The following is a 126,058-nucleotide window of genomic DNA, read 5'->3' as shown; positions in this document are numbered from 1 at the left end:
ACCGATCTGCATATATGCTGACACTAATTGCAACATGCACTTACGAATTTGGCACTCTCTTTGATCAGTAATTTAAATGCCATGATTTTATTAACGCTTGTACATGACACGGTGTATTTAAACTGAGTGATATGGTAGAAGCACCAGTTTTTAACAGTGCTACAGTCTTTGATACGAGACAAGAAATACATTTAAATGATATAAACACAAAGCCCAACGTTAAGGCTCCTCTTAAATGCTTGACTTGTATCATTTGGAAGTTAAGTGTAGTAATAATATTATATTGGACTGATCCATGGTGATGTAGGAAGTGAAGGAACTTGTTGAAAATAACCTCGATCACAGCTGTTAATTTTAAGGTTGGGGTGTCTTAAAACTGTAATTTTCCAGTCTGACACCCAAACAATTTTAAAATTGAATTCAAAACATGTCAGTGAGCAAAATTAATTACACTTTGAATTACAACCATAGAATTCTATTTCTGTGAATCTTGGCTCCAGTCTTTGACATGGTGTCAATCACTGGAATGACTGGTTGTCAGTATACGGCCCAAGCAAAAAACAAACCTGAAAGTGAAAGCTGCAGAAGCTGGCCAGACAGGCACCCCAATGGCTGCTACAATCTGTGTGAGACAAGGGTGACAATATATTGCAAATTTAGTGTAAGAAGTTCCATATTGTCTGAATTTGTCATATACTGACAGGACAATCTAGTCCAGTCGATTTTCTTATCTGCAAAAGTACACTAGCCAATACCAGTGGCACAAAGGTAGTGCCACATTACAAACTATCTGGTAATAACAGAAGTATTGGTGGACAATGTACAGTAAATAATATGTAATAACCTGAGAAATTCAAAATTGGTTTGAAGAAATAGGACAGTATTTGGAAAGAGAGTAACATTTTGAAAATAACAAATGACGCAAGTAGAGTTTTCAGTTATGAAGGCTCGCTTAAATTTTTTTTTCCCCCTCTCTCTTTTCAATTATCAAGGGAAAAAATGTGATAACATAAAAGTGCAAGAAAGTTGTGTACAATGTTGGAAATGATGAAAAAGAAAATTTCACTATGCTTCCTCCTCCATGTGAAGAGTATTCCTGTAATAATAGCTAATAGCATACCAAGAACATAAGGGTGTCACAGTGGAGATTTGTTTTCTGGTACAGACATCTGATACAACTATTCCACAACAAAACGTACTTTCAATAGGTGTGGTACCAGTGCACTCCCATGGGATAACAGAATATTATGTCCTCCAGGAATCACATTGGGTACACCACATACAGCATAAACTGTACAGCAACTACAATGCTTTGTGAACAAGTAATAACAGTCAGTATCTTTAATTTTAACATAACTCTTGACTCCCATAATTATCTGCTTATACGTGTGCTTGTACTACATGTTATTGGTAAAGCAAATACTAATTGAATACGTCTTCACACTTTTAATACTTAGCAGAAATTCTGAAAAAAGTAAATTGTTTTACTACTGTATCACCTCTATGGCAAATTAAGAGGTACTGACTGGTTTCTTTGAACATTTAATAGAAGCCTTCTTTTTTACCTGCTATTGATAAAGAGCCATTCCAAGTTCTGTACAGAACAATCTCTCGCATTTTTCATGAGGTTTGTTATTCTGTACACTAATATTTCTTCTTCTAAATGGTAAATAATGCATTCAGGCAGTGCTGGTATTAAAGGTAATTCATGAAATAAATTATATTTAAACCAGAAAATTAAAGGTTCCACATGGCACATGAAAAGTACCTTGCTACACGCATGTATGTACAGATCCCAGAATGTCTGTGAATTTGAGTTACAAACTTTTTTAAATAGAAATATGAAGATCACAATACTTTGGGTCTGCAATAACTCAAACGTAAAATACTTTAGTTTCCTATGGGAAACTTTGTTCTTTACGTGACTTGTGCAACTGCTTTCACTCTTAATGCAAAACTAAATGGTTTATGTTAAAGTTAACTAGCAAAAAGTGTAACCATTGTTACATAATTTCTGTGAAGTAAGATTCCTTAATGTTATTTCCTTCCTTTGTCATCATGACTCGATAATTTCAGTTCCGTATGGGACATATGAACTAACAAAATGAAATGCTTTTATTACTATGACCAAACAAAATCTTTTTAACATGTAGTACACAGTTCAAATCAGCAAAAAGTGTAACCGTATAATTAAGGTAAATGTTAATGAAAATTAGGCATGTAACATTACTGAAATTTCCTAGATTTCCACGTGTACCTGTAATCACTGTATTCTGCACTTTGTAGTGCTAGAAAGATAATTCTATATGATTATTTGCATTCTCTTCTCCCCCCTCAACACAGGAAAATATAATAGAAAGACATCCTAGCAAAATAAAGACAAAATTCAGAAAATTAGGTTTTGCCTGACTCAGGTCCCCTTATTCTAGAATGGTTATAAAGTAATAAGAATGCTTATGATCAACTGGAACATTGTGTTCATTATAGGAAGTATTAAAACAACTGTTTTCTTAAAGTGAAACATTCAAGTTAACATAGTTATTGAGGGACATATTTTCTCACACTGAAAGCCATCTGTCAAATAAGCCTCAGAACATTTTTTTTTTTTTTTTTCATTAATTTTACACAAATCACCCGTTTTTAATGCAAGTGCATATTTTGTAACACCAAACATCTTAAAATAAGCTTATATAATAAACAATTATAATTTTGTTACGATATCTACACAGGATGTAAAGACTTAATTTTACTTCAATGTGATTCATCTTTTGAAGTTCATCATCACACAACAACAAATCTATGGACAAAATAGTTTTAAAAAATCTGTCAAAATGTCACACCCATCTGCATGGAATGTCCCATTACATAATTTTTCCAATTTGAGCACTATACATGATTAAACAATATGAGTTTATTTAACTTCTGCCTTATAGGCTACTTGATTTGTTGTTTAAAATTTTCTCAGCAGGCTTTTTTTCCACATGTTTTTAAGTATATGCAGGAGTATAGGGATGCAATCTTACAAGCAAGCTGAGTCTGATGTAAGTCCTCAATCCTAATTTCATAACGGTAATCATGACCAAGAGCAGGAAATGGGTAATCTACAAATTTCTTTTTAACACAATGCAAAATCTTGGCCTGTATATATTTCTGTCACATATCCCCAGCAGTCACAAACATCTAAAACAGTTTCTGAGTATTCTACAACAGAGTACACGCAGTCACTTGTTTTAACCAGTTTTCCCCAGTTAACAAAATTTACAAATGCATTTTTATTGGCCATATTGGGAAAAGCATAGAGAGAATCACATTCTAATGCAGATTTAACTACTGGTGGCTTCAGTATGTGAAGACAGTCTTTGCATGTGATCTGCCTTGAAAGCGCAATGACACACACCCTGCAATATAATAGAGTATGTTTTACTTGTGAAATGAGAACTTAATCTTATCGTCAAGAAGTGCACACCACTCCTCTACTTCATTTTCTGCAGCACTTTCATCACTTTCTACTACATGCTTTCTTGCATGAAAATCATAAACAGGTGGCAAACAACACACATTAAAATTTGAGCAATTCCCATTCATTGCAGTGACACTGTTACCCAAGAGCAACTTTCTCATGGCACATTTGAACTGGTATGCATTTGGATTGTTGTTCCAACCACATCTGGACCGAATGCAGGGGGAAAAAAGCTCTATGTGGTCTTGTGACAGTTTATATGATAGCAAATGCTTCAAAGGAGATTCAACATGAAGCATACTTGTCAGAGCTATGTGCCTTACTGATTGCATATTGAAAATTATCCCAAAAGCAAAAGTATTTCTTGCATGGAGCAGCAATGGAACACCAATGATTCTTAAGCTTTTGATATAATTTTCAGTGTGTCTGAAAATACTAACGTGCTGAATGGGTGTTGTGTGATGTCCTTAGGTTAGTTAGGTTTAAGTAGTTCTAAGTTCTAGGGGACTGATGATCATAGATGCTAAGTTCCATAGTGCTCAGAGCCATTTGAACCAATTTTTTTTTTTTTAAATTTAATTTTTTTTTTTTAAATACCAAGCCAATAAGATTTGTTGTCAAGTCTCAGGGGGCTCTTATACCCTTTACCTAATGGATTTCTGGAGTTCAGAATATCAAAAATCCTATCAATATTATACAAAAATTCTACTGTTGCTTCACTTCCTTTAATATTTGGATCAACAACCCTCCTCAAAAACTCTATACTATCTGCCACACTAGAACTCAAAGTCTGTGGAGCTAATGAAACATTCATTTTTCTATTTACATAACTTATATGTTGTCCTGATAGTTTGTTGGCAAATGTCATACCTTCTTCTTGTTGTACCTTGTTCAATTGCTCAATGAAATGCCATCTAATAATGCCAGTTGGAGACTCAATAGCAGATACTTCTGCTAGAGCATTTCTGGCAAACTTCATCATATGACATGTCCAACATACAATAAACATTGTAGCTCTTAAAATCACCCTTGGAAAAATTTAAAGTACAGCCAAGTGTACATAAAGTGCTTATATTTACCTTCCAGCCATCACATGTAACACACCAAACCCTGATGCCAGAACTATGCAGCCTCTCTAAAGCGGATTTCATCAGTGTGGCCTGATTATTTGCCTGTACACCGTTGATAAAGAAATATGCAATCGGGCATATAAATTTCCCTTTAATAGAGACAAGCATGAAAACCAGAGCCTCAGATGCCTCTATTACTTCTTTTGACTGAGGCACTTCCCCACCAAACTCTAAAAAACCTGTGTATTGCTTAGTTCCTTGGTCCTAAACTACTTGCTTCCTAAGTGCCACACTGTCTACAATTAGACATGAATCGCTGAACTGGTCCCTTACGATTGGGTTCGAATCAACGTATTTAAAAACATCTTTTAAGAAGCCAGTTTCACAGTCGACACTTGCCACCCATTTGGAAATCAATGATTTATGGGTCAGAGGCATTAATTTTTGCAGGTATTCATATGCTGCTGGTGAATAAAAGTACACAGTCATTGCAAACATTTTCACATTTGTTGTGTATCTATTACCCTTTGACGAGAGAGAGTTGTCCACTAAATTGCACACTAATTCCACTTGTGTTCCTTTCTGATGATTGAAGAAGTTATGTAACTTCTCAGGAAGATGCCCCTTCTCCTTCAATGAACTTATGATGTCATCCATGGAAAACACTTTCTTCTCTCTTCTTCGAAGTTTTTCACGGACACACTTCACATTTCAGTTAACGTTTTAATTCGTGCACAATGTCTGAGAAAAAATTGCAAGTTTTGGTCGCCTTGTCTTCCATTTCTACTTTCGACTGTATACCACAATCAATTACTTGAGAACCAACTGCACTCTGAAATAAAGAAATAATTTCGTTATATATGATTGAAATAACTCAAGGCTTGATGAAAAAATATTATAAGAAAACTTTGGGGGTGTGAAAACATCCTTATACTAACGATTTCGACACAATTCGCAGCTTCTGCATTGGATAAATGGGACATGCTTTCCACGGAAGAATTCTCATTGACAAAATTCTCCACGCAATCAGTAGCTTCTGCAGAGGGCAAATCAAGCACGGATTCCAGGACACAACGCTAAAAACAAAACTATGGAACTGTATTACAACATTGCTTAGACCTATGTAGCCCATTTGTGTCCGCACGAAATAAATTCACAAAAGTCAAAATCACACACATAGCAAGGAAATTAATTAGCTACCTCAAATGGAGAAGCATCGTTGTCACTCAAAATCCTAACATGTCGTCGTGGCTGTTTATTTGGTGGCATCAAATGTGTCGGAAAGTCAAAAATTGATGGCACTGCTTCGTGTCTGAGACGTTTCTTCCACGTTCCAGGGCTCACTACGTAATCATCTTGCCGGAAAAGGTTTCCGCAAAGAAAACTGCAAGACATAGGTTTAAAATCTTTCCGCTTCACGGAAGTAATCCACTTCTTTAGCAGCTCTGGGTGCTTTAGAGGAAACCTGTTCAAAAACATCGAATTAGCAAACGCACTAAGTCTGTATTGTATCGGTAGTCCTATTACCTGTGAAATGGTAAGTCACTTTCCTTACTCCATCGCTTCGTACGCTTGAAAGCGGAACAAGAAATCACCATTTCGATAATCCTTAATTCCTTATACACCGTACAGACCGAAAGAAACTTCTTGCCAAATTCGAATATGGCGGGCAATACAGACGACAGTAATCAGCTGGTAGAGCCATCTATCGGTAGGTCCGGTAGTTGAGCATCCCTCATTTCGCTAGCTTTAGACGCCTGTGCTTATCAAGAGCAAAGATATTAGAAACGTATAACAAGGTGCATGTATCTTCTATCCACAGTTAAATGTTCAGTTTCAGTTAAAAAGTTACATGGAGAATTAACTGGCAGTGGCAAATTGTATTTTATTGTAATACTGCTTATTTAAAAGCTGAAGCTGTTTAGATTGGATACCTCTACTATTTTCTCAATTCAGATGTATTGGCATAATGGCGGATATGTGGTGACTACTGGGAAGTTGTTGAGTAGTCTGAGAGAGTTATGTTTCCTAATGGCTATGATCAGATTGCTGTTTGTATAATTTTACTGGTAACTGCTAAAAGTGTTTTGCACTAATATTTATGAAATTTGGGAAGGCTGGTTTAATGATTTCCATCATGTTTTGGTTTGATGATGTTTGGTAGCTGACGTCATAAGAGAACTAACATGGCGGGTAAGTGTTTGGTGTTGTGAATGGGTAGGCGTATTTTATGCTGTTACCTACACAATCTCTTCGAATTCTTTTACTAACGCTTTTATATTTTGTCTTTCAGATTTATTTGCAAAATATAACTGTACATATTGCCAGGAAGATATCACGGGACTAAGAATAAAGTGTGCAGAATGCCCTGATTTCGATTTGTGCCTACAGGTAGGGCGCTGTACGTCACGTGATGGTGGTGGGGATGCTAATGGGCGGTAAATTTGTAATTCGTAGTGACATTTATGAAAGATGTTTTATTTGTTATGTTTTAGTGCTTCTCTGCTGGAGGAGAGATTGGTCAGCATCGAAATGATCATGCCTACCAGTTCATGGTAAGTACAATTATTATTTATGCGTCGTTGGTTATTAGTGATAAAAATGAAGACTTTACAAGGCATACGGAATTAAAAGGTGATTCATCATCCTGGTAAATAAGTGGTCTCTGTTTCGTGTTACACTAGATTTTTGTTTTACTTTGTTGTAATTAGAAGAGTTTATTTGTGTAAATGTTTTTAATGTTGAGAGGTATTACATTTGTTTAACCTGTATTGCAGAGGCAAACGTGTAAACTATTAGATACTGTTGTCTTGATTGAAAACGATGAAGGTAAGCAATTACCTAGGCGTATCATTAAAGTCCTTGTTTTGCCAGTTAGTTTGCATCCACAAAGTTCGAATTTAGTTTAGGACTACGCTGATATCGTTTTGAAATCAGTGCTGCAATTTCTGTTTAATAATGTTAGTCACAGTACTCGTTATTGTATTGAAACACAATTACAAGCGCCTAGTAAATAGCAACAAAAGATAAAAGTACGTTTATTTACTTGTCTGTATAATGATTAAGTGCTCGACTTTTTGTACTGGCTTGTTGGATCAATAATGATGCAGTGCATCATCATACTGATTATTATTATTTCCCCTGAACTTCATGCAATAGTCTTTTCCCTATTAAATTTACGTGGGAGTAGTAAAAATCCAGTATTGTGCACACAGACCAATGACGTCATTAACATGGTGGAGCTATGAGCTTTAAGAAATAATCAGTGGTTGAGATCACTAGTAACACAAAAACATTAGCATAACATAAATGACAAAGTAATGGTGTTTCCACAGGAGTGTGGTTAAGGGGAGTGTCGTTATTAATTCCTTGAAACATATTTGAAACTTGAAAATATTAGACCACAGTGGGAAAAAAATTGAGATTTTTGCCATTTACATAATAACTACTACAGAATGCACACACACCTACACACATCATGCAATACCTTAAATTGTGGTTGGTGGATAATGAGCACAGTGCTAGCAATGGATAGTTAGATGTTCCTCCGGGTTGAGGCGAATTTGTTGTCCAAAGTGACACCATGTGTTTACTGTAATGCTCCTCAAGCCACTTCAGCATGATTCTGGCCTTGTGGCACAGACAGTTAGCTACCTTGCTGGAAGATGCCGGGTGTCACTGGGAAGAACATCAAACATGAAGGGATGCAGTTAGCCTGCAAGTATGTTTAGTAGTCCACAGCTGTCATGCCCCCTTCGATTACTACAACAGGTTCTGTGGAAGTGCAAGTAAATGCCCCCCATAGCGTAATACTGCCCCAGCTGCACTGCATACAAGATGCGACAATAAAGTAATGAGACTGATGTGAAAAAATATTTGCTTACTATTTTAGTCAAATCTAGTGTTGTCTCCTTCAAAGTAGTTCCCTTCTGATTGCACACACTTTTTCCAGTGCTTCTACCATTGATGGTAACATTTCTGGAACTCAATTCCTGTAATATCCTCCAAGACCCTCGTCACAGCTTTTTGGACATCTTGTGTTGTTTGAAAATGGTGTCCCTTGACTGCCATTTTGACTCTTGGAAATGGAAAAAAGTTGCACAGAGCAATATCTGGTGAATAAGGTGGTTGTGGTAGTACTGAAATTTGTTTTGAGGTTAAAAATTGCTGTACTGACAGAGCAGTATGGGATGGCGCATTATCGTGATGCAGAATCCAATTATCAGCAGTGTTGGCACGGACACAAAGAACTCTTGTACGAAGTCTTTCTGAAATTTCTTTGCAGTAATATTGGTTAACTGTTTGTCCAGGAGGCACCCACCCTTTATGAACAATTCCCTTGGATTCAAAGAAGCACACAAGCATGCATTTCACTTTTGACTTTGACAAGCAAGCTTTTTCTGGTCTGGGTGAGCCCTATGAACACCGTTGCAAACTTTGACGTTTTGTCTCTGGACGGTACTGAATAAACCAACTTTCATCACCAGTGATAACACGGCTCAACAATCCTGAATTGATTTCCATTTGCTCTGACAGATCGGCTGCCACATTTTTCCGTGATTCTCGCTGTTGTGGTGTGAGATTTTTGGGGGCCATTTTTGCACAAATCTTTCTCATACCAAGACGAACTGTTTTTTTGATTGATGTTTAGTTCTTCTGCAATCATTTTCATGGATTATCTTCGATCAGATCGTATGAGTTCACACACCCTGGCCAAGTTGACACCTGTCCGTGAGGTTGATGGTCATCCACTGCAGTCTTCATCTTCAACATTCGTTCTGCCTTCACTAAACATTTTATGCCAACAGAAAACTTGACCTCTTGACATAACCTCCTCTCCAAAAGCCTTCTGACACTTACCATAAGTTGTCATCGAATTTTCACCCAATTTAATGCAAAAAGAAATGGCATACTGTTACGCAATATTATGCGGTTCCATTTCCATGACGAAAGACACAAACACATGCTACCTTATTACAGCACAACGCACGACTGAGCAGTTGCGTCAATGTGCAACTTGGATTAGAAGCAGCTTATAGACCTAGGTCAAAGATATTGTACCTATGCACACCTGCAGGGTTGCCACACCTTGCAAAGAAAATCAGTCTCATTACTTTACTGTTGCACCTTATATGCGGCACGGTGCATGTTTTGAGCAGCCTTTCACTGGGTGGTGATATATCTAGAAAGACCATCAACATGGACTGTCAAGAAACAATGTTCATGTGACTAGGTGACACATTTACAGTGATCCACAATCAAACCTGATGATCCTGTACCCACTGCAGTTGTAATTGGCAATTTCATTGGGTCAGCGTGAGAATGTGTAGGGGTCACTTGCTGCTGAGCCCCATGTTCAACAATGTGACTGAATGGTGTACTCCAAAACACTTACCTGCACCAGCTTTGTAATCTGTTTTCAGATCTGTCACAGATTATCGCCTATCTCACTTTACGGAGTGGGCAAGTCTCTAACTTCTGCAGTTTCTGATGAGGTGTGAGCACCCCAACACCTTATCAATTATGTCAGTAGAATTGCCCATTTGTGGCCCAAATCGTTGCTATACTATGAATATCTCTCTCTCTCTCTCTCTCTCTCTCTCTCTCTCTCTCTCTCTCTCTCTCTCTCTCTCTGTGTGTGTGTGTGTGTGTGTGTGTGTGTGTGTGTGTGTGTGTGTGTGTGTGTGTGTGTGTGAGAGAGAGAGAGAGAGAGAGAGAGAGAGAGAGAGAGAGAGAGAGAGAGAGAGAGAGAGAGAGAGAGAGAGAGAGAGATAAGGGGGGAGCTCTTTTTATTGTGACACATTTGTTGGATTTATCAACTGATACCCAAAGTAGGCCTGTTACATTGCAACATAACCTAGAGCTCAGGCTACACCACAGAGCAGCCTGTCACCAAAACCACTATTGAGAAAATGCAAAAAGAAAGTAATATTGTGATCATCAATGCACCCTCCACCTCCACTAGTCCTATATGGGTCTGGTACACAACACGATCTATGCTATCACCCACATTAACTAAGACATTTTGTTAAAGAACAAGTACAGTATTTGAATTGAGACATACAAACAGAAACATTGCATATGCCAATTACGTAACATATGATATCACACTTAAGTGGATATACCGATGGTTGGCTTTGTTCACTAGACTGATTTGCGTGTTCTGTGTGTGACCTTTAGTCTTCATTGAGGTTGATATTTCCCCATGTCCAGTGCTTTTCCAGATATTTGTTACCATTAAATCTTTTAATACATGACAATAGGCCTACAGAGATTAGAGATACTGCCTTAGGAAAACATCATAACCATCATGTAAAATTTTGTTTACTATTTTCACTGCCTGACAGAAAAGTGAAGCACCCAGAAGAGGAAAAGAAAATGAAATAAAACTTCAGATACTGAAAGGGTATGTGATGTTATTCTAGTGATTACAAAATAAGTCAGATTTACAAAGAACTTGGCAGTATGAGTCCTCTTTTGTCAGTGTTATGTTGCACACCCTGTGTTGTGGAGCATGGACTGATTCAGTTGGGAAAGCTGTCATAAAGCCATTGTAGCTTCTGAGGCAAATTGACCCACAACTTTCTAACTGGTCCTTGATATCCTGGGTACTGGCACAAGTATGGAGTAGACATCCAAGCTGGTGCCACATATTCTATCAGGGACAGGTCTGGGGATCTTATGGGCCATGAGATTACCATAGCATCATGCAGACATCTCATTGACACGTGCCTTGTGTGATGGACATTGTCTTGTTGAAAAATGTCAACAAGACACTGTTGTCTGAGAGGTAACAAATGAGGATGCAGGATGTCTGTTATGCACCATCAGAGTTCCCTCAGTCACTGCTAGCTGTGAATGAAGTCATACCCAAAGGCTTCCCACACTGACGCAAATATCAACACTGTGCCTGTCCAAAACATTGGATGAGTGGGACCTTTGCCCAGGTCACCGTGATACTCACTGACGAGGATCATCTACGGTGGTTCAGAACCAGTATTCATCCCTAAACAATGCAACACCATTCAGCAGCAGTCCATGTTTGCTGGTGACAGCACTATTCCAAATTCAGCCATTTGTGTTGTGGTGTTAATGGCAGCCTGCGAATGGGCTGGTAATTCCCTGTTCTGGCCACTGCTAGTAGCCAGCCAATGGTGTGAGATGACACACGATGTTGCAGAGAGCCTGTTACTAGTTCTTGAATGGTAGATACTGTTGTGAAGGGGTTGCTATATGCTTGGCAAACAATATGGCAATCGTCCCTTTTGGTGATCTACTGGAACCTTGATGAGTATGCTTGCTTTCTTGTTTCCATGCAGTCACACATCTGAATGCCCTACATATCTGGATACTGCATGATTTGACCAGCCAGCCAAATGAAGATCCAAAATAAGACCCCTTCCAAACTCTGTTTGGTGCTGATAACACTTGGGTTATATGAGTATACAGCACCCTCAGTATCCTTCACAATGATCACTCATCATCTGATTGTCTTCACATCCCTTATGTACTGTACTAGGCCTGGTAATAATGCAAAACATGGACAACACTAAAGTGATCTGCTGGCCATTCTACATCTCATAGAGAATTGAAAGCCTTAATCATTTACATGCCTGCTGATGGCATTTATGTGTACATTGACATGTGACCATGTCTTTTGTGTGCTTCCTTTTTTTATTTATTTTTTTTTATTTATTTATTTTTATTTCAACTTCAGATCACACAAATGGTACCATTTCCGGTTTTGACTTTTTACCAAGTCGTCATAAGATGATTTGAATACGTTACGTATTAACTTGTCAACTGGAGAGACACTCACCAAAACAACTTTCTCACATTGTTGTGAAATTGTGTACTGCAGTAAAATTTTTTGATGCCATTAAATTTGTAAACTTTTCTTGTGTACATTATTCTCTGAGAAATGGACAGATGAGATAAATGAGTGCACATGTAGTCCAGATATTAGTGTTACAGTTTGAAAAGTAGTTGGCTCAGATGAAGACATCAGTATGTTCATGTACTGTCTACACGTACCCACATAGACATATACAGAGCTATGCCATCTAAGGGCAATAATAAATTTCAAGCAGGAAGTGTTACAAAAACTCAAACAGCAGCAAACCCAGTCAGTGGTTAGAAATTTTCTTGCACGAAATTTTGTGCATTTCTTACAGCTTCGTTAGTTAATATTAACTCTGTGGGAAGGACATGCAATTTTTTTATTATTTGTCTAATTTTATTTATTTTTATAATAGAGGGAAACATTCCACATGGGAAAAATTTATCAAAAAACAAAGATGATGTGGCTTACCAAACGAAAGCGCTGGCAGGTCGAAAGACACACAAACATACACACAAAATTCAAGCTTTCGCAACAAACTGTTGCCTCATCAGGAAAGAGGGAAGGAGAGGGAAAGACGAAAGGATGTGGGTTTTAAGGGAGAGGGTAAGGAGTCATTCCAATCCCGGGAGCGTAAAGACTTACCTTAGGGGGAAAAAAGGACGGGTATACACTCGCGCACACACACACATATCCATCCACACATATACAGACACAAGCAGACATATTTAAATTCTTACCAATTTTTAATTACAAATATTCAAATTTTTTAATTAGGGCGGCTTTTGACAACTGCAGCATCATTTGAAGAATCAACTACTCAATGTGCAGTGTTTTATCCTACATGCTGGCACTCTCACATAGATGATATATGCATTCCCCAACCATTTAACTAATGACATGGTGTCATTCAATTTATGCGAACAAATTGATATTAATTCTGTAATCCTCTTCACTAATGTGGATGTGTACAGAAACTTGGGTGGAACACTTTGCCATTGTGTGCACAGGACACTTACCAACCTGTCGAGGTACCAGCATGATGACATTTACCATCATCCTCAACAGAAAAATTGCACCCTACACACATTGACTAGTAAGTCGTACTGAACAAATGTTACAGGAAGTGAGATGGAAACTGTGTTCTACTTTGAGCCAACATATTAGATAATAGAATCAAAACTAATGAAATTGGTGGAGCTTATGTGCAGGTTGACACTATTCCAGCTTTCATTCTAACCGTCAGATGTTGCTGATTTATATTAATCTGAAATGAAAAGAACTCTTACCCCTTACATCACTTTAGGCATGTTCATACAGTTGCCTGGTATAAGTTTACCAACTGTCATATGGGTTGTGTAGCAGTGCCCTTGATACCGTTTACAAAGCCTCCCACGTGACATAATGAGGAATTTTTGTTTGTGGCACCAAAATCTTGTAGAGAATATGTCAAATTAAAAAAGAATGTAACAATTCCTAATTGTCCAGCACAGCTATCAGATAAGATCTGAATATGTTCCATAATGGGAAACTCTTATTGAAGGATCTTAATTATGTTCTTCATAAAAACCCACACACTGATCTTGTTGTGAGTTAAGTTTTCGCTGATATGTACTAACCTTCTCAGCACTGTTATCATCAAATTGAGCAACAGCAGTGAAGGGAGTGACTTGTTGATATGTACATGCACTCTGTACACCACCCTGAGAAGCATCAGTATAACTGAAGAACAGCTGTTTCATTTTTAACATTTTTATGGAGTCTTCAGAATGTTAGGCCTACATTTTTTAATATATCAGTCAGTTTTGAAAGCTGTTAACTGCTTTTCAATTTCTTTCAAACATCTACTGCTTCTCTGTGTTCATCTACAGTGAATCTTCAACTTTCTGAATCTTCCCTTATCATTCTTCCATTCAGTCTCACTGTCCACAATGCACCGTCCACTAGTCTTTGAATCGAAAGCTGTTTACATTCACGTTATTAACAGATGTATAGTATCATGCCCATAACTTTCTTTTCTCAACTTCACTTCAGCTGTATCTGAAAAAGACATCATTAATGATTGTAAGTTTTATAACTAACTACAGGAATTCTAAACTTCCATCATTAGAGGATTAATCCTTATAGAATTTATTGTGTTAAAATTCGTGATTAAATTTAATATCTAGTAAGCATATTGTATGTATAACATGATGTAAAACATGATGTAAAACATGATGTAAAACATGATGTAAAACCTCCTCTTCTACAGGTCTTCAGCATACATAAATGAAGATCTAGTTTAGAGATATATTTCTAGAATACCTAGGCAGTCAATATAGGAAACAGATCCACCAATGAATTTACCACTCAGCTAACAAAGTTCAAATGTTCTATTTGTGGTAAGATGTATATTTTTATTTTCAAAGACTGTATTTCCATAGGGGTAATGCAGGAGTAAGTTTAATAATGAATAAAAAATAGGAATGCGGGTAATCTACTATAAACAGCATTGTGAACGTATTGTTGTGGCCAAGATAGATACGAAGCTCACGCCTACCACAGTAGTACAAGTTTATATCCCAAATAGCTCCTCAGATGACGAACAGATTGATCAAATGTTTGATGAGATAAAAGAAATTTTTCAGATAGTGAAGGGAGACAAAACTTTAAGTCATGGGTGACTGGAATTCGATAGTAGGAAAAGGAAGAGAAGGAAATTAGAAGGTGAATATGGAATGGGGGTAAGGAATGAAAGAGGAAGCCGCCTGATAGAATTTTGCACAGAGCTTAACTTAATCTTAGCTAACACTTTGTTCAAGAATCATGAAAGAAGGTTTTATGCATGGAAGAAGCCTGGAGATACTGGAAGGTTTCAGATAGATGATATAATGGTAAGACAGCGATTTAGGAACCAGGTTTTAAATTGTAAGACATTTCCTGGGGCAGATGTGGATTCTGACCACAATCTATTGGTTATGAACTGCAGATTGAAACTGAAGAAATTGCAGTAGAAGAAGAATGGGTAGCTTTGAGAGGTGAAACAGTGAAGGCAGCAGAGGATCAAGTAGGTAAAAAGACGAGGGCTAATAGAAATCCTTGGGTAACAGAAGAGATATTGAATGTAATTGATAAAAGGAGAAAATACAAAAATGTAGTAAATGAAGCAGGCAAAAAGGAATACAAACGTCTCAAAAATGAGATTGACAGGAAGTGCAAAGTGGCTAAGCAGGGATGGCTAGAGGACGAATGTAAGGATGTAGAGGCATATATCACTAGGGGTAAGATAGATGCTGCCTACAGGAAAGTTAGAGACCTTCGGAGAAAAGAGAACCAATTGCATGAATATAAAGAGCTCAGATGGAAACCTAGTTCTAAGCAAAGAAGGGAAAGCAGAAAGGTGGAAGGAGTATATAGAGGGTCTATACAAGGACGATGTTCTCGAGGACAATATTATGGAAATGAAAGAGGATGTAAATAAAGATGAAATGCGAGATATGATACTGCGTGAAGAGTTTGACAGAGCACTGAAAGACCTAAGTCGAAACTAGGTGCCGGGAGTTGACAACATTCCATTAGAACTACTGATAGCCTTGGGAGAGCCAGCCCTGACAAAACTCTACCATCTAGTGAGCAAGATGTATGAGACAGGCGAAATACCCTCAGACTTAAAGAAGAATATAATAATTCCAATCCCAAAGAAAGCAGGTGTTGACAGATGTGAAAATTACCGAACTATCAGTTTAATAAGTCACAGCTGCAAAATACTAACGCGAATTCTTTACAGACGAATGGAAAAACTGGTAGAAGCCGACCTTGGGGAAGATCAGTTTGGATTCCGTAGAAATGTTGGAACACGTGAGGCAATACTAACCTTACGACTTATCTTAGAAGAAAGATTAAGAAAAGGCAAACCTACGTTTCTAGCATTTGTAGACTTAGAGAAAGCTTTTGACAACGTTAACTGGAATACACTCTTTCAAATTCTGAAGGTGGCAGGGGTAAAATACAGGGAGCGAAAGGCTATTTACAATTTGTACAGAAACCAGATGGCAGTTATAAGAGTCGAGGGGCATGAAAGGGAAGCAGTGGTTGGGAAAGGAGTGAGACAGGGTTGTAGCCTCTCCCCGATGTTATTCAATCTGTATATTGAGCAAGCAGTAAAGGAAACAAAAGAAAAATTCGGAGTAGGTATTAAAATTCACGGAGAAGAAGTAAAAACTTCGAGGTTCGCCGATGACATTGTAATTCTGTCAGAGACAGCAAAGGACTTGGAAGAGCAGTTGAACGGAATGGACAGTGTCTTGAAAGGAGGATATAAGATGAACATCAACAAAAGCAAAACGAGAATAATGGAATGTAGTCAAATTAAATCGGGTGATGCTGAGGGGATTAGATTAGGAAAGGAGACACTTAAAGTAGTAAAGGAGTTTTGCTATTTAGGGAGTAAAATAACTGATGATGGTCGAAGTAGAGAGGATATAAAATGTAGACTGGCAATGGCAAGGAAAGCGTTTCTGAAGAAGAGAAATTTGTTAACATCGATTATAGATTTAAGTGTCAGGAAGTCGTTTCTGAAAGTATTTGTATGGAGTGTAGCCATGTATGGAAGTGAAACATGGACGATAACTAGTTTGGACAAGAAGAGAATAGAAGCTTGTAAATGTGGTGCTACAGAAGAATGCTGAAGATAAGGTGGGTAGATCACGTAACTAATGAGGAGGTATTGAATAGGATTGGGGAGAAGAGAAGTTTGTGGCACAACTTGACTAGAAGAAGGGATCGGTTGGTAGGACATGTTTTGAGGCACCAAGGGATCACAAATTTAGCATTGGAGGGCAGCGTGGAGGGTAAAAATCGTAGAGGGAGACCAAGAGATCAATACACTAAGCAGATTCAGAAGGATGTAGGTTGCAGTAGGTACTGGGAGACGAAGAAGCTTGCACAGGATAGAGTAGCATGGAGAACTGCATCAAACCAGTCTCAGGACTGAAGACCACAACAACAACAACAACAGAGTTGAGTGATATGTAAGGCTTAGTCAGTGTAGGAATTCAGCAGTGGTAGAACATCCCAATGAGTGTGACATGGCCATACAATTCTAGGAATCTGGCGTATTTGTTAAGTAGCACTTGCCTTAAAGGCAAAGATATGAAAGGCAATTGAGATAATGGAAGTGCCTGCCAACAGAAATCATGACAATGAATACAGGCTTCCATCATATTGACTGCCATCAGTAGAAAGCCTACAAGCCAACTGCAGTCACAAGGCTATTCCATCGGGTACAGCAGCCTAAGCCATGTAGCACAAATTGCTTTAGCTGCCATTAAGCATTGCAGGAGTGGTATCGCATCGCATCAGAACACTGGCTTGCCCCTCATTCAACACTATCATTCACACTGTTCTCTTTCGTAGTTTCTTGGTGACTACTGTTCCTAATTATTTTTGAACTTTATTTTTTGCACACATTTTTTGGTTTTTGTAACTACAGACTTTAGGATTTTACAGTAATGTTGGTTACCAAATGAGGATGTGCAGCTGTTAGGATGCTGACCTCGTATTTTAGAGGATGGAGCTGCTCTGCCCAGCCATCCCGATTTGGGCTTTCCGTAGTTTTGGTGGATCACTGTGGCACATTCTGGGACGGTTCCTTAACCTAGGCCATGGCCGATTACCTGTCCTACCCCTGTAAGCTACCTGTTCTATCCCATTAAAGCATAATATGTATGTTGTGTGTTATATTTTGGCCTATTGATTAGTATTGTATTACCTTGACAAATCTTACATCATTTTGAGATTATCCCTGGGTGAATAAAGATAAGCCAGTAATAGAATTTCAGACCTTTACTACATCCTGTCCTGTTAATGGGGTAAAGCTCTTTCTCACTGGTACAAGATACATTAATCGCTGGATTTCTCCTTCCATGGTTGTGCTTCAGTGACTGGTGTTAAGGTACACAAGTGCCTATATTTGGTTGAAACTGAAAGTCCAGCCACTGAAAGGTGCCTGACACAATGTATAGGAAGATGCTAAATATATTTCATCTTTTGGATAGCATTTATCCCATCTAGTAAGAGGTCTGCGTTTTCAGGATTTGGCAAATTTTATTTTATTCTTTAACTTTGTGGCTGGATCTCTTACTGATGCCACAGTTATCAAGGTAACATAAGGGAAGGAAGCTGTGTGTGTCATCTGTATGTGAATTCACCCATTTCATAGTCTGTGCATTAATGCTTTGGATTTTATTTGGGAATATTAAATCAGTTCATCCTGCTGCAAATGTAGGCTATAAAGCTGCACTCTGTAGAATCAAGTTATTGAAATGTCGCCCACGTTCACTGGGAGGAGGTGGCAGAAAATGAGAGCTTTATTGCCCACCTCATAGACTTACTACCTTATGAAATATAGATAAACAGTGAAGTTGAAGGCCTTTGCATGGGATGTTAAGTGGTGGAGAAATCCAATACTATTCCTATTTCAGGAAGCAAAATATATAAATTATATCTTATTTATAAGAACCATTAATATGATACTGGAAAGTGCTAAATGCAGTATAAATAATAGTTGACTGGCATGCAAACAATACTGAAATCATTACTGAGCTTCTGGGTGTCATTTATCAGGGCTAGCTATATCTACATCTATACTTTGCAAACCAGTGTGAAGTGTGTGGCAGACCTAACAGACTAAGAAAAATGTACATATTCTCTCGCATGATTAAATTGTGCCAACACTGCAGACCAATTGAGGTCACACTGTCCTGCATACTGTTCTTTTGAATATGTAGCCAAGATGTCATATCTTTCTTGCACAATGTTATGGCAACATAACTGGTCGCCATGAAATGCTGCTTGACGTACTGTGTTGTCCAGGGAAACTACTACTCCCGTTTATATATTCTGATTATCCCCTCCCTTTGTATTGCTGTGATGAAGGGAAGGGTTAGACAGTGAATTGAAGGGAGGAGAGGCTTCCCCAGCTAACCCAGTGTGTCATGGAGGACTTGATGGTGGAGTAGTGTGGAAATACTGTCCCAAGAAGACATGACAACCTGGCAGCGTAGCTGAAAGGACATTCTGCACAACGAGTATAAACATAAAGTGAGAATTTACAAATACTATCATATGCTTTGGAAAAAATCATCTTTGGCATGCAATTCATAACTTAGAGGTAATTTGAGTTGCCATTCCTAACTTCTTATGAATTCAGAAGATGGGTACTGGCTCTCTCTAACACATGCTGTGACCTCCACATGTGGTGTTTTTGTCCAGCTAAATGCTCCTATTTCTCCTGCTAAGATTTTTACCTTCCCTTTTCTGTTTAAATTTTGCGCTATCGTATGTGCTCTTTGTCCCTTGCCCACCTCCTTCCTCTTCTGTACCTATTTCTGCTCTCTTATTTATTTTCTATTCATTTTTGTTGGCCTTAAGTCTGTTTCTTGTGCCCCTCTCCTATTTACTTATCTTTCTTTTGTTTTTCCACATTATGGATTGTTTCCACCTTTGTTTTATTTTGTGTTTCACATTTGGCGCATCCATCTGGCTGTTTACTGCTCATTCTTTAAAGTATTCTAGACATTGAATTGTTACTTTCTAATCATTTCCTTTGCATGGTGTCAGTCTTGCGAGGATTTGGAGAAGTTTCCTCTCCCTTCAGCACCTGTCCATGTTCTGTTTCTTTTCCTTGTTTTCTTAGTTTATTCTAAAGACACAATTAAAAAAACAGAAATCTGATATTCAATGTATAAAAACGAAAAATAAAATGAAGAAATAAGTAAAAAAACACTTGATGTGTCTGTAAGATCAGCTTTAATTGTTCTGGGTTTTTCATGTGATTCATGTTGCTCTTCTCTTGCAAATATTTTTATGAAGTTCTGTTTTCATTTTGAATGTATTGTCAGTACTAGAGTTATCAATATCTGCTGGTGCTATCCTTGACTGCTCAGTCTTTTCTACGATAATTTGTAAGATTTCTGTGATGGGTAACGCAAATGAAACAGGTAAAATGAGTAGCTGATAGTCATTCAGATGTACAGATTTTGCCTGATTAAAACTGGGAGTGTTGCTTTGTGGTGTGGTATGATGTATCTCTTTGGTATAGAGGTGTATGTAATACTATGATAAGGCATCGTGTGAGCAATACTGTGTATAAGGACAAATGTGGCAGGTTTGGTGTTTATAATGTTAGTTCCCTCTGTCTGTCCTGCTCTGAATGTTGAACTTGTGATGTCATCCAAATAACATGGTAGTGTATTTTTCATGTGCTTACCAAATTCTTCCTGGCTCTCACAAAATGACTTTTGCCGATTACATTTCCTCTTTCACATGATATTATTCCCGTAATATTTAATTTGTATTGTGTCATATGATGCACAGCTACATTTTTCATGTGGATTGTTGATTTAATACCTCGTATGGAGGTAGACTCAGAAACCTGAGCTATTTGTGGCACTATATACTGCATTAGGAATGAAAAAGCATAGGGGAAAAAAAAGCTTATTAAAGAATCCCATTTTCAGTGTTAAAGACTTTGCTGAGTCAGTTATTGAATGTTGTATGTTACTCTTTCTTAGGATTCGGGTGCAATTGGAGTTGGTCTTGGACGAGGTGGATGGTCAGCTCGTGAAGAACTGCATTTATTGAATGCCATTGAACAGTATGGCTTTGGAAACTGGGAAGATATAAGCAGACATATAGAGACTCGTACAAGTGAAGGTAATTTATTGTCCAGGAATGCTTGAGCATGTGTGAGGGTTTATGGAGGAGGGTTTTTCAATACATTAAAACAAAGAATTATTTTCTTTGTCTGATTCCAGCTGCTGTTGAATGTTTTGTACTTCTCTATAAAACAAGCAACTGTTTGTTCATTACAATTGCATTTTGTCATGCATGTTTGTTTAACGGCTTCACTGATTACTCTTTGGTTTTCATATAGTGCTTTATATGTGACATTGCATTTCCAAAATTTGATTCCATGGTTAATTTTTTATCATGTATTGGAAATTAACAAATGCACATCTAATTGCAGAAGCCAAGGAAGAATACATATCACGCTTCATAGAGGGAAGCATCGGTCGTTTAACATGGCCTCCTGCACAGAGTTCAAAATCGAAACTGACTGATCAGACATGCACAAATTCTGATCCACTTTCTCCTACACTGACAGCACAGCTGCCGCCAATGGATATTACTCCAGAAGAGGCAACACAGCTTGGATATATGCCACAGCGAGATGATTTTGAGAGGGTATGTTCTTCCAAAGTGTTCTTAACATGGACTTAATTAGAAACATGAAGAATGCAGCTACAGAAATGAGACTGGCAAACACTATTGTGGAACAGCTAAATTGGCAGTTTGGGGGCAACGGGAGGGGGGGGGGGGGCAGGCAAGTATTGGAGGTGCACCCTCCTCTTTTCTCCTGCCCCAACCTGTGTTCTCATTTTTGACATCAGTCATCAGAAATGGCCTTCGTGTTGTCTAGCCAAATCCAGCAGACTATGAAGCTTTGTAGCAGCTGAGGAGAGCTCCGCCTACCATCCTAAGGGAGCCATGGGTCTGATGATGGTTATGTAAAAATAACCGAAACCGGTTACCTATATCATTGAAACATAAATGGTGTGATCAAGACTGAACTTTAGTCAAAATATAATAATCTATTGATCACTGTATTCCAAAAATGTTTACCAAAATTGTATTAAATATCTATTGAATGTTGTAGAATATTACACCAGTGTTGTGTGTGTTTCATTCATTAGATTAGATTAGATCAGTTTTTCATTCCATAGATCCTCATGGATGTGGAACATGCAAATTTTTTTTTTTTTAAGCTGAAATAACAATACTAATAGTATGAATATATATACAGTATTGCTATATTGTTGAGAGGAAAAAGGAAATGGGAAGAAGACAGGAACAGTGTTTACATGTCCTGGTATGAAAAACAAAGTGTAACTTAGAATTCAGGGTCCAAAGACTCATATGAAGCAATGATAATACTTTCTAACAAATTGTTTTAGGCACTTACTTTCAGAAAGTTGTTTTCTTGAAAATTTCTAGTGTGGCCTATGTACTTAACCCAGCTTCCCACAGTAATATTAGCAGTGGCTTCCTCATGTAAATTCTACGCTCATTTAATTCTGAATATGTACTTTTAGATGCAACCTTTCCTTTCATTGTGCCACCATATTTTCAGTTGGGTTGTAGTAGAAGTGGGTCTGGTTTTGAACGGACTTGTGGCATGTGACTTCTCCAACATATCCACTTTTGTATAGCTTCCAAAATTCAAATGTTTCTCTCTTCACCACTGAGTTTCTTTCATCCTTGTGTTTGAATTAGTCATTATCCATGTTGATGACACAACCCTCCTCTGAACTGCTCAGTAAATCAGTGATTTGAAATGTCACTATTCATCTTCTCATGATAATTGCTACATTTCTGAATGTAAATATTAGATTTGCATTTTTGATATAACTGTATTCTGATGACTTTTCTTTTGCTAGTGAGCATTTTTCGGGTCACCATTGCCCTTTGCATCCTGGCAAATATGCTCCTTGGAATAGTTTTGGATGAGTTGGGTATCATTAATATAAATAATTGTCTGACTGATTTTCTATCCCAGTGTTGTGCATTTTATTCAGAAAAGTTGCACAAACTGTTGCAATATTAAATTTCTCCACCAGAACACATCTTTCATTATTGCATTTTCTGTATTTGGATCCTGATGATTTCTGAATCATGCCAACAGAATCTTGTCATGTAAGACATCTGCTATCTTTTGCTGAATGGGTTACATGCTACAGTTGTACAATTCCAGTACAATATGACAGACAGTATCCTTCCGGAAATCCTCCAAACCAGTGATATTTCTTCTTCCACTAACATTTTTCCTCAGATATTGAAACTTTGTATCTTGATCAAAAACAATTACTGTTTACGTATTCACAGTGATGCATGTTTCACCTACTTCAAGGCATATTCACATCGTCTGATAAATGTTGATTAGCACATTATGGATATAAATGATAAAATATCTGCAAAAATAAATTGCCCACTTTACGTACAATAAAAATATTCAAGGCAGATATATGCTCCTGTCATGTATTAAAAAGCATAATATCTGATAACCTTGCTGGGACATGTCATACGGTCCAGTGAATACAAGGTAGCATGAGGCCTGTACAATCTGTCAAATGCTAAAATTCTGGAAACGTCATTCTATATCCTCTGACCACATATGCATAAAGTGTGTGTGGTCATGGTATACACAATTATATTTCCAGCAAGTTTACGATATTACTGGTTCAAAACTCTTATGACCAATGCTGCCATTTTTCTTGTTCACAATAGTAGATATTTGTGCTTCTCATTTGTGTAGCATTTTCTGGTATACGCTCCTGTTCTATGCCAATCAGTTACAGTGCCAGTATGGCTCTTATATACTCTTTGACTTACTCTATGGCACTATATTGTACTTGAATATTCTTATTCCTTACATCTTGGCTCATGACATTACTTTTATTTAGGAATATGACAATGGAGCAGAATCATTGGTGTCGTCATTGTTTGTAAACAACATTGAAGATGAAGAATTGGACATTGGTAAGTGTCTCAAAAATTGTAAGATAGCCCCTTTTTTTCTTTTTTAAGGCATGAGTTAGACTATGAAAAAATATTTTATTTTAATCAGTTCTAAGCGATTGAATATACATATGCATTCGATTCGTACTCTGATGGCATATTGCTTGCTGAACGAACACTTAGTGTAAAACGAACGGTGATTCATTTATTTAACCAAAAGTAAGTTTTGGTCTAATGTTGTGTCACAAATAGGAATATACTGATGTCATTGTTATAATTTTTCAGCACTGAAACTGGCCCAGGTTGACATGTACACAAGACACCTTCGTGAAAGGGCGAGACGGAAGAGATTGGTGAGAGACTATCAGTTAGTTTCGCAGTTCTTTGCTTCCAACAGGAAAGACAGACCAGTGCAACGGAAGAAGCTTTCTAAAGAGGAAAGGTAAGATTTGGTACCTATGTGTAGCATGTATTGCAGTAATCACTATTGTCACATTGTGACCAAAATAATCCAAATCCAAAATCAGGGTCATCAATAGGGTACAACACTTAGAACTGAAGGCACATTTACTACAAAGTCAACATACAGATAGAAAGAAACAGAACTGAACTGGATGGAGAGTGCTGCTGTTTATAGAAACATCGAATATTCCAGACTGTACTAACATAAGGACTTTTGAGACCCTTCCATAAATTATAAATACTGACTAACAAATAATTGCTGTTGGTTTGGTGTGACATGTTGACCTGCAGTACGCGATCCAGCGATACTAACTGCTACGCCACATTGCATGCACCACAACTTGTGACATTGCTCTCTCTCCTGGAGAGACCTTCAGACCTTCTCATAAGAACCAACTATAGCCTCCTTGATCTAGATGTTATCAATGGCTGTGCTGACAGAATTTCACAGCCTTGTCATATTGTCATGTGCTCTTCACTATGATGAGCATTGAAGGCAGACCCTCTGTCAAAACTTCATGTTTGTTGAGCTGGCCTTAAGTTCCCTTGAGCGAGAAGTCCCCATCACTGATTTGTGCCTCAGGACTGTAGCAGGGCTTCGCATGGAGGTCATGGACGACATCTCTACACTTTTGTGTTCGTGATCCAGTGTCATAATCATCCAGAGTAGTGCGTTAGTAACTTTCCTGATATTTCGCATTTCCTCACAGGTGTAAAAATCCATATCGAGTCTCCTATGCCGAGTCTCACCAGCTGCTGATTGGCATTATAGTGCTCTTGATGATTCTCTCGTGTGTCCAGAGTGCATGTCAAGCCAACTGTCTTGCTTCTTCAATCCTGATATGATACATCTCATGTAGTTGCGTTAGTAACATCTGGTTGAAATGGGAACAGTGTATCTGTTGTCATTTTGGCCTTGTGACTGTGGAGCAGAAAGAACAGACTGAAGTCTATAGTATCTTGCTTCTCTGTGTTCTAGGGAACTCTCATTACTGTCAGTGTTCTATCCCAATCTCCATGTTAATCATTAACTTACATTGAGAGCATATCTGCCAGTGTCTTAGCAAAGCATACTGTAGGTGGTAAGCATTTTTCATCCTGCTGGTAATATTACAATGTGAACTTACCTGTGATACTAGTCTTGACTGAAGAACTTTTACACCATCAGAGGTCATCACACTGGGTCTTCTACTAGGGACCTTGCAATTTCTGGAGCGTCAGCATTTGCTACAGCTTTGGTGGCAGCGTAGCAGATGAGGTAGTCAGTGCAGACTATTATCCATCAATTCTCATTTGTTAACTTAAGGAACCTCCCTAAGAAGTTGAGTCCGATCCAGTGGAATAGTGCTGCTACAGGTGGAACTGGTATCAGATGGCTCGAAGGTAATTGCGGCCCATGTTTCAATCAACTGGGTATTCCTGAAGTCTCAGTGCCTATCTCACCAGGTGACTCGATTGGTACTTCGTGCTAGACAATTAGCATAGAGAATGGTGATCTGTCACAACAGTGAATGATTTGCCAAATAAATACAACCAGAACTTGTTACTGGAGCTAACAACTGCCAGGCACTTTCTCCTGGTTGTAGAGTAATTCATCCTAGACTTCTTGAATTTCTACAAAACTGCAGCTATCCGTAACCTCTAGTGTCTGTCTGAAGTTCTGTCTTGGCATTCTCATCATATGTTGCTAGGACTGGAGCTGTTAGTACTTTCTTAAGGACAAGGAAAGAACTTACTTGCACCTCATTCCAGGAAAATTTGGCATTTCTTCAGTATTTCTTTCAACAGATGTTCCTTTGTAAAAGAGCCTTTTGTTAACAGCTGATAGTACGAGCACATTCTGAGAAAACTTCTTATATGACAAATATGCTTAGGAATCAGAAAATTTGTGACTGCTCTAATTTTCTCTGGATCGGGAAAGGCTCCATCACCATTAACTGGATGCTGCAAGATTTTTATTTTGTGGTCAATCAAGATGCACTTTCTTAGATTCATGTGGAGGCCTGCAGTTGGAATACACTTCAATGTGGTTGTCAGGTAACTTAGATGATCTAAAATGTCTGCAATGAGACCGTGAGGCAACTAGCACCTGGACAGGTTGCTCCTCGATGAGATTTCCTAACACCTAGGCAACTGTTGGCCATGGAGATTTTCATCTGTGGCGGCCTCATCTCCATAGATGGTTGCCTTACTTAGTTTTCCTGCATTCTACAGCTAGATGATTGTTGGAACGAGGGGGGGGGGATCAAATATAAATGGGATTTTTGTTCCTAAACATCAACAGTTGGTAGGACTGGCTCCACACTTCTGCTACGCTTAGGCGGGACCGTTAGAAGTGAGGAGATCATGTTGTTAGATATTTCCCTCCATTTCCCTCCATTTCTCATGATGTCTGAGCAACAGGTGCACCCCCTCCATTGCGCAACACATAATTATCAAGTTTATTGCTCGTGAAGGAGTTAACAGCAGCAGAAATTTGCCAAAGATTGACTGCACAGTTCGATGATAAAACATTATCAAGGACACATGTGTTTGCCTGGCATAAAAAGTTCAAGGAAGGACAAGAATGTGTGGAAAATCAGCAACACGATTCCCATCCTCGGACCAGCATTGCAGACAAAAACATTTGTGCAATTGAAGACATTACTGACGGCGATCGATGGACCATAGTATCAGAAATTGCACAAAAAGACGGAATCAGTTACGGGAGCTGTCAAGCAAACATCACAAATGACCTACAGTTCCGTAAAGTGTGTTCCAGCTGGGTCCCTAAACTTTTGACCTAAAATCTGAAGTTGAGATGTTTGGAGGTCTGTCAGAGGCTCACAGCAGGGTTTGCGGAAGAAGGTGATGCATTTTTGAGTCGGATCGTTACCTGCGACGAAAGATGGGTTCACCACTACACTCCAGAATCCAAACAAGCCAGTAAGGAGTGGCGGAGGAAAGTGGAAGCAGCACCAGTGAAAGCCAAGACTACTGTCAGCTGGTAAGGTTCTTTCAACAATTTTTTTCAATCAGCAAGGTGTTTTGCTGATTGATTTTTTGCATGAGTGATGCACTACCAATGCTGCTTACTACTGCGAACTGTTGAACAAAACGAGAGTTGTATATCGCTGCAAAAGATGAGACCAGTCGATTCGACAGGTCATCCTCCACACACACACACACACACACACACACACACACACACACACACACACACACACACACACACACACACACGGATGGCAAGATGCCAGTATAGCCCATACAAAAGTGTTCCAAAACTGCTCCAGGACCTAAATGTAGAATCTGTAGAAGAAACAGTGTGATTTCCTTGCAAAACGCAGTTCGATAAATTTGTAAACCTCAGTGTTCACGGAAGGCTGCGTGACAGTTCTGAAGTGACCATAGAGAATCATGCATGGGACTACTGAGTATAAGATAGAAGAGATTAGAACATGTGTCAAGACATGACTGCAATAATTTTTTTTGTCTCAATATGTGAATGGAATTGCCTAGAATGTCACTAACATTGGTATTAAGTACCCACTGTTGTGCCCTTTACTGTGACTTGCACAGTGTGTTAGTATATGTGTACATTGATCAGGCAGAGCATTATGATCACCTACATAATAGCCATTATGTCCATCTTTGGTATGATAACAGTGATGACGTGTCGCGAATTTGGGTCTAGAAAATATCGTCCCCTTAATACAGTGCAGTCTGTTAAATGGCCACTAGAACCTTTAGTGCAAGTGATCATTATACCGCGAACCGTATGTTTCTACCTCTCCCCATTTCTGAAATATTTATGGGCAAAGTTGTAAAGATCTTTTTGGAACACCTGTATTTTCCATACGTATTTATGAAGACAATGAAAAGCCTCTGACAGTTGGCAGTCACGTGCACTGTGACGCTGCCCTGCCTGCCAGACAAATGAATATTTTTAGTGTTGTTTGTCTTCTACTCATTGAGCTGGCTTAAAACTAACTAATGTTTCTGTTCCTTATTGGAAAAGAGTACTACATTTGAACATGAACATCTCTATAATGCTCTGTCACAGATCCTTGTTAATCTCATGTGTGATTTATATCTGCTGATCGGTAGGAGATGCGTGCCTGCTGGCATTCTCAGCACTGAAACACAAGCAAGGGTACATTGCCCCCTCTCATATTCTTGCTACCCATGGTACATCATGGCCATCATATTGCCTACCGACTATGTGTGTCCATAACAGCAATCTGATTTGACCCAGATGTCAGGAGTTTTGTAGGTTTTTGTCTGTAGTTGGCAGTTTAAGTGATAACAGGCCTACCTCAGTGATACGTCAGTTTAATTAGTTATGTTTTAATGGCACTTGGAACAACTTAATCCACAACAATATATGAATCAGTTTTAAATGATGAAAAGAAAAATTACTCCTTTCAGTACATAATTAAAAGACATGTATAATCCTCATTTATAAATTTTGCATATCCCCTGACATATATTTTTCCTTACCTTTGGGGTTAGGGCTACCCTTTGATGGTATATTGTAGCACTGCTTTAGTTCAACTGATGAGTACTGCAGGCTGGTGTCAATCAGAAGAATATACTTTAAAGGAGAGACAGCATTGGTCGTATATTTTTGTTTATTATCGCAAAATCGATTTTCGGTCACTTAGTGACCATCTTCAGTGCTGTAATATATAACTTAAATTAGTAAGCACTGGTGTCACTAAGCTTACGGTGATCACATAGCCGTAAGCTTAGTGACACCAGTGCTTATTAATTTAAGTTGTATATTACAGCACTGAAGATGGTCACTAAGTGTCCGAAAATCGATTTTGCGATAATAAACAAAAATATACGACCAATGCTGTCTCTCCTTTCAAGTATACCCATTATCTGGCCGTAGTGCACAGGACACTATGGAGTCGCCAATCAATAATCAGAAGAATGATTGGATAGCTCTGTCAGCTAAAACACTAAAGACTGGTTTCGGTCAAACAATGAAAACTCCAGGTAGGAATATGAACAATGCAATAAAAGACAGATTGCTACTCACCTTAAAGAAGACACATCACACTGTAGACAGGCACAAGGCACAATTAAGACACTTATGTAAAGCTCACAAGTAAGTATGCGAAATGACAAGAGTGTCAAATGTTTTCATTCAGTTGCTTCCCACATCCTGCTTACACACACACACACACACACACACACACACACACACACACACATACACACAAAGGATAATAATCTAACCTACATGTAAAACTACAACCGAGAGACTTGACTGTTTTCATTCGATTGCTGGTTTCACTCGAAAGAATGTATGACTAGTCCAACTGACTGAACGATTATTTTCATTTGGTTGCTCCCCAAAAGCATGAATGAATAATTCAACCGATATGTAAAACTACAACCAAATCAATCGATTGTTTTCATTTAGTTGTTCCCACTACTACAATCATTCATTGACCATCCTGGTATGGCAGTTGAAGATGTTGTTGTTGTTGTTGTTGTTGTTGTGGTCTTCAGTACTGAGACTGGTTTGATGCAGCTCTCCATGCTACTCTATCCTGTGCAGGCTTCTTCATCTCCCAGTACCTACTGCAACCTACATCCTTCTGAATCTGCTTAGTGTATTCATCTCTTGGTCTCCCTTTACGATTTTTACCCTCCACGGTGCCCTCCAATGCTAAATTTGTGATCCCTTGATGCCTCAAAACATGTCCTACCAACTGATCCCTTCTTCTAGTCAAGTTGTGCCACAAACTTCTCTTCTCCCCCATCCTATTCAATACCTCCTCATTAGTTACGTGATCTACCCACCTTATCTTCAGCATTCTTCTGTAGCACCACATTTCGAAAGCTTCTATTCTCTTCTTGTCCAAACTAGTTATCGTCCATGTTTCACTTCCATACATGGCTACACTCCATACAAATACTTTCAGAAACGACTTCCTGACACTTAAATATATACTCGATGTTAACAAATTTCTCTTCTTGAGAAACGCTTTCCTTGCCATTGCCAGTCTACATTTTATATCCTCTCTACTTCGACCATCATCAGTTATTTTACTCCCTAAATAGCAAAACTCCTTAACTACTTTAAGTGTTCCATTTCCTAATCTAATTCCCTCAGCATCACCCGACTTAATTTGACTACATTCCATTATCCTCGTTTTGCTTTTGTTGATGTTCATCTTATATCCTCCTTTCAAGACACTGTCCATTCCATTCAACTGCTCTTCCAAGTCCTTTGCTGTCTCTGACAGATTTACAATGTCATCGGCGAACCTCGAAGTTTTTACTTCTTCTCCATTAATTTTAATACCTACTCCGAATGTTTCTATTGTTTCCTTTACTGCTTGCTCAATATACAGATTGAATAACATCGGGGAAAGGCTACAACCCTGTCTCACTCCTTTCCCAACCACTGCTTCCCTTTCATGCCCCTCGACTCTTATAACTGCCATCTGGTTTCTGTACAAATTGTAAATAGCCTTTCGCTCCCTGTATTTTACCCCTGCCACCTTCAGAATTTGAAAGAGAGTATTCCAGTTAACGTTGTCAAAAGCTTTCTCTAAGTCTACAAATGCTAGAAACGTAGGTTTGCCTTTTCTTAATCTTTCTTCTAAGATAAGTCGTAAGGTCGGTATTGCCTCACGTGTTCCAACATTTCTACGGAATCCAAACTGATCTTCCCCGAGGTCGGCTTCTACCAGTTTTTCCATTCGTCTGTAAAGAATTCGCGTTAGTATTTTGCAGCTGTGACTTATTAAACTGATAGTTCGGTAATTTTTACATATGTCAACACCTGCTTTCGTTGGCATTGGAATTATTATATTCTTCTTGAAGTCTGAGGGTATTTCGCCTGTCTCATACATCTTGCTCACCAGATGGTAGAGTTTTGTCATGACTGGCTCTCCCGAGGCCATCAGTAGTTCTAATGGAATGTTGTCTACTCCCGGGGCCTTGTTTCGACTCAGGTCTTTCAGTGCTCTGTCAAACTCTTCACGCAGTATGTTATCTCCCATTTTGTCTTCATCTACATCTTCTTCCATTTCCATAATATTGTCCTCAAGTACATCGCCCTTGTATAAACCCTCTATATACTCTTTCCACCTTTCTGCCTTCCCTTCTTTGCTTAGAACTGGGTTGCCATCTGAGCTCTTGATATTCATACAAGTGGTTCTCTTCTCTCCAAAGGTCTCTTTAATTTTCCTGTAGGCAGTATCTATCTTACCCCTAGTGAGACAAGCCTCTACATCCTTACATTTGTCCTCTAGCCATCCCTGCTTAGCCATTTTGCACTTCCTGTCGATATCATTTTTGAGACGTTTGTATTCCTTTTTGCCTGCTTCATTTACTGCATTTTTATATTTTCTCCTTTCATCAATTAAATTCAATATTTCTTCTGTTACCCAAGGATTTCTATTAGCCCTCGTCTTTTTACCTACTTGATCGTCTGCTGCCTTCACCGCTTCATCCCTCAGAGCTACCCATTCTTCTTCTACTGTATTTCTTTCCCCCATTCCTGTCAATTGTTATCTTATGCTCTCCCTGAAACTCTCTACAACCTCTGGTTCTTTCAGTTTATCCAGGTCCCATCTCCTTAAATTCCCACCTTTTTGCAGTTTCTTCAGTTTCAATCTGCAGTTCATAACCAATAGATTGTGGTCAGAATCCACATCTGCCCCAGGAAATGTCTTACAATTTAAAACCTGGTTCCTAAATCGCTGTCTTACCATTATATCATCTATCTGATACCTTTTAGTATCTCCAGGATTCTTCCATATATACAACCTTCTTTTATGATTCTTGAACCAAGTGTTAGCTATGATTAAGTTATGCTCTGTGCAAAATTCTACAAGGTGGCTTCCTCTCTCATTCCTTCCCCCCAATCCATATTCACCTACTATGTTTCCTTCTCTCCCTTTTCCTACTGACGAATTCCAGTCACCCATGACTATTAAATTTTCGTCTCCCTTCACTATCTGAATAATTTCTTTTGTCTCGTCATACATTTCATCTATTTCTTCATCATCTGCAGAGCTAGTTGGCATATAAACTTGTAGTACTGTAGTAGGCATGGGCTTTGTGTCTATCTTGGCCACAATAATGCGTTCACTATGCTGTTTGTAGTAGCTAACCCGCACTCCTATTTTTTTATTCATTATTAAACCTACTCCTGCATTACCCCTATTTGATTTTGTATTTATAACCCTGTAATCACCTGACCAAAAGTCTTGTTCCTCCTGCCACTGAACTTCACTAATTCCCACTATATCTAACTTTAACCCATCCATTTCCCTTTTTAAATTTTCTAACCTACCTGCCCGATTAAGGGATCTGACATTCCACGCTCCGATCCATAGAACGCCAGTTTTCTTTCTCCTGATAATGACGTTCTCTTGAGTAGTCCCCGCCCGGAGATCCGAATGGGGGACTATTTTACCTCCGGAATATTTTACCCAAGAGGGCGCCATCATCATTTAATCATGCAGTAAAGCTGCATGTCCTCGGGAAAAATTACGGCTGTAGTTTCCCCTTGCTTTCAGCCGTTCGCAGTACCAGCACAGCAAGGCCATTTTGGTTAATGTTACAAGGCCAGATCAGTCAGTCATCCAGACTGTTGCCCCTGCAACTACTGAAAAGGCTGCTGCCCCTCTTCAGGAACCACATGTTTGTCTGGCCTCTCAACAGATACCCCTCCGTTGTGGTTGCACCTACGGTACGGCCATCTGTATCGCTGAGGCACGCAAGCCTCCCCACCAACGGCAAGGTCCATGGTTCATGGGGGGGTTCTTGTCTACTATGTTGTACTTTATCCATTCTACTACATTCTGCATTGCCATTTGGTGGTACATTGAAATGTGAATTTGCCTGAATATGTTAGATCAGGCGCGGCTCGTAATTAAAGGCTCTGAGGCGGAGCCGCTCCAAAATATATGTTAAAGTAAATTTCGCAAGAACGTATTACATAATTTAAATTATCAGGACGAATTTCGCATATTTCCCATTCCGATTAAAATAACGACGGTCAACGTTTTTGGAACTATTTGTATTGATAGATGTTTTCTATACGGTTAGTAGTGTTTAGGCTGCGCCTTGGAACGTCCATAAGCTGCATGCAGTAGCGGTTTGGGGGCGTGGCTTCAACATAGTACTGCTCTTTATGGGCGACCCGAAGGCTCAGAGCTTGCAGCCTAAGGGTGTCATACCAACCACCACATGTTTTTCACGTTCCACTGTCTATGTAATAAAGGAATGTAGAGAGGCCGAAACTTTGCTATCCAATCTCTGTCTCTGCACATCTCTACTACACTTCGATGCGTCATTAATCGACGTTTAGTATTATTGTTTTGATAATGTTTTACGTAGTTGTTTTGTTTCTGCCATTGGATATTTTATCCACATTTAGAATAGGTTTGCAGATATCCTGCCAGAGTGCACTACACTACAGCAACATAACAGTACTGCCATCTAACGAGAGTTTCATAAGTGATTAGAGGACAAAGCGCGCGAAATTTGTCCCGTTACTTTACTTTCCTTGCTTGCTGATGCTGACTGCTTTTGTTGATACCGTGTGATATTAGCAAGTTTCTTTTTCGGAGTGTATTTTGCAAGATTTTAGTGAGTTTTACTTGCTTGTAAGTATCTGCGAATACCGCGAGTGTGAAACGATCACAATATGAATTCAGTGTGCAATTTAATAGGTAAAAACCGGAACACGGCCATAGGATGAAAGTGAAAGAACTTGGTGCACCCAGACCAGCTCTAACGATCAATCAAGAACAGAAACAATGGAAATCTAGGCAAGGATACAAACGCAGTTTTAATAGAGCAATGTACGATGCAGCTGTGTGGTTGTGTGGTTGTGAAGTGAAAAATGCATTTTTCTGTTTCACCTGTCTTCTTGCAAATAGTACTGATAGTGCCTGGACTGAAACTGGTATCACTGACTTAAAGAATTTTCACGCAAAGGTGAAAAAACATAATTCCAGTGAAAAATATTTAAATGGTTTCATTGAGTTTTCAATGCTAGGGAAAGTGGACATTATTTGCCAATTAGACAGTGCTTACCGCTGTAATATAAAGATATATAATGAAAATGTATCAAAAAATCGGCATCTTCTGGGTGAACTGATAGACTGTATTAAATTTTGCAGCAAATTCAAGCTTGCCTTAAGGGGCCATGATGAAACAGAAGATTCCAAAAACCCAGGAATTTTTCGAGTATTAGTCAGTCTGATCATAGTATGAAGGCTTTCACGACCGGATGACATATCTTCTGGTAAACCTTCCGGGATGTAAGGTCGTGGTCCATGAAACTCTTCAGCTCCTAACGTTTCGTCCAGAGCTGCACTGGACATCTTCAGAGGGGTGTTTCTCCTCCGGTGAGTCTTGCCGACTGACGAGTCGGGCGTCTGAGAGCGACTTGTACATCGTAGAAAGTGTGCGTGACCAGAGTTACACGTGATATGCAGAGATAATCTTTGTCAGAGATAAAACTTAACTATCAATCGTAATCTCATCACGGATAAAACTGTCTAGCAATTCTGTGACGAGATTATGATCGATAGTTAAGTTTTATCTCTGACAAAGATTATCTCTGCATATCATGTGTAATTCTGGTCACGCCCACTTTCTACGATATATAAGTCGCTCTCAGACGCCTGACCCGTCAGTCGGCAAGACTCACCGGAGGAGAAACACCCCTCTGAAGATGTCCAGCGCAACTCTGGACGAAATGTTAGGAGCTGAAGAGTTTCATGGACCCCGACCTTACGTCCCGGAAGGTTTACCAGAAGATATATTAGTCAGTCTGATGGCACAACTGGACTGCGTCTTGAAGCAGCACATTGAGAAATCAGAAAACCGTGTTTTCTTAGGCCTATCGAAGACAATTCAAAATGAACTACTGGAATCAATTTATGAGGTAAATATGGCAGTTGCACGGATTGCTCATGCCACCCAATCACAGCACAAGACCTGTGACATCGCCAAAGCATCACAGTATCGTCATGCGAACTCATAAACTTAGAGCTTTGGGGGTAAACCACAATGAACACCTTAAGTTTAGAACTGAAAACACCAAAAATATTAAGCAGCCGCAAAGTTAAGATTCATCGCATTAAAGATCTCTCCGAAACACGTCTTTTCATATGATTTGCTGCAAAGTGTCAGAAAATTTAATGATGACGTATAAAAACACTAACTTCAGATTTTAACTCGAAGTTAGCTTCTAATGATATTTAATACCTGATTATAGAAGATACAGTACGTAAAATTATGGGTAGAGTGTGATCTGCCCACCCCCCTCCCCCTGAATTCTTAGTTGTTTATGTCAGACTAATCTGTAGCGTAACACTAGGTCCATGTTGGCTCTGATCGATAAATGCCACAGCCTTCCCCAGTATAGAAACCACGAGCTGCACCTGTGTATGATATTTTCAATAGTGTCCATAATTAAAGTTCCAGTTTCAAAATGCCGTAGAAAGACGACATGCACACCAACAGATTCGTGGCACACAGCTGTTCCTCAGTTTGCATCCAAGGTGCCCAACATCACTGTCTTTGGGAAGGATACTGCATCACTTGTGAAGCTCTTTTAGAAGAATGGTGACTATGTGCCAGTTGCACTGCAGAGGTTTCGGACTCTCATGTGTATGACAGAAGGCATTGGTCCAATGTCTACCAATGGTCTGGAGAAAATGATTACCAAATTTTAAAAGACATGTTCTTTTTAAGTGTGGCAGAGGGAGGAAAGCAGTTGATCTGACGTCTGTCGAAAATATGGTCACAGCATTGCATTGGTGTCGAGTGGTAGTCTGCAAACGTGCAGTGCATGGGGAAGTGCCCCGCCCGAACGTTGGACATGCCTGTGAGCACAGTGCATCCAACGAAACATAACGCATTGATATCCATACAGAATCACTCATGTTTAGGAGTTGCTGCCTGCTGACCTGCCAGCAAGACAGATGTTAGCTCTGGAATTTCTTGCTCACATGGAAGTGAAAAATAAATGGCCATTGAACAGTCAGTGGACAGACACATTGTTTATCTTAGAACTGTATTTTTTTGGAGAGACGAGTCGTGTGAGTCCTGTTACCTGTACCTTCGCTGGTAAACACTATGAGTCTTTTGCGCACCATCATCATTCCCATCTTTCAAGGACGTGGATGTTGGTAGGATCATTTTTATGCAAGGTGACGCTCACCTGCGAATTGCACAGCAACTGAATGGTTGCTGCAGAATCATTTTGAAGATGTTTGAATTATTAGCTGTCATTTCCCTACAGCCTGACCAACCGGATCACCTATCTTAACCTATCTTAATCTGTGTGACTTATGGCTGTGTGGTTTTCGGAAAGATGCTGTGCTTAGTGCTCCCATTATGAACGTAGCTGAACTGTAGGTACGCATTGCGCAACACACACTGTGTGTGGCCCCCCAGGCACTCCAGTCTGTTGTGGAACACACCATTTCTCAATTTCAGCTTTTGGCAGAAAACAGTGGACAGCATGTTGTACATGTCTTACACTAGTCTGGTAACAATTATAAACAGATGTCATTTTGCTTTGTAAGCAGTTCTTGACCCCATGACAACTTTTCCCATCTGATGTGACACAACCTTGCTGTGGTGGATGAGCTTGCATAACTAACAGTGCCACAGCTGTTGACTACCAAACTCAAACCATAGCCATTGTATTACAGTTCATCTGTAATTTGTAGCTGACCCCATCTATGTTAAGACACTTACAGTGCCATTTATTGGAACAATTTTCGTTAAATTTTTTTGTTCCATGATGTTATTGTCTTCCTCACGTCGTAATATGATATTCAAATTTGACGCCATTCTGAGTGGTGGTTCTCTTTCTACAGTATTCTGAAATGGGAACATTAATTATGGACACTGTATAAAAGCAGATTTTAAAAAAAAAGTCAAGAAAAATACTGAACATTTAAAGCATGCTTAATGTTCAGTTTCCATCCCTAAAAAGGCTATTTGGAAAAAAAATAAATTATAATAAAACCCTGGAGAAGTCCCGGGAAAATCAGGGAAATTTAGTCAGACACAGAGTGGCCACCCTGTCTGTAGTCAGACTTGTGGGCTGAGATTATTGTACTGTCTGTTAAAAAAAGAGAAGAATGAGGGCTCTGGATTTCTGAATCAGCAGAAGTTGTTCTACTTTGGCCTGATCATGTGTCTGGGTGCTGCCAACCTGTGATCTAATATGAAACCTCATGTGTGTAACCATGTCAAAGTGACTGTTGTGCTGTGTTGTTGTGTCGCACATTAATATGTCTGTGGATCAGTGACAAAGTGGTTCCTGACCCATTATGGGCAATGCCAGATACACTTTACACTTCTTGGTGTAGAGGAAATGTTAGAGCCATACAGAGTGGAGCAAGAAAAGTACTTGATAATGTCACTGGATGTTGAGAGTAAGAGAATGAAAATAAAGAGTTGCTTCACACTCTTCCTCACAGCCGATGAGACAAACAGTGATGTACATAGAAGCAAGTTTCTGTGTTGTGAGAAGAGTTCAGAAATTTTACGCAGATAGCTTGGGAAATCACTTGAAACACCTGGCAAAAAGAGGTAAAATTCAAGAAGCGAACTGATGCAGAATTAGTAGCAACAAGCACCATTACTCAACATGAAACTATCAATTTCGATTTTACGATCCTGTATGCTTTCGTTATGTCCCTCTGCCAACTTTTACTTTCGTAGATGTGCAATGTGTAGCAGTTGACAGCTGGTATGGTGGCTAGTAGACTGCAACCTCAGCACCACTTGGAGCATAAACGAACATGTGAGTGCGAGTGTTGAGCCAACACTGCTTGGTATAATCGCAGCTCAGGTCTCCTCACTGCCCCTCTCCCCTTGGCAGCAGACAGTGTGCAGGGAGAGGACACGCCTTCCTTCCTCTGCACCCCTCCCCAGTCAGAATTTTTTCTTTTTTTTGTGAATAGACTGTATGTACTTGCCAGTATTGTCCAATTGCTTTTCAGTAGGCCTTGCCCATGTGCCTTCCCTCATCCTACTCTTTGTAAGACAAGAATCGTATATCCGCATAGTCTGAGGCTTTTCTCTGTCCTTTTGAAGTTATTCTGCATATGGCTATCAATGTATTCTTGGAAAAAATAGGTATGGTAATTCCTTTCCACAGATAGAACTTGGATTTCGTGAATTTTAAACACTTTCATGCATCACTTGCTGCACAAGGAGTGAGTAATGTGGAAAATTGTATAAAATTAACCGTAACTCAAGTCTGGGTTCCTTCAGTTCACAACTCCCAATATTCTTACACCCACACTACACTGCTGATGACCCAGGAACTCACACTTACTGTTGGGTCTCTGACAGTCCAACCCATGGCGCACTAACTTCGTGCATTCAAAGAGTTTAGCTGGACATGTGGACAGTGCTAAATCTCAGTGTACTTGTGTTCTCAGTAGTCTCAACCATCATCTGAGTGTGCCTGCATATCAAAGCATGCGATCAACGTTACTAATTTCTGTGCTGATCATGCGCTGTCAGATACCTCAAGTTGGTACTGTCATTTAGTAGTGTCTTTGTATGAGTGCAAGCATCTATCAAAATGTATACGCTGTGAGTACAAACAGCTGCATAGCATGCCAGTCTTGGTTGGATATCAAGATTTACACTGCTCAGCCCCCTAATTCCTCACCCACTCCGGGTTCGGGGGTAAGAATAGGCCTGCGGTATTCCTGTCTGTCGTAAGAGACGACTGAAAGGAGTCTCAAACGTTTCGGCCCTTATGTGATGGCCCTGTCGGGTTTGACCTACATATCTCAAAATTATTCCGAAGAGCGAGCCAATTGGGGAAGGGCGCCTTACTTGGTGCATTGTGTCCATCGTGCGTTGGGATCTTTCACCAGCTTATTTGTCGTTGCATTGCAGTCCTGCACGCTCTCCATCCCTTGGGCATGGATATGTTTCTGTGTGCGCTTTCCACCATGCAATGTGCAGTGTCACTTTCTGCACAGGCGATGACCATGGACTCCTTGTCACCTAATATCCAGCACGATAGCCAGTCCGTTGTGGTGGGGCCGCCATGTACCCTGTTGGTTGTAGCCCCCTGACAACACAGGGATCGCTCTGCTGATGCCTGCACTGTTAACTCCCCACGTCTCCCTGGGGCATCGGGACTCCCGGCAATGGCCATCCTGCCAGGTGGCTCTAGCTGAGGCTGGGTGGCGCCCTTGGGGAGGGCCCTTGGTCGGAGTAGCTGGCATCAGGGCGGATGACCCGCAATGAAACGTGGCACATCTTCTCTAGCTGGTGGCCAGCCGCCAGCAGTTCGAGGGCTCACTTTAAAGCTAACATATATGACCCCAAATCGTCCCCTCCCTGGCCACACCATGGGAGGAACGAAAGGCTATGAATGACAGTGAAACGTATTCGCCCTGGTATCTCATCTGTACCAGAGCTGACAGGGACTACTTTGTGTCTCTGAAGCCTCAGTTCTTTGTCGAGCATTTAGAGGACAAGTTCGGGGAGGTGCAGGGCTTGTCCAAAATGCGGTCAGGGTCAGTCTTGATAAAAACAGCATCCTCTGCTCAGTCACGAGCCTTACTCACTTGTACGAAGCTGGGGGATGTTTCTGTTACCATCACCCCCCCATGAAAGCTTAAATATGGCCCAGGGCATTGTTTTCCACAGAGATCTTCTTTTACAGTCCGATGACGAGCTGTGTGCCAACTTAGAGCGATGAGGTGTCCATTTCGTCTGGCGGCGTCCACCAGGGCCCGAAGGATCATCAAGTTGCCACCGGTGCCTTCATCTTGGCCTTCAAGGGTGACACATTACCTGAGAAGGTCAAGGTGATGGTCTACCGTTGTGATGTCAAGCCATATATCCCTCCCCCGATGCGGTGCTTCAAGTGTTGGAAGTTCGGCCATATGTCTTCCCGCTGTACTTCCAGCCTCATGTGTTGTGATTGTGGTCGTCCATCCCGTCCTGATACTCCATGTGCCCCGCCTCCCATCTGTGTCAACTGCAGACAGCACCCTTCCTCTTGCTCGCCGGACTGTAAGATTCTCCAGAAGGAACGGAAAATAGTGGAATACAAGACCCTAGATCGACTGACCTACACTGAGGCTAAGCGGAAATTTGAACAACTTCATCCAGTACGCATGACGTCATCTTATGCCGCCACTGTCACTCCTGCTACAGTTCCCATATGTGCACCAAATACCGTCAGCTCTCAGAGCCAGAGGACCACACCTGCCCCTTGATGGTGGGGGCCACTTCTCTCTCTGTTGCTCCCGCACCACCTACCTCGGGAGCAGCACCCCATCAACCACCGGGGACACCAGTCCCCACGTCTAAGTTGGAGAAGTGTAAGTCTTCTTCGGCTTCTCTTGCTCGGAAGGGATCCCTTGGGTCACTCCTTTCCCAGGTTCCTACCAGCAGCACAGCAGCTTCGCGATCCTCTTTGGTCCCGGAGACTGACTCCGAAAAGCCCTCCCGGCAAGGGCAACTGAGGGAACTGCGCGAGAAAGCGAAATTGAAGACCCTTAAGACCAAGGAACCTGCGGTGGCACCTACTCCACCGCTACCTACAAGCTCTGCGTCTGAGGATGAGGTGGAGATTCTTGCATCCGCTGAGGACCTCGATCTCGCCGGTCCCTCGGACGTGATGGATGTTGCTCCTGTCGGTACTCAGTCGGTGGCAGCAGGTGACCCAGCAACGTAATTTGCCTCCTCAGTCCCTTCACGCCTTTCTCGGCCATGGACAATGTCATCCTCCAGTGGAACTGTAGCGGTTTCTTTCACCATCTTGCTGAGCTCAGACAACTTCTCAGCCTTCACCCTTTCTTCTGCATTGCTCTTCAAGAATCTTGGTTCCCAGCGATGTGAACCCCCTCCCTCTGTGGCTATCGGGGTTACTATAGGAAACAGGCAGCTTATGAGAGGGTATCTGGTGGCGTCTGCATCTACGTCCTTCACACTCTTCGCAGCGAGTCTGTCCCTCTACAAACACCTTTAGAGGCTGTTGCTGTTCGGGTGTGGACGACTCAGGCTGTCAGTGTCTGCAGTCTGTATCTTCCACCAGATGGTGATGTCTCACAGCATGTCCTGGCTGCGCTCATAGCCCAATTGCCGCCACCTAATCTGTTACTGGGTGACTTCAATGCCCATAACCCCCTGTGGGGTGGATCAGTGGCAACGGGCAGAGTCAGCACCATTGAGCATGTGTTGGCACAGCTCGACCTTTCCATTTTAAATGATGGTGCCTTCACATATTTCAGTGTGGTGCATGGCACATACTCAACCATCGACCTTTCGATCTGCAGCCCTAGCCTCTTACCGTCTGTCCAGTGGAGTGTGCACGATGACTTATATGGTAGTGACCACTTTCCGATCTTTCTGTCACTGCCACAGTGTCACTCTTCTGGGCGTCCTTGCAGATGTGATATGAATAAGGCTGACTGGGACTTGTTCTCTTCCATTGTCACTATTGAGCCTCTTTCCAATGAAGCCGTTGATGCGGTGGTTCACTCGGGTCACCACCAGCATTTGTTACTGCCGCAGAATCTGCCGTTCCCCGTTCTTCTGGGTCTCCTCGGGAGAGGACTGTGCCTTGGTGGTCGCCTGAGATCGCTGAGTCGATTAAATATCGCCGGCGAGCGCTCCAGCGTCAGAAGCGACATCCCTCATTAGAACACCTAATCGCCTTTAAACAGCTGCATGCGCGGGCCTCCCGCATCATTCACCAACACAACAGGAGCGCTGGGAAAGGTATGTGTCCACCATTGGCCTCCGTATCTCTCCATCGCAGGTTTGGGCCAAGATTAGGCACCTCTATGGCTATCAGACCCCTGTCAGTGTCCCTGTGCTCTCACTGAATTGAGCAGTTTGTACTGACTCCAACATAATCGCAAACCGCTTGGCAGAGCATTTTGCTCTGAGTTCTGCTTCTGCAAATTACCCACAGGCCTTCTGCTCCCTGAAAGAGCGGTTGGAATGTCGGAGCCTTTCATTTCACATGCGCCACCCTGCATCCTACAATGTTCCGTTCAGTGAGTGGGAATTCCAAAGTGGCCTAGCTGCTTGCCCTGATACAGCTCCCGGGCCAGATCGCATCCACTGTCAGATGTTCAAACACCTCTCGGCAGACTGCCAGCGACGCCTCCTAGACCTTTACAACCGTATCTGGTTCGAGGGTGAGTTCCCGTCGCAATGGCGGGAAAGCATCGTCATCCCCGTTCTAAAACCTGGCAAGAACCCACTGGAGGTGGACAGCTACCGCCCCATTAGCCTCACCAACGTTCTTTGCAAGTTGCTTGAATGCTTGGTGAGCCGGCGGCTGAGTTGGGTGCTCGGGTCTCGGGGCCTTCTGGCCCTGTCTCAGGGTGGGTTCCGTAAGGGCCACTTTGCCACCAATAATCTGGTGAGCCTGGAATCTGCCATCCGTACGGCCTTTGCCCACTGTCAGCTCCTCGTCGCTGTCTTTTTTGACATGCGGAAGGCATATGATACGACATGGCGGCATCACATCCTCTCTAGGCTTCATGGTTGGGGTCTTTGGGGTCCGCTGCCAATATTCATACGAAATTTTCTGTCACATCGTACCTTCTGCGTGCAAGTTTCGGCATCCCATAGTTCCCCATGAGTTCAGGAGAACGGGGTACCGCAGGGATCTGTCTTAAGTGTCTGCCTGTTTTTAATTGCAATTAATGGGCTCGCTGCGGCAGTGGGAACATGTCTCTCAGCATGCTTGTCTGCTGATGACTTCTGCCTCTACTATAGCTCCATTGGCATTGCAGCTGCTGAATGTCAGCTGCAGGGCGCTATCCGCAAGGCGCAATCTTGGGCTGTAGTGCAAGGCTTCCAGTTTTCAGCTGCCAAGACCTGCATTTCTGCCAGCGACGCATTGTTCACCCTAAGCCATGACTTTATCTTGTCGGCAAACCGCTTGCTGTGATGGAGACCCATTGGTTTTTGGGTGTGGTTTTTGATGCGCGGTTGACTTGGCTCCCTCACATTCCGCAGCTTAAATAGATGTGTTGGCGGCATCTTAATGCTCTGCGATGCTTGAGACACACCAGCTGGGGAGCCGAACGATCTACCCTCTTACGGCTCTACCAGGCGTTAATTCAGTCCCGTCTGGATTATGGGAGCCTGACTTATGGTTCAGCATCCCCTTCTGCGTTGCAGGTGCTGGACCCCATCCTTCACAGTGGGATCCAACTTGCCACTGGAGCTTTCCGGATCAGCCCTGTGAACAGAATACTTGTGGAGGCAGGTGTCCCTCCGCTGCGGTTACGGCGCCAGTGTTTACTGGTTGCTTATGCTACACACATTTGTAGCTTGCCCGGGCATCCTAATTATCATCTCCTGTTCCCTCAGTTGGTCGTCTATCTCCCAGAACGTCGGCCCCGGTTGGGCTGTACGATCGCAGTCCGTGTCAGAGAGCTTCTCTCCGGCTTGGGGTTTTCCCTCTTCCACCTCCTTACCGGGCCCCTCTGCGTACTCCCCCATGGTGTGTGCCCCGCCCATGCCTTCAGCTCGAATTGGCACAGGGCCCGAAGGACTCAGTCCCTCCTGAGGCCTTCCGCCGCCGCTTTCTTTCTACCCTTGCCACGTATCAAGGCTCTGGTGTTGTTTACACTGACATTTCGATGGGTGTTGGTTGTGTCGGTTATGCTCTCACTCTAGGGGACCATTACGAACAACACTCATTACCGGCTGGCTGCAGCATTTTCACTGCTGAGCTGGTCGCCATCTTTCGTGCCCTAGAGTATATCCACTCCTGCTCAGGTGAGTCCTTCGTTATCTGTAGCGATTCCCTGAGCGGTTTACGAGCTATCGACCAGTGTTTCCCTCGCTCTCGTCTGGTGATGGCTATCCAGGAGTCGCTCCATACTCTTCCCAGTTGCGGCCGCTCTTTGGTGTTTGTGTGGACACTGGTCATGTTGGCATCCCAGGAAATGAACGTGTTGACATGCTGGCCAAGCAGGCTGCCGATGCACCAGCCTTATCAATTGGTCTTTTGGAGAATGACCTCAGATCCGTTTTGCGGCAGAAGTTACTTCGCACCTGGGGTGAAGAATGGCGCTCCCTCCCTTCACCCAACAAACTTTGGGTCATCAATGAGTCTACCGGTGTAATGGCGCTCCTCCTTGCGGGTCTCTCGCAAGGAGTCTGTTGTCCTCTGCAGGCTGCGCATTGGGCACACCCGGATGATGCAGAGCCACTTATTGTGCTGTGAGGACCCACCTCTACGTCGCTGCGGATCCGCTTTGACGGTGGTCCACATTTTGTTGACCTGTCCCCTTTTAACTGCGCTCAGGTAGACGTTTGCGGTGCCTGATACGCTCCCTGCACTTTTAACGGATGACACTGCCATGGCAGACTTAGTTTTGCGTTTTATTTGTGCAGGGGGCTATTATCACTTGATCTAAGTGTTTGTCTTTATTTTGTGTTGAATCTGGCCATTGGCCTACGACTTTAGACTGAGTTTTTTAGTGTGTTTCTTGGTGGTTGGCTTTTCCTTTTTTGTCTCTATGGTCGGCCATCCACTGTCACACTTTGTGTGATTTTAATTCCTTTTGTCTGGTCTCTGTTTGAGTCTTTTTTTGTCTTGTGTCGTCTCTTGTCGTCTCCATTGTTAGTTTTTATTCTTTGTGTGTGTTTGAAGGTTTTGGAAAAGGGAACCGATGGCCCTAGCAGTCTGGTCCCTTCAATCCCACTATCCGACCAACCAACCAACCAACCAACCTACCTAATTCCTCACTAAGACATAATTAAGGATTCTCTTGGGCGTAGTAACCTTCTGTGAAGACTAAATAGATGTAACGTGAAACTGCAATGATAAATGGCAGCATTTAGTTACCTGAATTTATACATTTTAATGCATTGTGATTATCTGTACAGATATAAGACAATACAGTTGTAGGCAGCTAGATAGATGGTACACATAATGTGTGTACAATTGTTATGTTCTAAAATTCAGTGTATCTTCATATAGATTGATGTAAAGTGTCAAATTGTTCTAGGGAATTCCAGGATCGTATGAGGGTTTTCACTCAGTTTCATACTGCTCAAGAACATGAGCACTTCCTAAACAACCTTCAGAGGGAGAGAGAACTTAGACTACGCATCAGCGAGTTGATGAGGTATCGACGCAATGGCTTAACTCAGCATGAAGAGTGCACTCATTTTGAGCAGCAACGTCTACAGTTTGAGGAGTGGAAGGAAAAACGATCTGTAAGCATGTCACAGACTTTATTCCTGTACTTATTTACTTTCAGATACAATGTGTCTGATAAATCGAATAAGTCGGTATGTTAAAGTTAAATCTGAACTAGGCTGTCACATTTCAGATGTCTTCTTGTTTCTTGTACAGATTTTTGCCTAGTGAATTTCCAAATTAGGTGTAAATACAAATGAAACTTCTTATGGTGCTTGATAGTTGTAAAACAGTTAACTTTTTCATTGTATTATTTCAATCCTGATGCATATTTTGACATGACTGATAGCATTTATATTCATGTTTACAGTTGTAAAATTTCTTCATATGTAAACTTAATATGAATTTTTGTATTACCACTTTGGTAATACTGTGCATTGTTTTATATATACGGGGGTCACTCCAAAAGAAATGCACACTATTTTTTTTATCCATCTTTTATTCTACATGTTTGAAAGTTTTACAGTGTGTAGATACATCCTTTAGGAACAATATTCTCATTTCTCCACATTATTTCCATCCCTCTCAACTGCCTTATGTCATCTTGGAACCAGTGCCTGTATACCCGCACGGTAAAATTCTGGACCAACCTGTTGGAGCCACTGTTTGGCAGCATGCGCAAGGGAGTCATCATCTTCAAACCTTGTTCCACGAAGAGAGTCTTTCAGTTTCCCAAAGAAATGATAGTCACATGGAGCCTAGTCAGGACTGTAAGGCGGGTGTTTCAGTGTTGTCCATCCAAGTTTTGTGATCGCGTCCATGGTTTTTTGACTGACATGTGGCCGTGCATTGTCGTGCAACAGAAAAACATCCTGCTTTTGCTGATGTGGCTGAACACGACTCAGTCGAGCTTGAAGTTTCTTCAGTGTCGTCACATATGTGTCTGTCAGCAGTCACTAATTTGTTAACTCTTTGCACATTGTCTGGAGTGAGTGTAGTATGAGGCCTGCCTCTGCGAGGACAATCCTCAATATTTCCATGCCCGCTTTCATCCCGTAGCCTGCTTGCCCACCAACTAACTGTACTGTGATCGACAGCAGCATCTCCATACACCTTTTTCAATCTTTTTTGGATGTTTCCCACTGTCTCGTTTTTACAGCGCAGGAATTCTATGACAGCACGTTGCTTCTAATGAATGTCAAGTGTAGCGACCATCTTGAAGACATGCTGTGACAGCGCCACTCACGGGAACAGGATGAACTAAGTTTGAAAACAAGCGAGAAGGATGTATCTACACGCTGAAAAACTTTCACAAATGCAGAATGAAAACTGTATTTTTACAAAAATAGTGTGCATTTCTTTTGGAGTGACCCTCGTAGATATACGAGGGTAATTCAGAAAGTAAGGTCCGATTGGCCATGAAATGGAAAGCACAGTGAAAATCCAATAAAGCTTTGCACAGATGTGTGGGGCAGTGTTTGTAGTATTCTTTTCAATTATGAGCACACAGCAAGCATGTAAAGACGCCTAGAAAATAGTCTCTCCCACCAGCTGTGTGTGTCTGCTGAGAAATTTTGCCTGATTTCATGCAACCCCACATAACTTAGCAATCGCACATTCTCAGCTGCTTACTGCAAGGACAAGAAAGAAGCTTCTGCAGAATTTTCAATGGAAAGTGTTTTATCACCAACTATACTGCTCTGACTTGGCTCCCTTTGATTTTCATCTCTGCTCACATGAACTGCTGGCTATAAAGAAAACATTATGACACAGACAACAAACGGAAGACCAGCATAGAGAATTGATGGAAAGCACAGACAGCTGCCTTATATGACGAGTGTGTTTCAAAGCTGGTGCAACACTATGACAGAAATCGTAAGTCAGAGCAGTGACTGTGTAGAGAAGTAGCTGGAAGGTGTGGGTAACTGTTGCAAGTAAAACATTTTTGATTTTCACTGTGACTTCTATTTCGCAGCCAATCAGACCTTACGTTTCATATAACCCTTGTAAAAGCAAATGCTTATAACAGATGATACCATGATGGAGATGGAAAAAATCTGCCATACTTAACCAAATATGATGACAAATGAAAGAGCTACATGTAAACAGACCTTTCCTGTTCAACTGGTGTGAGATATCAGCATAAAATGCTCATTTTTGGCTACACTGTAGAAACCGATTGCTCTCTCTCTATTCCTCCTCTTTCTTTTTTACTGCTCTTTCAGTGGTAGCTTCTTGTAATCTCCATCATTGGAACACCTCTTGTTCCTGTTCTCTGTGTTGCTTGAGTCTGTTTTCTTCTTTTAATTGTCTTGTCTCTATCTTTTCTCTCTACTGTGCATTTTACAGTGATGTAATTTTGTTATTGCAGCTCCACTGAAAGGTACTCCTGTCTCCTGTTCGGGAGCGATTAAAATGTTCCTTTATAAGCTACTTCACTTTGTATTCATGATATGCAAGAGTAAAATAAGGAGAGCCAAAATATTTTTAATTTCTTTATGGGAACTTGTTGAAACTTTGCAAATTACAGTGTAAAAGAAAAGTTTGCATAGCCTCTTTTTAGAGGATTACCAATTGTGAATCCATTTCTTGAAAATAGACAAGATAAATATTATGTTTTGCAGGGGTGGTTATTTTCTCTGCTCCCTTCATGTGCATAGTAACAACATTTTATGGATGCCTCTGTATATTTTCCAAAGTGTGGAGTACTCCACCTACACAGTATGCTGCTTTTTATGCTCGCAGCAAAATTGGGTAATCAGTTCTTTTGCTGACATCTCGTATTTTAATGGGTCGATATAATTATTTTACCCGATTAATATTTTAGTCAAAGACTGCCAGATTTCACTATATAATATGGCATAATTTATCAAATGAAGTGCACAAATACAAATCCATGATCATTTGTAACTGCCTCACAAATAAGCGGCAAACTTACTTAAATTTTTTAAAGTTGAGGGTTTTTATCCTGCCATTAATTAAATGATGGATGTTTAGTAGCGTAATTTGTCATATAAGATTCTAATTACTGTTCTCTTAGTCATAAATTGACTATAAGTAGTAATTCTGCCACAATGTTACTGTTAATGGCATCTGATTTGCTTTTGCCTAAGCTGATACTTGTCCATTGAGCGTAACAGGCAGGATTCCAGTTGTAAAAATTTAAAAAATGGTGCTGTTTATTTTGCTGGATCTATGATTTTCCACAGTGACAATGTGAATTGTTTTTTGAATTATACACTATCTCCCAACTAATCAGTTTGCTGTTATATAAGGAACACTCAAAAAGTTTCCATTTCAGGTTACAGTCCAGAATCAGTATGCCGAACAGGCACAATTGCTGTGACCTTCGAGGCAGTCACTCAACCAATGCACCAGGTTGAAAGTACCCATTTGGTAAAACACCAGGTCCTACTGCATGAAGAAGCCCAGAACTGCCTGCAGCTTATCTTCATCCGACAAGTCATTTTTAAGGGATCAAGGGCATGATAAACACACAGGGAGAGATTAGGACTATAGGGCATGATGAACTTCACACTTTTTGGCCATAATGGATGAGGCTGGCCTCTTAGATCGACCAGCATCTTGTGTCGAATTGCGAGCAGCACAGAACTTGGCACACCAACCCACAACAGAAGTTTTTGACAGACATGCTGCCTTGTACATACTCTTTATTCTCCGATGGATGTCTATTCTTGTTTGTCCTCTGGCAGACAAGAAAAGAATAATAGCATGTTGGTCCTATTTGGATGCATTTCATAATAACGCCGCCATAGTTCTTGTTTCCGCATTTACCACATGCACTTTGGGAAGACGTGCATGCCATGTTAATCCCTTGGGTAAACGTCGATGCATTGGGGTCGCTAATTGCATATACGCTGCAGCAACCCCCTCAGATGGAAACTTTTTGATCACCCCTTACACACATCTTTATTTCCAAAATCTGGTGTGACTTACATGAAAAAATCTGTTTCATAATTCTGAACAACTGCTATGGGAAATATCTGTCCTGTTAAGGATACTTGTGTATTGTTCAAGCAGAGAGCTGAGTGTGTTGACTTGTAGACTTACATAATTGAGTTATATCAATGGTAAATATTTTGATTGTATCAGTTTGCCTTTTACCTAGGGCAGCAGTGGGTCCATCCTCTCATCGCAATCAAGAAAAAGGTAAGCATACAATTATATATTTTTTCAAACCATTCTGTGTTTGAGATAAGTCATTATTAATTTGTATACTATAATTTTGTCCTTGTATTAATGGTACGTTTTTTAGTTTTATTAAAACTCTACCAAAGTTAAAGGAATCATGAAGATGGAAGGGTAATAGTTTGCAGCACAGTGTTTCTTTAATTATTTTATTTTATTTCAGCTATTTTCTCTTTTTCTTAAAATTCCTATTTTAAATGTGGCATATCAGATTGTCAGTGGACATTTTGTATTTTGCACTCTTATGTCCAGAAAATATTGTAATGAATTCATTGTGTTGTTTCTTTATTCTTACAGTTTTCACAAGTTTTGTTTTAAAGTCTCTTAATGAAATCTTAATCAGTTACTAATATTTCAAATGTGCCTCCTTTTCTTAGTATGTCACTTGTGATGTTTATATTGTGTAGACCTTCTTTCGTCGGTCTCTTCTGATCATTTAATCTTCACTGTCTTTGAAATGATCATGTTAAATGGTGAGTCTTAGTATGCAAATATGTCCATAGAAACTGAAGAATCTTGTGTATACTGAATTGTTGATTTGGGTGCAGAGATCTGCAAGGAAGTGTACATAAATGATCAGACGGACAGCGTGAGCACCAATCTCTGGCTGGGTGCTGATGCACTGTTGTGTATCAGAAGGTGTCATTGTTGAGTAATTGTAGGAGGATACTATATGACTTAGACAAAATTTCTAGTTGGTGTGATAAATGGCAGCTTGCTCTAAATGTGGAAAAATGTAAGTTAATGGATATGAGTAGGGCAAATATCCCATAATGTTCAAATACAGCATTAGTAGGCTGGTGCTAGACGGTCACATTAATCAAATATTTATATCTAAAAACAAAGATGATGTAACTTACCAAACGAAAGCGTTGGAATGTTGATAGAGACACAAACACACACACAAAATTCAAGCTTTCACAACCCATGGTTGTTTCATCAGGAAAGAGGGAAGGAGAGGGAAAGACGAAAGGATATGGGTTTTAAGGGAGAGGGTAAGGAATCATTCCAATCCCGGGAGCGGAAAGACTTACCTTAGAGGGAAAATCCTGCTCCCGGGATTGGAATGATTCCTTACCCTCTCCCTTAAAACCCATATCCTTTCGTCTTTCCCTCTCCTTCCCTCTTTCCTGATGAAACAACCATGGGTTGCGAAAGCTTGAATTTTGTGTGTTTGTTAGTGTCTCTATCAACATACCAATGCTTTTGTTTGGTAAGTTACATCATCTTTGTTTTTAGATATATTTTTCCCACGTGGAATGTTTTCCTCTATTATATTCATATCATTAATTAAATATTTAGGCGTAAGATTTGCAAAGTGATATTAAGTAGAACAAACACAAAAGGGTGGTAGTACAAAAGGTGAATAGTCAGTAGGCTTCGATTTATTGGGACAATTTTAGGAAAGTGTGATTCATCTGTCAAGGAGACTATGCATAGAACTCTAAAGTGACCCTTTCTCGAACACTGCTCAAGTTTGGGACTGCCACCAGGTAGGATCAAAAGAAGACAATTAAGTAATTCAGAAGTGGGCTGCTAGGTTTGTTATCGATAGGTTCAATCAACATTCGAGCATTATGGAAATGCTTTGTGAACTCAATTGGGAATCCCTGGAGAGAAAACGATGTTCTTTTCGTGGGACACTATTGAGAACATTTATACAACCGGCATTTGAAGCTAACTGCAGAACGATTCTGCTGCCGCCGACATCCATTTTACATTAGGACCATGAAGATAGAGAAAGTAGGGCTCTGACGAAGGCGTACGAATAGTCGTTTTTTCTGCTGCTCTATTTGCGAGTGGAACAGGAAAGAAATGACTACTAGTGGTACCATCTGGTGACTTGTGGGATATGTATGCAGGTGCTAGTTTTCCATTGAGTCAAATTTCACTTTGTTATGTGAAACCATACATTTACCTAACAACTTTACATTCTTGTTATTTGGTGCAAAATTAGTTTGACCAATAATGGCTATGGCCTCTGATGCATACAAAACTGCTAGTGGGATAACTTTCTTGTAACATCACTATTTTCTTTTGTTTTAGTCCATGTTATTGTCTGTGTCACTTGGAATGCTATGGCTCATCGTAAATTCTTTGCACCATCCAACCCTGATGGGGAACTAAGGTAGAGCAAATGGATAAGTGTGAAATCATTATATACACCATCTCAAGCAGAGCTTTCCTGCAATTCTGACGTAAATTTTCAATGTAATAGGGTTTCTTGTACTAAATGTAGTCATCCGATTTAGTCATTAATATTGCAGATGCTCTATAGTTTGTCTACTTTTATTCTTAATGTATAAATGCTTAGTAGATCACTAGATAAAGCATTTTTCAAAGCTAGCAGTTCACCTTGATTTTTACATCAAGAATTTACTGTGTGTAATCATTTATTTCTTTTTCATATTCTCCGTAGTTTTGTCTATAATCTATTCGAAAAAGGCAGGAGGATTGTGTCTTGCCACGCATCAGTACGTGTTTTGAAATGCTTTGAAATATGTATGTGTAATATGTCTTTAGATATTGTAGTTGTGTGTGTTTGATGGATTAGATATATAGTCTTCTTAACAACTCTAGAATTTTCCTTTGTACTAAATTACTGAATACTGAGACCATAACATACCTCACTGATGGAAGAATTACAGTAATCTGTCCATATTTAGAGTTCAAATTTGATTTATTACTCATCAGTGGTTTTACTGTGATTTAACATTCACTTTTGGAAAGAGCACTTTATTTACTTCAACAAATACTAAATGCATACACCATTCACATTTGAGCTGTAGAATTAAATAATTCATTGAAGAAAATCAGATGCATGTTGCATAATCATCCAGTGAGAATACTACACACATTTAGAAAGTACACAATTAAGCTAGCAAAATATGTGCTCATCACAAAAATGAATAAAAGAATTTGTGTGAGATTTCCCTAACAACATTAAAAAGAAGAAAGAAGTTGTAATGGAGCCAGAACAAACATCATCAGGACTCTTAAACTCATTGTTTAGTGTATTTTTTTTAAATAGAAAATCATATGGTATGTTGATCCTCAGCCCCAGGTACTCTCAATGTCTGTTGAGGCTATATTTATTCTGGTACATCCTCTTCAGCCCCACATCTATTTTGCGGTTGCCAACCTTCCTTAAACTAGCATTGTACAACTGTCATGTGGTATGTCAATTTTTATCAGTTTAGGAGATCTGTAAAATATGTTTTTAGGCAGCAACAAAGTGGAAGAATTTTTGCAGTAGTTCAGACCCACCTTGATGTACTTCTTTTGCAGTGGTTTTTTCCAGTCCTGTTGTACAGATTCCTGGAACTCGGTTAACAATTTATTGAGTTTCAGGAATTTCTTCTCTGATTTCAAAGTACATCTAGTGTTACTTTTTTTTAAGGCAGACCTTGTTTTGGTGAATCAGTCACTAATGTTCCATCTGCTTCACAGAAACACAGGTGATTAATGGTAATGGTGCAAATTCTCACAAAAGTCCTTTCAAACATTACCTGCTCCATTTGTGAGGAAATCTTCTCTAAATTCTATGAGACTGCCTTTGTTAAAAGTTTGTTTTTACTTTCAGACATTATGTTTGAAATTTGTTGCAAGGGATTAGCAAGTTTTTATGATCCAGTTCTTGTATGTGCAGTAGTCTACGGAGGGGTCAATCAAAAAGTTTTCTGGTTTCCAGAATTCTGGAAGGCATGACGTCAGCAACTATTCTGCCTAACGAAATTACGCAAGTTGCAGAGAACCATCAAATAACAATTTCCTTTATTATTTGACAGACTAGTTTCAACTTTATGCTCATTATCAAATCATCCAGTAAGCTATGCAATAATTTTCATTATGACAGCCACATGAATGTTCATTGTCGTTACACATATCTTTAATATAAAGCAGTAAAGGGCTGAACTTCATTCACCAGTTAGGTGCAATATCATGAAAACAAATGGTACTCATTACAACTTAAGAAACTCAGGACCCTACTAATCATTGTGAAAAGTAGGTCATATAAAAGTGGTCGGGACAAGGATAAGTACATAAAAACATGGAAAAACTGTAGAGATTCCAAAAATGGTTCAAATGGCTCTGAGCACTATGGGACTTAACATCTATGGTCATCAGTCCCCTAGAACTTAGAACTACTTAAACCTAACTAACCTAAGGACATCACACACATCCATGCCCGAGGCAGGATTCGAACCTGCGATCGTAGCAGTCACGCAGTTCCCGACTGAGTGCCTAGAACCGCTAGACCACCGTGGCCGACTATAGATTCCAAATCTAAGTTGTGAAGTGCAGTGCAAATGATGACTATATTTAAATTCTAAAATAAGTGCAATGCTGCCTGGAGTGTTATTAAAAGGGAAATTAATAATTTTGATAAAGAAATCTGTATCCTTGTTGACTATGATACTTTCAAAGAATGTTTTGTAAATAGTGGCAGTACCATCACGCCACATAATAATTCTGCCTTAGATGTAGAAGCCTGGGTCACATCATGTGAAACGGACAAGATGTGAGAAATTTACTTGGGCCTTAATCACATTAAATTACATTCACACATTCACAAACAAACTAACCAATTCTAAGCCAAAAGACAATTTACATTCAGTAATTACATCATAAAGTGTATAGCAAAGAAAATCAAAATATCACTTCTCTCAATGTCAGAGTATTCAATGATGAAATTTCCTTAAAAGTCTTAAACTCGCAGTTACATTGTCTATGTATACAAAAGGTACTAATCATATTTATGATAATAGAAAATTGCATGCGTAGAAAGATGTATAGCTATTTTGAAAACAATGGAATTTTAAGTGAAAAGCAGTTAAAGATTCAGGTCTCACCTGTCAACTGTAGAAGCAGTTGGAACATTGATGAAGAGTGTTTATGAAGGGTATGGAACAAGGATACTGTGTTTGGAACATTTATTGATTTAAGCAAAGGATCTGACTCAGTCTCATACAATATGATTATCTAAAAGTTGGACTCCTAGGGCATGAAAGATAAATCATGCCATTTATTCTAATCTTATTCAAGCAATGGGTTACAAAAGGCAGGGGGGCAAACAGTTTACACACAGGCAGTTTTGCATCAGGCCATAGTATTTGCAGTTGTTGGTTGGTTGGTTGATTTTGGGAAGGGGACCAAACAGAGAGGTCATTGGTCCCATTGGATTAGGGAAGGAAAGGGAAGGAAATCGGTTGTGCTCTGTCAAAGGAACCATCCCGGTATTTGCGTAAAGCGATTTAGAGAATTCAGGACTACCTAAATCAGGACAGCTGGACGCGGGTGTTAACTGCCGTCGTCCTGAATGCAAGTCCAGTGTGCTAACCACTACGGCACCTCACTTGATTCTGCAGTTTTATTGCACTGACTAAGAGCAGGTGGGCAGAGGTGGCCAAGCAGGTCACACATGTGCAGAATGCATGCAATAGGGCCATCTGGCAAGTAGCCTACCTGCACCTGTCCATGAATGAGCTGGTGGGCACTTGTGGCTGCCCTGGCCTCATAGGGCAGTATTGGAACAACCTGGTTTACAGCTTTTATATGCAAATAAGAGAGACCATGATACTCCCAGTAAAAAAGAGAAATGCCCAAGGCCCTGTTCTTGGCAGAGAGCCCAGCAGAAACTTGTTTAAATGTCTTGGCATTCTGACAGTGCCCAGCCTGTATATATATAAATTTTTAATCTCTACTGGAGAAAATTTGGAAAAATTCAACACGAGTTATGATGTGCATGTACACAGTCACTTGTTGGATTTGCCCTCTGCAAGACTTGCTATAGTCCATAATAACTACAAGCACTTACGCATAAATTTTTTTCAATAAATTACCACCTACAGCTGGTATAGTGGCACTAAACAAATATAAGAGCATAGTACAAACTTAGCTAAATTGCAATTAATTCCTAGAAACTAATAATTATAACGTGTTTTCCTTAAGTGATAATAGAGTATATTTTAGTTCTTTAATAAGCTAGTTATTTTGTGTTTTCTTTTCTGTGTTCATAATTGATTATTGTATAAAACTTGTCACCACTGTAAACTTTGATGAAGGTACTTGTATAAAAAAATATTGAAAGTCTAATAATGATTCTGGTTATGATAATATCCTCAGAAAAAATGGCAGTTTCTTCATTAACAATAAAACAGTGTATATGATATCACAGATTTATTATTATTATTATTATTATTATTATTGTTATTATTTTTGCTTCTTCTGAGCAGCAACTTGTCGCACAGGTATGAAACCTATTGTTTCAGGGATTAAATTAACGTTACATATAAACTGTTGTGCATTAGGTTTTGCAGTTTTGTGTTATCAGTAGTAATTCAGTAGTATCATATTTGTTTAACATGCGGAATATGTCCCATCACTGGTACAGATGTTCTCTTCGTATTAATATGAATCCATAATGACACAGAGGACGAAAAACATTTTACTGTCATATCTAGTTATATATTGAGTATAGGCACCAATATTTGCATTTTGTTTTATGTTGCTGATTTATTATGTCATTGTCATGTTTTCACTGTAGAGAGACATGTGACTTAAATGGGATACATAAATTATTTATTAGAGAAAGAAACGAAGACGGCTCATCTTCTATCGAAGAAAGGTCCACCTGCAGAAGCAGCAGAAGTCCCAGCCACGATAGCAGTGGAGATGGGGTGGAGACGATGACACCAGAGGAGATCTCCACCCTGCCAGAATACCATCTCCTGACACCTCATGAAGTTAAGGTAATACAACCTATTTATCTAGCCTTTGTTACTGCTGCTGTTACTTTGATTACATTCTCTTATGCTTTGAGATCATAATGTTCCCAAATTTATGCTTTTAACACTACAGTAACAATGTCAACTTCGTATGTAGAAATGCACAGTCATGTTATTTTTACGTACAATTACCACACACCGGTAACTGAGATAGTATAGTGATGTTAAAATCTTCCTAGAACTAGTATTCATGAAGCAATGAAACTGAAGACTACATATAATTTTTGGTAACATTCAAAATGCTATCAGAGATGTGACAGTTGTCGTAGTATGCAAATGAACAGGACATTGTCTGTAAATTGTCGAATAGACTGTGAATTACTTAATTATATAACAGTTGATGTGCTTATACATCAAATAGTAGTATTTTATGATAGAAAAATGAGAAACAAATATAGGCTTCTGAATATCATATGTTTTGAGTAGATGACATGTAACTTTACTTGGAGAAACAGTCTCTTGTGAAGCATGTTAGAAACCTTTTTGATGTTATAGTCTTTATTTTCTAACAGTGCGATGATCGTACAAGAGTGTTTGGGATGTACCTTTCCAAACAGTGAAGAAAGTTTATGTATGGGGAAATATTCTTCTGGAGTGAAAAGAAATGTGTCTTTGCAGCACCTCTTCCCTTTCTGTGCTGCATATCTCTCCTCCTGCTATTCTTTTTTCCCTCCCTTGGGGAACAAGTCTGGGATATTTGTGAGAATGTGTTTTTTCAATAGCCCGATAGTTGAAACAGTCCCACATTCCCCCCCCCCCCTCCCCCCCCCCCCCCCCCCCCGCCCCCCTCCTACCCTTCCTCTGCTTTGGCATTTGTGGTATGTCTTTCTCTCTTCTTTCTCCCTGTGCGCTCCTGAATGCCGGCCCATACATTTGCTGTGGAACAGGCGACTGGGTAACGCATAATTTCCAACCTCAGGTCGATGGGTAGGGTTCACCTGACAGGCACTTGCGGCTGCCCCTACCCCGTACCGTAATGCACCCCCCAGTTGGAAGGAGTGCACCATTGGAGCTTCTGGCAATCATAGGGGATTTTTTTGTAATGAGCCAGTCGTCGTCATCATCATCATCATCATCATCTCAGTCTCCATGTTACTAAATGTAAATGGAACGAGGCTAAAGATTCAAAGACTCTCCTGGCTGCACTTCGGTTCCTTGTTGTATCACATACTGAAGGAGGTCAGTCCTATGCTATGGTTAATCTGTTTATTATTCAGAAAGGTGCTGCAGTTGTGAGACCTGTGAAGTCATGCTCTTGTTTATGTGTTGGGACTTTGCTTCTGGAGACCAATTGTGATTTTCAAACCCAACAGCTGCTTACAGCTCCTCTCCTCCACGGCTCTCCTGTTTGTGTTGATGACCACCAATGCTAAATTCTTTGCATGGTGTTGTTTGCACTCAGGTGCTTGATGGTTGACAGAGGGAGAAATCCAAACTTACCTGTCTGATCAGGGCGTCACTGCACTCCATGGAGTAGTGAAAAATGTTGATGCAATCCTATTGCCCACATGCACTCTTTTTCTCACACTTTATCGAGTAGTGCTTCCACCGAAGATCAAAGCAGGCTACAAAGTCATCATGCTCCAACCTTATATTCCAAACCTGATGCATTGCTACCAATGTCAACCTTACAACCACCTTTGCTTATCCTTTCAAAACATGACCAAATGTGTTACTTGTGTAGGGATTCTCATGAGGGTGATTGCCTGTCTCCCTGCTGCATCAATTGTGATGTCTCATACTGAGACTGTCCCGTGTATTTCAATGAGCGGACAGTCTAGGAAATCTGTGCGAAGAAAAGGTACTTCACCCTGTCAATTGCAAGTTGTTGGCTTCTCGAAAGCGCAGCATCTTGCCATCCGGCACTTACAGTACCGATCTTGATATGCCTCGCTCCAAAAAGGACAGGGCCAAACAGATTTGCAACCTCTAATTCAGCACTGCGGTTGTAAAATTGCCCAGTATCATGGTAGCATCCCCATCTCCTTTTCCTACAGCTGAGCAACAAGCCACCAAATCTTTGCCCCTGGCAGCAAAATCACCTGCTACACAACTGGCAAGCTGGAAAGGACTTTTTACGTCCTTCCAGCCAACAAACATCTTTGAAGGGCGGCACTCAGTGGCCGCCAAGGTACCTACCCTTCATATGCTCTCTCCTTCCCATGCCCTGTTAGGACTCTTTTTCCAATGGAACATTCACAACATTAGATCAAACAAGGAGGAATTACAGCTGCTCTTGAAATCGCAACGTCTGCTTGTTTACTGCCTCCAAGAAACAAAATTGGGTCCTCACAAGAGCTTTGACCTGCCCCATTTCCTTGCAGTCCTCTTTGATCTTCTCCCTGAGGGTAGACTCATCCGGAATTATGTCCATAGCCAAACCATCTCACTGAACACTCGGTTGCAAGCTGTTACAGTCCGCATTGCCCTACCTTGATTCACCTTTTCTCTTTGCAACGTCTACATCCCTCCGTAATCCAGTGTCACCAGGGCAGACTTCCTCCACCCTGTTGGGCAGCTCCCTCACCCCTTTTTGCTGCTCAGTTAGTTTATTGCTCACCATCCCTTTTGGGGCTCTCCCTTAACCTGTCTGAGAGGTTCTCTCTTGGCTGACCTCAATCAACTCAACCTCATCTGTCTTAACACTGGAGCACTTATGTACTTTCAGACTCAGTGCACACCTGTGCCCATTTAGACCTCTTGTTCTGCACTGTTCAGCTTGTCTGTCATCTCCAGAGGTTCATTCTCTGTGACATGTACTTGAGCGACCATTTCCCATGCGCTATCCATTTGCTGACTCCTACCCCCACCCATGTATAAAACCCAATTGGCAGCTTTCTAAGGCTGACCGGAGGCTTTACTCCTCCCCAGCAACCTTTGACGTACAACAATTTCCCAGCTGTGATGACCAGGTAGAGCACCTTAACAACATTCTCCTTACCGCTGCAGAACGTTCCATACCTCACACTTAAGCTTTACCATGCCATGTCCCAGTCCCCTGATGGAATGAGGCATGCCATGATGCAATTTGCATTTGGAGACACGCTCTCCATGTTTTTAACTGTCATAATACCATGACGAACTGTACTCGTTATAAACAGTTGTCTGTGCAGTGTCATTGCATTCTTTGGGATAACAAAAGAGCTAGCTGGGTTTTATTTACTAGTTCTTTCAACAGATTCATTCCCTCTTCCATCGTGTGGGGCAATCTCAGTCGACTGTCTGTCCATTCCCCAATTTCTGGCCTGATTGTAGCAGATGTCATTGTGGACCGTATTGCTATCTCCAAAATCTTTGGCCACTATTTTGTGGAGATTTTGAGTTCTGCTCACTATCACCACAGCTTCCTCCCTTGGAAATGAGTGGAGGCGGCTTGGGCGATACCCCTCTCGTTTCAGAATTTTGAATGCTGCAATGCCGTCTTTACTATGAGGGAGCTAGATGATCCTCTCACTTCATCCTGATCTTCTATCCCAGGTTTGGACAATGTTTGCATTTAGATGTTTCAGCACGTTTCTCTTGCGGGCAAGCAGTTTCTCCTTCATACATGCAGTCACATGTGGGCAGATGGCACATTTCCCAGATACTGGCGTGAAGCCACTCCCATACCCATACCTAATCCCGGTAAGGACAACCACCTTCCTTTTAGCTACTGACCCATTTTTCTCACCAGCTGTGTTTCCAAGTCGGTGGAACATACGATTCATGGCCACCTGGTATGGTGGCTTGGATCTCGCGCTCTACTAACCACTTCACAGTGTGGATTTTGAGCTCGCCATTCTGTAGTTGACCACCTTGTCACTTTGTCCACCCATGTCATGAATGGTTTTCTGTGGAAATACCAGACTGTGGTTGGATTTTTCAATTTGGAGAAAGCTTATAACACCTGCTGGAGTGTTGATATCCTCCTCCTCTCTACATGTTGGACTTACAAGGCTGCCTGCCCCATTTCCTCCAGGAATTTTTAAAAGATAGGGTTTTCAAGGTACATGTGGGTTCTGCTTTGTTGGATACCTTTATCCAGGAGAATAGGGTACCTCAAGGGTCTGTCCAGAGTTCGTATTCTTTGCTATAGCCATTAATCCTATCATGACGTGTCTCCCACCATGCATCTCTAGCTCCCTTTTCGTCAATGGCTTTGTGATCTATTGCTGTTCTCCTTGAGCGGCTTCTTCAGCGTTATCTTGACCATCCTTATTTGTGGAGCATCAACAATGGCTTTTGCTTTTCCATCGACAAAACTGTTTGTATGAATTTCTGGCAGCACAGTGGGTTTCTTCCACCATCTTTACATCTTGGGCCTGTTGCTCTTTCATTTACTGAAACTACAAAATTCCTGGGACTCGTGCTCGATAGAAAACTTTCTTTGTCCTCCCACATGTCTTACCTGGCCACCTGCTGTACCCAGTTCCTCAGTGTCCTACATGACCTAAGCAGTACTTCCTGGAGTGTGGATCCCTTGTCCATTCGAAACTAGACTATGGGTGTTTCGTTCATTCATCTGCACATCTGTTCATCTTACGCTTTCTTAATACAATCCACCATTGTGGAATCCATTGGCCACTGACACCTTTTACACTAGCCTGGTTGAGAGTCTCCATGCAGAAGCTGCTGAACTACTGCTGTCATACCAGCATGATGTTCCCCAGTGGATGCACGTGACGTTTGTCTGTCACGCCTGGCTAACCATCCTATGCCTCCATTTTTGATGACTCCCTTGACTGCCAGTATGTAGTGTGCCCTTCTTGTCTGTTACCTCCTGGAATTCGCTTTTTACTCCTACTCCAGCAGCTTAACTGCATGCTACTGGCCAGGTTCCGGTTGGTGTGAACCCTTCACTGCCTTGGCTTCATGCATCAGCCTGTGTCCATCTTCATTCGCTTCCTAAGGAAATTAATCCATTTCCGATCTACCGCTACAAGTTTTACAACATTTGCACGCAACTTAGCAGTAGCACCTTTATGTACACTGATGGCCCTAAGACCAACAGTGGTGTTGAGTGTGCCCTGGCGAGCACTTGCCACTCAACTGACAAACTGTCATCACTTTGTCTCTAATAAAGTAACATCACATTCTTCTTCACTTCCTGAGCCTCTAAATTCAGTGTCAAACTCAAGATCACTATATCCATCCGTATTTGAAAGTATTGCCTAAACAACAATACAGGAGAGACTCTGAAAGTGCGCATTTTGTTATAGAGTATCCAAAGCAGCACACAGTAAAGACGATATCTCATGGCAACCACCTCTGTCAAAACAGGACAGCCACACTACAGCTGTAGTACCAGGTGCTCTCTAGCCACTGAACACTTTAGATATAAGTGCTGAAATGGATGTAAGTGGGATTTGTTTTTACCAGTGTTAAGTTGCCTGAGTATACTCGGGATTTTAAGTTTCTGTCAAAATAATAAAAATGAGCTTGGGGGTTTATTGCACACAAAGCAGTTAGACGTGCCATGTCTTCACAAAAGTGTTGTTTAGTAATCAATCATTCCTCACCATAATTCAGTAAAAGCCACTTTCTTCAGTCATTTGTAGCTGATATTTCAGCTCCTCTATACTTGTAAACCGTTTACCGAATTTCAGCAATTTTAATCACTTGGAATGAAGTTCTGTACTCCATCTTCATACACCTTTATCGCCAACTTTTAGTCCTTGAGTCATTGAAATCATCATTTTCATACATTTAATGTTTATAAAATCTCACATCAACCTTCTGTTTCTTTCCATATTCTTTCAACTGCCTGTTCCTCCTCCATGGGGATATCACCCATACAAAAGAAAATGTGCTTGTATAATACGTACATACAAAAAAAATGTACATCTTTTAGGTAACATAGATGATATTTATTAAAGGAAAATAAATGAAAAAAATAAACACACACTGGGAAAATTCCATCTTAGGAACAAAAATCAGATTAAACTGCAGAAAGTAAAAATCACACTTTAGTTTGATATGGAATACATTGTTTTTAAATCTGGAACTGTAACCAAAACTGTAAATATCTTGGTTTTCAGACCACTGATGGTCTTTTAAATTAATGAAATGAAACACAGATGATAAAATAAACAAACATGCATTTTTAGTAGTTCCAAGGACGGATTTGAAGTATCGTATATAATCTAAACAAATACGTTAAGTTCCATTAAGTTTCGGGTGTGCAGCCGCAAGCAATCTCCTTCTTCTTCTTCTAATATTTCGGCTGTGTAACGTTCAGCCATCTTCAGAGTGAGCCGTAAGACTGCCGCTCCAGTGCTCGCTTCGTCCCTTTATACTGTTTTACCGCCCTACTGCACATGCGGCCACAGATGCAAATGCGCCAGAGACGTTGGGCGGCAGAGGCGTGCATAATGCGTGAGTTGTATCTATGACTCTGCAGTTGATCTGTGTTGGCATATCGATATATCATTGTGAGCTGCATTGTGACGACGTCTTTGCGAGTTTATTACAGCAAGTGCCGGATTCCAGGATTTATCAAGATTGAAACCACTATCTCTATTAATTAAATTCGTCGTCAAGCGAATTTCAATTGCCTCCTTTACTATTGAGTCCCAAAAGGATGATGTAGTTGCCAAAATTTTGACGTTGTCATACAACATACTGTGACCATTATCAATACAGTGCTCTGCCGTTGCTGACTTGTTAGGTTGTAAAAGTCGTGAGTACCTCTGGTGTTCGGTACATCTTTCTTGGACAGTAAGAGTTGTTTGTCCGATGTAAGAAAGGCCACATTCACATGGAATTTTGTAAACTCCAGATTTTCGGAGCAGTAAATCATCTTTGATGGAGCCCACGAGTGCAGCTGTCTTGGTTGGAGGACGAAAAATCACTTTTACTTTGTGTTTGCCGAGAATGCGTCCTATTTTTGATGAGAGGCTACCCACATATGCCAAGAAGGCCATCGATTTACAGGTTTCTTCATCTTCTTCTGCTTTCTTTGTGGCCTCTTTCAGTTTCATTTTCAGTGCCCCCCTGTATTTGTTGTGGAGAGTACTCATTGTCTTCAAACACTCTGTGTAAGTGGGAAAGTTCACTTTGCAGACTGCTTTTGTCAGAAATAATATGCGCTCTGTGAGTCAAAGTTCGGAGAACACTCATTGTCTGGGCAGGATGGTGGCAGCTATTTGCACGTAAATACAGATCGGTGTGCGGTGGCTTCCTATAAACTTCATGTCCCAAAGTGCCATCCTCTCTGCGCCGAACCAAAACATCCAAGAATGGAAGGCATCCCTCCTTTTCAATTTCCATTGTGAACTTTATTTGATCGTGGAGGGAGTTCAGATGTCTTAAAAAGTCTTGCAAGTTGTCTTCACCATGGGGCCAAACTACAAAGGTGTCATCAACATACCTCCAGAATACCGTGGGTTTCAAGTCGAAATTTTGGCAACTACATCATCCTTTTGGGACTCGATAGTGAAGGAGGCAATTGAAATTCACTTGACGACGAATTTAATTAATAGAGATAGTGGTTTCAATCTTGATAAATCATGGAATCCGGCACTTGCTGTAATAAACCCGCAAAGACGTCGTCACAGGGCAGCTCACAATGATATATCGATATGCCAACACAGATCAACTGCGGAGTCATAGATACAACTCGCGCATTATGCACGTCTCTGGCGCATTTGCATCTGTGGCCGCATGTGCAGTCGCGCGGTAAAACAGTATAAAGGGACGAAGCGAGGACTGGAGCGGCAGTCTTACGGCTCACTCTGAAGATGGCTGAACGTTACACAGCCGAAATATTAGAAGAAGAAGAAGGAGAAGGAGATTTCTTGCGGCTGCGCACTCGAAACTTAATGGAACAGTCTTTGCGCCGCCAAAACCTGAAGATTCAACTAAAAAAAAAGAGAGAGATGCTATTGCCACCACCGATTGTTCTGCTACTGCAATAATACAACACATCTACTACATTTATAATTCCATTTACAAATCTAATTTCCTCAGCATCACCTGGCTTAATTCAGTTACATTCCACCACCCTTGGTTTATTTTTGTTGGTGTTCCTCTTATAACTTCTTTTAAGGATACTATCTCTTCTGTTCAAGTCCTTTGACATGTCTGACAGAAGTACTGTGTATACAGGAAACCTTAAACTTTTTATTTCGTTTCCTTATTTGTTAAGTAGAAATTTGGGAAGGGTATGAGTTCCTGTGTTTGCTCAATCTCCAGATTGAAACATAGGCAATAGACTAAAATCCTGTTTCTCTCAGTTGCTACCTCCCTTTCATGCCTTTCGACTCTCATAACTACAGACTGTTTTCTTTGCAATTGTACGTTACCTTTCATTCCCTGTAGTTTATCACTAATTACTTCAGGCTTTCAAAGAGTGTGTTCTAGTCAACATTTTCAAATGATTTTTCTAAATTATAATGCTGTAAACACGTTTGCTTTTCTTCATCGTAGTTCCTAAAATAAATTGTAGGGTTATTATTACTTTTTCCCAGAACCCAAATGATCTTCTTCCTGGTTGGCTTCTTCTAGATATTTTGCTCGTGTGCATATATCTCATAATAGCATTTTACAATTATAATTTATCAAGTGGTTCAGTAGTACTGACTGTGGTCAGTTTGGTTTAGGATTACTACATTCTTCTAGAAATTTAAGGATATTTTGCCTCTGTCAAATATGCTGAGACCCAGGTGGAACAGTTTTGTCATGGTTGTAGAAACATGGATGACAAGGGGAAAGATAGCTGCCATGTCTAGGAAAATTAAAGAGACCTTTGGAGATAATAGAAGCAGTTGTATGAATATTAAAAGCTCCAATGGCAAGGCGGTACTGTGCAAAGAGGAGAAAGCTGAAAAGTTAGAAGAAATATGTAGAAAGTTTGTATAGGGGAAATAAACTTGAGGACAGTGTTGTTGTTGTGGTCTTCAGTCCAGAGACTGATCTGATACAGCTCTCCATGCTTCCCTATCCCGTGCAAGCTTCTTAATCTCAGAGTACCTTCTGCAACTGACATCCTTCTGAATCTGCTAAGTGTAGTCATCTCTTGGTCTCTCTCTACGATTTTTACCCTCCACGCTGTCCTCCAATACAAAATTGGTGATCCATTGAGCCTCAGAACATATCCTACCAACCGATCCCTTCTTCTAGTCAAGTTGTGCCACAAATTTCTCTTCTCTCCAATTCTGTTCAATATCTCTTCATTAGTTATGTGATCTAACCATCTAATCTTCAGCATTCTTCTGTAACACCACATTTCGAAAGCTTCTATTCTCTTCTTGTCTAAACTATTTATCGTCCACGTTTCGCTTCCGTACATGGCTACATTCCATGCAAATACTTTCAGAAAAGACTTCCTGACACTTAAATCTATACTCGATGTTAACAAATTTCTCTTCTTCAGAAACGCTTTCGTTACCATTGCCAGTCTACATTTTATATCCTCTCTACTTCGACCATCATCAGTTATTTTGCTCCCCAAATAGCACAGACCATCTACTACTTTAAGTGTCTCATTTCCTAACCTAATTCCCTCAGCATCACCTGATATAATTCAACTGCATTCCATTATCCTCGCCGCACGGGATTAGCCAAGCGGTCTAAGGCGCTGCAGTCATGGACTGTGCGGCTTGTCCCAGCGGAGGTTCGAGTCCTCCCTCGGGCATGGGTGTGTGTGTTTGTCCTTAGGATAGTTTAGGTTAAGTAGTGTGTAAGCTTAGGGACTGATGACCTTAGCAGTTAAGTCCCATAAGATTTCACACACATTTGAACATCCGTTATCCTCATTTTGCTTTTGTATAGACAGTAGGACAGTATTATAGTAAGAGAAGAGGAAGTCGGTAAAAATGAGAAGCGACAAATTGCAAGAATAATTTGCCAGAGCATTGAAAAACCTATGTGAAAACAAAGTCCCTGGAATAAAAGACATATGTGGAAACAAGGCTACTGGAGTGTTCAACATTCCTTCAGAATTACTGAGATCTTTGGGAGAGTCAACCATGACAAACTATTCTATCTGGTGTGCAAGATGAGATGGGACAAATATCTTCAGACTTGAAGAGAAATGTAATAATTAAATTTCAGAGAAGGCAGGTGCTGACAGGTGTAAATAGTACTGAAACATCAATTTTATAAGTCATGGTTGCAAAGGTGACACAAATTATTTACAGAAGACTGTAAAAAACTGATAGAATCCAACCTTGTTGAAACTCAGTTTGAGTTCCAGAGGAACATAGAAACATGAGGCAATGCTACACCTATATTAAGGTAGTTTGAAGAAAGAAAAGTCTACATTTATAGCATTTGTAGATTTACAGAAAGCTATTGACAATGCTGATTGAACTGTATTATTGAGAGTATAAAATTCAGGGGTAATAGATAATTCACAAATTTTACAGAAACCACACTGCAGTTATGAGATAAAGGACTTCAAGGAGAAGACAAAGTAGTGAGACAAGGTTATAGCCTATCCTGGATGTTATTCAATCTGTACATTGAGCAAGCAGTAAAGGTAACCAAAGAGAAATTTGGAAAGGGAAGCACTATTTGGAGAGAAGAAATCAAAACATTGGGGTTTGCAAATGGTGTTGTAACTCTGTCAGAGACGGTAAAGGAATTGAAAGAGCTGTGTCTTGAAAAGAGGTTACAAGATGGCAATGCCGAAGGAACTAGATTAGGAAAAGATATTCTAAAAATAGATGCTGACAGCAAAATAGCCAGTGATGGCTAAAATAGAGAGATTATAAAATGCAGACCAGCAATAGCAAGAAAAGCTAATAGCCTTTCCGCAGCGGTGATGCCAATTCCTGTCAGATCACTGAAGTTAAGTGCTGACAGTCTTGGCTAGTAGTTGGATGGGTGAAAGTCTGTATCTGCTCAGTGCTGTTGATGAGCTGGGTGCACCCAGCCCTTGTGAGGACAATTCAGGAGCTACTTAATTCAGAAGTCGTGGCTCTGGTCACAAAAACACACAATGGCAGGGAGAGCAGTGTGCTGACCACATGCCTATTGATATCCACATCCATTGGCGCCTAAAGGACTGAGGATGACATGGCAGTTGCTCGATATTGTTTGGCCTTCTGAGGCCTGTTTGGATGGAGTTTAGTTCTTAAGCCTAGTTGACACGACGACATTGGGTTGCGCCACTCTTTGTGTGGAATGAGTTGCATGCAAATGGTTTCATATTTGACTGTAGACACGGCGAAACCAGTATATACTTCAGTTTTGTCGTTTTGTGGTTTCCTGAGTTGTGTCTAAAATGAAAGTTTTGGCAGCTGCACATCGCACTAGTTGTAATGGAATTAAAGCTTGTTGCATGGAATCGCTGCATAAGAAAAAAATAAGAAACGTGTTTCGATTCGTGACTGAATGAAGAAAAGACGTCAGCTCGGTTGCTCAGCATCCTTGCTGAAATAATTTGTAATAGAAGACCCAAGATGTTTTTTTACGTATCTTAGAATGGCACTAGAACTGTTAACAATTATCCTAAATAGAGTTAATTATGCAATAAGTAATAAAGATATTGTAATGCATGAATCACTGTCGCCAGAGCTGAAATTACATATCACATTGCATGCATTACAATTGAGAACACTCGGCATGCTATAAGATGCGGTTTTAGTTGATGACACTTTTTCATTAATACCAATAATTATTAACAGCAATAATTATTAACATTAACAGCAGTAATTATTTGAAGCAGGCCACATTAAGAAGAGAATGGTTTGCAAACTACTCTCTTGAAGACAGATCTGTACAATGGCAATATTTCAAAATTCAAACATTTGTGAATGGGGAGCACTGCTGCGACATTTTAAATAGATGAATATTGAACAAAGAATGTAGCAGTTTGCTTTGCGTAGTCTTCCCTCCAGTCAACAATATTCCTTGAAAAAGAGTGGGCCAACTCGGATTTTAGTCTTGTAGACAAGAGCATTTCTACAGCTAGAATTACATTTGCTTGTATTTTTCTTAATTCATATGTATATGCGCTCCTAATTCAATAAATTTTGCCCTGCAGCTCAGATATTGTCAAACTACCTATGTTCGGATTGCACATGATGGTCCCAGGAGCAGCAGTATGTTACTTATTTTTGTAACCAGTATCACTGAAATCCCAAAAACACCTATGCATAGCATAGATACCCAAAAAGCGAACATTATTCTCCATTCCTCACTTCATATTTCAGTTTGTCTGCACTCTGCGGACACAAATAACCTCAAAATTCATGCAACTAGTGTCGCCAAAGTTGGAACATGCCAAAACTGTTTAGTTTCACCGATGAGTTCCGCAAATGCGCGGCGCGCATGCGTAGTGACCAGTAGCGCAGTTGCCTGCAACCTCGTGTCGTTGTGTAAACTAGGCTTTAGTTTAATAACAAGAGAAATATTTCTGAAAAACAGAAATTTGCTAACAACAGATATAAGTTTAAATGTTAGGAAGTCTTTTCTGAAGATATTTATCTAGAGTGTAACCTTGTATGAAAGTAAAATGTGGACGAGAAAAAAATAAAAATTTGTGAAATTTTGTGTACAGAAAAATGCTGAAGATGGACTAGACTGATCAAATAACTAATGATGAGATACTGAATCAAACTGGATAAAAAGGAATTTATGGCTTAACCAGACTAAAAGAAGGGATTGTTTGATAGGATATGTCCTGAGGTATCATCAGTTTTGGTGATGGTGGGACGTGTGGCAGGAGGGGGCTGGGGTAAAAATCGTAGAGGGAGGTCGAGGCCCAAATATAGGTAAACATGTTCAAATGTATGTAAGCTGCAGAGATGTAGATACTTGCGTGGGATTAGATTAGTGTTATTAACTGCATCAAACCCGCCTTCAGACTGCAGACCAAAACAGTGGTATGGTTCTTCTAAGAATATTAACAACACTGGCACAAAGTATCTCATTTCAGCCAAAGACTTTCAGTCCTCTGTTAAATTATTCTTGCAGTGTCACATCACACTTCTCACCTCCATCCATTTTCTCTTTGCGTTCCATAATATTGTCATCAAGTTTCTTTCCTTCGTATAGTAGTTCTGTGCATTCCTCCATCCATATAGCTTTCTATTCTTTCTTAATGCTGGCTTGCCATATGAGGTCTTGGTGCTAATATAAAAAGAGTGGTGATACAGTTCATTATGTTCCAGTATTATTATGCATCTCTTATTGTCTTATTGTCATTTGATGTGCTGTTTCCTGTGTAATTATTACAGACACAGAATCTCATAACAAATTTTTATCGGTATCAACTTTGGATTTTGTGAATAGGGGTGGAATCTCTGCCACATTTTTGGAAAAAGTACCTTTCTGGTTGGTTTTCCCCACAAATATCTTTATATGCTTGTTCAGTATAATAATTTATGATAGAGGAATATCTTGTGCTACAGGCAGTGAAGTTGCTAGTTAATAACGACTTTTTTCCCCCATTACATTTTACCAGCTGCTGGTTGAAAACTAGAGTAATGTCTTACACGAACATGAAAACTTACACATCAGACAAGGGTTTGTTGGCAACATCTTTGAATCAGTGTTAAAAAAAAAAAAAATGAAACTTTTGTCCTTATTTTGGCAATTAATAAAGATCTAGGATACAGTTTATGATCTTGTGAAATCTTATATGCATATATATCAACAATATTATGAAAAGGATAGATTGCTGTTCACCATAAAGATGACTTGTTGAGTTGCAGACAGGCATGATGGTAAGGTGGCTATACATGAACTTTTGGCTGAAGCCTTCTTGATGTGGTATACGTATACAGGGTGAAAAGTATTTAAACCGACAAACTCTGGGAGGTTGTAGGGGACATCAAAACAAATATTTTCCCCCAATGTCATTTTTTCCTACAAGGATTATTTAAACCGTTGGAGGCCGTATTACGCTCTTCAGTTGATAGAGGCCATATTACGATCTTCAGTAGTTAGATGGCGTATTACGTTCCTCAATTGTAGGCAACAGGTGTCCACCAGTGTAGTAGTGCGTTGTCTCTGTTTACTAACGGAGCGATACACCTGGAGTGAGTACACTGATATGGTTGGTGCGTGCTACATAGCGCACCACAACGGACGAGCTGCACAGCGGGTTTATCAACAACAATATCCTAATCGCCGTATCCTGCATAATACGACATTTGATGCTGTGTACCAATGTCTGCGTGAGACCAGGTCATTTAGCAGATTACCTGGACAGGGACGCCGTTGCACGGTAAGAACGCTGCAATTTGAGGAAGCTGTCTTGCAGCATGTGGAGCGGGATCCTTCAATCAGCGCTCATGCAATTGCACGTCACATGGGGACGAATCAGACGACTGTAAGAACAGTCCTTCGAGAGCAATTGTTACGTCCATTTCACTTACAGCGTGTCCACAACCTGGAACCAGTTGATTATCCACCCAGAGCACAGTTTTCGCAGTGGTACCTGGAACAGTGTGAAATGCATTGTAGATTTCCATCCTCTGTGTTGTTTACCGATGAAGCAATGTTCGGGCGTGATGGAGTCTTCAACACGAGTGAGGATAACCCACATGCCACAGTTACTAGCGCTCATCAAGTGCGGTTCTTCGTTTATGTGTGGGTCGGTGTTGTTGGAGACTGTTTAATTGGGCTGTATTTGCTACCTAGTTGTTGTCTCTTGGTCATAAAAAAATTGAAAAGTGTTTGTTGGTTTAATTAATTTGCTGCCAGAGAAATCTTCCTCTACCGGTTTAAATACTCCTCATAGGAAAAAATGACATTAGGGAACAATATTTGTTTTGATGTCCCCTACAACCTCCCAGAGTTTGTCGGTTTAAATACTTTTCACCCTGTATATGTGCTTATGTGAATGCATGTGTGCTTTTCTTTTCTGAAGAAGGCTTTCAATGAAAGATCATATGCAACAATCTTTTCATCAACTCTGGCTGCAACTCGCATGCCGTCTTTACAGTTAGTAGCAATATATCCATTTCATAATATTGTTGACATTCCAACCTAGACTTTCCATTATATACATATATTGTGTTTGAAATATTATGTTGTTCCGTAATAAAGTAAAGCAACAAAGAGAAGGCAATTGAATTGTTGTAAAATACACTTTTTCCTGTGTTCCTGTGGCTGATTTCCATTGACTTCCATAATTGTATGTTTATGTTAATACATGACGTTTTGAACAACTTGTTTCATTTTTGCACATTATCCTTAAGCCCCAAATGCAGAACCCATTTTTCAAATGTTTTGAATTGCATAAATTTAATGGCAGTGTCATTTATCTTAATGCAAAATATACTAACAGAATACGAAACTAATTCAGAAATGTTATTTTATACACGCTGTGACTCAAACAGAATGCAAATGTCAGTATGGCGAACAGTTATATGATTTACACTTCCTTACCATGTGTGTGACGGCAGACATCAATGTCCATATAACAGGGTGTATACGACCCGGGACAACCGGGATATCCAGGAGAAAACCGGGAAAAACCCAGGAATTTTTCATCGTTTTAGTTTTCAGTTAAATTTTTGTAATTTTGCTGGTGAAAACTGATACTATAACAAAGGATATTACTGTATCCCACTACTGCAGAATAATACTGCAGCAATAAAACATGAACGGGAGAAAAAATGAAAATAAAAGGTAAATTACTAAGGAAATGTGCCACATACAACAACAAAACACAGTGCTTGTACAAGCGTCCGTCAGCAGCAAAATGTGTCGGAGGCTTTAGGAAGACTATGCAATGCTTCTTGACGACAAATTGCCTCCATGAGCGTGATGTCACAACTGTTTACATTAGATTCGTTTGATCAGTTAGGAGGGGGCTCGTGTGGATGCGTGGTCGAGTTGCGTATGAGTAGTACCTTCTCCCACTTCTGGGTACAGAAATTTGCCCGTTGGCTGTGTAAGCAGTAGCAGCAATCAGCGAGATGCTACCTGGAGAAATTTTACTAGCCCAAGGTGTCAGATTCACGCATGAGCAGCGTATTCTTGAGGAAAAAACCTTGTTTCACAAAGCTCCTAGCATCCAGCACACGTTGGTCTGTCGATTATTCATATGATTTTAAATGCATCGCTGTCGGTTTTTGAACATTTTTGAACACATTCTAAATTGATTTCTGAATGAATCTAAGTTGATTTTTGAATCCGTGCGTAGTGTACTTGATGTCTCTGTCAGGGGAATCCTTGTCGCATGTAGAAATAAACTTTGCTGTAGACAAAATGGGATGGGGCCATATGAGCTGAGCTGAATAAAGCCGAATTGATGAATGCCAATCGCTGTTTGCCTATGTGGTTGACTGGGTTTGCGAACGATCAGTGTTGTTATAATTACTAGCGAAATCCACAGATTCTGACTACCAGAGTGGAAATAATTGACTAACAGGAATAACAGGTAAGAAAGATTACGTATTATCTTTTGGGTGTATCCAAGAAAATGAAATTTTGACAGACAATTTTTAGCTAGGTTGCTACACTAGTAAGGGCCAGTTTGTACAGTCCCCGGCTAGTAGCCGCTTATGATCTATTCTAAGAATAACGTGGAAAACGCGTTGTACGAACACATTATAACCCCTAACCGGAGAATAATTGTGGGAGAACTATACCGGTGATTCTGGCAGGGTTATTGAAGTCAACTGGAAAATAAGTTTTGACAATGGCAGGAATAGTTACAGAATTAGTGATGACAAGATTGTTTGTTAGGACGAGAATGGAGAAGAAACATTGGTTGACTACATCACGTGTCCTATGCTCTGAATATCTGCTGTCATCAGCTGGTGAGATCATGTGACATGAACTAAAATTGGCTTACAAAATGCATTGCAATCTTGATTTCAATGCTGCGGAAAGTAACATTCGGTGCCCGGTGTAATTTGAATTTATACTTTCGCAATACGAAAATATGTAGTGCACATGTTGCTGCACATCAAAGATCTTTCCAAAACATGTTTTTTCTCCTGAGTTTCGTTTTTTAAAGTGCCGGGAAATTCTATGCTGGCGTATAAAACTATAACCATTCAAAGGATTGATAAGTTTCGCAGTTCCGAGGGAAAGTATAATGTCACTTAACTCACCCAGGAGAAAGTGTATTTTTAACCGGGAAATCTGAGAAAAATCCGAGAATTTTTTTTCCTTGTCCGCGTATACATGCTGATATAAGTACTTTACCTGATTGAACACATCCAGAAAGCAGTTGTGATTTGTTGTGTCTTACTGTTTGAGGTTCTGCTGGTAAATCTGCCATCTCTTATGCTGATCAGTAGATCATAGGAGATTTCATAATGTATTTTTTCATTATTTGTGACTAAGGCCAAACAAAATATCACTAAGTGTTTAAAGTTATTCTTGTTATATGTTTCTTAGGTATATTATATTGATATAGGAGCAATGTGGGAATATACAGGTGTGTAGTACCAAGATTCTTATTCAAGTGTACTGTACATATACTGTCTGTGGCTGAGAAGAATACACACTGGAGGAATGCGGCTGTGAGTCAGGAGCGCATCATGACATGCTCTAGACTGGATAGTATGATCTGTTCTAAAAACATTTGCAATGAATCCAATTATATCAGCACTATAAATGTGAGTAACTTGAAGAGGTTTCTGTGATGCAAACACAAAAAAGCATGTCACCTTTTCAGTTCCTGTGTACATGGTGTCAGTAATTGCCTTATCAATAATTTATTAATACTCGTGTTGTATATGCAGTAACTTAAATATGTTTCTTTGGATACACATTTCAGTTTATTCAGTTAAAACATTGTTAATGCCAAGGTTTTCTCATCCATTTTCTTGCTTATAATGTGGATGTGATGTCTGCATAAACTTTTCACTAGAAATTTCCTCTTTCTCACTAGTGCTGTACATAAAAAAATAAAGGAAACTGGGAGAACATACATGGCTAACAGTGAAAGACAATGAGGCTAAAGATGGCAGGGAAAGGAGCAAGGGGAAACACTTCCTGCCTCACTCCTTGCAGGTCTTCTTCTCAGCTGCCTACAGTACTTTATTTGTGAGTTTGCATGACTAGCTGAAGATCAAATGTCAGCATCTGTCTTCAGCCCTTGTTTGATCTATTCCATGTGTTTGGATCCTGAGTTGATGGGAGCTTTAAGACTTAAACTTGATTATCTGTAAATGTACAATGTGAGCAAAAGCCTCAAGGTCTAAATGTTGTCATATTTTGCTGTTTGGTATTCTTTCAGTTTTGGTGTAGTTGTTCCCTCTTCCATGACCATAAATCACACACTTCTATTCCTTTAGTCTTGTAAGTGAAACCCAATATAAATTAAAGATTTATGTGTTTTATTGTGCCTTAAGTGCTTTGTATTTTAATTGTAGGCAGAAATCAGCTGCAAGACTTGCAGTTACATATTAACATTAAAACTATTTTACTTATTGTCTGATTAGTCACTTTGTTTGATTCTATGAAAAATAAGAGTTGTGTTTTTTATATGTTTTAGCTGTGTACATCATTGAATATGAAGCCTTCCCAATACCTTACGTGGAAGACACTACTACTTCGTGTAAGTTTCTTTTTTGTTATAAAAATTACTAATATGGTATATGTATGTATGTGCATGTGTTTCTGCCTGTGTGCTTAAGGTAGAATTCAGTAATTACAAACTACAGTCAGTATTGTACTTAACTTATTCCTCCTGAACTGTAAAACTGCACAGGTATTTCATTTGTCTAGAGATTGTATTTCAAGTGTAGGTTTTCAAGTGAGCACATAAGTGCTTTCCAACTTTCATGCTGAAACAGTTAAAAAGTACTTTTGCCCCCAAACATAGCCACTTTTGTAAGTCATGTTCTAAACTTAACTGGGATTGCTGTACTTCCAAAACTAGCATCTAGAAGAAGAGCAGTGTGTAAGACATATGTAACTGGAACAAACTTTACATCACATATTAGCTTCCCCTGAGGGTCCCGGGGTTAGAACAGACCTGAGGTATTCCTGTCTGTCGTAAGAGGCGACTAAAAGGAGGCTCACACATTTCAGCCTTTATGTGATGGTCCCCTGTCAGGTTTGACCTCCATCTTTCTAAATTTTCCCGAAGAGCAAGCCGGTTGGGGAAGGGTGCAATACATGGTGTGTTGTGTCAGTCGTGCACTGAGATCTTTAGCCCACTTTCTCATTGTCACATTGCAGTCCCGCTCATTCTCCATCTCTTGGGCGAGGACGCCTTCCTGGGTGCATTTTCCACCATGCACTATGCAGTGTTGGCTTTCTGCGCCGACAATGACCATGGAATTCTTAGCACCACATATCCAGCGTGGTAGCTGGTCCATTGTGGTGGGGCCACCATGTACCCTGTCGGTTGTAGCCCCCTGACAACACAGGGATCGCTGTGCTGATGCCTGCACTGTTAACTCCCCACATATACCATGGAGTAGATGCCCATCTCCCTGGGGCGTCGGGACTCCCGGTAATGGCCATCCTGCCAGGTGGCCGTTGCTGAGGCTGGGTGGTGCCTGTGGGGTAGGGCCCCTGGTCGGAGTGGGTGGCATCAGGGCAGATGACATGCCGTGAAGCGTAGTACGTCATCTCTTGCTGGTGGTCTGCCGCCAGCAGTCTCTAAGCAGGCAAAGTCTAACTTCAATGCTAAGAAATATGACCCCAAATCATTCCCCTCGCTGGCCACACAATGGGAGGAACACCGGGCTGTGGATGGCAGTTAAGCTTACTTGTCCCGGTACCTCATATGTACAAGAATTGATGGAATCTTTCATGTCCATGAAGCCTCAGTTTTTTGTGGAGCATTTGGAGGACAAGTTTGGGGAGGTGGAGGGCTTGTCCAAAATGCACTCTGGGTCGGTCTTGATAAAAACAGCATCCTCTGCCCAGTCACAGGCATTACTCGCTTGTGACAAGTAGGGGGATGTTTCTGTTACCATCGTGCCTCATAAGAGCTTAAATACGGTCCAGAGTATTATATTCCACAGGGACCTTCTTTTGCAGTCTGACGATAAGCTGCATGCCAGTTTAGAGCAGCGAAGTGTTCATTTCGTCCAGTGAGTCCTTCAGGGTCCAAGGGATAATCAGGTTGCCACCGGTGCCTTCATCTTGGCCTTCATGGGCGACACATTGCCCGAGAAGGTCGAAGTGATTGTCTAACACTGTGACGTCAAGCCATATATCCCTCCCCCAATGTGGTGCTTTAAGTGCTGGAAGTTCAGCCATATGTCTTCCTGCTGTACTTCTAGCGTCACATATTGAGATTGTGGATGTCCATCACATCCCAGTACTCCATGTTCCCTGCCTCCCATCTGTGTCAACTGTGGAGAGCATCATTCACCTTATTTGCCATACTGCAGCATTTGACAGAAAGAGAGGAAAATCATTGAATCTAAGACCCTGGACTAACTGACCTACACTGAGTCTAAGAGGAAATTTGAGCACCTACATCCTGTGGCTATGACCTCTTCTTATGCCGCTGCTATGAGAACAATTGTCACCCCATCAATTCCTTGCATTTCTGTTGCCTCTCAGAACCAGAGGTCTATACCTGCCCTCTTGATGGTGGGGGGCACTTCCCTCCCTGTTGCTTCTGCACCACCTACATCTGGAGCAATACCCCCCCCCCCCCCCCCCAACCATCAGGGATATCAGTCCCCACTTCTGAGCCGGAGAAGTGTAAGTCTTCTTCTGCTTCTCTCGCTAGGAAGGGGTCCCTTGGGTCACTCCATTCCCAGGTTTCTGCTTGTGGGAAAGATGACACCCACCAGTGACTGAAGAGCCCAAAAGAAGCTGGTCATAGAGCTTCGTGCTCATACTGAATCAGTGAAGTCCTCCCAGCCAGGGCAACCCAAGGAGCAGTGAGAGAAATCCAAAAAGAAGTTCTCCAAGACCAAGGGAATTGCAGTGCCACCCACACCACCGCTACCTACAAGCTCTGCGACTGCGGATGTGGTGGAGATTCTGGTGTCCACTGAGGACCTAGATCTCTCCGGACTCTCAGACACAATGGATATAGACTGCTCAGGAAAAAAGTCAGTGGCAGCAGGTGACCCTGAGATGTAAACTACCTTATTGAATGTTCCATGCCTTCCCAGTCACAATGACGTCATCCTCCAGTGGAACTGTGACGGTTTTTTCCAAAGCCTGGCTGAGCTATGGCAACCGTTAAGCTTTACACCTGCTTTCTGCATTGTCCTCCAGGAAACCTGGTTCGCGGCAATGCAGACCCCTGCCCTCCACGGCTACAAGGGATACTACAGGAACCGTAGCGACTATAATCGAGTGTCAGGTGGAGTTTGCGCTTATGTCCTAAACTCAGTCTGTAGTGAAACTGTGCCCCTTCAAACTCCTCTTGACGCTGTGGCTGCCAGAATAAGGACGACACAGGAAATAACTGTCTGCAATGTATATCTTCCTCCAGATGGTGCAGTGTCCCTGAATGTATTAACTGTACTAATTGATCAACTCTCTAAACCTTTCCTTCTGTTGGGAGATTTTAATGACCATAACCCCTAGTGGGGTGGTACCGTGCTTAGGAAGAGATGTTGAAACTTTACTGTCTCAGTTCGGCCTCTGAGTCTTAAACACTGAGGCCCCCACACATTTCAGTGTGGCTCATGATAGTTACTCGGCCATTGATTTATCAATTTTCAGCCCAGGACTTCTCCCATCCATCCACTGGAGAGCACATGATAACCTGAGTGGTTGTGACCACTTCTCCATCTTCCTGTCACTGCCCCAGCATCAAGCCCACGGACACCTGCCCAGATGGGCTTTAAACAAGGTGGACTGGGAAACTTTCACCTCTGTGCTGTCACTGCTGAATCTCCCCCACACAGTAACATTGATGTGATGGTTGAGGAGGTGACTACAACAATAGTTTCTGTGGCAGAAAACACGATCCCTCGCGCTTTAGGCTGCCCCCCGGCGAAAGGCAGTACCTCGGTGGTCACTGAAAGTCAGTGAAGCAATTAAGGAGCGACGGCGAGCTCTACAGTGGCATAAGCAGCAACCTTCCCTTGAGCACCTCATAGCCTTGAAATGTTTCCGTGCCCATGTTCCCATGTTCACCAACTTATCAAACAACGGAAGCAGGAGTGTTGGGAGATATGTTTGACCATTGGGTGCCATACGTCACCTTCCCAAGTCTGGGCAAAGATCAAATGTGTTTTCGGATACCAGACACCGGTAGGTGTTCCCGGTGTTAACATAAATGGCGTGTTATCTACTGATATCAACGCGATTGCTGAGCACTTTGCTCGAGCCTCTACATTGGAGAATTACCCCCCAGCCTTTCGCACTTTCAAACGGCGGCTGGAGGGGAAAGTCCTCTCATTCACTACATGCCACAGTGAATCCTATAATGCCCCATTTACAGAATGGGAGCTCCTCAGTGCCCTTGCACATTGCCCTGACACAGCTCCTGTGCTAGATCAGATCCACAGTCACATGATTAAACATCTCTCAACTGACTACAAGTGACATCTCCTCGTCATCTTCAACCGGATCTGGTGCGATGGTGTCTTTCCATCACAGTGGCGGGAGAGCACCATCATTCCCGATGCTCGAATACGGTAAAAACCTGCTTGATGTGGATAGCTATCAGCCCATCAACCTCACCAACATTCTGCTGGAATGTATGGTGTTTTGGCGGTTGGATTGGGTCCTAGAGTCACGTGGCCTACTGGCTCCATGTCAGGGCGGCTTGCGCCAGGGTAGCTCTACCACTGATAATCTTGTGTCCCTCGAGTCTGCCATCCGAACATCCTTTTCCAGACACCGAAACCTGGTTGCCGTTGTTTTTGATTTATGAAAAGCGTATGGCACCACCTGGCGACATCATGTGCTTGCCACATTATACGAGTTGGGTCTCCGAGGCTCGCTCCCTGTTTTTATCCAAAATTTCCAGTCGCCTCGTATTTTCCGTGTCCAAGTTGGTGCCTCCCATAGTTCCCCCATATCCAGGAGAATGGGGTCCTGCCGCAGGGCTCTGTATCGAGTGAAACTCTATTTTTAGTGGCCATTAATGTCTAGCAGCATTGGTCTCACCTTCTCTGTATGCAGACGACTTCTGCATTTCATACTGCTCCACCAGTACTGGTGTTGCTGAGCGGCCCCTGCAGGGAGCCATCCACAAGGCACAGTCATGGGCTCTAGCCTACGGTTTCCAGTTTTCGGCCGCAAAGTTGTGTGTTATGCACTTCTGTCGGTGTCATACTGTTCATCCAGAACCAGAACTTTACCTTAATAATGATCCACTCACTGTAGTGGAGACATATCGATGACATTGCACATGTTTGTAGTTCTCCTGCGCATCGGAATCACTGTCTACTTTTCTCACCTACAGCAGTTCATCTCCTGCATAAGCGGCACACGTCAGGGCTTCCAATTGCAGTTCTTGTCTGATGCCTTCTTTCTGAACTAGAGTTCTTGTCTTTACCACCTGTACTTGAGGTCCATTCATGTACAGATCCATGGTGTATGCCTAGGCCACGGCTTTGCCTGGGCCTTTCACATGGCCCTAAGGACTCAGTTAACCCAAAGGATCTCCACTGCCATTTCCCCTCGATTCTTGACATGTACCAAGGCCACGAAGTGTTTACATCAACGGCTCGATGGCTGATGCTCACATCATTCATTGCCTGATGGCTGCAGTGTTTTCACTGCCTAGCTGGTGGCTATATCTCGTGCTCTTGAACACGTCCATTCATGCCCTGAGGAGTCGTTTCTTCTGTGTACTGACTCCTTGAGCAGTCTACAAGCTGTCAACCTCGTCATCCCTCGGTAGTAACCATCCAGGAGTCCATCTATACTCAGAAACGGTCCAGTCATTCAGTGGTGTTTGTCTGGACCCCAGGTCAAGTCGGAATCCCAGGCAACGAACTTGCCGACAGGTTGGCCAAACAGGCTGCGCGGAAACAGCTTATAGAGATCGGCTTCTCTGCAACTGACCTGCGTTCAGTACTACTCCGCAAGGTTTTGTGGCTTTGGGAGACGAAATGGCATAACCTCAGCATGCACAACAAATTGCGTGCCATTAAGGAGACTATGAATGTTTGGCAGTCCTCCATGTGGGCTCTCGAAGGGACTCTGTGGTTCTCTGCCAGCTCCGCATTGGCCACACTTGGGTGACACACGGCTGCCCCCTGCGCCGTGATGACCCACGTCAGTGTCGGTGCAGCCCCCGGCTGACAGTAGCCCATATCTTGCTGAGCTGTCCTTCTTTGGCTGCCTTGCGATGGAATCTTCGGTTACCGGACTCTTTGCCCTTAATTTTAGCTGATAATGCCTCATCGGCTAATTTAGTTTTACATTTTATACATGACAGTGGGTTTTATCATTCTATATAAGTTTTAGTGCATGTCTGTTGCCCCTTTGTGTTCTCCACTCTAATGCTTTTAGGGTGGCTGTTTTAATGTGTCACAGAGTGGCTGGCTTTTCCTTTTTATTCTTGTGGCCAGCCAGCTCTCTTGGTTACCTTTGTGCCTTTGGTGACCATTGTACCTGTAGCAGGATTGTCATCATTAATCCCTCTCTCTCTTTGGTGACATTCTAAAAATGATTAGGTTTGTCTGTAACCAGATTAAACATATTACTGTGACATGTGGGTTGTCAGACTAGTTGTTAGAGGCAGTTAACTGAAACTGTGCTTAGCATTTCATTACAGTATTCTTGGCCTTTAATACTTTTGATGGAAGCATAATTTTCCAATCAATATTGGACAAATTAAAGTAATAATCTCTACTGTTACCATACGTTTAAAGTATTTCCACACATTAGATTATCTTTGAGTGAAACTGTAAGAGTCATGTGTGCATCTGATGGCTTATAGAAACATTTGATTATTATTGAAAGTCCACTGACCCATATTATCCTTGTCATAAGAGGTCACAGTTGGCTATATTTTCGACATCACTGGACTTAATGTTTCTGCTAATCACTATAAACACTCCATTGAGTGGGAGATGATTTTCCCAATATAAGTACCACTTGCTGAAAATTTCTGTAATCTATACTTTGATCTTCAACCATTTCTTGGTTCCTAATATCTGGGAGGGAATGCTGTCTTGAAGGTATATGATGTTTTGTAGTTTACTGCAAACACTCTGGCAATTCAAAACTATAGTTCAATTCTTTTATCTTGGCGGCTCGCGCATGCCCGCCCAGACGCTGGAGATTGCTGCGTTGCCAGTTGCACACGACGCACGCGCCAATAGAAGCAGCGCCATAGTATAGCTAGTTCGCAAGCTTACGTGTAGGGGGGAGCGCGCAGTTCATGAAGTAAAGCCACCACGGCCGCATTAACCCTTTCGCTGCTACAAAGACGTGCTCCCTGCATTCCGCGCTGTGGGCAATTTTGTCACTGCACTGCTTGCCTGTGCAGACACATTGTGTTCCGACTGCTTTGACACTCTTTATCACTCGATTCCACAAAAACTATTTGGCTCAAAAATTAGATTTTTACCTATCTTCTTGACTGATACCTTCCCCCCATAAATGACTTAATTTTGTTTCGATGTTCAACGCAGTTATTATGCAGCATTAAATATAGTAAACCTTTGCACGAAATTTTGAAGAGTTTGCAGAGGTAAAAGTCCATAGAGTATACTTTCCGTATGGTCGATTTTAGTTGCTACAATGTTGAGAATGAAATGTGGACAAGATATCTATATATTTCATTTAATTTAAGTACCACGTAAGTGTCGTATGTAATATTGAGAAATATTCCACCTTTCGCGACTGTAACAAAAGTTTTACTTACACTGGGCACGTTTGGCTTTATTTTAAAGCACTTCAATCAATCAAAAGGAAGTAGACAAAATACATTAAACAAAACTGTGGACTTACAAAAACATTAGGACTTGAATATACTGTCTGTCAGTGAAGTGCTCTGAGCTATGTCAAATATAATTTTGTGTGTGGCACACACAAACAGCATTTATTTGCTAAAACACTGATGAACCAACACAAACGTTGAATATTGTGCTACCGCAGCACATAACTACGAAAGGTGACTTGGCAATGGAGGACACAAAATACAGTCCTCTTATGATGCTTCAAAAGAGAGAAACGCGTCTGGTCTAAATAAGTCGCTTATTACAGTTGCAGAAGAGGGATATATTTCAATACCATTGGTAAAACTGCGACTGTGGAACAAAAAACAAGAAATAGAACATGAATACCATTGTGTATGTGCCATACCTTTCACCGATGGAAGTGCTTTAAAATAAAGCCAAACGCGCCGTGTGTATATAAAACTTTTATTACAGTCGCGAAAGACGGAATATTTCTCAATATTACATACGACACCTATGTGGTACTTAAATTAAATGAGATATTGTTATACAGTAAATATTATATGAAATTTAGGTATCTTGTCCACATTTCATTCTCAACATTGTGGCAACTAAAATCGACCATACGGAAAGTATAGGCTATGGACTTTTACCTCTGCAAACTCTTCAAAATTTCGTGCAATGGTTTACTACATTTAATGCTGCACATCAAAACAAAATTAAGTCATTTATGGGGGGAAGGTATCAGGCAAGAAGACGTGTAAAAATCAAATTTTTTGGCCAAATAGTTTTTGTGAAATCGAATGATAAGTGTGTCAAAACAGTGGGAACACCATGTGTCTGCACAGGCGAGAAGTGCAGTGATGACAAAATCGCGCACAGCGCGGAATGCGGGGAGCATGTGTCTGCAGCAGCGAAAAAGTTAATGAAGAGGCAAAGCACTAGAAATTTCATTCAAACGAATAAAATTCGTGAAGTAAGGCACTCCAATATTGTTTTTAAATAAAAAAAATATTAAGCACCACACAAGGTTTGAACTCCTAACCTTTCACTTGGCAGCCCAACACCTTATCCGTTCCACTACCTCAGCTCATCAAACAGTATATCTCCATAACCACTCTAACACCTCAAGCAACTACTTATAAACACTGTTGGTATGACTATGAATTACTCACGCTTCGTCGAAGTACAATAGGAAATAAACAATTACCGCTGTTCTTTATTGCGAAAAAGCAGTTCGTGAGATTGAAACAAACACCTTTCCTTACTATAGCCTGAATTAGGAGTCTTATTGCTTGTTTGGTGTAATTAATTAATAGAATATGAAGCAATTGGTATAAAGAATGCTTTTTCCAAACTTTCTGTAAAAGAAAGTCTGCTATCAAGACATTGCTTTTGTTCTATTACTTTATTTATGACTGAACGTTTCCAAAACTGAAGACACTCGTCTGTGCTCTGCACTGCTGTCGAGATCTGGCAACGTCGTTCTCTGTTCATTGGCTGACTGTGTTTTGTGACGTCAGATGCGCAGAACGGACCTAAACTCGGCCGCCAAGATATATGACGCGCACTTTAGCATTTCACTATCCATATGTTCTACATGATTTGTTTCACTAATTGTGTTGTCCAGTGGAGATGTTTGAATAGGCACGTGGTAGTTTCACCTAACCAAAACAAAAAAGTGTGCCACACATGCTGTGCAACTTAAGACATTGATGGCACATTTGATTTGCTCTTCTCCTGTGACACTATTTCTCTTGGAAGGTTCATCACACACCTCAAATTCAAGCTGTCTACAACTGGCAGCCTCTTCTTCCCCCACCCTGCGTGGGGCTCAGAACTCTTATGTGCGTGCTTGGTGAGCATGGGACCCCAAGCTATTGTAGTACTTTTTCCTTGCCTGTGTTGTAGTTTTACCTTCTGACTGTATGTTTTCTCTGAATTATTGTGTTAAGAAGATTTTCTTCTGGCAACCTATTTGTAATAAAGTTCCTGAATGTACTGCCCTCCAGGAAAGTTCTCGCACCCAAATTATTCTTGGGACTAAGAACTGGCTGAAACCCGAAGTGGAAAGCTCTTGAGACATTTAGCGAGTCATGGAACGTGTATCAGAAAGACAGATTAGAGGCCACACGATGCGGAGTGTTCATTGCAGTTGACAGAAATTTCTCTCTATTGAGGTCAAAGTTGAGTGTGACAGTGAAGTGATCTGGTTGTGTATAACAGGCGCAGGTCAAACCGAGTAAATTGTTTGATGTTTTTACCAACCACTCAATTCTGTCAAATACCCAGATCATGCAATGCTAGTTCGAGCCAACTTTAACCTACTGAGTATAGACGGAGACATCTACAGGTCCGTTGCAGGGAGACGCACACAGACAGTCATGCAAAATACTTTTGAACACACCTTCTGAAAACTGTCGTAAGCAACTAACTTGACAGTACACGCACAATGGAAATGTCTTAGACCTTGTAGTAACAAATATGCCCTACCTTATTGACAATGTCACTATAGAAATGGGGATTAGCAATCATGATGTCATTGTAGCAACTATGTTTACAAAAGTTAATAAATCAGTCAAGAAGACTAGGAGAGTGTTTCTGTTGGATAGGGCAGGTAAGTAGTTATTACCATCTCTCTTAGACAGATCCAGTAAAGTTGATGTAGAGGAATTATGTGCAGAGTTTAATCAGATTGTAAATTGTGGTCTGGAGAGTTATGTGCCTAATAAGTGGATAAAGGATGGAAAGGATCCATCATGGTTTACTTATGACATTCAGAGGATGCTGAGGAGGCAGAGGCTGTTGCATTCTTGGTTCAAATGATGTCAAGTGAAGGTTGGTAGAGATTTTTCTAAGCTGGTCTAAGGCTTCCAGTCAGTCCCTTGTTGACTAGTCTGGTGTGGCAGTTGAATATACCAAAACAAAAGCCAATGTAATAAATTTCACAGTCAAGAAATCATTCACGCAGGAGAATCATACAAATATACCATAATTTGACCATCATATAGACACCCATATGAATGACACAGTAATAAGCATCCCTGGTGTAGAGAAACAACTGAAAGATTTGAAAGCAAATCACAAGGTCCGGTTGGAATCCCAGTTTGATTTTACAAAGAGTACTGTACGGCATTGGTCCCTCACCGAGTTTGCATTTATCGTGAATATCTCGCCCAGCAGAAAGTCCCAAGCAACTGGAAAATAAGCACAGTTGACTCCAGCGTATAAGAAGGGTAAAAGAACCGACCCGCAAACTTACATACCAATATCCCTAAGTTTGGTTTGCTGCAGAATCTGTGAACACATTCTCAGTTTGAATATAGTAAACTTTCTTGTGACTGAAATTATTATGTCCATAAATCAGCATGATTTTAGAAAGTATCACTCACGCGAAACTCAGCTTAACCTCTTCTCACATGATATACTGCAGATGAAGGGCAACAGACAGATTCCATATTTCTAGATTTCTGAAAAGCGTTTGACGCGGTGCCCCATTGGAGTCTGTTAATGGAGGTATGAGCATATAGAATAAGTTCACCGATATGTGAGCATCTTAAATAATATATCCCAGTATTTTGTCCTTGACAACAAGTGTTCCTCAGAGACAAGGGTATCATCAGGAGTGCCCTAGGGATGTGTGATAGGACCACTGTTGTTCTCGGTATACATAAATAATTTGATGGACAAGGTGGGCAGTAATCTGTGGTGGTTTGCTGATGATGCTGTGGTGTATGGTAAGGTGTCAAATTCAAGTGACTGTAGGAAAATACAAGATGACGTAGACAAAATTTCTAGTTGTGATGAATGGCAGCTAGCCCCAAATGTGGAAAAATGTAAGTTAATGTGAATGAGTAGGAAGATCAAACCCATAATGTTCGGATACAGTATTCCTAGTGTCCTGCTTGACACAGTCAAGTTATTTAAATATCTGGGTGCCACATTGCGAAGCAATATGAGATGGAACGAGCATGTGAGAACTGTGTCAGGCAGGGCAGATGGGCCAACTTCGGTTTACTGTGGGAATTTCAGGAAGTAGTGGTTCAACTGTAATGTGACTTCATGTAGGAGACTGGTGCGACCTATTCTTGATTGCTGCTAGAATGTTTGGGATCCGTACCAAGTTGGATTGAAGGAAGACATTGAAGCAATTCAGAGGCAGTCTGCTAGATTTGTGACCGGTAGGTTCAAGCAATACAGGGTTGAGAAAATTTAGAGAACTGGCATTTGATGAAGCTGCGGAAAGATTCTGCTTCTGGCAACATTACATTGCACATAATAAACATGAACATAAGGTACGAGAAATTAGGGCCCATATGAAGGCATACAGTCATTTATCCCTCGCTCTGATTGTGAATGGAACAGGAAAGGAAAGGGCTAGTAGTGGTACAGGGTACCCTCCGTCACGCACCGTATGGTGGCTTGCAGAATATCTATGTAGATGTGGATGTTCTAGGATGCAGGTCATATGTAATGGCATTGACTAATACATAAATAAAAGATTGCAATCATGATTCAGTCCAATTCTCAAACTTTCACTCATGCCGCAGTCGTGATTCAGTCCAATTCTCAAAAGTCTGCTCGTCCTGCAATCTAGTGACGCCTGTTGGTACTACTTGCACGGTGGGTCTAAACAGTATATTTTATTTTCATGATGTTCCAGTCAGTTTAATATGATTTATTTTGTTTGTAGACATGTCAGGAGTCACAATGGGGTGTAGGGCTTTACATCAGGAAAGAAATGGAACCCAGCGTAGTTGCAGTAAGGTATGTAAACGAACGACTGATGTGGATAGATGTGACGGTGTTTAGCAAGAAAATTAGGATTGTGTCAGTATATTCGCATTGTGAAGGGACAGATCAAGATAAGATGGATAGTTTTTATGAGGCACTCAGTGATGTAGTTGTTAGAGTAAAGCACAAGGACGGTGTTCTGCTCATGGGTGATTTTAACGCCAGGATTGGAAATCAAACAGAAGGGTATGAAAAGGTTATAGGTAAATTTGGAGAGGATATGGAGGCCAACAGGAACGGGAAACAACTCTTGGATTTCTGTGCCAGTATGGGCTTAGTAATCACAAACTCCTTTTTTAAACATAAGAACATTCACCGGTATACTTGGGAAGGCAGGGGAACCAGATCTGTCATTGACTATATAATAACAGATCAGGAATTCAGGAAGGCTGTGAGGGACACACGTGTATTCAGGGGATTCTTTGATGACACTGATCACTATTTAATCTGCAGTGAAATTGGGATTGTGAGGCCGAAAGTGCAGGAGGTCAGGTCCATAAGTAGGAGGATAAGAGTGGAGAAACTTCAGGATAAGGAAATCAGGCACAAGTACATAACAGTGATCTCAGAAAGGTACCAGTTAGTTGAATGTAGTCAATTACAGTCATTGGAAAAGGAATGGACAAGGTACAGGGACACAGTACTAGAAGTGGCTAAATAATGTCTTGGAACAGTAGTGTATAAAAGTAGGATGAAGCAAACAGCTTGGTGGAATGACACAGTCAAGGCAGCCTGTAAAAGGAAAAAGAAGGCGTATCAAAAATGGCTACATACTAGAACTCAGGTAGACAGAGAAAATTATGTTGAAGAAAGAAACAAAGCCAAACAGATAACTGCAGCATCCAAGAAGAAATCTTGGGAAGACTTTGGAAACAGGTTGGAGACTATGGGTCAAGCTGCTGGAAAACCATTCTGGAGTGTAATTAGCAGTCTTCGAAAGGGAGGTAAGAAGGAAATGACAAGTATTTTGGACAGGTCAGGAAAACTGCTGGTGAATCCTGTGGATGTCTTGGGCAGAGGGAGGAAATATTTTGAAGAGTTGCTCAATGTAGGTGAAAATACGATCAGTAATGTTTCAGATTTCGAGGTAGAATGGGATAGGAATGATGATGGAAATAGGATCACAGTTGAGGAAGAGGAAAAAATGGTCAATAGATTCCAGTGCAATAAAGCGGCTGGGGTGGATGAAATTAAGTCGGAACTCATCAAATACAGTGGAGTGTTGGGTATTAAATGGCTACACAGGATAATTGAAATGGCCTGGGAGTCGGGACAGGTTCCATCAGACTGGACAAAAGCAGTAATCACACCAATCTTTAAACATGGAAACAGAAAAGATTGTAACAACTACAGAGGTATCTCTTTAATCAGCGTTGTGGGTAAAATCTTCTCGGGTGTTGTTGAAAGGAAAGTGCGAGTATTAGTTGAGGAGCAGTTGGATGAAAATCAGTGTGGGTTTAGGCCTCTTAGAGGTTGTCAGGACCAGATCTTTAGCTTACGACAAATAATGGAGAAGTGTTATGAGTGGAACAGGGAATTGTATCTATGCTTTATAGATCTAGAAAAGGCATATGACCGGGTTCCTAGGAGGAAGTTATTGTCTGTTCAACAAGATTATGGAATAGGAGGCAAACTTTTGCAAGCAATTAAAGGTCTTTACATGGACAGTCAGGCAGCAGTTAGAGTTGACGGTAAATTGAGTTCATGGTTCAGAGTAGTTTCAGGGGTAAGACAAGGCTGCAACCTGTCTCCACTCTTGTTCATATTATTTATGGATCATATGTTGAAAACAATAGACTGGCTGGGTGAGATCAAGATATGTGAACACAAAATAAGCAGTCTTGCATATGTAGATGACAGTTGTGATGGCAGATTCGATTGAAAGTTTGCAAAGTAATATTTCAGAGCTAGATCAGAAATGTAAGGACTATGGTATAAAGATTAGCATCTCCAAAACGAAAGTAATGTCAGTGGGAAAGAAATATAAACGGATTGAGTGCCAAATAGGAGGAACAAAGTTAGAACAGGTTGACGGTTTCTAGTACTTAGGATGCATATTCTCACAGGATGGCAACATAGTGAAAGAACTGGAAGCGAGGTGTAGCAAAGCTAATGCAATGAGTGCTCAGCTACGACCTACTCTCTTCTGCAAGAAGGAAGTCAGTATCAAGACTAAGTTATCTGTGCACCTTTCAATCTTTCGACCAACTTTGTCGTATGGGAGCGAAAGCTGGGTGGATTCAGGTTACCTTATCAACAAGGTTGAGGTTACGGATATAAAAGTAGCTTGGATGATTGCAGGTACTAGTAGGTGGGAACAGTGGCAGGAGGGTGTCCACAATGAGGAAATCAAAGAAAAAACTGGGAATGAACTCTATAGATGTAGCAGTTAGGGCGAACAGGCTTAGATGGTGGGGTCATGTTACACGCATGGGAGAAGCAAGGTTACCCAAGAGACTCATGGGTTCAGCAGTAGGAGGAGTCGGGGCAGACCAAGGAGAAGGTACCTGGATTCGGTTAAGAATAATTTTGAAGTAATAGGTTTAACATCAGAAGAGGCACCAATGTTAGCACTGAATAGGGGATCATGGAGGAATTTTATAAGGGGGCTGACTGAACGCTGAAAGGCATAATCAGTCTTAAATGATGATGATGATGATGATGATGATGATGATGATGATGAAGATGATGGTAGACATTTAATTCTGAATTAATTTTCCTACTTGCTGCATCTGAATGTCGCCATCTTGTTCTTAAGTTGATAGAAAGGTTGTAACATTTTTACTCGGTATTCTAATACGTGAACAGCGACTGAACTTCTCATTTGCAATTCACTTGGTATATCATTACAGTCTCCAATAACCAAATAAAGTATTGACTTGCATTCAGAATCGAGTAATGTTTTTTGAAGGATAACAATTTTGCCTCTCAATATTAGCATCAATAAAAAGCACCATAAATATTTGTATACAGTAGCCATACATGTATGAGAACTTTTATTGAAAATGTGTTTAGATACAACAAGAGTCTATAAGATGATATAATCTAATGCGTCGTCCTCTAGTATTTTACAAAATTGTCAAATTTTAAGCAGAGCAATAGATTGTAGACTGTAGTGGTGGCTGGTTCACAATTTCTCATGTATCCCTTGCATTGGTGCCACGTGAGTCAGATGTCACACGATTGTTTCAGGAAGGGTGACACTGTATTGAATGCTTCATTGTATCGAGAAATCTCAAGCATATTTGAGCATGAGAATTTTTTGCTTCACCTACCCTTCCAAATTCATCAAAATAAATCTGTGTGTGACATCAATAGCCAAAGTTTTATCTGTAAATGTAAAATGACCCTTATATCAATATAGTAATGTAAAAATGTTGATCTCAGCAGCAATCATTTAATGCACAAATATGAAACGAACCTATGTTCTTTGACTAATGCTTTTGGGAAAGAAACCTCATCTTATAATCGAGCACATACGGTATCCCACTGGTTATCTAGGCTGGAGATGCTACATAATTCAACTCCCCAAGAGTCCAAGAGAACGGCTTCTCGCAGAGTTCAGTGCTGAGTGTTAGGCTTTTCCTCACTCCCACCAATGGGCAAATGACTTCATTGGATCACTGGTCACTCCCATGCCGTATGTCGATGACTTTTGCTTTTGGTATAACTCCCAGTCTGTAGCCTTGATTGAGTGCCAGGTCCAAGATGCCATTCAAAGGGCGTCCATTTAAACCCCTTCTCACGGCTTCCAGATCACTCTTGCAAAAACTCGAATAACTCATTTCTGTTGTCATACCATAGCCTGTCCTGACCCAGAACTCTACTGGGATACCCAGCACATGGATACTGTCACACGGTCCCAGCTTTTGGTATTCCTCTTTAATAAAAAGTTGATATGATGCCTCATATTCATTAACAAAAGGCAACTGCAGGCGAAAGCTTAATGCTCTCTGTTTCCTTTCCCAACTCTCATCCATATTTACTGGCGCCTGGTCACGTCTTAGTTGGATTACAGTTGCAAGGTTTATATCTCAGGGGCACTTTCAGCTTTGAAGTCGTTGGACACAGTTCACCACTGTGCTGTAAGAGTGGCCACTTTGCCTAACATCCTCCTTAGAATGTCCCCTCCCCCCACCCTCCCTTTCTGCTCTGTACACAGACCACGAATTAGGGCAATCTATTTCAAGATCCTAATGTGTGTGGTCCCCATGATCTTTCAGTGACTGTTCCTCACAGTTCTTCAGGAGTGTCAGGGTGGTATATTCATTTACTCAAGCCTTTAAAATCATGGATAGAATGGGATAAGTTTTTACATCTTCCACCAGTCAGAAATAACATTTGTTGCTGGGAACATGTAGGTGGTTTTACGGTGGAGCTGAAGGCCATTAACAGAGTCCACCATTTACTAAACAGATTTCCTTTGACAATATTTTAATTAGTAGTGACTTGATGAGGAGTCACCAGCCTATTGTTTGATGTTATCTTGTCACTCTGTGATATCTGCTATTCGTGAGCTTTCCTCTGACCTTAGTCACATTGCCTGCTCAGTCATCTTTCTCTGAGCCCCAAGTCATGTGGCTATCTCAGGGAAGGAAGTCCTGACGGTATGGCTGTAGAACTGATTACTTCTCTGATTGTTTGCGACCTTTGGGTCGCTTTGACGATCCCAAGTGCAGATATTTTTGTGCAAATAAAGATGGAAAAACATCTGGTTTCCCCATGTAATAAACTCCCCACTATTAAGGATACTACTGCTGCAAGGCATTCCTCCTTCCATTCCTTCCAGATGGAATACACTATCCTATGTTGCCCACGCATACCATATTAACCCATATTTTTATTTTATGTAACTATCCACTGCCACATTGTAGTTGTGGAGCCTTACAGACTAGCTCACATCTTGGTGGAATTTTGCCTTTTTCTGGCTCTCCATGCTAAGCATGGTCTTCTGTATTCTTTGTCTCTAATATTAGTGGATGACCCATGGTGTTTTTCTGTGAATTCTTCTCTCATATGTAACATTTTAAATAATTTTCGAGTTGGGGTGGGTGGGTTAGAGATGTCTCCCACTGCATGCTAAGTCCTATCTCTTTTGCCAGCTGTTTTGGTCATCCCTCTTCTACTGTGTTTTAACTGCTTGTAGGTGCAGTTAGCCTCTTTCTCTACCACATTCTGTTTTCCATTTTAGTTATAGCACTCTGATGAATACTGGCGTTATTTTCCTTTCTAATGCTTTGACTATAACAGATCATGGTTGGGACGGTTCCTTTCTCACACGAGGACACTGTCCCACCCACCTGCTGACCTGTTATTTCCCATACTGTGTTTAATTATTGTCAGTTCAACTGGTTTCCATTACATTTTTAGTCTTTTCTCAATTTTACTGTTATGGATCTTCCAGCTAGAAGGATTCTTTACTCTGTAACTGCCTACACCCTTAATCATGTTGGTGGGAGGTTGGATGCCGGCAGGGTTTCTCTAACCACATATGAGCTTCAAGAGACCCCTCATCTGCTCTTACCTACATACCAACCTGACCCATATACCTTTACTTGTCCTTAAATTGTTTCTCAGCTCTTGCATCAATATTGTTTCATTCCCTCGATTCAGGCATAAAATATGATCAGATTTCTGGCAGACGTTACTAACTGCAGATGAACTACCTCTTGATTGAGGAACTGATGACCTTGCTGTTTAGTTCCATAACAACTACCACCAGCCAACCAACACACCGACCCAACCTTCTTTTCTCCTCCTGGCTGCTTGGATTCAACATAGGGGAGACTGGTACTTGAGCATGAGTGGTAACACCCAGTGGCTCTGACTCACCAGCATAAGGCAATGCCTCTACTCTAACCTATTCATGACTAATGTGGAGTTAACCTACTGGCCATTTAGTTTCCCTACAGATCATCAGACCAGGGCGTGACACAACAACAATGCTCAGGTGAACACTTAGTACTAGATTACGGTTCTGTGCAAGCCACATCGGTAAAAAAAAAAAAAAAAAAAAAAAGTTTCAGCTGGAGACTATCCTACCAATACATCACTGATGTGATTACAGTGGCCACATGAAGCAATTCAGCAGTTTCCAATGCAGCTGTTTGCGCACAACAATCAGCTTCTTCAGCAAGATGCCTCAACAGCCACAATCCCTCATTATCATCGGTTTTCCAGTCCAGTTGCCCAGATGTGGTTTAAGGGTGCTCTCCACTTGTATCTGTCCACATACCATTCTTTTCCCATGACTTTATTCCAGTTTTTTTTTTCCTATATCCTCCTTCACATGGTCCAACCATCTCTTTCTTGATCCTCCTACCAGTCACATCTGTGTATAGCCATTGTTGTGCTTTCCTTTCCTCGTCCATTCGTTTGCCTCCAAACCATCTCAAAGAGGCCCTTGTTACTGTTTCTTTCAAGGATGTGTACACTTCAGCTTCTTCCTAATTTTTTTGTTTCTTACCTTATCCTTTCTAGTTTTCCGACCATAATTTGTAAGAAATTAATTTCTACAGCTCACAGTTCATTGTTGATCTGTTTGGTGGTTGTTCAGGTTTCTAAGCCATTTCATGTTATGGAGATAAAGTATGACTGAAGGAGAGTCTGTTTTGATCTTAAAGCGACTTGCTGATTCCACAGTAGATTCCGAACTACATTATAGAACTGAGCTGATTTTTGAGTTTGGTTATTGATGTGCTATCACTTGAAATGATCCACTCAAGATATATCTATTGGTCTACTATTTCCAGCTGTATATCTAGCAGCTTCATATTTCCTGTTTTGTTCTGCCTAGCCTATCTTACCCTGAAAACTGCACCTGGGGTTAGTGATTGCAAAGAGAAAGGAATAAAGAAATTAAAAGCACTAACCACAAAGTGCCAAAAGATTGCCTTCAGTATTGTCTGACAGTCATTGTTACCTAGAACTATATCAACGCTGTCAGTTTCACATAAATGGAACTGCTCACAGTAGATGTACAAAACAGGAGTACAAAGGTCACTTTAACTGTCAGGGAACTTCTTTTGCTGTTCAGACTACAGTTGCTTCTTACATCCAAATGGGAGCGTATAAAAAATGCTTCTTACATCCAAATGGGAGCGTATAAAAAATCTAAACTACGCGCACAGTACTTTATTGTTCTGGTAACTAGTGCTGGTGCTTTGGAATCTGGAACACTAAATTTATCTAGGATTAAGGGAATAAGCTTTTATGCATCCATCAGTGACATGAATTAGGCTGGGTGAACTAGTGAAAAAGTGTGAAGTTGTGGTTGAGAAAGAACTGTCCTGCTCATTCTTGTCCAGTCACTTCTACAAAAAGCTTCTCACTACTTACCAGTCTGCATAAGCTCTGTTGCTTTCTTCAGCATGGCTACATGTCAGAACAAACAGATATGTAGCTTTTACTAGGAACTTGGGTAAACTAACATAAGAAAGACATAGATCAATTTTTAAGATTATATCATTTATCTGGCACAACATCATGTCCCAAGTTTAAAGAACATTCAGTGCATAAAAACATAACTTTGCCAAGCACAGTAAATTCAGGCATATTATTAGATCTGATACAGATATATATAACTTAGTACAAGTCTACACATTGCTCATTGCCTTACACATCACTATCAGAAAATATTACTCATTATGGACCTGCTGGCAAGAACTAGTGTGAGAAATGAGTTAATGGTTTTAGTTTATACTGAAATAATGTTTGCATATCACTGTAGTATAGTTAATAAACAAATAAGTGTTTCCCAGAGATATGCTTCTTATTGTCATTGGCTTTAGTTAGTAATTGGCAATAAGTATTGACAGTTTGGGCTGACATTGGTATCCTTTAATAGTGACACTAGAAGATATTTATTTTCCCATTTCAGTGGCCACCTCACTCCACTGTTCTCTTGCAGTCAGCCACCTGTTGCTGAACTGAGGCACCTCTCACATGGGCATGGGGGAATGCATCTAAAGCATTCCGTGCACTCATTCTTAAATAAAATGCTACCTATTGCGCTGAAGGCATAAAGTAACAAGCACTGTTAAACTGAAATAATAAAAAAAAGAAAACAAAATGGTGCAAGCTCTGTGATAGACACATCACCATCTCCATCCAAAGCAAATTAAAGTCAAACTACATAAAAATGTAAGAGTGGGGAACACAGTATCTGATAGCAGATTTATTGGGGAAACTCTAAAGAAACATAATTCATTTGTGAAGGGTGTTACTTAAAGAATCCTTGTCTGACTTGTTTATCAGTCTGGAATATTAATGGAGTAGATGTGTTTCTTTATTCACTGTGATAGTGCAGCAGAACCATTTAACAGAGTCTGTGGAAAATACTGTAAGGAGTCTCTCAGACTTTTAATAGTTAAGTACAAATCAAGAAACAATTTTGTTACCTTAAATAAATCTCGTTGGTAAAATTTGAGATCTTCAAATTTATACAAAGATTATTGTTCCTGCACAACTTAATGAATGCCATCTGAAAGGGATGGTGGTGGCCCTATAGTGCATCCTGTGGAAACTAATGCTAAATGGGGGTGGGGGGTGAAGTACAAATATAGATGCAGGTTCCATTAATCATTTCTGTGCAGAACACTTGTTCATTTAGCAATATAACAGGGAAGTAAACCAAAAGATGCTCTGTCATCGTGGTTGTTTTTCCTGCTAAACGATTTCAATAATGTATGATTTCTGCTGAAATCTTAGGCATCTGAAACATGTCTACTCTGTCTTTAATGGCCTGTGACATCTGCAGTATATATTTATTATTTGCACATTGATATGTGGTTTGATGGGCAAGTTTCAAGACTAGAAGTCCAAAGGCTCAACATTGTCCAATTCACAAGTGGTCTAAGAATTTTTTCAGTCACTTATTGCTTCTTTCACAATGATTTTACAAAGTTGAAAGGTCAGAGGAAGGCAAGGACATATGGACCTAAGTATGATGATGTGTATCGAAGCACTGGCGTTCATGCCAACCTTCAGGTTGAGAACAACTTTAATTTTACTTGTATATTCATTTGCTTTCCACACATCACTTGTAACTGTAGCTGATGACCCTTTTTGTGTATAAATCTACGATAAGTTGTGAAACAAATCATTAGTGCAGATAGTAGTAATCCTTTGATTTGATGACTCCAAAAAGAATAATTTATTTTCCAGAACTTAATATTCACACATACACGGGAAATTGAAGTTTGTGTAGCGTGTTCTAAAGTTAAAGATGAAGGATGTAATGTGTGATTCAGCACAGTAATTGCTTTTAACTTTTTATTTTATAGTAGGTGCATAAAAGGTTGCATGTAACAGTACCTTCTGCACATTAAATATTAAGTGATAGTGAATCTGTACTAAACAGAAACACAAACCTGAAAGATACTGCAGATTTTAAGTGTTATGTTAAAAGCTGCTAGAATTTTATTAAAATGTGTAACTGATCCTGTATTGTTAGTTACTATTCTATTGTGACTCTTGAAATTACTTCACAATATTTAATTCTTTAATTTTAAAGGAAGTTTTTAATCCACAGGAACATGGGAGAAAGGGAGCAAAGAAGGAAGACTTTTTATCTAGTGAAAATTCTGGCCCAGAGACCCAGATCTTACATTACCTTGTTAATAGTGGCTGGATCACTGCCCGCTAAATAATCTTCGTTTAATAAGGGTACAGTTGTGGACCATAACTAAAACATAATGTGATTAAGTGAAGTAGGCCATCTTTCTCTTCCTTTCAACGTATGTCCACTGTTGTTGGCTTATGCATAGACCACTGAACATATATTTACTGTGTACATATATGAACTATGTAATCAGAAGCATTTGGTGATCTCAGCTACCTTTTATTAGCTCATGTAGTACAATTCTTATTAAGTCATTGGCTAGGGGGAGAAATGCACCAAATATTTCTTTCATAGTTATTTTTGATATGCATATTGTCTGTAAGTGTACAGTGTAAAGCTAACGTATAAATATTACCAACTATCAGTAAATAAACCAAATGAAATTTCGTAAATAAGGCAGAGAGAAATCAGTGCCATTAATTAAAATATTATGTACTTTCTGTACATAAGAGCTTCAGTGATTTCACCTTTTAAACAAAAGCCAAATCGTAAAAATAGAGGGACAGGCAGAAGTATAATGCTTTTGGTAGCAGGCCTTCATCTTTCTTTATTTCTTTGCAGATTCTTTGCAACACTGATTGTTTAAACAATAGGAAGCTATTTAATTTACTTTATATTGTATGGGTTGTCCATTTCTTTATGGTCAATATTGATTCCTCATACATGAATTTTGTGATATTTGATGTGGAAACATGTAAGAACTTGGTTGTATATAGTGTACCTGAAATGTGTTGTATATATTTTGTGGAGTTGCAGTTCGGAATATGTTCATTATGTTGTTGTGCAATCACTTCAAAGATAAAAAATTGTCAGTACGTTATTAAACAACTAATACTTCCATAAATGCTATGTAGTGACAGTTTGCAGTTGTTTTAATATTCTGGCTCTTATGCATCTGTTTTGCATTTATAATGCATGAAGTTATGCAGTTTTTTTGGTAATCAGAGAAAGTACAATGTTTTGTGAAAAAATTCATTATCAAGCTATGGCTAAAATGATAACACTGTAAAAATGTTACGAAAATCAAGTGAATAGTGGGCTTCATGTAGTTACAGTCACATGCCCTTATTACAATCTTAATTTCATGTGTAACTCTGTAATATCTAGTCCATGTACCATCTCCTAGTTCTGTAAGTTTAATTTAAATTTATAGACAGTATGCTCTGTCATTAAAAACTTTTACCTCAATGTTGCTTGTTAGTGTCATTGTCAAAGTATACAAATATTATAGGAAAAAGACTTTAAAGCTCTAGATGAAATGTGAAATGAAGTCTGTGACAATACCAATACAATCTGCTGAGCTGTTTCAGAAATGTATTGCTCTTTTTTGAGTTTATGGAGTACAAGTTTGAATCATGGCTTCACCTGGAGATATGACATTTTAGCTTCTACTATATAAATGGAATTAATTCAGTTCCAATTTGTGGCATTTTGAGTAAGAAATATCACATTGTTATCAATTATATATTTGCCAGAAGTGATCATAATAGTAAAAATTCTTAACAATATTGAACTTGGCATGATGCAAATATAGTTGTTTATTATGGCATAGAAATTGACTTGATTTTTTAAAGTTTTTCACTTTTTGTATTACCACCACCTTTAGACATTGATTAATGCCATGCCTCGTGGCAAAGCAGCTATGAATTAGTCTTAGATGGCTAAACACTCAATTTTTGGTTAAGAAATTATTGTTCTGTTTGCTGGTTAGAAGTCCCATGAAACATGTAGTAATGCATCAATCTCTCTGAACAGTAAAATTGGTGCGCTCCTGTAAATCAGTTGATAAGTAAGCAAGCTATCAAACAGTGAGTTACATAAAAGTCTTCTGCTCCATACTTACAGGGAAAAACTGCAAATTCATCTTTCTTTTGCTTCCTTTCCAATTCTATAAATACTTAACAGGCTTGCAATTTGCCAGTAACACCTGGAATTCTCAAGAGTGTTCGTTTTACCTTGCAGTGTCAGGTAGAAACTTTTGTGATTATTTTTTTGAATTATTTTAAACATCTAGTTCCACAGGAGCAAACTGAGGAGCAAATCTCCGTGGTCATGGAATTAGTCAGTATGTGCAATTAACATCATAAAAGTTAATAGAAAAAATTACACAAATCCTATTCAGAGAACAAGCTGCTGAGTATACACTGATCAGCCAGAACATTATCACCACTGACAGTATCGATATAAACCCATCCAGGTGAAAGGAGTGTCACCTGCCGAGGAATGACTGCTAGTCAGACACATGCACGGTGCATGTAGTATCAGTGAGTGTGTTGTCCTTGTGTAGAATGGGGAAGGCGCATGATCTATCAGAGTTTGACCAAGTGCAGACTGTGATGGCCCAGAGGCTCGGCATGAGCATTTCGGAAACTGCACTATTTATTGAGTGTTTGAGGAGTGCTGTGGTGAGTGTCTTCAACACATGGTGAAACCAAGTTGAAACCATGTCCAGATGTCATGGGGTTGGGCGGCCACCCCTCATTACAGATGTCATATGTCATAGGCTGGGCAGACAGGTAAAACAGTACAGGTGGCAAAATGTGGCAGTACTAACATTAGACTTAAATGCTGGGCAGAGTATAAGTATGTCTGAACACACAGTGCACCAGACCCTCCTAATGATAAGCCTGCGTATCCGATGACCCAATGTTACCATCATGACACTGGCAACTTTGATGGATATGGGCAAGTGACCATCAGCGCCAGATATTGGCTTGTTGGTAGAGCTTTGCGTGGTCTGATGAATCCTGATACCTTGTTCATCATGCTGATGGAAGGGCATAAATCCATTATCTTCCAGGGAAACAGCTCCTTGACACTTGTACTGTGGGACGGAGTCAAGCTGGCGTCAGCTCCGTTATGCTCTGGGAAACATTCACGTGGAGCATCCATGGTTCAAGTGGAGCTCTTGCAGGACACCATGACACCCAAGGAATACTGGTTGCAGGCTATGTACACCCCTTCATGATCATCATGTCTCCCAATGGCAGTGGCATTTTTCAGCAAGATAATGCGCCATGTCATAAGGCCAGGAGTGTGATAGAGTGATTTGAGGAACACAGTGGCAAGTTCCAATAGAGGTACTGGCGACTCAACTCACCAGATCTAAACTTGATCGAACACATCACGGATGTGATTGAACATGGCGTCAGAGCTGACAGCCCCCCCCCCCCCCCCCCCCCCCCCGAGAATTTATGTGAATGAAATGACTTGTGTGTGGTTCTGGCTGATTAGTGTATATTATTAAAAAAAAAAAAAAACAGCAGTATAGCACAGGAATTAGCTTAATTTCTTTCCCAGGAGGTCCCTGACAGAATAGAACGAATGAGCCAGGAGAAAGTTCTTCAGTTTAAGTTTGACAGTACGATGATTAATGCTAAGAGTTTTTAGTTGTGGTAGCTTGTTAAAAATCTATGCAGCAGAATCCTCTACACCTTTCTGCATGCAAGTCAATTTGGGTACCATCCAGATGCAGATTGAATTTCTGCCAAGAATTAACTGTGTCATAGTTGCTAATTCTTGGAAACAAGGTCATATTGTTACAACAAATGACCGTAAAGACAATATTATTGGGAGGCCAATGTCAGAATTCCCAGACTGCTTAACTGGGATTGACAAGAGTTTCACAAACTTACACTACATATTGCTCCAACTGCCCATTTCTGAGCCAAAAATACCCTTCATGAGTGGAAAGATTACTCCAGAACGTAATGCTGTATGACATAAATGAGTGAAAATAAGCAAAATTAATTTTTGAGTTGGACTTGTTGATTGCAGACACTGTTCTGATGGTAAATGAAGCAGCACTCAGTTTTTGAACAAGATCCTGAGCATTGGCTTTCCATGACAACTTACCATCCATCTGAACACCTAGGGATTGGGATTGTATGCCCAGTATGTGCAATCAAAATGTCAGTTTGTTTCAGACAATGAATTTAGCACAGTGGGCTTGTATCGGTCTTACTTATATTGCACTGTAGTGACCGCTGTTTGAAACGTGTTCCTTTCAGGATTCATTATAAATGCAGGCGATAATTTCGAAAGCCAAAAACGAAGCAAGAACTTATAATTGCATTGTTACCATACAGAAGCACAAATATAACAAATCTCTCAGGCACACAGGTAAAAATCTGTTGAGGAGAAAATCATAATGCTGAGAAAAAAAATTTGCAACACCAAGAAAGAGCTGTGCAACATAAACAAAAGTTGATAGGCATATTTCTATATCTGTAAGATTTCTATTCAGATTTTGTACCAGTGAATAGTTACCTTTGAGGCTGGATATTGTGAGTTGATGTTAGTAAAGAATGCATTTAAAGTGACAGAGACACCATTATCAGTATCTCACTGAGTTTGATGATGGTCATGTAATAGGGCTACGAGAAGCTGGATGTTCCTTCAACGATACTGCAGAAAGACTTGGCAGGAATGTAGTGGCTGTACATAATTGCTGGCAGTAATGGTTGCGAGAATGCATGAATGCAAGGAAATCGGGCTCCAGGTGGCCATGTGGCACTACTGAGGGGGAAGACCATTGTCTTAAGCATATGGCTGTGGCAGACCATTCTGTATCTGCAGCAACAATTTGAGCAGCAGTTGGCACCACAGGGACACAATGAACTGTTATAAACTGGTTACTTCAAGTACAGCTCCGAGCACAACACCCTGTAGCATCCATTCCACTGACTACAAACCACCGCCATTTGCAACTTAAGTGGTGTCAAGCTCCAGCCCATTGGAGGGCAGAGTGGAGGTCTATTGTGTTTTCTGATGAAATGTGGACCTGCCTTGGTGCCATTGATGGCTGTGTTTTGGTTAGACTCAGGCTCGTTAATGGCATGCAACCAACCTCTCTGCATCCTAGACGCACTGCAACTACATCTGGAATTATGGTTTGGGATGCAGTTATGTAAGACAACAGGAGCACTCTCATGGTGGTCCCACACACCCTGACTGCAAATTTGTATGCCATGATTCGACCTGTTGTGCTGTCATTCATGAACAGCATTCCTCAGGGAGTATTCTAACAGGACAACACTTGGCCACGTACCTCTGTTGTAACCCAATGTACTGTACAGTGTTGACATGTTGCCTTGGCCTACTCGATCACTGGATCTGTCTCCAATTGAGAAGATAGAGACATCATCGGATGACATCTCCAGCATCATCCACAACCAGCCTTAACCGTCACTGTATTGACCGACCAAGTGCAATGGGTGGCATGGAGCTCCATCCCAAAAACTGACATTTCGGCACCTGTACAACACAATGCATGCTCACAGTCAACATTCTGACATTTGCGCAAGTTATTAATGTACTAGCATTTTACATTTGCAATGACGTATCTCGTGCTTGCATTAAAATGTGATCTTGCGATGTTAATTGATTATTTTGTTACCTAGACAAATGTATTCCTGAGACTTCATTACTCTACATTAATAATTTTTTTGGTGTTGCAATATTTTGGACCAGAACTAGGTCACATATTTTCTGCCTCTTGGTGAAGGTTCTCTCATGTGCAGTAGGCTGGACACAGTGAACAGTGAAGCATATGTTGAACAGTCTTTGTCTTCTGCACAATCATACTGAATGTTTTTTGTTTTTTGGGCGTTGCACCATCCTACGAGATTAACCCTTGATCTGTCAACTTATGATCCCAGCTTATAAAGAGCCAGTTGTCTTTGTTGCTAGTGAGTGATGTTCTAAAAATCTTTTCTTACCCAAGAGGATGGGTGGCCTTAGGCCTTCTTTTTGTAATCTGACTTGCAACAATAGTTCTAAGTTCTTCTGATGTTGTGTAGTGATCCAAGAATTTCTGTGTATTCTAGAACCTCTGTTTTCTACTGTCTCGAACACATGATATTCTAGATAGGAGTGTGGGATGGTAGAATTCTACCCACTGCGCGTCACGTGTTTGTGTCTGCAGGTTTAAAGTCAGTCGCGAGAAGAAAGTAGACAGAGCGGTTGAACAGCATCGACAAGTACTTGTCGGACAATCCATGGATGTGTTAGTGAGTGTGTATGGAAGAACGATGGAATCTATATGGAGCTCTGTGCCTATTGTGTCGCTGACTATTGTTATGTGAAAGATGAGCAGTTGAAAAAGTAATCTTGTGGACTCTTAATCCAGCCTTGTTATAGGGAAGATCTATTTTATGATTCATGTAGAGTAGAGTCATGGTTATTAAGCCAACTCTTTTATAAATGTAATTACATTTGTTTCTGACGTTGGATGGAGCGAGTGACTTACTGTAAGTCATATACATATGTGGAAATCGAGAATTTTATTCTCTATGGAGTTCAGATATACCGTTGGTTGATGTATCATGGTTCATGTATCTACTTATTTCACAAGTAGAAAGAGAGGCTTAAATATTCCTGTACCTAGCATCATTCTGCGGAGAAGAAGTCAAGAGGGTTTTCCAGCAGCCAGCTAGCTAGCAAAGAAGATCAGCTGTGAATGTCAAGTAAGTCACCTCGTATAAGAGAAGTGGGAAGTTTGTGCGTCTACTTCATGCGCTTTAAATCGGCATCAAAAACGTTAGAACGTGGCAACCTGTGTGAAAGGACCCGAGAAAACTGGAATTTAAAGTCAAAACTAGAGAAGAAGTTGTTATGTGTTGCCCTAGCAACCAAACATAACACGACAACCGATTTACTCTGAGACATTGGAATATGTTCAAGTATCCAATGAAGCAAAATTTGAATCAAAAATGGTGAAGACATGGAAAATTCACAACTATAAAACAGCAAAGAAGATTTTGACGCATTTGTCTAAGAAGAAATATGCGTAGAACACTTCAACCAAGAAGATCCAGTGCAGGGAGTATACAGCTCTTGCACCCATCCCGGGTATGCAGACGCGGAAGCCAACTTACATCTGACACCGCCGGCACCAGATGCTGTGCACCGGTGCTGACCTGCCCGTACATCCGCTAACCTATGCAAAGAGACTTGTAGACTGAGTGAGCGTGAAACAGAACTTCATTACTTTAGTTCGAAGTGGTACATACTGTTGATTGAACATTTATTGTGTAATTATAGTATTTAAAGTTAGTTTTAAATGCTTACTAGGTCTAAAGCATATAAAAGCATGGGCAGTATACAACAACGAGTTGAGGACACTCAAGAACCAGCTATCACTATGAAAGTTAGTAAAGAAGTGCCAAACTGGGCTGAGTTGATAAATTTAATTAAAGCTCAGAGTCTGCAATCAAATGCTCAGAATGAGACTATAAGGAAAGAATTAGGCGTGGTAAATTCTCAGTTAAGTACCTAGAGTGATGCATTAAATGCTCAGAGGGAAACTCTAAATGCCCAGAGTGAAACTAAATAGTCAAGCGACAAATCTAGGTTTGCTAAATGCTAAAGTCAACTCGCAAAGCAAAGAATTTAGTAATCTATGTGAAGGCATGGGTACACTTAAGATTGAAATGGACACCTTAAATAGTAGAGCAGAAAATTTAAAAATAGATTTAAAGAATGAACTGACTAATTCTGTGACTATTCATGAAAATCAAATGTTTACTGACTTTAGTCATAAACAGAATGACAATTTCCAAGATTTGTCAAGAAGGTTAGAATTTAACATTGAGGACAGATGTAATAATGTGGAATCCGAAATTAATGATAAGTTAGGATCTTTTGAAAATGTGTGCAATTTTAAGTTTAATGCTGTGAAGCAGGGATTGAATTCTTTGAAAGAGAACGTAGAGAAGAATAATGAATTAATACCGATTATTCAATTTGCAAATTACAAGTGTCAGTACACGAGTAAATAATGTAGAAAGAAATTTCAATGAGAAAATAATGAACTCTGTTATCATAAATGTAAGTAGCTTGGAGGAACAATTTGAAGAAATTATAGATCAAAAAGTTAACGAGAGAGAAACTTCCAGAAAGGTATCGCTTATTCTGTCTTCCGAACTTAGTGATACCAGGAAGGGTATAAACGACTTGTGGAGAGATTCAAGATTATCCAAGATAAAGAAGAATAAAGGGTAACATCAGCTAATGTGTGATGTGGTGTTGACTAGTGAAGCTGTGACTGATTTATAGTGGGGGGGCTAATTCAGGGTTATGTAGACAATTCCCTAAATTTGAGCCGGACGGAGATGTATATCCGACCCATTTCTTGAAAAGGTTTAACCAAGCGTTACCAAAAGATTAGGAAGATTCTAAGAAAATTGAATTTGCTGTGGGGTACCTTCTAGGGGAAGCGTCAGAATGGGGAATGGTAAATATTGAGAATATTTCCTCTTGGGAGGACTTTCAAAAGAAATTTAAAGAGAAATGCTTGTCTGCCAGTGCCCAAGAAAAGTTGATATCAGATCTATGGGATCCAAAATATTACAATAATACTGGGGTACTATGTGGAAATATTTCTATTGACATTTAACACGAGCAAAGTATTTAGATAAGCCACTGGAAGAAGAGGGATTGATACGTATTTTAATTAGACAATTCTCCATCTATGTAAGAAAAGACATCTTATGTAGTGGTTGGAAAACGATAGACGAGTTGTTGTCTTATATTGATGCACTCGATGCAATAAATAAGGACCGCAAAGAAACTTTACACTGAGGTGGAAGTTCAAACTATAAAAGAAATAGCGGGAATAACTTTAAAAAGCATGAGACAAACTTAGCAAAAGTACACCTCTACAATAAGAAAAGTTGTAAGGATAATTATCAAAAGAAACATCCACATTCAAATTTAAATCCAGTAACTTCTCAAGAGTTTGCACTGAGTAACCTAAAAACACAAAATGGGAATGTAGTACCACGTTACGGTTACCAACCCATAATTAGAAGTAATGAGGAAAACGTTGTTCGACATGGATCAAGGGCTGGGGCCCAGGTCGTGGAGATACAAGAGGTCTTGTTCCATACAAGTATGTTAATTTTACACACAAAATACCCTTGACCTGTAATAGCAGAGACAGTGGAAAATTCCGAGGTTAACATATTTATAGATTCAGGGAGTGAGGTATCACTCCTCTCAAACACATTCTTTAACTCGATACAGAATAAACTGCACTTACCGCTGTTGCCAGTGACTGGAGTATACATAGTCAGTATAACAGGAACAAAAAGTAAACTTGTGAAATATGAAACTAAAGTGAACTGCAGTTCAGTTGAGAATATTAATAGAGAAGTACAGTTTGTTTTGGTAAAGGGGACAGTAGATGTTGGACACCATTTGTGACACATAGTTACCTTGGAAAACAATTTTCACCAAAGACTGACAATATAGATCAAGGACCACGTAGGACTGATATACAAGACAACATTAATGAAGCCCTAATATTAACCGATCAACAAAGGCAAGATTTATATAAAATTTTAATGGACTATGAAGTATTGTTTTCTGACTGTCCGGGTAACATCAGCTACTATAACTGTAACTTCAAAATCAAGGATGACACTCCATTTTTTTGTAAACCGTAACCAATACCAGTGAGTTTGAAGAAGTAGTTAGGGATTAAATCAACAAAATGATTGATAGTATTATTATAGAACGAAGTTCCAGCATAATAAATAATCCTCTAGTCATGGTAAAGAAAACTACAGGCAGGGTACGATTAATTTTAGACGCTCGTACATTGAATCAACATATAGAGACAGAGAGAGACTGACCGATTAATATTGACGAATTGTTATCCAAATTTGTAAAGGCAAGGTTCTTTAGCACAATGGATTTGACTGTGGGATGTTGGCAAAATTACATCCAGAATCCAAAAAGTATGCAGCATTTTTGTTTGATGGGAAATCATATCATTTCAATGTATTGCCATTTGGACTTAATATCTTTGTGTCTGTATTTATATGTGCGTTAGATGAAACACTAGGGAGAGATTTATTGAAGGATTTGATAATATACATAGACGATAGCCTAATAATATCACCTACTTGGGAGGAACATTGTCTCACCTTGCGCAAGACTGAAAAAATTTAAAGAGAAAGGTATTATGATGAATCTGTCGAAATCGTTTTTGCCCGCCAAGAACTTAAGTTCTTAGGTCATATTATAGGGGTACAGGGTATTAGACCGGGCCAGGAATGCATCAAAGCTATAAAAGAAAGTCCACACCCCAAGGATGTGAGACAATTAAAAGGATTTATAGGTATGGCCTGATACTATCAATGGTACATACAAGGGCAAGAACTAAATGACCCAAAAATTTTATGTTTGTTAGAAAAGGGAGTACTATGGGCTTGGGATCAAGGTGCAAATAATGTGCTGGAAAACGTTAAAAGAGCTCTTGTTGAACCACCCATATTACGTCATCCAGTTATGGGTGAACCATTTAAATTGTCAACAGATACGTCTGATTATGGTTTTGCTGCCGAATTGTTCCACGGAGAATGGGATACAACTAATGTAGAACACAGAACCATAGTTTTTGCTAGCTGTAGTCTAAATTAGCAAGAGCTAAATTACATAGCTACCAAAAAGGAACTATTGGCAATTGTATGGAGTATTCAAAAATTTCAGACACGTGTATGGGGATCAGAAATCCATGTTTATACAGATCATCAAGCTTTATCCTTTCTGATGAGTAGTCGATTATTACGCAGTAGGTTAGTGCGATGGATGCTTTTCCTAAAGGAATACGATATTAAGGTACAATATGTAAAAGATTCCGAAAATATTGTACCTGATGCTTGTCTAGGCTACCCATAGGAATGGAAGAATTGAAGCATACGGCAGGATCTGGTGTTACTTTTGCCATTAATTTTATGTCAGCAGAATATCTAAACATCAGAGTAAAGGAAATGGCTCAAAGAATAACAGAAAATATCAATCATGATCCCTATTTCACAAAAATATTTTCTATGTGCATCCAGAACTCATTACCTCCTAATCAATTAGGGAAGTGGAGAATTATAGATCATAACTTGTTTTGGAGAGACAGCGTAACCTCACAGCGTTGGCACTTATTCATTCCGAAGGTAATAGGAGATGAACTTGTGTGGTACATTCATGTTGTTGTTGTTGTTGTTGTTGTGGTCTTCAGTCCTGAGACTGGTTTGATGCAGCTCTCCATGCTACTCTATCCTGTGCAAGCTTCTTCATCTCCCAGTATGTGCTGCAACCTACATCCTTTTGAATCTGCTGTCCTCCAATACTAAATTGGTGATCCCTTGATGCCTCAGAACATGTCCTACCAACCGATCCCTTCTAGTCAAGTTGTGCCACAAACTTCTCTTCTCCCCAATCCTATTCAATACCTCCTCATTAGTTATGTGATCTACCCATCTAATCTTCAGCATTCTTCTGTAGCACCACATTTCGAAAGCTTCTATTCTCTTCTTGTCCAAACTATTTATCGTCCATGTTTCACTTCCATACATGGCCACACTCCATACAAATACTTTCAGAAATGACTTCCTGACACTTAAATCTATATTCGATGTTAACAAATTTCTCTTCTTCAGAAATGCTTTCCTTGCCATTGCCAGTCTACATTTTATACCCTATCCTCTCTACCTCGACCATCATCAGTTATTTTGCTCCCCAAATAGCAAAACTCCTTTACTACTTTAAGTGTCTCATTTCCTAATCTAATTCCCTCAGCATCACCCGACTTAATTCGACTATATTCCATTATCCTCGTTTTGCTTCTGTTGATGTTTATCTTATATCCTCCTTTCAAGACACTATCCATTCTGTTCAATTGCTCTTCCAAGTCCTCTGCTGTCTCTGACAGAATTACAATGTCATCGGCAAACCTCAAAGTTTTTATTACTTATCCATGGATTTTAATACCTACTCTGAATTTTTCTTTTGTTTCCTTCACTGCTTGCTCAATATAAAGATTGAATAACATCGGGGATAGGCTACGACCCTGTCTCACTCCTTTCCCAACCACTGCTTCCCTTTCATGCCCCTCGACTCTTATAACTGCCATCTGGTGTCTGTACAAATTGTAAATAGCCTTTCGCTCCCTGTATTTTACCCCTGCCACCTTCAGAATTTGAAAGAGAGTATTCCAGTCAACATTGTCGAAAGCTTTCTCTAAGTCTAGAATGCTAGAAACGTAGGTTTGCCTTTCCGTAATTTAGCTTCTAAGATAAGTCGTAGGGTCAGTATTGCCTCACATGTTCCAATATTTCTACGGAATCCAAACATCTTCCCCGAGGTCGGCTTCTATCAGTTTTTCCAATTGTCTGTAAAGAATTCGCGTTAGTATTTTGCAGCTGTGGCTTATTAAACTGATAGTTTGGTAATTTTCACATATGTCAACACCTGCTTTCTTTGGGATTGGAATTATTATATTCTTCTTGAAGTCTGAGGGTATTTCGCCTGTCTCATACATCTTGCTCACCAAATGGTAGAGTTTCGTCAGTAGTTCTAATGGAATGTTGTCTACTCCCGGGGCCTTGTTTCGACTCAGATCTTTCAGTGCTCTGTCAAACTCTTCACACTGCATTCATACACTTCGGAATCAAAGGGTATATAACCCATATGAATAAGTATTATTATTTTAAGAAGCTAGGGCATAGAATAGCATCTTTGATTAGAACCTGTGAAATTTGCCAGAATAATTTATTACGCAACCTCACAGCGGCAGACTTTTTTGGACCAATTCCACAAGGAAAGGGAGAAGTATCGTATATTTTGGTTATCATAGAATGCTGGTCAAAATATGTTAAACTATATTCTATTAAAAAAGTAAATGTGCAAACGATTATACACTGTTTACAACAATACGTCCTAGAAGTAGGTAAAGCAAAACGGTCTCTTACACGTAATGGATGACAGTTTGTGAGTAACGACTTTAGAGAATTCCCAGCATGGGAAGGTATTCAACAAGTGTTAATATCCAATTATAACCATTATCAAATCCGTGTGAATGAGTAATGAAGGAAATTGTATAATTATGTCGTACTTACTGACATGAAAAACATACTTCATGGGCAACAAAAATGAAAGAGTTTGAACTTATCCTAAATGAGTTACCACATTTATCGACTGGGTTGACACCTTTAGAAGTTATAGGCAAACCTTTTATAGGAGAACCTTTAATTAATTGTTTTAATTGGCCTTATCAACCTAGGGTCAATTACAAAGTAAATCAGGAAATACTTTCTAAGAATGTAATTGAAAAGGCACAACAAAGAGTAAGTAATCATAATGAAAAGGCTGTGGAACCTCAGTACCAAGCCAATGACATGGTTCTTATAAAACATCATCTTCGCAGCTCGACTCTGAAGAAAGAGACTAATAATTTTTTTCAAAAATATGAGGGACCGTACCGGGTACGAACTGTGGTCCATCCTAAGACGTTATTTTTAGTAGATCCCACAACTGGATTAGAGAAAGGGAAATACAATGTAAATGATGGAAAACTGTATATCCCCCAGGGACATTAACATTCTGAGTTAACGGGCGGAGTGACAACCGTCGGATCCCGAGTTGTTTTCAGTGTTTCTTCCAAAATAGTTTTCTTGCACCTAATTCCTTTAAAATCTAAAACTATCCTATAATCTTATTACTTAAAAAACCGGATATGACCTTAAAATAGAGAACAACTTAAGAGAATCACAGAAAAAAAGGTGATATATAGATGAAATAAATTGACTAGAGTATTATATTTGTGGGAAATGTAATATGATGTGACTAATTGAACAGTTGTTATACCGAAGTGTATAGCTTTTCTATTTTGCATAGAGTATCTTATACCTTTTATGAGATGTGATATAGATGAGAGGTTTTGTATAAATTTTGAAACCGGTGGGTATTGTAGCTAAAAGCATGATATACAAGAACAATTAAATCGTGACTAACACAAAACACACATCACACCTTTCAAACAACCCTCACAAACAAGTGTGCCTGATTCTTCATCATTTGCCATTTCCGTAGGGGTACTAGGATTTTCTTCGAGGACCTCGACAGTGAAGGTGGGATAAGTCTGTTCTGTAGGAGATGATTTAACACCAAACCTCCTCCGGGGTCTCACTCAAGTACGAGGGTATTTCGGAAAGTAATGATACACCATACGCCAGAGGAACAGAAGAGTTTTGGCGAGCAAGTTGGCAACACTGGTGTTAACCTTGAACCATTAGCTTTCTCCTTGCGGGCGTTCGGCAGTTGAACGTTGCTTCTAGTTGGAGTAGGTCGTGTTTAAAATGGCTGCGCCAGTTCAGAATCCTGCCAAATGCGAAGTGCGCCTTTTCATACATTTTCTTCATGCAAAACGTCAGCGACCAGCGGATATTCACAAAGAAATTGTTTCTGTTTATGGGAACATTATGAATCGACAGAATGTAACAAAAGGGGGTCATCATTTCTCTGAAGGTAGGACTGATGTTCATGATGAACAAAGAACAGGTGTGATCTCTGATGCCCTTCTTCAGAGAACGGAGGAAGCAATTCATGCGAACAGATGTCTCACATTGAAAGAATTGCTTCAGATCATACCGGACGTGTCAATGACAACTCTTTCTGACGTTGTGACTGTCAAGTTAGGGTACAGGAAATTCTGTGCACGCTGGGTTCCAAAACTGTTAACGGAAGAACACAAAAAGAAAAGGATGGGCTTTGCACTCGACTTCCTCACACGCTATGCTGAAGCAGGTGATGAGTTCCTTGATCACACTGTGACAGGTGACGAGACGTGGGTTTATCACCATACACCTGAATCCAAGCAACAATCAATGCAATGGCGCCATTCGAATTCACCAAAAGCCAAGAAATGCAAAACGTCGATTTCAGCGAAGAAAATCATGGTTTCTGTTTTTTGGGACAGACAAGGCATTCTTCTGTTGGAATTTATGCCTCCTGGAACGACAATTAATGCTGCTGCATATTGCCAGACTTTGAAACGTCTTCGAAGGGCAATTCAAAACACACACAGGGGAATGCTGACAAGTGAAGTCCGCTTGCATCATGACAACGCTCGGCCTCACACAGCGCTCATAACCAAAGCCCTACTCAAACAATTCAAATTGGACGTAGTGGACCATCCACCATACAGCCCGGACCTTGCACCCACCGACTTCCATGTCTTCCATTACTTGAAGTCACATCTTGGTGGAAAATCATTCCACGACGATGAAGAGATCAAAGATGAAGTTGAAATGTGGTTCCGACAACAGGCGGCAACCTTCTATGACTGTGGGATACAAAAGCTTGTGTACCAACTTAACAAATGTTTGGATAACGGGGGGATTATGTCGAAAAATAACAAATAATCCAGTTAATAAGATGTAACTGACGTTTTCTAAATAAATGTTCTATTTAAGGACTGCGAGCCATTGTATCTTTACTTTATGAAATGCCCTCGTACCTGAGAGGTAGGGATGCTGGGGAAGGGGGCTGGGAAGGGTTTCCTGTCTTTGGGGCTATCTTCTTTCTCTTCTTTGATCCTAGCATCCACATCTATTTTTTCCTTTCTTACTTCTCATTTGAGGACCTGTCTACTTTTCCCTCATTCCACATTCATAAACTTCTATCGCTGAAGTTCTTCCTTATTTCTATGGTTTCTAATAACCCACATCATATCTCTAGATAAGAAGGCCGAAGAATCAGACTACACGAACACACAACTGCATATACACAAGTGTACACTTGGACACAAACATACAATTACAGACTAGAAAGCCTGTCACGATGTGAGAACAAGTGTTGTACGGGAAAATGTGGGTACATCTAGAAATATGCACACAAATGTATGAAGTTATGATGGTTCTACATCGAATATACATAAAAAAGGTGTATATATTCTAAGAAAGAGGCATGAGCAAAGCGAGAAAACGAAAGCAGGAGAGTGGGGAACCGCACTGCTGCTACAGTCGCAGGTTCGAACCCTGCCTCAGGCATGTATGTGTGCAATGTCCTTAGGTTAGTTAGGTTTAAGGAGTTCTAAGTCTAGGAGACTATGATCTCAGATGTTAAGTCTCATAGTGCTTAGAGGCATTTGCAGCATCTGAAAGCAAGAGAGAATGTTAATTATGCTGATCAATAAGAAATGTCAGTATAATAAATACTCTAATGAATTGAAGGATAGTGGGACATGAATAGCTTATGTTGACATAGTATCTATTGAAAGTATAGAAGTTGATAAGTAGAGGAGGACTCTAGGGAGTAATTTATGTATTAAAGAATAAATTCGAAGCTTAAGATAGAAAACACTTAATTATGTTATACATAGAAATGTAATGAACCCTGAGGCATACTCAGAAAGGATATGGAGGGCATACCCAGCATTCACTGAGTATAAAAGGTAGGTGTACCTATGTGGAGATAGGACGACCTGTGACCTAAAGGTCAACCCACAAGCAAGGTATAGGTACTGATCCTTGGAGAAGGGGACTGTATCATGACAAAAGTCACAAATTTTATAGGGATTATTCTGGAAAGTGTGAATTCTATGGAAGACTAGCATTATTAAGTTTCGTGTAAATAAATGAGTGTCCAAAAGAACACTTTCAGTTTGCCCAGAGTTCCTACAATTAAAAGAGAGAGAGAGAGAGAGAGAGAGAGAGAGAGAGAGAGAAGTGATAATAGTACATACTAAGGAAAATTTAGTACAAAGGAGAAAAATAGGATACAGATTAGTCATGTGTCATAAACACCTGAAGTTTTCAATTGAAAAAGAAAATAGTGTCCTAATGGTATCTTCAACTTTTGTGGTCCTGTCCTCCTCAGTTGCGCGTAATACTATGGTATATTGATAATTTTCACTTATGGACTGTCTGACAGCAACTGAATAAAACACAATTTTAGTGCCATACGCATGTCCTAATGGTTCCTAAATGTTAAGAAAGCTGACTAAAACCTCGAGTGAATGCCCATGTCTTAATGTCAAAGTAAAATAAGAATGAGTAGCAAAACAGTAAGCAAAAGATTGTTCACAGTTATTGAAAGAAAAGAAATGAATACTGTTAAAATATAAAATGTTATTATGTGTGATATTAGTTGCATAATGATTATGTATCAAATGTCACGTGTTCGATCTGAGGGGAGGGGGGGGGGGGGATATGTAGTGATTTGAGAATTTCTGTGTAAATTCTAGAACCACTCATCTTCTACTGTCTCGAACACACGATATTCTAGACATGAGTGTGGAATGGTAGAATCCTACCCACTGCGCGTCACATGTTTGTGTGTGCAGGTTTAAAGTCAGTCGCGAGAAGAGAGTAGACATGGCGGTTGAACAGCACCGACAAATACTTGTCGGACAATCCATAGATGTGTTAGTGAGTGTGTATGGAAGAACCATGCAATCTATATGCAGCTCTATGCCTATTGTGTCACTGACTATTGTTATGTGAAAGAAGAACAGTTGAAAAAGTAATCTTGTGCACTCTTAATCCAGCCTTGTCAGAGGCAAGACCTATTTTATGACTGATGTGAATTAGAGATATGGTTATTAAGCTAACTCTTTTATAAATGTAATTACATTTGTTTATGACGTTGGACGGAGCAAGTGACTTACTGTAAGTCATATATGTATGTGGAAAGTGAGAATTTTATCCTGTATAGAGTTAAAATATACCGTTGGATGATGAAAAATAAAGTTTGCATATCTACTTATTTCACAAGTAGAGAGAGAGGCTTAAATACTCCTGTACCTAGCATCATTCTACGGAGAAGAATCAAGAGGGCTTTCCAGCAGCCAGCTAGCCAGCAAAGAATATCGGCTGTGAATCTCAAGTAAGTCACCTCACATAAAAGAAGTGGGAAGTTTGTACGTCTACTTCATGCTTTAAATCAGCGCGAGAAATGTTGAAGTTGTTATGAAACTCTTTGTTGATTCAGTTGCAGGGTATGGTTCATGCCCATACAGTGGATGGGTTCTTTCCTGATCCGCTTTCTTTCCTTGTTCGTAGTCATTTCCCTCCGAATAGAAGGTGGTGATATTTCTGCTATGTAATAAATCCGTTTGGAACTGATTCCAAGCAACCTTTTCTAATTAGCTACATACACTATGCTAGATATGATGTGACATCTATAACATCATTTTACAAATCTGTGTGCTCTGCCTCCCCTACCCTGTAAAAATGTATAGCAAAAAAACATAAGTTCAATTGAAATAGCCTACTGTGGCAGTGCGTACCATACAAGACTATCCCTTGAGCAGGCGTGCCATTGTTAAAAGGACAACAGCAGTAATTTTCAACTCTAATCAATGCATTAACCTTGTGTATTCCATTGGTGATTTCTTGACAATGTTAAAGTGGCTTCAGTTCCTTTGTTTAGCTTTGTCAGTTTGCTTTCTGAATTTTTAAACAACAATATGTCAAATGTTGTAAAGTACAATCATTGCCTGCTGGTGTGACAGGTGCAAGCTTTGTTCCACCAGTCAGTATGCAGAGGTAAGTGTAATAAAAAGTTAACTATAATTATTCTTTTTTTTCCATTTTGTACATTAGATGCTGATTTGGTTATACTGGTGTCAGAATTTATTTGTTTGTTTCATTTCTTTCAATGTTTTATTTCAGTTCAAAGGGCATATCAGATGAGGAAATTCACAAACTACTCAAGAAAGTGATGAGTGAAGTCTGTCCAGACATTTCAGAGCTGGAAGAAAGAGAAGTGGATTTGATTGATGAAAACATTCGATACGACGACTGTTGCAGTGAATTTGAACTTGATGATGAGGATACTAATGATCTCAAAGAGATACCAGATGTGCGGAAAAGACAAAGTTACACGTTGGTGTAAAAGAGAGAGTGCAAAAACATCAAAAACCAACAGAAGAAACCTTGTGAAAATTATATGAGGTCCAAAGAGAAATATGATGGATATAACTGATTTAAGTTAGTGCTTTTCTGAAAATAATTGACCTTGACATTATTGTTGAAGTCATGAACTAGACAAGTATGTATGTAAATAGACACCAAGACACATATCAATTCAAATAATAAAGAAACATCAAGGCTGCAACTGCTTAGGACTTCAATGAGTTACAAAAGGTTTCTGTTTCTTCTATGCTGTATGCAGTTTGATGATTTTGGAAGGAGGAATGACAGACGAAAAACTGGTTAATTGACTGCAATTCTTGCAATATTGGACGCTTTTGTCACTAACTGTCAAAGTTCTTACAGCCAGAGTGAGTTCAGCACAACAGATGAAGAGCTTCACCCTTTCAGAGCTAAATATAGGATAACAATGTTTACACTATGTGATGCCAAAAAACATTTTATTGCAGTAATCTGGAGGTTTACTATGGCATACAACCAGAACTGAGGACATAGTGAAAAAGTCTATTGTTGCCTATTGAAAATTCTAATAGGAAACTTACAACTGACCATTCATGCACAACCTACCTCCTTTCTGAATATATGCTGCAGAAGAAAATCACTTGCATTGGTACAATGAGGAAGAGCAGATGTGAAATTCTTCCAGAATTTCTAAAAAAAAAAAAAAAAAAAAAAAAAAAAAAACCATAGAAATTGGAAGTGCAGGGTTTGGTTTTCAACCGGATAAGAGTTTAGTTTCACATGTTCCTCATAAAAACCGTGCTGTATATTTTTGCGTAATATGTATGACACAGTGACAGTTCATGAAGAAACACACAAACCTGAAATCAGAATTAACTAGAGTGTGTTAAAAGATGGAGTTGACGTTGTAGATAAACTGCTTGCCTATTACTCAGATACAATAATTACAAGGAGATCGCCAATGACGTTTTTTTCCTTTTTTTGAACATGGTGGAAATTAATTCACGAGTATTGTTTTCCTTCACGAAGCCCTAGTTGTGATTGGCACATGTAGGTAGAGGTTGGCACACATCCTGTTGACTTTGATATGTGTACGATCGTTGAGAATCTCAGCAGTCTAGATAGTTGTCATTTTTTTCGCCAACTTATTGCGTTGTATTACAACTATTTTAATTTAATTTGATATCATTTGCTACAATTAAGAGGGTTGGAACTAATAGTGGCAACTATTTATTTACAGCTTGTACAAAATAGATAAGTGTTTCAAAGTTTTACTGACCTTCAAACTAGTCACCGGCATCGTGTATAACTCGTTGCCAGAGATGTGGAAGTTGTAGGATGGCTGTGCCAGTTGTGTTGACAGTTCGAGCGGCGCGGTCTGTTGCCCGACGAATTTGTAGCAGTTCTGAAGTAAATGCCGTGAAGTGTTTCCTTCAGTTTGGAAATCGAGTTGAATTTACAAGGGCTTAAGTCAGGCGAGTGCAGTAGGTGGTATAGCACTTAGCAGCCCCATCAGCCAAACAAATCACTGTACGTGCTTGAGCATTGTCCTGCAAAATGATGGTTAGGTCCTGCAGAAAGTGTCATCACTTTGTCTCTTTGCTGTTCATTTTTGGAACACAACCTATGAACAGTGATGACACTTTCTGCAGGACCTGACCATCATTTTGCAGGACAATGCTCAAGCACACGTACAAGCTGTTACTGATTTGTTTGACTGATGGGGCTGCTAAGTGCTATACCACCTACTGCACTCCCCTGACTTAAGCCCTCGTGAGTTCAACTTGATTTCTAAACTGACGGAAACACTTCACGGAATTTGCTTCAGAACTGCTACAAATTTGTCGGATACTAGACCGCGCCGCTCGAACTGTCAACACAAGTGGCACTGCTAAGAGTATCCTACGACTTCCATGTCACTGGCGACGGGTTATACAAAATGCTGGTGAGTACTCTGAAGCTCAGTAAAAGTTTGAAACACGTATCTATTTTGTTGCCACTGTTAATGTCCCAACCCTCGTATGTACCAGATTTGAAGATAGCTGTGTCTATAATATGCATTCAGGAATTCCTGTTACTTCAGTGTTGGATACATACTGGGATTTTCTGACATTTAGCACATCTGCTATTTTTTTTCTCAGACGTGTTCAGATGCCTCATACAACTCAAACACCTTTTGTGGCTTCATATGTTCAGTGTCGGGGTTGGAAAACAGGGATAGGATTAGGGTCTCGTTCGCTTAAGACTCATGCAATTAAACGAACTTCTTTACATAGCTCCAACACACACACACACACACACACACACACACACACACCTTTATTGGAGCACCATTCAACAACAGTCTGAAATCACTCCTCCATGAAAGGGTGTTTGCTGTCATGGACCCCGCTTATGGTGCTACAGGTACCGAGAGTATCGTTTGGTGAAGAAACTCTGGGCCAGATTTTTGGATGTGAATAATAAGCGAAAGAGATAGGGATAGAAAAAAGGTAGATAGAGATATGATCAGACTCCTAGTGAGTAGAGGGAACAGGTAACGCCAAGTTCCAAGCTCTCAGTGCTCCATTTTCTCTCTCTCTCTCTCTCTCTCTCTCTCTCTCTCTCTCTCTCTCTATCTATCTATCTGTATCTACCTACCTCTATTCAGAATTGCAATCACAGACCCATGCACAGAAAATGTCATCAAGGTGTTCTGTAGAACTCTTGAGGAGCTATTTAGAATTGTGATTATTATTTTTGCGCAAATTTGGTAGCTAATTTTTTGTAAAAGACTAAAATTTTCCGGATTTCTAGTGATTTTTCGAGAAATTCTGCAGCACCATTCAAGATAACTGTAGAACTATGGCATTAATATCAAGAGCGCTGAAAAAATGTATATTTCTCGCATGTCAGGTGCCAACTTCACTTGACTGCCGGAACTGCCTACCTCATTTTATTGTACACAATGGTAAGATTCTCGTTGAGATTCGCGTTGGTCCTCTTGATATATTACTGTATTCCATCATTCAACCGTTGCATCTCAGACACACCTTTCACAGCCGTTGCTTTGATAATATTTTCCAATTAAATTTACCATGTGTTGGCTGCTTGCTTGCTTCGATGGATTCAGCTAAGATTCACCTTTCTCAGCCGCTGCCGTGACACTGCAGTCCAATTCTGATAATCTTGCATTGATTGTGTCGATTTTTTCGGTCGATGCATAATCGTATGTTTGGCTTACGCTTTATGACATTGGGATGAGCACACTGCACAAGGTTTCTGACTAATTTTCTGTAAATTTAATTTTGACATTTTCGTAATTTTTCAAGGTTTCTTGTTCAACTGAAATTTTCCCTCTTTTTCTTCCTGTTAGTTTTACTTTTTCCTTCTACCTTTGGGAAATACAGAGCAGGAAATATAATAAGTTCAGTAACACAATTTATTCTCCAATAATTATAAGTTCATCCATGTTCTAGGGGTAGTGTCTTTGAATACTAATCAAAACTTCCTGTGATGCAGCGAAACTACTGCTTAAATTTTGAATAAAAATCACTAGCAGTGGTATCTAAAGACTTCTGGCACAAAAAGTCACTCTGTCAAAAAGGGCAAAGGAGCAGACAGAGCTTCAGGGCACTCTCTTGCCCTTGGGGAGGGAAACTGCCCCTAAAAGGTGGAAGAATCAGCTGGGATCAACGGCATGAGAGTGGAGAAGGCAATGGAAACCACAGCATTAAAGGTACATTAGGTGTATTCCAGGACATGTGGCATGTAATTGGAGAAAGTGTTATGATGATCTCCACGTTGCCAAAAGATTCCCGATTATTCCATCATTCGGATCTTGGGGAGTGGACTGCCAAGGGAGAAGTGACCATGAGAAAACAATATAAAGAAAATGGGATAACATTCTTTAAGTTGAATCACTGAATGTCAGAAGTCTGAACAAAGTAGAAAAACTGAAAAGGAAATGCAGAGGCTGAATCTAGATGTAGTGGGATCAGTGAAGGGAAATCGAATGAATAAAACGGTTTCTGGCCAGACACATATAGGGTAATATCAGCAGCAGCATAAAATCGTATAATGTGGGACTGGGCGAGGTGGCGTAGTGGTTAGCACACTGGACTCGCATTCTGGAGGACGTCGGTTCAATCCAGCATCCGGCCATCGTGATTCAGGTTTTCTGTGATTTCCCTAAATCGCTTCAGGCAAATGCTGGGATGGTTCCTTTGAAAGGACGCGGCTGACTTCCTTCCCCATCCTTCCTTAATCCGATGAGACGGATGACCTCGCAGTTTGGTCTCCTCCCCCAAATCAACCCAACTGTATAATGTGGGTAAGATTCATTATCAATATGGTAATTGCAGTAGTTAGTTCTTTATTGACAAAAACACCAGAATTGCACAAGAATGAGAGAACATTACCTCAAGAGCATAAGAGCAGGTCAAGTTGATCAAATGAAAAGTTTGTCCTACAACACACAACAGTCCACGTTGATGAGTAGAACTTTCACCTAACATGGTTAAAGCACAAGAGAGCAATGCTGCAGTGGCAGTGTGCCCAGGAACAATCGTCCAGGGATAACTCTCCCACCAAGTGAACAGCACTCCCATATTCCCTTCTTGCAGGCAGTGCTGAGTACGAATGTTGCGGTCATTGGGGCATATGTGGATGCTCTGCCACAGTAATAGCAAATACTCTGTTCAAGAATCACAAAACAAGGAAGTATGCTTGGAAAAGACCGGGGCACAGGGGAAGTTTCCAATTGGATTACATCATGGGCACCCAGAGATTCCGAAATCAGGTATTGGATTATAAAGCATGCCCAGATACAGACATAGACTCAGGTTACAATTTAGTAACAATGAAGAGTACAGTACTGAGGAATGATGAGAGTGTTTGAAGTTCACTAAGGATGTGGATACTGACACAAGTAGCAACAGAGCAGGCAGCTCAGTTGAGGAATGGACATCTCTAAAAAGGGCAATCACAGATGTTAGGCAGGCAAACATAGGAAAAAGCAAAGTAACTGTGAATAAACCTTGGATAACAGAAGAAATATTTCAACTGATCAGCAGAAGAAGGAAGTACAGAAATGTTCAGGCAGGATGGAAATACAGAAATATAAATCTCTTATAAATGAAACACGAAGAAACTGCAGAGCAGCCAAAGCAAAATGGCTGCAGGGAAACTTTCAAGTAATCTAAAAGGAACGATCATCAGAAGGATTGATATAGCATTTAGGAAAGTTAAAACAATCTTCGGTTGAATTAAAAGTAGGTCAGTAACATTAAGATTGCGGTGGGAATTCCACTGTAAAGCGCAGAAGCAAGACCAGATAGGTGGAAAGAGTACACTGAAGGCCTCTATGAGGGGGAAAGATTTGTCTGATGTGATAGAAGAAGACACAAGAGTCAATTCAGAAGAGATAGGGGATACAGAACGACTATTGATGTTGGTGCATAGAATCTATGAGATTGACAAGGTGCTGGCAAACTTTCGGAGAAAAATCATCCACACAATTCCAAAGATAGCAAGGACAGATAGGTGTGAAAACTATTACACAACAAGCTTAACAGCCATGCATCTAAGTTCCTGACAACTACAATACACAGAAGAATGGAAAAGAAAACCGAGGATGACTTAGATATCAATCAACTTGGCTTTAGGAAAGGTAAAGGCTTCAGAGGGGCAGTTCTCACATTGCACTTTATAATGGAAGCAAAGCTGAAGACAAATCAAGACATGCTCATAACATTCGTTGACCTAGAAAAAGTGCGAACAATGTAAAATGGTGCAAGATGTTGGAAATTCTGAGAAAAATACGAGTAAGCATTAAAAATGGCAATGTGCTGTGCACAAATGACCACACTTCAGATAAGCAATAGTTTTAAGAACTTTATTCGGTAGCTAAGAATATGAGGTGGCTTCAGATTGCAACCCGGTTATTGTATGGGCAATGAAACTAAAGTTATAGCATTTTTAATAAAGTGAGCGCCGATTAGAATGCAGGGGGATAGCAGACAGGCGGACAGCCAGAGCGGGGGTAGCGTGCCGAAGGGTTACGATAAGAGCCGAGCCAGGTGCAGTAGGCCCGCACAGTGGCTTGCAAGAGCGTGAAAGCAGGACACAGAAAAGCCAGGGGTAGCTTAGAATACGACTCAGCATCCACAGGTGGACACTCCTTAGGTATGGAGAAGGTGGATTGGTCCGACCAGAGGCTGCCAAAGGGTAATAAAGTAGTTCATTTGAAAAACTTTAAATTAGAGCAGAGGGCCAGAGTAAAATTGGCAGAAGAGTGTAAATCAAAAGTGTATATGTGCAGAGAACAACAGGAAAAGTATAGGGTAGAATGTGGCTGTTTTAAGGGCAGAGATGGTGGCTGACGTCACAAGCGGTTTAGTCGGGGAGAAGGGCACACAACACGCCACTGTTGAGGACTAGCTGTTCGACCAGGGAGCAGTATGGATGGCCGGCAGTTGCGATCCCGCAACATTACCAAATAAGCTTTGCTATTTGGCTAAGTCTGAATAAGACCATGACAAAGTAACATTCGCGTAGGTTGTGAAGTTATTTTGACTGTGAATGAATGTTTATCTTAATATGTGACAATTACTGAGGCACAGACGCAAGTAGTTAATTGAGTAAAGCTTATTGTGTGCAACAAAACGACAGTCAGTAAACACAGCAAGTCAGTTGCAATTCTTTTTTTGTTTTCTGCCAATGAACATTATGACCAACTGGTTATGATCACGCTTATTTTTATGTGGGGTATCAAGTGTAAGTCAAGACTGAGCTCCGTGGCATCCGGTAATACAAGATCCAGCCCTTGTGCATTAAAAAAACCGTGTGGCAGCTGAGTGAATTATATTAACATTATATTAACATTATCACAATTGGAATTAGCCTGATTGAGACAACACCTAAATGCAATCGGCATCTGACAGTGGTCTCGAACCTACTTAGAGGGGTGGACAGTGGAACAGTTGAAGGTGTGAAAACAATATATCTTCAACTGTTCCACTGTCTGCCATCTTGTTTTCACACCTCAACTGCTCCACTGTCCGCCATCTGATTATTACAGCTGGTAAACAATGACAGTGACAACTTGACAATGAAGAAGATGACGAAAAAAGAAACTGTAAGTGAAACATAATGTAAATAGTTACCATATCATGTGATAAGAAGGTATGAATACACAATTTTATGTGCTTTCCAAAAATCTGTAATTACGATTTAGAAACTAATATTTATATGTATTTAAACAGTAAAGAACATACCTTATGTTTAACAGCCGTAATAATAAAAAAACCACTGATGATGCTACAACTGCAATGAAACATTTGTGGGACAAAAAACAAAATTGCGTTTTGCTACAGGCGGACCCCACCCAAAAAATATGCTATTATCTATCATGGTTTTCCCAAAGATGAGCACTTGGAATGCGAATGGATAGTTCGATGCAAGTACACAAGCGAAGTGACTATGAAAACTGCGGTTATGTGTTCAATTCATTTTCAGTGAGAAGATTATGAACGACATTTGCGAAACATGGTTACCTTCAAGAATGAAGCTACTACCCAGAACAACCCCCAGCGTAAACATTTCGAACTGGAATGGGGAAGAAGTTACAGAAAGCAGAGGTGCAAGCGGAAAGATAAGAAGTTAGTACGTAAATAACTCTCAAAATAGTTATAACACAAAAATTACCTTAAAGTAAATTAAAGTCACATACATTGTTTGCTTTTTTCATGCGTACTGGATTATCCTATGACAGTGGAAAATTGGAAATCTGCTAAGTTCCTATGGGACCAATCTGGTGAGGTCATTGGTCCCTAGGCTTACACACTACTTAATCTAACTGACGCTAAGGTCAAAACACACACACACACACACACGCCTGAGCGAGGACTCGAACCTCCGACGGGAGAACCCGCGCAAACCGTGACAGGGCTCCTCAGACTGCATGGTTACCCCACGCGGCTCTCTACGACAGCGAATGACTCGCTGTATTGTGTAGGAAATAAATAATGTTGTTCAGGTTTATTAGCTTTTGCTCCTGGTTACTATAGCTTCATTTCTCATGGAAGTAGCCAATATATTTTTCGTATTGTCGATGTGTGTTAACTATGTCAGTGTAAGAATATAATACAACTCACGATTGAACTCTTTTCTTTTATGTGCAAGTTTCGTGTGCTGCTCTATTGGCCTAAAAAATAAGAGTGTAACTCCTAGTGACTGCATAGCTCACCAGAGAAGATTTGTGCCTAACATATTGAATGTTGTGAATTCGAAACCCGTCGACTACTTGAAATATTTATGCAGGTAACCTATTTCGGCGATTTATGTCACTGATATTTATCCCTTTTATCTACCATTTATTTATTAATGATGAAAAACTAATGTAGTTGTATAATACTTAGTAAATAATAAAAGCAATAATAAAAGTTATTTCATTCCTTAGAGGCCTGGAAGTCATAGACAACACTATGTGGCAAAGATACAAGTTTGCAAAAATGAGCTTTGACGAGTTTAGAAACAGGGTTAGCCAAAAAAAAAAAAAAAAAAAAAAAAAAAAAAAAAAAAAAAAAAAAAAAAAACAAACAGCCAGTGATCCTGTTCATGAGCTAAGTGAAATAGTGAGTAAGAATTTAGAAGTTAATGATCTGAAGGCTGAGACTGAACTTCTAGTAAAACTAAATGCTCAGTAAGAAGCAGCACTTAGGAGATATGATGTAGTTTTAAGAAATAAAACAAATGCTCTTCGCCATGTTGTTTTGTTAAAGCGGACAAAAAGATCGTATGACGCAAAAGAAGAAAACTAAAATACCCCTTCGAAATGTGTTATACCGCTGCAAATTCGATGTCTGTTGAATGAAAACAAAAGGGTGAAGTGGAATTCATAGGAAATTGCCTATGCATTGACTTCAAGGGCTCAATCGCCAAAAGCAAATGCTTATTTGCGAAAGCGAAAAATAGCAGTGCTTGCAGGGCAACACTTTAGAAATGGACGAATGCATTTAAATGGTGACGAGATACTTTCAAAGATATCCTATGTTTACTGAAGACCAACTCGAACACTTTCACTGTACAAAAGAAACCAGCAATTTTGATCTTTAGCGAAACGAGTGTTGATGTTCGCATGTCGCAATTCGTCGGAGGACATCCTAGTCAGTCCACATTCCAACGTTCAAGTTTACATGATTCGTGGATTGTGAAAGCATTCGAAGCAACCAGTTTAGTGCGACTTCGCCACTATTATGACAAGTATTTTGCTACGGAGTAGGACTGTTGATATTTTTAAAAATATCAGGAATACAATTTATCGGTATTAGAAATGTATCATTATCGACACTCAATATCCCGAAAACATCGATATATCGCCGAAAAAGTATTGACATACAAAAAAAAAAAAGTCGGCTGCACATTGTAAATATACTGCCAGTTTTAGAGCTGTGTATTTGAGTATCGAATTATTACTAGACATTCTGCATCAAAAAGCTAACAACCTGCTTATCCCCCTTAGAGCAAGAAGTGAAAGGAAAACTATGCATATTCGTGCTTGGAGGTAACGGTTTGCTATCAATGGTAACTGTATGTTAGTAGCACAATGAAAGGTGTCAATCGTTAGGTTTTGTCACATATCGGACTTGTCCGGAACATTTCATGTCGACTACCCTATTCCTTCATTTGTGCAAACGCCAGCGAACTTGCTGTCGTAGTGTCAAAATTGCGTTGCAGTTACTGTTGGTAGCGCCGATTACGTCACAACTTCCCCCACACGTGTCCGCTCACTGCCACGACCAACCTTGTCATTTAGATTTTCGTTCATCAGTTGCAGCAACTGGTTTTGAAATATGCCGATGTGGAGAAATAGCACACTAGTTGCGTTAAAAGTTCTTTTCGTAACGCAACTGGTGTGCTATTTTTTCATAACTTGTTATTCCATTCACACCGCCCCCCCCCCCCCCCCCCCCCCCCCAGTGCAATCGGACTTCTTCCTTGCACTATCTATACTTCCTTCACAAAATCAAAGAGAAAGACTGGACGTGATGAAAGCTAAAAAGTAGTAAGACTCCTTCACACAGTTTAAGTAAAATTATGTGCGACTACAATTACAAAAGAACAATTTCAAATATTTACCGAAAATTGTGAAAAAATATAATATAAAAGTATCTGCATTAGACACTGCCCCTTCGATATAGATATATCTGTGAAAAAGGATCGCCGACACATATCGATGTATTTTGGAAGAGATCTCGATATTTTATCAACAGCCCTACTTCAGAGTATCATCAAGGCAGTTGAGGAATTGGGAATAAAAGCTCTAAATGCTACAAGTGATATGTGTGGTAAAACTAAAAAAGTTTGAAAGGAATAGTGTGTTGATAGAGATAAAACATATTTCATAGATCCAGCAGATGATACTAAGAAATGCATGGGTTCTCTTCGATGTACCACATCTGATAAAATTATTGAGGAACCATTTCTTTACGCTACCTAATGGGTCCATAATAAATAAAGCGGCTATCAAAGAACTTTTTAAACATAAAAACTAACCTAGTGATAACACACCACATAACCGAAGCACACTTAAATATAACTGGATGAGTGCATGCTTCTTTTTTTCACGACAAAAAGCTTAGGGCTTAAAATATGTTCTTCACAAAGACATTGAAAGTAGTTTTATTTCCAGGGCTCTCGGGTGTCCAGCCGGATGCGATCGTTGAAGTCCCACGATATTTCGACGAATAACCTTTCCGCCATCATCAGGTGGTTG

At 40.2% G+C, this 126,058-nt stretch overlaps 1 protein-coding gene across 3 annotated transcripts; it reads left to right on the top strand.

Moving 5' to 3' along the window:
• Window positions 1-6,321: 6,321 nt before the first annotated feature.
• LOC124613161 (transcriptional adapter 2B-like) lies at window positions 6,322-97,813 on the top strand. Of its 3 annotated transcripts, XM_047141787.1 has the most exons (12): window positions 6,323-6,723; window positions 6,824-6,921; window positions 7,026-7,085; window positions 20,923-21,064; window positions 21,378-21,595; window positions 23,872-23,947; window positions 24,212-24,368; window positions 45,397-45,607; window positions 49,660-49,700; window positions 56,329-56,491; window positions 74,916-74,978; window positions 96,536-97,813. In XM_047141787.1, the coding sequence occupies exons 1-12, from the start codon at window positions 6,717-6,719 to the stop codon at window positions 96,647-96,649; spliced, it is 1,350 nt and encodes a 449-aa protein (XP_046997743.1). In that variant the 5' UTR covers window positions 6,323-6,716; the 3' UTR covers window positions 96,650-97,813. The 3 variants fall into 3 exon arrangements, 1 of the variants encoding a protein (XP_046997743.1); XR_006979613.1 differs by lacking the exon at window positions 96,536-97,813 and having other exon boundaries at window positions 6,322-6,723; window positions 49,644-49,700; XR_006979614.1 differs by lacking the exon at window positions 96,536-97,813 and having other exon boundaries at window positions 6,324-6,723; window positions 49,665-49,700.
• Window positions 97,814-126,058: the final 28,245 nt, after the last annotated feature.

This window comes from Schistocerca americana, chromosome 4 (assembly GCF_021461395.2).
Source record: "Schistocerca americana isolate TAMUIC-IGC-003095 chromosome 4, iqSchAmer2.1, whole genome shotgun sequence".
Classification (NCBI taxonomy): Eukaryota; Metazoa; Arthropoda; class Insecta; order Orthoptera; family Acrididae; genus Schistocerca; species Schistocerca americana.
This window is presented reverse-complemented; position numbering and strand designations above follow the sequence as displayed.

What these genes read in the sequence shown, in the direction of transcription:
- LOC124613161 (XM_047141787.1), top strand. An exon ending in ATCATGCCTACCAGTTCATG is followed by an intron (nt 7,086 to 20,922) that starts GTAAGTACAATT and finishes ACTCTTTCTTAG; the next exon opens with GATTCGGGTGCAATTGGAGT. An exon ending in GGAAGACACTACTACTTCGT is followed by an intron (nt 74,979 to 96,535) that starts GTAAGTTTCTTT and finishes TTTAATCCACAG; the next exon opens with GAACATGGGAGAAAGGGAGC.